This window comes from Tasmannia lanceolata, unplaced genomic scaffold, assembly GCF_043159265.1.
Source record: "Tasmannia lanceolata isolate RefF3 unplaced genomic scaffold, GAP_Taslan_0.1 ptg000023l, whole genome shotgun sequence".
NCBI lineage: Eukaryota > Viridiplantae > Streptophyta > Magnoliopsida > Canellales > Winteraceae > Tasmannia > Tasmannia lanceolata.
Window position 1 is genome coordinate 20,143,164 of NW_027518700.1, and position 144,179 is coordinate 20,287,342.

Sequence of the window (144,179 nt, forward strand, 5' to 3'; positions counted from 1 at the left end):
CTAACAGTGGCTGAACCATGGGTTCATATTGTGCCAAAACAGGTCTGAACTGTGGACAGAATTGGTGTGCATATTTTGTGCCAAAACAGGTACAGATTTGTGAACAGAATTCGTGCTAAAAACAGGTCTGAACTGTGGACAGAATTTGTGCTAAAACGGGTCTGAACTGTGACAGAATTTGTGTGCAGAATTCGTGCCAAAACAGGGACAGATTTGTGAACAGAATTCGTGCTAAAAACAGGTCTAAACTGTGGACAGAATTTGTGCTAAAACGGGTCTGAACTGTGACAGAATTTGTGTGCAGAATTCGTGCCAAAACAGGGACAGATTTGTGGGTGAAAACTGTGCTTAAACAAGGGCTACAGTGGGGCTGAATCTGTGTTAATCTGTGTTGAAACAGGGGCAGCAGTGGGGTTGGATCTGTGTTGAAACAGGGGCAGCAGTGGGCTGAATTGTGAGCAGAAATGTATTGGATAAAAACTGAAATACAATATACATTGGTCTGAGGTAAGCTACGAACCATACATATAAAAACACAACCATATCTACAGACACACACACACACACACACACACACACACACACACACACACACACACACTCAAACACATACGGCATACGCACAACTCAGATTCTAACAAAATCAAAAAGAATAAGCATTAGAACTTGTTCTAGTACAAAACAAAAATACAAGGCAAACATATGCCTTGAGTGCTAAACTAGCAAACAGTACCCTCATACTTGAAACCATTCTACCTCTTATTTGAACATTCTAGTAATGGTAATTATAAAAAATCAAAAATGAATCCTTTATCTTGCATTATTCTGAACTTAATAAACTTTGAAAACCATGTCAAACAAACATAATAGCCCCAGTTGGTTCGAACATGCTGAGCACATCAAAAACCCTCTTTTTTTTTTCTTTTTTTTTTAAAAATCACTACTACTACCGATAAAACACCATGTATTTATAACTATCCATACTAAAAAAAATGAATCTTGAGTTCATATGCCCTGTAATATTGTTCAAAATATCCAACACCTCAAGATGTAGCAGCAACATATAAATATTGGCATCTAAACAATAAAACATGTCAATTTGATATGCCTTCCAAAAACAAAGTGAAGCTCATATTATCAATAGGGAGAATATGTACAACTGTCAAAACCAAGAAACCTCGACATTCAGAGCCTAAACGAAGAACACCGATATGATGACTACTAATTAGAAACCTGGATCATGTTTTATTTACATTAAGATCGCAACTTCTTATATGTACACATTTTACACTACCCAATATCTATGCAACATTAAAAGGTCAATAATGAGGTACTAAAGATTTTCCACAAGTCTTCAAACAAGATCAGGGCCACATATCATCGAGCACATATTCAGAGAGAATTAATATGAATTATGAAAAATCTACCATTGATTCTCAACAACACACAATCACATATATTTAGGCTTAATTGCAACAGGTGTAAAAGCTTCACTAGATCTTGGATACTTTTTTTTAAGAACACAAATGAATCAACCAAAAAATGAAGATAACTATATAAACACTAAAGCAGCAAAACTGAAAATTAGAAGAAATCGAGAAAAGATAAAAAAAAAAAAAACTACTTGCACATCGAAATTTATAATAAATTGGTGACTATCAAGAGACTATTACGGAATACAAATATACAAAATTGACTGGAGACTGGTCGGAGACGGCAGATCTTGCCGAAAAAATAGAGGAAAGTAGCAGATCTGGATTTTCTAGGGTAACGAAAGAAAAGATGCTGATGAGAGAAGAAAACAATCTAACCTATAAAGATCATCAGAATTTACGTAGGCTTGCCGGAGGTAGTGTCTGACCGGAGAAGATTATCGGAATACGGGTTTTCTCGCTCTCTCTCTCTCTCTCTCTCTCTCTCTCTCTCTCTCTCTCGCTCTCTTTCTCTCTCTGGAGCAAAAATGAGAATTCCCCCCTTCTCATTTCTTTGATTTTTCATATATATACCAAAATAAAAGCTGCTGATATTGGCACTCCTATAATTGATAAGCGCAAAGAATTTGATGAGCGCGCGAAATCGACTCGGGTCCGGACGAGATTATGCACCCCCCTCTTATATGAAAATAATATTTTTATCTCCTTTTCCCTCATGGACAGCCCCTACCTTGATTAATGCAACCCCCCTTTTTGTCTGCATTGCGTTTACTCTCTTGGCTCGTTCGCTAGGCAAACGCGCTCGGATTTTGACGAAATTTTGCAGAGACCTTGCTGGGACCCTATCCTACCTTGAGATAAAATTTGGAGTTTTAAAACATTGGTTTGGTTAAGTTTTGCTCAAACATGGGATGTTTAAGGTACGGTCAAAATGGGGTGTCTACAGATGCCCCTCTTTGGCAGAGCGTGCTTGTCGCGCGAATACCAAAGCCGAACAGACAACACATTTTGATCGACTCGAAAATAAGGCAAAGCAATTTTATTTTTTATTTTTTTTATTTTTTATTTATTTTTGGTTCAAAAATGGTATCCACAAAAGTAAAACAACAGAAAGAAACTACAAGACTCAAAGCAAATAGGGAAGTGATCTCTCACTAATCCTAAAAAAAATGGTAATTATGACATCTCAAAGAGATAACCTCTCGCTAACGCTTATGACTCAACTAAGCAAATAAAGACAAAACACAAAGTGAAGCTCATATTATCAATAGGGAGAATATGTACAACTGTCAAAACCAAGAAACCTCGACATTCAGAGCCTAAACGAAGAACACCGATATGATGACTACTAATTAGAAACCTGGATCATCTTTTATTTACATTAAGATCACAACTTCTTATATGTACACATTTTACACTAGCCAATATCTATGCAAGATTAAAAGGTCAATAATGAGGTACTACAGATTTTCCACAAGTCTTCAAACAAGATCAGGGCCACATATCATCGAGCACATATTCAGAGAGAATTAATATGAATTATGAAAAATCTACCATTGATTCTCAACAACACACAATCACATATATTTAGGCTAAATTGCAACAGGTGTAAAAGCTTCACTGGATCTTGGATACTTTTTTTTTTAGAACACAAATGAATCAACCAAAAAATGAAGATAACTATATAAACACTAAAGCAGCAAAACTGAAAATTAGAAGAAATCGAGAAAGGATAAAAAAAAACAAAAAAAAAAACTACTTGCACATCGAAATTTAAAACAAATTGATGACTATCAAGAGACTATTAAGGAATACAAATATATAAACTAGCTCTAATCCCACAAATAGAGAGGAATAGTAAAAAAAAAAAATTTGTATAACTGAGTTACCTGATCGAAATTGTAGCTATAGCTATTAGTAAAAACTTCTGATCCACAGATTCTTAGATCTTCATTTAACCCTCTTTCTTTACAACACACTTTAAATCTCCAAATTTCAGATGATCTTCACCTTTTCGCCTTTCTTCAGTTGCTATTCTTTAAAACTCCTCAAAATTTTTCTTAATATTTCACAATCGAAGAGTTTAGTACGAACTTTGTAAAATTGTAGAGATTTCAAGAGAATTCAAATGACAAGAAAGAATGAAGCTTAGATATATAGCTTTGAAACAAAAATAAAAATTCGAACTTAATAGAAAACTAGGGTTTCAAAGCGAAATTAAAAGATTTGACGTTAATGAATGTAAGGATCTGAGATTTAACAAGTGAAACAACAGAAATTGAAATAGATCTATAACTTCTAGCTGCAAGACGAAACCTTGGGGTTTGATTAAGATCAAAACTAATTTTGCTATACTAAAACAGCTCCATTGCTAGGAACATAGCGTTTGAACCAGAGAGCAACCAGCCGAAATTCTGGTGAAATGCTCGGAGAAGATCGGAGAATGGAGTTAGGGTTTAATGTTTAGATCTAAGGTTTCTAAGTGAGGAAACAAAGAAATCTACTAGAAAGAGGAAGATGAAAGAAGATCTATAGAGATATTATGGTAAAGAGGGAATCTAAGGTTTGACGAAGGGAAAATTACAGATCTATAAATTTCAAGGTTAGAAAGGGACGAAATTTAACAGAGAATGAAGATCTTGTAAAAGAAAATTGATTGGAGACTGGCCGGAGACGGCAGATCTTGCCGGAAAAATAGAGGAAAGTAGCAGATCTGGATTTTCTAGGGTAACGAAAGAAAAGATGCTGATGAGAGAAGAAAACAATCTAACCTATAAAGATCATCAGAATTTACGTAGGCTCGCCGGAGGTAGTGTCTGACCGGAGAAGATTATCGGAATACGGGTTTTCTCGCTCTCTCTCTCTCGCTCTCTTTCTCTCTCTGGAGCAAAAATGAGAATTCCCCCCTTTTCATTTTCTTTGATTTTTCATATATATACCAAAATAAAAGCTGCTGATATTGGCACTCCTATAATTGATAAGCGCAAAGAATTTGATGAGCGCGCGAAATCGACTCGGGTCCGGACGAGATTATGCACCCCCCTCTTATATTAAAATAATATTTTTATCTCCTTTTCCCTCATGGACAGCCCCTACCTTGATTAATGCAACCCCCCTTTTTGTCTGCATTGCGTTTACTCTCTTGGCTCGTTCGCTAGGCAAACGCGCTCGGATTTTGACGAAATTTTGTAGGGACCTTGTTGGGACCCTAACCTACCTTGAGATAAAATTTGGAGTTTTAAAACATTGGTTTGGTTAGGTTTTGCTCAAACATGGGAAGTTTAGGGTACGGTCAAAATGGGGTGTCTACAATAACATAATTAGGGAGTGTATTATCCTGAACCAGGGCAATTTCATAAATAGTGAAGATGCTTTTCTTCCCCTCCAAGTCACCATTAGGCCCTAAGCTAGGTTAGTGAAAGGCTTATGGCTAGAATTAGTTAGGAGAGAATCTTAGGAAGCTTCCTTGACGCTTCATAGGTGGTTCAGCTTCCTTTGATCCCAGCCCTTAAACAAAAAGCTGATTTGAAGGGCTAGGATCAAAAGGAGGAGAAGATATTTTCACAAAAATTTTCCCTTTTCTTTTACTTGGGCACCCCCCTGCGAGTATAAAAGGTATTGATAAATGCACCAGAGAAGGGTGTCCATGGAAAGGGAGGGGGGCAATTACATCATTTTTTTTGCTTGGGCTTGTCTTACCCGAAGCCCCCCCCTAAGGTTAGAAAAGGTATAGCATATACTATAGGTGGCTGTCCATAGGAGGGATAGGGGGGTCGAATTTACCATTTCCCTTTATATATAAAAACAAGAGCATCAAAAGAGGGGAAGGGGATTTTTCTTTTTTTCCAGCAAAGAGAAAGAGGGGAGAATTCGAGCAGAGAGGAGAAGAGCCACCACCACCATCCTCCTCCTTCTTCGTCTTCTTCTTCTTCTTCTTCTTCTTAATCTTCTTCTTCTTCTTCTTCTCCTTCCACCACCATTTTTTTTAGCAAAAACCCTTTCAATCCACCATTTCTTCCAGCCCCCACCTCATCTTCCCTGGTGGGTTTGCCGGAATCCGGCAAAACCATCGCAGCTATCTCCATCTTCAACCTCACATTAGTTAAACCCAAACCCATTTCTTTCATCTCCTCCACCTTCTCTGCCCATCACCATCATCAACCACCATCTTATTCTGCTTCTTCTAATTTTTGTTTCTATGATTCTATCAATACCCCATTTCCGGCCACCACCCCATTCCCATTTTGCTGCAAAATCCAAAACCCCAAAACCCCATTTCACCTCTACCACTAACCCATTTTCTTCCCTAAGCCACCTACAATCCTACTTCCATCATCAACCATCTCTACATCTCCTCTTCTCCGACCACCACCACCATAGAATTCGACAAGCCCATCCCACTCCGGCCGGACATTAAACTGAGCTCCACATTCCCTCACCTTCTACACCTATATTCCCAAACCCTTCTTCAAAACCCCCATAGAAACCCACTTCAAAACCCATTTCTATCTCTTAAACCCATCTCCACCCCATTCTCCGGCCCTATCCTCCGGGAAACCCATATGAATCCGGCCAGCCACCATTAAATCTTGCCGGATTCATCCAAATTCCAGCCCCCCTTTTCCGACCACCTCAATCACCACCATCACCACATCAAAACCCCTGCCCAGTCAAACCCTTTAATCACCTTCACCCCAGTCATCCTTCTTCTCTGATCGAGCACCGTCCAAAAATCCGGTGAGATCGTAAGCTCCGGCTGGTGTAATCCTCTTGTCCGGCCACCATTTTCACCGAGGGATCCAAATATGTAGCTAAGTAATGCACATATACCTGTTCATGATCGAGATGTTGACATATGTCAAATTGTTAGGTATTTTTAATTAAAGTGAAGGTACCTCTCCATCTTAGAGAACTAAGAAGGCTAAGAGTACCAATTGAGTGATTTTTAAGATTAATATTTGACATCTCATTCATGCAGATACTACAAAACAAGGATGATATATAAATACTATATAGATAAGCTAGTGAAGGACAAAAAGTATTAATTTGGCAATTTCTTTGACTTGATCCGCACTCCAAATGTTTAAGGCATTTCGGATATAACATATTCTATCATCACTAAGGAATTTTGTAAAGATATCAGCCAATTGTTCCTCAGTGTTGATATATTTTAAGCAAATATCCCATTTTTGTGAGTGATCTCTAATGAAGTGGTGCATAATCTCAATATGTTTGGTTCTTAAGTGTTGTATGGGGTTCTTTGTCAAGCTTATAGCACTAGTATTGTCACATTGGATGGGAATATTTTCCATTTTAATTCCATAGTCCATCAATGTGCTTTTCATCCATAGGACTTGTGCACAGCAAGCTCCAGCTGCCACATATTCTGCTTCTGTTGTGGACAGAGCTACTGAATTTTGTTTCTTGCTAAACCATGAAACAAGTGATTTTCCCAAGAATTGACAAGTCCCACTAGTACTTTTCCTATCCACTCTACATCCAGCAAAGTCTGCATCTGAATATCCAATGAGAGTGAAGGCAGTTGATCTTTCATACCATAGTCCCAGACTTTGGGTTCCTCTTAAGTACTTGAAGATCTTCTTTACTGCCGATAGGTGAGACTCCTTTGGATCCGATTGAAATCGAGCACAGAGACAGACAGTAAACATTATGTCTGGTCTGCTGGCTGTCAAATAGAGTAAGCTACCTATCATACCCCTATACATCTTTTGGTCCACAGATTTGCCAAATTCATCCTTTTCTAGCTTAGCAGTTGTACTCATGAGAATTCTTGATATCTTACTGCTATCCATGCCATACTTCTTTAATAACTCCTTTGTATATTTTTCTTGATTTATAAATATCCCATTTTGGTATTGTTTAATTTGGAGTCCTAAGAAGTAGGTTAACTCACCCATCATGCTCATTTCAAATTCATTTTTCATTAGAGTTGCAAATTCATCACACATTTTTTGATTAGTTGAGCCACAGATGGTATCATCCACATAAATCTAGACAAGGAGGATATCTTGATTTTCTCTTTTGATAAATAATATTTTATCCACCTTTCTCATTTCAAAACCTTTTTCCACTAGGAAAGTGCAAAGCCTCTCATACCAAGCTCTAGGAGCTTGCTTCAACCCATATAAAGCTTTATCAAGCTTGAAGACATGATTTGGATGTTTGAAGTCTTCAAAACCTGGAGGTTGCTCAACATACACTTCCTCTTGAATATAGCCATTTAGGAAGGCACTTTTGACATCCTTTTGATATAGTTTAAATCCTTTATGAGATGCATATGCCAAGAGTATCCTAATAGCTTTCATACGGGCAACAGGAGCAAACGTCTCATCATAGTCTATTCCCTCCTCCTGATTGTACCCTTGGGCTACAAGCCTAGCTTTATTTCTAGTGATAATTCCATTTTCATCAAATTTGTTTCTATACACCCATCTCGTGCCAATAACTGGATGATCACTAGGTCTAGGCACTAGCCTCCACACCTTGTTCCTTTCAAATTGACTCAACTCTTCTTGCATAGCCATCAACCAATATTCATCCTTTTCGGCTTCTTTGATGGATTTTGGTTCTAATTCGGATAGGAACGCCAAGTTGTTACTTACACTAAGATAGTATGATCTAGTTCTTACTGGCGATGTGGCATCACCTAAGACTTGGGATTCAGGATGATCTACCAATATTCTCCTATCCCTATGTAATGAGTCATCATCTTCATTCTCTACTTCCTCACTAGGTAATGTATTACTAGTAGATGCATGGGGAGGAGCATTTGTCTTAGGTAAGAGGTATTCAATAGGTTCATCCTCATCATGTGGCATTTCTTGAGGTGTTGGCTCTCTCTCATCAAATGTAACATGCATGGATTCTTCTAGAACTAGGGTTCTTCTATTAAATACTCTATATGCCTTGCTATGTGTAGAATACCCTAAGAATATGCCATCATCCGACTTCTTATCAAATTTATATAGATTATCTTTAATGTTCAAGATATAGTATTTACAACCAAACACTCTAAAATAGCTTATATTTGGTTTCAAGTTTTTCTAAAGCTCATAAGGTGTTTTCTTAGAAATTGGCCTTATATATACCCTATTTATGATATAACAAGCGGTGCTAACCGCCTCCGCCCAAAAATATCTAGGGAGATCATTTTCATGCAACATAGTTCTAGCCATTTCTTGGAGGGTTCGGTTCTTTCTTTCTACAACTCCATTTTGTTGAGGTGTCATAGGTGCCGAAAAGTTGTGTTTGATGCCATGTTCATTACAGTAAGTGTCAAAGAGTACATTTTCAAATTCCGTTCCATGGTCACTTCTAATGTAAGATAAGGCAATACCTTTTTCATTTTGAATTTGATTACACAAATTAAGAAAATTTTCATAGGTTTCATCTTTATGTGCTAAAAATATGACCCATGTAAATCGTGAGTAGTCATCCACGATGACAAACACGTACCTCTTTCCACCTAAGCTACTTGTCTTCATTGGTCCAAAAAGATCCATATGAAGTAGCTGCAAGGGGTAGGTGGTTGAAATCATATTTTTAGGAGCAAATGAGCTCTTTAATTGTTTGCCTAATTGACAAGTTCTACAAATGTGATATTTGGTGTATTTGAACTTAGGCAATCCTCTAACAATGTCTTTTGAGGAGAGGGTTGAAATGAGATCCATTCCGACATGACCCAACCTCCTATGTCACAACCAAGAATCTTCACTAGTGGCATTAAGACAAGTCACATTTTGGAGTCTAAGATCATCTAGTCCAATAGTGTAAATGTTATTCTCTCTAGAACCTATGAATTTTACTTTTCCATCTATCTTATTTTTAACAATGCATTTGTCAGGGTTGAAGACTACTTCAAAACCATTGTCACACAATTGACTAATGCTAATAAGATTATGGGACAAGCCATCAACATAAAGTACATCATGTATGAGAGAAGTAGAGTTACCTATGGTGCCTTCTCCTTTGACCTTTCCTTTCTTATCATCTCCAAAGGTAACGTCTCCACCATCCTTGAGTGATAGGGATGCAAATTGAGTGAGGTCTCATGTCATGTGTCTAGAGCATCCACTATCAAGGTACGATGTGTTCTTCTTGTTATGGCTTTTAAGGCATACCTACATATGAATTGGCAAGTGAGATCCTTTAGGTACCCAAATCTTTCTAATCTTGCTAAGTTCATTTGTTTTCACTTTGGAGTTCAATTTGATTTTATCTTGTTTACAATATATGCAAGCAACTTTATAATGTCCTTCTAAACCACAATAAAAATAAGTTTTGGTACCACTAGAAGAAGCCTTTACAAATTTGTTTTTATAGTTTGATATTGTAGTATTCTATTTATGTCCAAGTCCACTTTTATCATGTGACATTCTTTGAATATTAACAAGCCTATCCAATTTCAATGAACTATGTTCAAATTTTTCAAAAAGCTTCTTTAGTTCATCATATTCATAAGACAGTTTACTATTTTCATGTTTTAGCTTGTTGTTTTCAATAGATAGTTCTTGTCGATTTTTATTTAAAATTTTGATGGTAGCATTTAAATCATGAATTTCAACTTTATATTTTTCATTTTCATCATCTAAAAATTCATGGTCTTTCTTTAACCAACCAAATTCTTTTGTCATGTTAGAGAGAGAATTTTCAAGTGATGCATTTTTATCAAATTCAATCTCAAGTTCATCATGTGCATTTTGCAAGGAATCTAGAACTTCTTTTAAAACAATGATATCATTTAAAGTATTTACCTCTTGATTGTCATTTGTTGAGGCTATGAAGCAAACGTTTTTTGCTATCAAGCAATCTTCTCCATCATTTGGTTCGCCTTCACTTTCATTTTCCTCATCCCATGTGGCGGTCATTCCTTTCTTGCCTTCTCTTCTTTTGAAACGATTATTTGAGGTAGTCTCATTGTTGAGTGGACAATCCGGGCGAATGTGTCCAAGCTTCTTGCAACCATAGCATCGGGGTTGAGAAGATCCGTCACCGAGCTCTTCTTTCTTCTTGAATAGAGGATTGGTTCTTCTATTTTTCATGCCTCCCATACTCCTTTGCAAGAACTTGATCCTTCTTGTTAGGAGGGCAACTTCATCTTCCATGTCTTCCTTTGCCTCTTCGTTATCACCTACATTACAAGCAAAAGCAACACATTTTTCTTTTTCAATTTTATTTTCAATTTCAAGTGCTTTTGTTTTGAAAATCATCCCATGGGTTATCAAGGACCCTATTAGTTCATCTAGGTTTAAAGTGTTCATGTCCTTGGCTTTGGTAATTGCGGAGGTTTTGGATTCCCATGATAAAGGTAGGGATCTAAGGATTTTGGTCACTTAATCTCTATTTGAAAATTGTTTTCCAAGTCCCCTTATTCCATTTACAAGGTTAGTGAATCTAGTGTACATGTCGGCAATAGTTTCATCGGGTGTCATTTGAAAGAGTTCATATTGCCTAAATAGATGATTCATTTCAGATTCTTTAACTTGGTTGGTTCCCTCATGGGTGACTTCTAAGGTGTCCCAAATTTTCTTAGCCGAATTCAAATTTGACACTCTATTGAATTCACTAGGTGACAAAGCACAAATTAGGGAATTCATGGCTTTGGCATTGTAATTTGAGGCTTGTTGTTCGGCTTCGGTCCAATCGTTTAGATTTCTAGTGCGTAATGTATATTCATTATTAATGGCTCTCCACATTTAGTAATCTTGGGTTAAAAAGATTTTCATTTTGGTTTTCCAAAATCCATAATTTGTTCCATCAAAATAGGGTGGCCTAGTGTTTGAGTAACCTTCATGGTGTTGAGGATAGTTTGCCATTTTTAGAGTCTTTTCTCTAGACCGGTTAGGGTTTTTAAATAAATTAGAGACGAGGCTTTGGTACGAATTGAAATTAACAAGAGGGGGGGTGAATTGATTTTAACACTAAATTATGCCTTTTGAAAATTTAAGTATTGAACCTAATTTGAGTTTTCTTCTCTTGATTAGATTTTGGTTAGTTCAAATGAGATCAACACAAATAGAAATACCAAACCAAAATTAAGAATGAAAGTGCAAGAAAAATAAAGACCACACCGATATATAGTGGTTCGGGCAAAGCCCTACTCCACTCTTCTTAAGATCGTCCTTAAGGTTTTCCACTATGTGAGACCTCCACGATGCCCGGCTCCGAGGCGATTACACTTCCAAGGGATATTAAATGAGGATGCCCTTACACCTTTACACCGACTCTCCTTCTTCGCCGAGTTCTAAGCGAAACTCCCTAGGGTATTAAGATAGGATGCCCTAGCCACCTTTACAAGAAAAGAAGATGAAGATTTGCTTGGCTTCTCTTGAAAGCTTGATGCACAATGTTGTCCCTTTGATTGCTTCTTGAATAGTGGTTGCAAGTTAAAGCTCTAAATCCCAACTCAATAGATTTGCAAGTGTGGGGAGAAAATAAAATCTTAAGCACAAATGGGTTGCAAGTTTGCTTGAATGCTTAAGGAGGTTTTTCAAATATTCAAGAGAGAAAAATAATCCTCTTGAAGGTGTATATATAGTCTCTTGTCAAAATATGACCGTTTGGGGGTGTTAATATCAAAAACCAAATTTTAATTCAAATCCCAACGGCTCTTTTTTGTGCTGTCGCGAGGTTCTCGGAGCTCCGAGAAATTCTCAAAGTTCCGAGAGAACGGCCAGAAGAAGAAAAATTCTACTGGACCATTTTTCGGAGTTCCGAGAAAATGACCAGAAGAGAAAATTTCTACTGGACCATTTCTCGGAGTCCCGAGAAGCCTAAAATAAGCAGATTTTGTAATTTTATTGCTTATTTGATTTTGGGCTTTTGGAACTCAATCCCTATGATAATTTTGGAATGTTTATGAGGGTCCCAACATGTTGGTCCACCACATAATCATTCACTTAGCCATTTTAGTTCTTAAGTGGTTTTAGAAACCATTTTGAAAACCTTGCCTTGAACTAGAAATCTAAAGAGAAAAGATGTACAATGAATTCTATGTAAACCTTCAACTTCTCTTTTAGCCTTGGTCTTCCATTTTGTGTATGATTGCTTGAGAGATAATGTGAGCTCCACTTAGCTCATTTTGACTCTTGTGTGGTACATCTTCAAGCATGACCATGTAGTGTGTTGGTTTCTTCAATGATCAATCATATCTTAAACACAACACTTCAAGGCAAATTGATTAGTATTCAATAACATAATCGATTATGTTTAGAATCATCAAAACAAGATAGGAGAGTAGACCCTTGGGCTTACACGGAGATCACACCCCCCACATCTCAGGTACCTATCAGTCCTACTCCTACTTCAGATTCTCCCATTGCTTCTCGTACTCGTTCTCACAGAACTGCTCACCCGATTTCCTATGTTATTTCTTATGATTCTCTCATCCCAATGTTTCGGAGTTTTGTTTCCTCTTTGTCCTCTGTTTCTTTGCCACAGTCTTTACCAGCTACACTTGATCATTCGGGATGGCGTGCAGCCATGGATCTTGAGATGGAGGCCCTCCAGGCCAATAAGACATGGGAGTTAGTTCCTCTTCCTCCTGGGGCTCGACCAGTTGGTTGTCGCTGGGTTTTGTGGGACCCGATCCAGCGAGAGGAGTACGGCGCGAGCCGCCACGCTCTTTGTTGGTCTCTCGTACCCACGCGAATGGTGTGTGCTTTTTATTAATTATTTTAATTACCCAACCAAGCAAGCAGCAACCAAGCCATAGGGTGCAAACAAACGTGCAACCCAGTACCCATAAGGGCAGGGGTAAGCCGCCGAGCCTAGTAAGGTGTGATTTAATTCATCTTTTCCGAGAACTTGAATCATTAAGACAATCCGAATTCCACGCAAAAGAGAGTGACAGAGTCGCCACCTAGATGTGGGATCTAGGACCCATAATTGACCATAAATCTAGACTCGTTACCTGGTTACGAGAATGGAAGGTATGGGGAGTTACCACCACATGCACCATTCTTGCCCGATAATCGGTCTTCAATTCCAAAAGTTAACTCTTTTGAATTTCTTTTAAATGGCTCATTTAACTCTATATTAATGTGCGAACTATGTGACATGCATCCTAAGATCTAAATGTGTATCTTAATTTTCTTAATTTGTTTGAATTCAATCTCAGTGAAAGTTCTCCTAAAATTCTAATTCCATGGAAAGTCCTAAGTGATTTAATTACTTTTAATTTAAGGATTAATGTACAAAACCCCACTTATGTGTGGAGCCGACTCGTGATTGGTATGCCATCAAGCATCCAAGCTGCCTACGTACCCAAGCCTCATTGGGATCAGAGTCGACGTAGTTCGGTGCACCTGAACTAAGCTACTTATGCCTAACTCATCTAGGACACCGATCTAGACTGGATTGACTGTTTCAACAGTTTTAAGAGAAATTATTTAATTCAAGTTGAAGATTTTATTATCCTACGACTTCATCTAAGATGCTATATGGTTCTATCTATGTGCAAGACGTCCCTTAGACTAATGCAGGTTAACCTACATCCTAGGTAACTAGGTTTGTCCTAGGGAAAAGTGAGGTGACTAGTGTAACTAAATCTATGGCACGGTTGCTATCTATAGCAAACGCCCGTGATGAGGCTGGACTCTTAACTCTAGGACTCCCTAAAACCCAGGACACAACGTGACATAAGTGTTCCTAAGGGGCCCTAAAGGTTCCTACGATAGGAGACCGTAATCCAACGGCTCCTAAGACACGGATCGAGTTAATTTGATTTGTTGAACTTAATGATTTTTAATTTTTGAAGATTTTTTATTCCTAAACATCTAAGGAATACCAAAAGCTTTATGGTTCGCAAGTTTCGGCCTCGAATCACAACCATGGAAGGGAATCGTGCTCTCAACCCTTGTATAATTTAGCACGTAAATTATAGTATCTTATTGCCTGGCATATTTCTCAGGATTTTCGTGGACAATGGACCTCGGAGCCAATATCATACTATAATTTACGCACTCCAATTATGCAGGATTACTCGCAATTAGTATACGATTACGGTTGCGATCTCGACAGTTAAATTGTCACAGAATAGCCAATTTACAAAGGCAATCTATGAACCCTAAGATTTCTGTTTCAAAAAAGTTAGGGATTGCATTTCTGATGAAAACTTAAGGTTTTTTGGAGATTTTTACTGACTTTTGTATTGATTTGCTATTAAATTGTGATTTAATATCATTAAGACCAGATTGCTAGGAATACACAGTAACCCTAAGCAATCGAACTCCAAATCAGTTGAAACTTTTCTAGTAAAACGATATGGATGATTGTGGCTTACTGAAAAAAGTTCATGAATTATCATTAAGATTTGATATCAATTCCCGATTTTTTAAAATCCAAATCAGATTATAGATTAACACAGCAACCTATAGCATATCAATTTCAAATAAACTTAAACTCTTACAGTACAAAGATAATCATGAGATTAGACTACGGTATGACTTTCATGGATATTTATGACGATTTGATGCCCATTTAAATTCACACAAAAATCAGATGAAACTAAAGAATTACTTAAAAAACAAACCTAATGGTATCCTAAAATCAAATGAAAAATTCCAGTAGATATATAATAGATTATAGAATTTATTACCAAAATTACAAAACTTAAAACTTAAATCTCCTCCATAAAATTGGTTTTTAAATATAAGAGATCAATTTGTTTCGTAGGCGTTAAAACCCGTTTATTAAAATAAATTGTAAAACCTTATTAAATCTTTGCAAAATTAATTGAAAATATTTATCTAACATTCCAGTAACCAAAGTTACTGGTTTGTAAGAAAAATTTTGAACATATATTAATTTAATAAGAAAAAGAATTATGGCACATAAAACGAGGAAGCGATTAGAAAACAGTAAAAATCATATTTGTTTTAAAATATTTTTCAATGAAAACTTCAATTTATTATTAGGCTTTAATTCTGGAAAGTTTCATCAATTTTTAAAATGATTTGGTATTTATTAAAAATAGCCAAAATTTAAAATAATTAATAATCCAATTAAATAAACTCCAAAAAATGTGAAAATTTTTGGGTGATCTAAAAACCTTGTAAAACTACTGGAAACAAACTTTCACTAATTTGGGACATGATTTGATATCCTTTTGGCTCCATTCATCAAGAAATAACCATTTTCGGGGTTATTCTTTGAAAAATAGAATGAAAAATAAAACGGCTGAACCGCGGTTGAAAATTAAGTTTCCAGTAGTTTTGTATTTTATATAAAATCCAGAAAATATCATATTTTAAAAAGAACCATGTTTTCAAACACTTGCTTTGATAATCTAATTTAAAGCCATATTGAATAAAAACAAAAGAAAACCATTTTTAAATGGAGGAAAATTAATTTTTGGATCAAATTTTGGATTTTAAAAACTCATAATCTATATTATAACATACTGGAATTTCAAAGAAAAACTCGTTGATTTGATCCATCAAAATTAAAACCCTAGCATGTTTTTTCCACTTCACAAAGATGAGGAATCCTTATCGTTGATCGCGATCCTTGTCTCTAGGGTTGGTGATCCAAGATATACGCTCTGTCCAACCATTTTATACCCTAAAAAAAGGTAGAAAGAACACTCCAATAATTCTTGATTGTGTGATGCCTTGGAGAAGAAGAAGGAATTCAAGAATTCCTTTTGTGAAGAACACTTGAGAGAGAGATCACACTTAAAAAGAGAAAAAATAAATTTTCTTGAGAGGAGAGAGAAAAATGACGAATTTAGATTTTTTCCACATCTTTTTTGGATTGTTTGCTTTGATTTTTGTACAAAAAAAGTTAGGGTTAAGAAAGAAATAGTAATTTCCAATGTGAGAGCTCCCTTTTTGGCTTGTTTCCAATTTTCCCTTCTTGCTTTCTTTCTTTCTTGTTTCCAAATTGGATTTGATTCCAATCTTAATTTCTTATCAATCAAGACATGTTATTCTCATTCAACATTGCTTCTTTGGAAGAAAACCTTTTTAAGCAATCATTCCTCTTTTCCTTCTTTCCTTCTTTTCATTTTTTATTCTTTTTATTTTTCTTTTAACAAATATGATGTCACAATGGTGACATCATCAAGGTTGGGTGCTCAACTCATATGGGTCAACCATGTGGGCCGCCCACCATGGTAGTTGACCCATATGGGTGAACCCACATGAACTCCATCTTTGCGGGCTTTAGCCCAATGGGCCATTTCACACGAGTTTCGGGTTTTTCGTAAAAAAATCAATAAAATCTTTCTAAATTCAACATTCTATATATGGACCCAACCATTTGACATTTATGGTGCATCCCTCACACATGATCGGACCATCTTTTTTGGAAAATAACTTTTCGGACCAAAATGCCCCTACTTGACTGTTAGACATCCAAATTCGACCAAAATACCCTCAGATTGGTTCACGCCTAAAGGGAAAAATTAAAAATGGAAAGTCTTTGTGGTCAAACTTAAAAAATAGAAACTTTTAAAACTGGGTCCTTTCGGTGAGCAATATTAAACAGAATCATTTGGTATCCCCTGAAAATACCCAAAATGCCCTCAACACTTAGAATTTCGAAATTAAGCGAAACTCCTGAGAAATTCTAAATTTAGCAGGTTTTATAAAATTCAGGAAATCATTCATAATCTTTCAGACATATTTCGGGGATCAAAAGAAATACACAGGAAAAGACCAAATTACCCCGAGGTGCTAGAATTTGGCAAGACTAGGGAAAACCCTGAGAAATTCTAAAAATAGCAGATTTTTGAAAATTTATGAACGGACTCAAGATTTCTTAGACACAACTTAAGGACCAAATATGATATGTTTGGAAATGTCTAAAATACCCCCGAAGTGCAAGACTAAGAGAAAATCTTGAGAGATCTAAATTTAGCAGGTTTCCCAAAACTTACGAAATTACTCATAATCCATCAGCCGTACCCTCAAGATGGTTCTGGACATATGAGAAATGATTGAAATATCCATAAGATGATGAAAATGTGGAAGCCCCATGAGTTTCTAAAAATAGCAGCTTTTTTCAAAAAAATTTAAAATCACTCAAGATTTCTCAAATATAACTCGGGGTTCAAACGAGACACATCGGGAATGACCAAAATACCCCAGCAGTGCAACATAGGCAAAAATGAGGGAAACCCTGAAAATTCTAAAAATAGCAGGTTTTTTCATTTGCTTGGAAACTTGAACTTTCATCTTTCAGATGCCAAAGGAACCCCTAAAGACCTTCAGGATTGCGAATCAACTTCAAAACTCTCATAATGAAATGAAATCTACCCTAAAATGCATGGATGCCTAATCTAATGCTGAATATGGATTCAAAACTCGATGATACTACCGAATCTTTTGCTTTTTAAAGCGTAGCAAAATGGGGTGTCTACAGGTTTATGCCGTCAAACACTTACCTGATGGTACTATTGAGCGCCTTAAGGCACGGTTGGTGGCGAAAGGCTATACTCAGACCTTTGGTGTTGATTATTTAGAGACTTTCGCCGGTCGCTAAGATTCCGTCTGTTTGTGTTCTTCTATCTCTTGCAGTTACACATGACTGGCCTCTGCATCAGTTAGATGTCAAGAATGCCTTTTTACATGGTGAGCTTACTGAGGAGGTGTATATGGAGCAACCTCCTGGGTATATTGCTCAGGGGGCGATGTCCTCCTCAGTATGTCGGTTACGGAAGTCTATATACGGTCTCAAGCAGTCTCCTAGAGCCTGGTTTGGACGATTCAGTGATACTATCATGCACTATGGCATGAAGCAATGTGCAGTTGATCACTCCGTCTTCAGTTCTCATTCCACTACTGGTTGTGTGCTATTGATAGTATATGGCGATGACATCATCATTACAGGCACTGATTCAGAGGGGATACGCAGGTTGAAAACCTTCTTGCAGAACGAGTTTTCAACCAAAGATTTGGGTCGTCTCAGATACTTTCTTGGCATTGAGGTTGCATATTCTACTAGAGGTCTCTCCCTCTCACAGAGGAAATATGTACTAGATCTTCTTGAGGAGACAGGTCACCTTGGAGTGAAACCTGCGTCTGCTCCCATGGACCCAAATGGTAAACTTCTTCCAGAAGAAGGAGATTTATTAGATGACCCTGGCAGATATAGGAGGCTGGTGGGTAAGCTCATATATCTTACAGTCACTCGTCCAGATATATCATTTGTTGTTGGCTCAGTCAGCCAACATATGAGCTCATCCCGTACTTCTCGCTGGGCAGCAGTGATTCAGATTCTTCGCTACTTGAAAGAAGCACCAGGGAAAGGACTCGTATTCAAGAAGCATGATCATACCCGGGTAGAAGGCTTCTGTGATGTAGACTGGGCAGGATCTCCAGCAGATAGGAGATCTACCACTGGATATTGCACCTTTGTTGGTGGCAATCTAGTGTCATGGAAAAGTAAGAAGCAGAACATAGTCTCCAAGTCGAGTGCCGAATCAGAGTATCATGCTATGTCTCATACCAGCGGGGAGCTTATTTGGTTACGTTCTCTCCTTTTAGAGATTAGTTTCTCTTCATCTGCTCCAGCTGAGCTGTATTGTGACAATCAAGCTGCAATTCATATAGCTACTAATCCGGTCTTTCATGAGAGAACCAAGCATATAGAGGTTAATTGCCACTTCATTCGCCAAAGGACACAAAGAGGCGAGATTCATGTTTCTTTCACGAGATCTGCTGATCAGTTAGCAGATGTGTTCACAAAGCCCTTAAGCTATACAAAATTGAGTGACATATGTAACAAGCTTGGAATGTACAATATATACATTCCAGCTTGAGGGGGAGTGTTAGAAGGTGTATTGCATAGCCTAAGGGCATAGTGGTCTTTGTATGTTCTCTTTATATATAAATACTAAAGTAAGGGGGAGTAAACCCCACTTCTTCCTTTTCTCTCTAATCTCTTTTCCTCTCAACACAAATGATGATAGTTTGATGTGGTTCCTTCATTTTATAGTTAAAATTATACCTGATTGTGCTTTGGTTGGAAGACCTGTGTGTTAAAAGTCTGCATTAATCTTTGTCTTTATGAATGGTGCTTGATCCTTGACTTCAGCTGTAGTTATGATTTTAGTCTTGATGATCCGTGATCATAGAATGATTCAAGGATTAGCGTTAGCAAACTGGTTTGATGATGATTTAGGGTCACAAATTGATTTTAGCCTCTTGGTGGTGCTATGTGGTTGCAAGCTGAATGGCTAATATTTTTGTGGTTAGTAAAAAAGAGAGGGTGATTTAAATAGGGAAAGTGTATCAATATCAATTCCCTATATACGAGAGAAATGATACAAATATCACTTTATCTTGCTTTGGATACCCTTGAAAGTGGAAATGAATGGTCAAGATATGTTAGTGAAGGCCGTTTAGAGAAGGAAAAGATATGAACATGCTATTTATGTATGGGTTTCTTTGCCCGAATCCCTTTGGTAAGCTAAAAAATAAGTAAAAGGGAAATACATACAAGGGAGCTGTTCGAAGAGGAGAAAGGGGGCTGAGTGTATAGTTTTCCTTGAGGTTTGTTCTTATCCGAAATCCCCTGTAGGATTATTTTTTAAAGCAAAGTATATTGGATAAGGGGTTTGAACTAATAAAAGGCTTAATATTCTAATGACCTTTTGGCAAATTTCTGTTGAAAGGGGAGACCCTTGGGATGACATTGCATAGGGTATTTTATAGGTGGGCTGTTGCATATGTGAAGAGTCACATAGATTGATTCTATAGATGGTAATAATCTTTGAGATAAGGCATTTAGAGAACACATCACAAGCGTTCAAATTTTATGTTACTTGCCGTCTAGACGATGTAATATTTTGTGCTTAAGTAAATGAAATGAATTGGTGCGTGCTTATCTGTGGATGCAATTGCTCTTACATAACCCTATAAGATATTGTAGGTCGATTCACGATTTTTATACAAGATATTTCTATGAGTATATCATATTCATTATCTGGAATGCAGGGCAAGTTGATTGTTGTTTAGCTTAGATTTCATATAATTTGTAGGATGATTGTTTTATATATCTTATTGTAGTTGTTGTAAATATTATCATTTATTCGAGATAACATCTTTAAGAATTGAGGATGTAGTTGTCAAATGCTTTCTTTATCTTTAAAAAAAAAATTGGTTTTATGAGTAAAAAGTCCAAGAACAGGTTCTAAACTTTATAAAACAGAATTGAATGCTATCTTACTCATTTTTTTTTTAAGAATTCCTTCATTAGCTTGATGACTTCTGAAGATTTAGCTATAGCTTGAGATCTTTCACTAAGCATTTTTTTAAGATGTCATAGCAATTCGAGATTGTTGATGATAAGGGCAATGATGGCAATAGCCCAAGCCCATCATTAGGGGACTTGCACAGTCTGAGCAATGCTCCCCTCCTTTGTTAGAAGATTTTTTTTAGTCTTTTAGACATGTACCATAGATATGAGTTCTTCTCATTGTAAGGGCAATGAAAGAATTATCTACAACCCTTTTAGGAAACAAGCTGTGTCTCGTATAGAAATGGCATACCCTTTGGAGACATGCTTTGTCTCATTGGTAAGTCAACCCATAAGAGACAATTCAAGTCTCACAAAGTTGCACTCCTAGGAGACTAGCCCAATCTCATGCTAGAGCATTTTCACCTCATTAGCCAGAGGCTAGCTTAGCCTTTTAAATACATATCCAGATATATCATTGCAGGGCAATGATGAAAATACTTGGAGCCCCTCTCTTTTAAGAGACTTGCCTAGTCTCATTAGTACCTCTCCTTGTCTCTCCTTTCTCTAGAAGACATGTTTTGTCTAAATAGCACCCCCTCTTAGAGTTACTAATCTAGGAGTCAGTCTTTAGCATAGGAATCAGTCATTCAGTTTCAGGAGTCAGTCCTATCATCATAGGGGTTAGGATTTTGTCCAACCTCTCATCAAGTCATGTGATCTTGTCCACTCCTGCAAGGTATAGGATGCTGTCCAACCCTTGCAGAGTCGTAATTCTGTCCAATTCTCCCGCAAAGCATAGGATGCTGTCCAACCTTTGCGAGATATCTGGAGTCTGTCCTCTCCTTATGATGATAGGATTCTGTCCTCTAGTATCAAAAACAACAAAAACACATCAAAAACATCCGAAAAACCAAAAATCTCAAAAATCTTGAGTCAATAGGAGTAGTTAGGAAAGTCTGTTCCGAATTACGTTGGCTTGATCATCTTCCACGAGGTACATAGTGCAGCTTGGGATCTTCATCCCAGGTCCAGCCAAACTTTTTAAAATAAATATTTCAAACCTTCCAAAAATACAAAACCTCTTCAAAACCTTTTCGAAAATATCTTCCCCTAGAGTTAGGAATCTATCTTAGATATTTGAGGTGTTTTAGAGTTAGGAGTCTGTTCTGATTGTGTTGATATGCTATGTCTTGTCGTGTGAGTGTCTCTAGAGTTAGGAGGCCTCTAGTCGTGGTCAGTTAGACATTTAGTCGAACCGATGGCTAGACTAGGAAATATTTAGTTAGCCCATGGTTTTCCTTAAGACACATAGCCTAGTTACACATAAGATTTAGGTTCTAGATGGTTAGGCATCGTAGTTTAGAATAGGTCATTGAGCTACGTTGATTCTGATTCTTCCCAAGGCCGGGATACGTAGAGCAGCCGGGATGGATGGCCATCCTGGTCCGAGTCAAGTATTGCATTAGAGTCTTTGGGTTCGTCATGTCGAGTTGTGTGTGGAGTCAAGTTGTGATGTGTCTTTTGTTGTGTTTTCTTACTTTCTTGTATTGACCTTATACCTTTAGCTGTTGCATGTATGTGCTCGCCCATCAGAACTTAGACATCAATTAGGCATGACATTCATAACCTAGATATTCTTAGGTGACATTTCTTTCATTTCTTTGCGTGTGCTTATTATTCATCTCCGAGACATGCATGATTAGATAGACGTCTTCTCGGAGATATATGTTACCATTTCACATGACTTTCGCCCAAAACTCTTCAAAATCAATAAATAAATGGCATAAGAGACCAGGTGCTCGCACTTGGGCGGATGAGGTGCTCTTCGGACCTTCCAAATTCGTAACCAGGCACAAACATTCTTTATATCTCTGGTTGTCCATTGCAACAAAGCATAGTATGGGATCCAGGGCCTACTTCCTTGGATAGCGACTCCTCTTTGTTTAAGGTACGTCTCGAATCCGGGCTAGTCCCCGAATCGAGAGGTATCTCACTCTTCATCGCCGCTCATAATGTGAGAGGCACTTCTTTCGAGAGATCCTTGGTAGAGCTCTCCTTCACGTAGATGATATAGAGAGACTTCCGGGGGCTCGTCCCCCGCCTCTCTTGGATCGGGGTCCACAGTGTCCAATGCGACCAAGTGTAGACATCCCATTTTGACCGTGCCCTAAACCTTCCAATTTTGTACGAAACCCCATCAAATCAACTAGGTAAGGTCCCAAACTTCACCCTAAGCTAGATTAGAGTCTCACTGAGGTCCCCTCTAAATTTCGTCGAAATCCAAATTGATTTGCCTTGCGAACGAGCCTCGAGAGCATCGTAGTATAAGTGTATAGGGGGTTTGAATTAATCAGGAAAGGGGCTGTCCATGGGGGAAAAGAGATAAAAGTATCATTTTCATATAAGAGGGGGGTGAATTAGCTCGTCTGAGACGAAGCCGATTCGTGCGCCAATCAAATATTGGCGCGCCCACCATTTCTGTGTGCTTATTAATTTAGGTTGTGCCAATATCGGTGGCTTTTCATTTTAATATAAAATACCAAAAAAATCAGAAAAAAATGCTCATTCTCGCAGACAGAAAGAGAGAGAGAGAGAGAGAGAGAGAAGAAATCCCCAAATCAAAACCCTCGATCCATACTTCTTCCTCTCCGATCCATTCTTTCCGACGAATCTACCGGACTCCAGTTATTTTTCCGCCGGATTTTCTTTCTTCTTTATTCTGTTGTTTTTGTTCTCATATTCCTATTTGTAGTGTGAAGTTTTAGAATCTCAGATTTGTTTTCATCTCAAACCTAAGCTTTTGCCTTTTCTTCTCCGATCTTCCATCAAGATCTATTGTTACTTTAAGCTGCTAGTTCTTCATTCTTTTCCTTTTATTCGAACCCTAGCTTCCTATAAACTTTAGATCTGATCATCCTCCGGCAATTCTCCAATCAAGTTTTTTTGTTTTTACAGATTTGCATTCTTTGTTAAATTTTGTCCCTTTCTAACCTGGAAATTCGTAGATTTGCAGTTTTCCCTTTCTTAAACCTTAGATCTGTCATTATCTACCCTAAGACTTAAGATCGGTGATTTTCTTCTTGAAAAATCTTAGATCTACAGCAGTTGATTGTGAAGATATTATACAAAGAAAAAAAAAAGATTCGATATTTTTAGCAAGATCGTGAGTTCAGGTGATCTTTTTGTTCTGAAAGGGGTTTGATCTTGGAGAATTTAAGCAGTTGAGGTAGTCCAAGAGGTATTATCCTTAAATTTTCTTTAAAGTACGGTTAGTTTAATTCTTAATTTGCTAATTGAATTTCCTGTACATGTTTTAGTTTAGAAAAGTCTGAGATTTGAACTCTAATCGATTATAATTTTTATAGGCTTAAAAATTGCATGTTAGAATTTTAGATCGGCTCACTATACTCATTTTCAGGTCTGTTTTGGTATCGATACTTGTATTAAAATGTGAGATTGATTACTCCTTAAATAAGTATATAAAGAGGTTCCTGTAGGGTAAGATTTTGGCTAATTAATGAAAAATCAATTTCAAACAATTCTGTTCAGTTATCAGTTAATTTTTCTGAATAGTTGTACATAATTTGATCATTTGTCCCTTGTTGAAAAATGATTTTTTATCCAAAAGTAAGATATTCATCTATTTTCTTTTGTCTCATGATTAGCGTTTCTATTTTCTGAAATATGAAACTGGCCTGAGATCATTAAATTAATGAAGACTCTTGTTTCTGGATGAAAATTTTGTATTTACAATAATAGTCAACTTGTTCTCATCTTAATCGAATTTTATAGAGCCATAATTCTTAGCTTTATTGCCTTAAGTTGTTGCTGTCACTATGAGTTGTCCTCTTAAAATTTTTTATCCAAAATAGACATGTACAACACTTGTCCATTATCAGTTTATAAGTATCTGCAATTTCTGTTTTGTAGCATCCCATGCACATTTGAATTATCCTCAGTCTTTATGTATAAAATGGTCATTTGTCATACATTTTTATGTTTGATTCATTTATGTATACTTGTACGGCTGAGAGGTCACCTCTTTCATGGCATAAGTGGGATCAAATCATTTAAACTTTGGTGGTCTAATTAGAAAAGGTATAGCTGTTGAGATTGTTGTCATGACATTTCATTACAGTTGGATGGAATTCTCTCTGTGTGTTGGTCATATGTATGAGGGAGTATGCCTTGTACTAATTCAAATTTGTTGTGACTCTAGTTTACCTTTGGTTTTGAAATTTGAACCTAGTTATTTGGAATACTCCTTCATGTTCAAATATAGGATATAGCTGTCATTCTTGAAAATTAAACTGAAATTATAAGGAGAAGGTTCTAGTCAAGTGTTGTATATTTTAGCTTCAGAAAATCTATTTGGAGTTGAGAGTGTTTATCTCAGCTAGCCTGGGGAGGTCATAATTATAATGCTTGGGTTAAACCTGTTTAAGTATAAGTAATTATGCTAAAAGTGTTTATTTTAGATACAAACTCTAAGTTCAAAAGAATTCCATTTCTAATCTTATTCTTCCCTTTTTAGTTACCATCTTTTCTGAGTGTTATCCTCATAATTGACCTACTGTGTTTAAAGTATTTCCTGTTAGTATAAATAGAATAATATTCTTATTATGAGGGCATTTATAGTTTATTTCTTGATATAATGTGTAGGCTTTATCACATGATAAAGTATATGTAGCAGAGCTTAAATATTGTATTTACATGATTGTAGGCTCTTCAATAACCATGGTCACTATATGATCCAATTCACGTTTTTTTTTTTAGATCAGGAAGTCTTAGTGGGCTGGAAACATGTGTAATCTGATTTTGTTACCTTTACTTAATAATAGGTTTATAAGTTGAGAGCATGAAAATGACAATGTTTAGAAGTAGGATAATGATTTTTGATAATTTCCTTGGCCTAATAGAAGACAAAAACTATTAAATGAAGTAGTTCTCATTCAAATACATTCACTTTATCATTTTTAATGAGACCTATACCTTGTACATGTTTGGATAATGGCATGAAAAGTTGATAAAATCTGATGAGTAGAATTAAATGAGAAAGAGTATTATATGCTATGTATCCTTAAACTGAATTGATAGAGTTCTAAATACCTCTGTTGCTTTTGGTTTGAGTAGTTCAAATAGCGTACTTTTGATTTTATGGATCCTACTTGAACTATTCCTTATTTCTATGCTTTAGTATTGCCGAAAGAGTTTTAAGTATGTCAAAGGATTTTGTAGAGAATTTTAGACTTGTACGTTTAGAAATCTTGTTGCATTTTCTCATTGTATTTTAGCTCATCAAGTGATCTCTGTGCAAAAGTTTCAGTTGTACTCATGCTCATATGTTAAGTGTTTTACTTTATGATCTTTATAAATATATCAAGTGGTGGTTATGGATCGCCTAAGTTATTCCATTAGATATTTTAAATCTATACAACAAGGGTTTTCAGCAGGCTACTGATCCATTATAGTAGATATTTGCATAATCTATAGACCTGTCATATGTATGTTAAATACTTTTTCTAAAAAATTTTACTTTGATTTATCTAAGTTTTTATTTTAGACAGTATCAATGCTATGAATTACATAACAAGTATAATTAGATATCTCTGATCGTCAAAATAAGATTGGATGAACTTTCGCACTATGGGTAAGTATTTAGGATATTAGATGTGACTAGTAGAGGTGTTTATTTGATGGTTACTAAGTATATGCACACATGTTTCAGCTCATTATACGCTATCCTTTTGTATATTTTATTTAAAAATCAGGTTTGGAGTGAATGCATTAGTTTTGCTTTTGAAATTTTAGATGTCATTTTTCTATTATACTTTACAATTTAGTATAATTTTACTTTAGAAATAGTGGTCTGAACATATATTTTGTCTCTGGGTTTAAAGATTGAGCTATAGTTGTCAATTTTGGGTCATGATTACAAGAAACCTTTTGGTTATTAATGTTAGAGCCACGTTTGTTTTGGAGAAAGAATTGAATAGGTTTTAACATTATTTACATGATTGATTGTTATTCCTGACACTTCCATGGTTATGCACAAAATCTGTACACATTTCATGCCCAGTTTTGCCTAAAATCTGAACATATTTCATGCCCAGTTTTGCCTAAAATCTTAACACATTTCATGCCCAGTTTTGCCTAAAATCTGAACACATTTCATGCCCAGTTTTGCCTAAAATCTGTCTAGATTTCATGCCCAGTTTTGCCTAAAATCTGTCCACATTTCATGCCTAGTTTTGCCTAAAATCTGTCCAGATTTCATCCCAGTTTTGCCTAAAATCTGTCCACATTTCGTGCCCAGTTTTCACACAAGATTTATACAGATTCAGCCCCACTGCTGCCTGCCCCTGTTTCAACACAGATTTCACTCATTTTGGCTCCTGTTTGAGCACAGATTTCATTCAGTGCAGCCTCATTTTTAGCACAAATTCCATCGATAGTTCACCCTCTTTTAATTGCATGGATTTTGGAGTTAGTGGAAATAAAATGATCAGCAGGTTGGGTGATAAGGATTATTTCAAGAGAAAAATTTTCTGGGTTTGTGTCCGTGCATAGCATATAAATGTTAACATCTGTATAACAAGAAGGAAATTTACTTGATTTAATTCGATGAAATATAGGTTCAGTATTCTTGTTGGTTGTGATAATTTTCAATACTTTCAGTACTCATTTTATATATGCACCACATCATATTCACTTGGAAGAGAGAAAGGATTTTAATACTAATGCTAGTTGATGGTATTTGCACGTTTATCTAACTGTTGATTAAATGTTATTGCATGATACTTATATCCTCTTAATCATCGAGATTTTGAAGGAGATTCAATTATTAGATCATTAAAGGGTTTCATCAGAAAATTCTTCAAAGAGTGCACCCAATCATCAAGTAATTGTTTTTTATGTTAACCACAAATATACTTTGTGTTAAGCACCTGTTTTAGAAGTATAAAAATATGCAGCCATATATTTCACTTGTGCTCAGAGTGATACTTCACATGTTTCCTTCATTTAAAATAATCCATATTTCCCTTGATTTAGTATTGCATCTGTGAGGAGGTAAACTCTATATTTTAAAATTATGAGTACTTCAGCTTGACTATAGCAATGACGATGGCAGAATATGATAGTTGAAAACTTCTCTTTATCTTAATGCTAATCATGTTATATTTCTTTTGAAAGGAGTGGTTGGATATATTTGGGATTTTACTTGTAAGATTAGGAGGTGCTGGCATATATTTAGATGGTAGTGAATTATGAATCTCATTAAACATATTCTTTTTTTCAAATATTTGGAGATTAGATATTGTCATTTGATCAGCATCTTTAGAAGAATATTCCTAATGTGATCAATAGCTTTATAGATGAACATGTTACTTTTAAATAAAGCATTATATTGTGATGAATGATAACTTTTAACTCATAAGAGGATATACATTAGTTGAGATATGGAACAGTCACCATAATTTCTGACAATAGTATTTGAGATTTTCTAAGAGTGATATAAATGTCTAGTTATTTTAAATAATGTAAAATTTGGGTGTGATTTTCAAATTTGATTTTGTTAAAAGTCATGGCCGGGCGATGAAGGTGCTAGCCCAAGCCCATCTTTAGGGGACTTGCTCAGTCCAAGTAATGTTCCCCTTTTTATTTAGTAGACTAACATAGTTTTTTAGACACTTCTTAGATAGTAGAGCCCTCATTAGGAGACATACTATGTTTCATTAGGTAGTTCTCATTTGGAGATGATCCTCATTTAAAATATACCATTAGGGAGTGTACCTTGGTTTAATAGAGAGATACGCATAGGAGGCATACAGTGTCTCATTTATAGAACCTCCCCTACTTGTACTTCAATCTATAACCCCTCTTTAGTATTGTTTGGTTTAGAGGTTTATCCTTAGAGACTAGTTTAGTTTTGTTCAGGTCTAACTTGTTAGGAACCTTATCTTTTTTTTTTCTTTTTTTTTAGATTTCAGTTACTTGTTTGTGGTTTAGTTCAAGTGTCTTTGACACTAGTTTGCTTGTTCGGGGTTTCCCCGTAGCTTTAGGGTTTTGCCCTAGTTTGTTGCTTTGTATGTTCTCTTTAGGTCTTTGACCAAAAGATTAAAAACGTTTTAAAAATCTAAAAAACACTTGAACGATTTAAAAATCAAAACAAAAACATTTGAAATATCTTAAAATTCAAAAACATATGAAAACTTTAAGACATAAAAAAGCTTTAAATCATTTGGAATGTTAAGCTTTTTAGTGGTAATTAGGAGAGTTCGTTTCGAACTACGTTGGCTTGATCCTCTTTCAAGAGGTACGTAGTGCAGCTTGGGATCCACATCCCAGGTCCAGCCAAACCTTTAAAAATAAAATTTGTCAAACCTTCCAAAAATGCAAAAAACTTCTTCAAAACCTTTTTCAAAGAGATCTTCCCCTAGAGTTAGGAGTCTGTCCTGGCCGTTTGGTTTGTTTTAGAGTTAGGAGTCTGTCCTGATTTGTTTGATATTGTGTGTCCTGTCGTGTGAGTGTCCCTAGAGTTAGGAGGCCTCGAGTCGATCGGTTAGACATTTAGTCAAACCGGTGGCTAGACTAGGAAGCATATAGTCAGCCCATGGTTTTCCTTAGGTTGCACAGCCTAGATACACATAGGATGTAGGGCCCACCTGCATTAGCTTAGGGCTAAACTAACTTGCATCAGTTAGGGCATATAGAGAGTCCTAAAAATTACAATTCACCTGAACTTAAGCAATCATGCAAAAAGCTTTAAAAATCAGTCAAGTCTAGTGGATCGAGTCTATGATAGCGGTTCTAGATGGTTAGGCATCGTAGTTTAGAATAGGGCATCGAACTACGTTGACTCCGATTCTTCCCAAGGCCGGGATACGTAGAGCAGCTGGGATGGACGGCCATCTTGGTCCGAGTTAAGTCGCATTAGAGTAAGGATTTGTCTTGTCCTGTCATATATAGGATTGATTTGTGTTTTATGTTTTGGTGTGTTTTCTTACTTTCTTGTACTGATATTATACCTTTAGCTGTAGCTTGGATGTGTATGTCCACCAGAACTTAGATACCCATTAGGTATATCACTCATAACTTAGCTTTGCTTAGGTGACACATTTTTCATTTCATTTTGTATGCTTATTTCTTTATCCTCAGAAAATGCATGCTTAAGTAGACGATTCCTGAGAATTGTTCCTATTTCATATGATTTTCGCCCGAAACTCTTTGAGGTTAATAATAAATGGCATAAGAGACCAAGTGCTTGCACTCGGACGAATCGGGGGTGCTCTTCAGACCTTCTTCATTTGTAATCAGGCACGGACCCATACATATCTCTGGTTATCCATGGTATATGGAGCATATTTTGTTTGAGGATTCATGGCCGTATACCATGGATGGCGACTCTGAGTTTGTTTAGGTATGTTTCGAATCCGGACTTGTTCCCGAATCGAGAGGTATCTCTTTTATATCGCCACTCGTGCTATGCTATGAGGGTGGCAACCATTTTGAGAGTTCCTTGGTAGAGCTCTCCATTCACGTGGATGATCCAAGAGGTCGCTGGGGGCTCGTCCCCCACCTCTCTCTCCGGATCGGGGTCCACACCAAGGTAAATGCTGGGGCATTATTTTCTTAGGAATCCTTGTGGTGTGCCGGAATAAGATTCTCATGCTTGTCTTGTTAATGCTATACCAGGTAGAATACTCAGTGGGTGTAAATTTTCAGTATATATATATATATATATATATATATATATATATATATATATATATATATATATATATATATATATACATTTGTGTGGTGTATGAGTGGCTCCCTTATTTTGCTTGGCTCAAGAGGCAATGAGCAGTCCAGTTCATTTTGGGATTAAATGTTCATGGATGAATTCCTTAAGCTCTTGTCCTTGCTTAGAGAAGAGATAAGGGTGCTTTAGAGGGTTGCAAAATAGAAATAGTTCAGTGAAGTTGGATTGGCGGAAGCATTAGGGTTACTGGGGAGCATCTGTTGTGCCTTTCTCTTCTTCCCAATCACTCGAGGATCGTCGATCTGGTCACTTGTGGGTCTTACCTCAGAAGCCAGTAGTATCATGGCATGTGTTTCACAATTATATTTGCTGCGACCAACCAGATTTCGCAGTTGATAAAATGGGATAAAGTTGGGGTTGCAAATGTGGCGGGGGAGTTAGCTTTGCTTGCTGGATTAGTCATGTGGGTTATTAGTTCCTCTCGCGCAAGGCACAAGATGTTTGAGCTCTTCTACTACACCCACCACCTCTACTTCCTTTTCCTCTTCTTCTTCGTATTGTGCATTGGGATTTCGTTCTTTTGCCTTATTCTACCTGGTGTTTTCCTTTTCTTGGTCGATCGTTACTTAAGATTCTTTCGATCAAGACGGTATGCTCGATTTGTTCTTGCCCGTATTCTACTTCATGAAGCTATGGAGCTGAACTTCTCCAAGGCTCCGGGGCTGAATTATACTCCAGCAAGCATGGTTTTTGTCAATATCCCAAGCATTTCCAATATGCAATGACACCCCCACCGACATTTCCCGAACCCAATTCCTGCTCGAGGCCTTCGTCACAAGAGCGAAAGAGCCCGCGACCAGTAGCCAAAAGCTCCTTCGAACCGTATGGTTCAAGCCGAGCCCATCTACCCAATCTTGGATCCAAGTAGTTGGCTATGGCTAGGTGCCGTAATTTCGACTTCCTTTCTCATATTCCTAATACTTATGGGCATTGTTACCCGTTACTACATATACCCAATTGATCAAAGCGCATACCGGATCTTCTCGTATTCACTGAGAGCTCTCTTGAGCATTTTATTCATATGTGTCTCAATAGTTGTGACGGCTAGTGGTGCTACTTTGTGGAACAAGAAGCAAAATGCCATGGAAGGGAAGCAGATAGAGAGCATGGAGACACCAACGTTGTCCCCGGGATCGTGGTTCTGCAATGCAGATAGAGAGCTGGAGAGTCTCCCACACCAATCTCTTATTCAAGTGACCAGGGTTCACTTTGGTGCAGGGCTTGATCTCAAAAAGATGTTGTTGGACTGTGAAGGATCGAGTGTCGGCATTTTGGTATGTGGGCCAGAGGGGATGCGCCATGAGGTAGCAACTATCTGCTCATCTATATTGGCTCATAACCTGCCATGCAATAAAGCCCTCCCCTTTAGAGAGACAAGCTATGTCTCAGTAGAAAAGTCAAACCTTTAGGAGACTATCTTGGTCTCATTAGAAGAGTCCTCCCATAGGAGACATGCTTTGTCTCATTTATAGAGTTCCCCCTTTTAGGAGGCTTGCCTAGCCTCATTTGTGGAACGTCCTCATAAGTAGAAGACTAACCTAGTCTTTTAGTTGTCTTGATCCTACTTATCATTGCAAGGGCAATGATAAGGTTATTTGGAGCCCACCTTTGTGTCTAGGAGGCATGCCCTGCCTCTTTAGAGAGTCTTTGACAAGCGTTGACTTATTTCCCCTCATTCTTATTTTGGTAGTGTTATTAGAGAGTCATTGACTCATTCCTTCCCCCCTTCTTAGTGTAGTTAGCTATGAGTTTTCCCTTTAAAGTTGTTGTCTTTCCTCTTGGTTAGAGACTAACTCAATCTTATCAGAGTTTTGCTAACTTGGGATCTTAAATTATTTTCATTTTTTTTCTTGGGGCACTTGTTTACTTGTCTGTGGTTTATTCGTGTCTTTGACACTAGTTTCTTATTCGGGGTTTTTCCTTTTCCTTTAGGGCTTTGTCCTAGTTTGTGGTTATGCTTGCGTGTTCCCTGTAAGAGTGAAAGCATTTAAAGGTCCTAAAGCATTGAGGAATTTTAAAAATCCAAAAACATTAGAAATTTAAAACATCAAAAACATTTGAAAACATCAAAAACCTTGAAAAAATCTAAAGTGCTGAGTTTTTAGGAGCGTAGTAGGAGAGTTTCTTTTGGAACTACGTTGGCTTGATCATCTTCCACGAGGTACGTAGTGCAGCTTGGGATCTGTATCCCAAGTCCAGCCAAACTTTTGTAAATAGCATTTTAAACCTCTTTGAATAAACAACTTTACAGCCTTGATTTTAAAATGATTTTCCTCTAGAGTTAGGACTTTGTCCTAGATAGAGAGTTTTTTAGAGTTAGGGTTTAGCCTTTGATTTTTGTGTGCTTGTTTGTGATTGTTTTAGAGTTAGGGTTGTCCTAGAGTTATAGGAACGCCTCCGTTCGGTCAGTTGGCTATTCACATCGCCGACTGATGACTAGAATAAGATGCGTTATCCACCCTTTATTTTTCTCAGGGCATACAGCCTAGTTACACGTAGGTTGTAGGAACCACTTGCATTAGCTTAAGGCTAACTTGCATTTAGTTAAGGCATATAGGGTGTCCTAAAATCTACAATTCACTGAAATCTAAATGATCGCTCAAGAAGCTTTAAGAACTAGTCCGGTCTTTTAGGTCGAGTATAGGATAGAGGTCTAGGTGTCTTAGGCATCCTAGTTTAGAATAGGCGTGAAGAACTACGTTGCTCTGATTCTCGTGGAGGCAGGGATACGTAGGCTTCTTTGGATGAACATCAGACCATCCAAGGACTCGGGCTAAATCGTTTAGAGTCTTAGGATTTTTTGTGTTGTCATATTGTATGTTTTGTTGTATTTTCTTACTTTCTTGTGCAGACCTTATACCTTTAGCTGTAGCGTGCATGTGCTTGTCCACCAGAACTTAGACACCCATTAGACATGACACTCATAACTTAGCTATGCTTAGGTGACACTTCTTTCATTATTTTGTGTGCGGTTATTATTCCATCCCCGAGCCATGCATGTTTAGGTAGACGTCAGCTCGAGGATATTTGTTCTCATTTCACATTATTTTCGTCCAAAACTCTTCGAAGTTAATAATAAATGGCATAAGAGACCAAGTGTTTGCACTCGGACGAATTGGATGTGCTCTTCAGACCTTCTCCATTCGTAATCAGGCACATACCTTTTGCATCTCTGGTTATCCGTTGCAGACAGAGCATTTGTTTTGGTTACATGGCGTATCCATAGATGGCGACTCTGAGTTATTTTTAGGTACATCTTGATCCGGAGCCAGGGCTCAGATCCAAGATGTATCTCATTCATTTTGTATCACCAGCCGTGCTATGCTATGAGGGTGGCACCGTTTTGAGAGTTCCTTGGCAGAGCTCTCATTCATGTGGAGATCGAGAGGATGTAGGGACTCGTTTCCTCATCATCCTCAGATCGGGGTCCACAACAGGCTAATGTTAGTGGTGGAAGAGGTGGAAGAGGAGGCAGGGGTGGACGGAGAGGAGTACCAGTTGGCATTGGACTATCTGATGGCCAATTTTTCCCATATCCACCAACACAAGTAAGTAGAAAGAGGTTATTTGACATTTGTAGGTAGCTTCTCCATCACATCATTAGCTCACATCTCTCATTTACACTATATTTTTGCAGTCTTCTCGGCTTTGTAGTAAATCAGATATTGCCTCCACGTCAATTGTGCGAAGTTGTTCGGCTTTTACGGAGAGGGGAAGTGGGGATGTACCTTCTGGTGACGGTCCAGTCATTGGGGCCCAACAGTCGTCGGTTCATGCTTTGAGATGAATTCTAGTTTGATGTCTTTTTGTAGAAGACATTTGTGGTTTTGGACTGTTTTTTGGAGAATATTTTGTAGTGCCACTTTAGCTTGTAATATTTTTTGGGGATAAGTTGTTTGTCATCTTCTAACTTTGATGTCTTTTTGTATGCATTAAACTTATGTTTGTAATTTTGATGGTTTGGATGAATGAAATGTTTGGACAATGATGGTTTGAATGAATGAAATGATAGGACAATGGCATGAATGAAATGTTTGGACAGTGATGGTTTGGATGAATGAAATGTTTGGACAGTGTTGGGTGCACAAATGTTTGCAATTTTCATGGTTTGGACAGTGATGGTTTCTAATAATGAAATGTTTGAACAGTGATGGTTTGGTTGCACAAATGGTTGTAATTTTGATGGTTTGGACAGTGATGGTTTCAAATAATGAAATGTTTGGACAATGATGGTTTTTATCAATGAACTATTTCGACATTGTGTGGATCCCGTCCCGGAGGGGGTGGTCCCACGAGGGTGTGTGTTTTTATGATAATAGCGTCTTTGTCCATTGGATTTGAATATGGTTGCTTTTTTCATAAATTTAGGATAAAAATCCCAACTTCAAGAAAAGAAGCAACTGACCAGAGTCGCCACCTAGATTAGGGATCTAGGACCCATGATTAACTCTGTTAATTTGGTCTACGTTTTGAGTTCTGGGTAAGTTACCTGGTTACGAAGTCGGAAGGTGTACCGCACGAAGTGTACAGCACCGACCTTGCCCGACTTTTAAAAGCTTTAATTATTTAGGTTTAACAAAGGGGGTGAATGTGAACTTTATTAACCTAAATGCATTCTAATTTTTTAGCCGTTCACAGTTTGGACTCATGCGGGCCAGGAGTGCATCCTACATGCAACTACATGCCTATGTGCATATGTGAGTGTTTTTTACATTTCATGAGATTGCTGCGATTCGGTTTGAGTTGAATTAGATTGATTGACTTGAGGTGGAGTGACCTATGCTATATGAACCTAGATTTAATGCAATGGACCTAAGTTACATTTTTAGTATATTTGTGAACTTTGGATTCTAAGAATTCTATTTTGAAAACCTAGAGTGTGCAATCTCTAAGTTTAGAGCCTAGAACTTTATGTTTTGGAGATTGGGATTTTTCATCTTAGATGATTATGAGTTCTTAGATTCTTTAAAAATTTTGAATTCTTTTGAGTTCCAAATTTAACAAACACAACTAATCATGCAAAGAAAGCAACTAGCATACTAAAAAGCAAAACAACTAGCATGTGATTCTAAACTTACGATAAGAACAATTAAAGAGATCTAAACATGCAACTAATCATGCAACTAAGCAAAAGAAAACATCTAACATGCAAAAAGGGTTTAAGGAAAAGGAAAGGGTGAATAGGGGAATGGAAGGGATGAAGAAGGATGTAGGGGAACGAGAAGGATGGAGAAAGGTGCGACTGAACTTGGGAGTGCCAAGTTGCCTACGTACCCTGTGATGAGGATCAAGCCACACGTAGTTCCATTGGGAGATTTGGGTTTGGGGTTGAAAGGGTGAGATTGAAAATCGAGAGTTAAAATTTGAAATTTGTATTGGAAGCTCGAATTTGGGAATGAGATGTTTGAATTGGGAATCAACTTCGAAGGATGGAGTCAAACTGAATTTAGGAATCCAAAGTATGGGTTCATGAGATTCGGCCAATGAGATGCAACTTGGTTAAGGATAAGGGTGCAACTTGGTTCAAGATTTGGGTAGTGCAACTTGGTTGGGCCTAAAGGTTCGTGACTCAGCTGAGTCAAAGAGGTATGACTCAGTGAAGTAAAAGGGTTACAACTTGGTTGGGCAAAGGCGAGTATGGCTGAGTTAGGTGCATGGCTCGAGTGAGTCACGAGGCGTAACTTGGGTTGACACAACTTGACTAGGGATGCGGTGTAACATGACAGTCAAAAGAGCATGGTTCATTAGGTTTTGGGTGGGGTTTGGAGTTGAAATGGTTTTTGGGTTCGGTTGGATTGAGAAGTATGTGAAAATGAGATGGGGCTTGTGTAATATGGATGAGGGTGGGGGTGCGAGGTCTTATGGGATGATTGGATGGGTTGCAGGGATGATGAATGGATGATGGGCGTTGTATTTAGGCTAAGGGTGTGGTGGCTAGGGTATATAGCATGGGAGTTGTGGGCTGATGGGGTGTAAGTCCATGATTGATTAGAGCTATGGGATATAGGTCACGGAATAAAGGGGTTGATGGCCATAGGTAATGTAATGGGGTTGATGGCTATGGGTGATGGCATGAGGGTATGATTAAATGATAAGAGGGATGACAGTACATGGTGGGATGGTGCTATGGATGGGCTGATGGAATTGGGGCTGAATGATGTTGAGGATGGGGTGTATGGTCAGGTTATAAACTATGAGGATGGGTTGAGTAATTTAGGCTATGGGATGGGTCATGGCAACATTAGATGGTGTATGACTGATTAGAATGATGGGTTGAATTGGGACAGACCAAGTTGAGTTGAGGTAAGGCCGGGTTGAATGGGTTGGGTCGGATTGGGTAGGGTTAGGCCCGGTTTGGGCCGGGTTGAATCGGGTCATGTTGACTTGGGTTGGCTCGGGTCAACTCGGGTTAGACCCGAGTTGGCTTGGATTGGGCCCGGGCTGACTCGGGTTAGCTTGGATCGACTCTGAGTTGAACCGAATTAGCTTGGGCTGAAATCAGGTTGACTCGGGTTGGGTGAGTTGGGGCTGGACCGGGTAGATCTGATTTGGGTTAAGCCAAATCTGGGTTGGATCGGGGTTGCAGGTTGCGGGTCGGGTTTAACCTCGGGGTTTTGGTTTAATGTCTGGGTTGAGTCAAATCCGGGTTGGATTAGGGTTGCGGGTTGCGGTTTGTGATGCGGGTTGTGGTTAAGTCGGGTTGTGTCGAATGGGGTCCATGTTGGACCGGTTAGGTTGAGTCGAGTTGGGTCCGAGATGGACCGGGCTGAGTTGGGTTGTGTTGGGGGTCGGACCGTATTGAATCCGGTTGAGATTTAGTCGGGTTAGGTCTGGCTTGGATCGGGTTGAGTCGGGTTAGCTTGGGCTGACTCGGATTAGGGATGAGGTGTGGCTTTCGGTTAAGGCCAAGTTGAGGTTGGGGTCAAGGCCAAAAGAGCCATCGAGTCTTGGTCAAAGTCGGACGGGCTGGGGTTTTGGTCAAGTTGGCCATGGGTTTGGGTTGAGGCCGAGTATGGTGCGGCTTGGGTTGGGGAGATGGCGTAAGGCACTAGGCTACGGCTTGGGTTGGGGCACGGCTTTTGGTGTGGGGTGTGGGGTGTGGGTTGAGGTTGAACTGGGTTGGGGCTGAACCAAGTTGTGATCGGGTTGCGGGTTCGAGTTGGGGCTGAAGTGGGTTGGGTTAGGTTGAACAGGGTTGGGGCTAAACCGGGTTGGGATCGGGTTGCGGGTTTTGGGTTCGGCCAAATGGTAGGGGTTTGATTATGATTGGACGAATGGCCATGATTTGGGTGAGGGTTAGGTTAGGCCGACTAGGCCATGGGAGTTGGGTTCGGACCAAGCGCTAGGGGGGTTTGGGCTAGGGCCGAATGCTAGGGGTTTGGGCTTAGGTGATACGGCTTGCCTAGGATGAAACTAATGGATGTGCATGTATGGGCATGATGGTTATGTAATAGTGGGGATGTGGCTACTGGGTGCAATGGCCGAATGCTATAAGAATGGAGTATGGATTGGCACAGTGGAGTTAGATTGGAAGCGTTCTGTTGGTTATGGGGTGATGGGGGTATGATGGTTATGGGTATAACTATGGATGTATATGTATGGGGGTATAGCTATAGGATAAGTGGATGATGGGTTGTGATGTATGGCTATGGAATAAAGTGGACGAGGTGTAGGAGGATGGGTATGAGGGTAAGGTGTGGGGTCGGACAACAAGAGGGGAGTTGGGCTCAAGCTGGGGCTACGTCCGGTTAAATCTGGTTAGGACACTAGTTGGATGCCGCTAGATTAGGTGGATCAGGTTGGATGCGGCTAGGCTAGGTGAATTAGATTCGAGTTGAATCGTCTTTGGTAAGGTGGACCCACATGGGTGTTAGATTTCACATGTACAGAAAAACATTAGTTGATGAGCCCCACATGCCCAATTCATATTGTAATCAGCTTGGACGATGTGCTCATTGCAAGGGTTGCACATACATTATGGCCTAGCACACAGCGCATGGCCCTGTCCAAATGGGTTTCTTGTGTTGGGCTCTAGGAACTTAAGGGCTCGAGTTGTACGGATGTGCCCTTCACAGTGCGCAAGAAATTCAATGAGTTGAGTCGGCTAATGGCCATAGAATGAAGGGAATTGAGGGTTTTGGGTTCACATTCATGACTGAATAGGCTTAACCAATTAGGGTTGGGGTTTTTGGCACATCACAATTCTTAGATATAGGGTAACACATCCAGCTTTGATTATTCAGAAAAAAATGCAAAAACCCTTTTTAATTAAATTCTGGAAGGCTTTCAGAATTTGAATCCTTTTTCAAGTAAAATCTTTCTAACCTTTGATTACAATTCCGGGAACTTCAAATTTATGAACCCCCATGACTTGGGGAGGTTTAAATTTGATGTTCTCACGAATTCGAAGATCTTAAAGAAGCAAAAAGATTCGCATGTTGTCCTCTTAAAGTAATTACCAAATTTCAAGATTTATGCGGCCTACCTCTTTGTTGATGATGCTCTCTTCTTTTGAATTCCTTTGATGATGATCCCTTGAAGATGATGACTTGTTGATGACAATGATTCCTCGAAGACGATGACTCTTTTGGCGGGCTAAGGTTTGGGTTGCTGAGGATTGAGGGTGAGGCCAAATTGACTAAGTGGCCATAGAGAGAGAGAGAGAGAGAGAGAGAGAGAGAGAGAGAGAGAGAGAGATAGCTCAGGTTTTTCGTTTGGGCTCTCTTGAAGTATTCAATTGTCTTGGGATGGAGCAATGGAGGGGTATTTATAGGTGAATGGGTGACCAAGGTTACTAAGAGGAGAGGGAAAGGTAGGGTGGAGATTAAAAATTGAAGGTGAGAGACAATTTGATGGTATGGATGAAAAGCTCCTAGAATATTCCAACCCAATCTTTTGGAAACACCCATATATGAAGGAAAGAACGTCCAATTTTGGTGGGCTTGTGAAGAATAGAAAGAGTTTTAAATAGTGAAGATCGATTGCATTATTTAAGAAACAATCCATTGCATGCCATGTGTCATTGCAAATTTAGAATGAGAAAAGAAACGTCCAAATTTTAGAATATTTGGTTTCCAATAAAGTGTGGACATGTCTCCTCAATTTTGGGCAATTACTTGAACTAGTAATATTATGACACTTGTTCTATTCCTAATTTGCAAAGATTTTCACCAAATCTTAAGGTATCCACACAATATTCAAAAATAGGGGAGAGGAAAACAATATACGTTTTCCCAAGAGCTTGGGAAAACGTGTGGTGAGAGGAGAGAGAATGTGAGGAGAGAGAACACTCGCGGAAACGGAAAAATATCATTTTCCGGAGATTTTAGCATCCGATTTCGATAATTTTTTCACCTTTGGAATCCTTGATTTTTACTCTTTCGTTGAAGCCCAATATTGCCATAGAAATATTGATTTCAAATTTTTGACCAATGAGAGCCATCGATTTTTATCGGCATATCATTTTTCCAAAGATTGGGCAAATCGGTGATCCAAACGAACCAACCGACTTGATCAATTTTTGGATCAATGGTTAAAACTATTAAACCAATATATCAACACCAATTAAGAAATTAAAAAGTTCTGTTATCGATGATTTAATGTGATAATTTCGACGGATCTCATTCATCCTGCCTTGATCCGTGACTTTTCACTAGGTTTTTGCTCAGTTAAGTAACCCAATGTTTAATCCGGACTTGAGATTAACCTTGATTGATATTATTTTGACTAAATGATCATAAATCCTTGGTAAAGAAAGACACTCAGGTCAAGATCTGCCCTCGATCTGAAGATTTATGGAAATCAGGTCTCGAAATGGAATCAGGGCCCGGGTTGTGAAGTAACTCTGGCTTATTTTATCCCGATTGATGATCTGTAAAGTCAGATCGAGATATTAATACCCTAAAATATATAAATCCATGATAGAGGGGCTCTTACATGGATTTAACACTCTAAAGTCACCAATCAGGGCATTTTTCTAATTTTTCGGATCTAATCATCTGACCAGGTACATCTCTTTATCATTGCGAGGATGCATATTTTACCAGTGAAATTCCACGGATCAATATATTAGGTCATTATTGGTTAAAGTGTAGCAAAATGAGGGTGTCTACACATTGATGGTCACTGCACAGTTTCACCTTCTATGGATCCTGTTTGGGTGAACATTGTTTCGAACATGATGGCCACTGCATGGTTAAATTAGACCAACAGTTTGCAAGTATTCACAGCTTGCACATTTTCATTTTGGGCACCAGAATACACTTGCACATTTAAAACAGCTTGCAACTATTCATTGAAATCACAGCTTGCAACTATTCATTGAAATCATTTAAAACAAGTTTTCACAACTTTCACAACTTGCACATTTAAAACAGATTGCACAATGCCATTTTGGGCACCAGAATACACTATATGGACATCCAAGTTTTCACATTCATTGAAATCATTACAAAAATTACAACATGTTTGATCAAGTCTTGATTGCAACTATTCCACTCTTCCAAACTTACTTTGACTTACATTGACAATAGAAACAACTACAAAAAAAAACAACAATTCCCATCGCTTTCATCCACCCATTTTCATTCACTACTAATTTCACGGCTTCACGCCCTTGTTGCACCAACAACTTCAGCTCGGCAACCTCGTGCTCCAACCTTTCAGTGTCTTTAACTCCTTCACGTGCCTTTTCCACCAACATCTTCAATTCCGCAACCTCAAACTCCAACCTTCCGAGACGTTGATTACCAATCATGTTTTTCCTCGAATCCCTGTCCTCTTCATCATTCTCGCACCATAAGAAATACTCGCACTTCTTCCTCCCAAATTCCTGTGTGTAATATAATATTTAGTAATTTCAAATTTTACTAAGAAAAAATTACACATATGGAAGAGAAACTTACACTGAATTCACAACTGTAGTAGGGCCGGCCTCGGTTGCCATTCTGATTTGACTGAGTTATTTTGATGCACCTTTTGATTCCACAAAAACAGGTGCTTTCCCCATTTGAACCAATATTGCTCTGGTTAGACGATGCCATCTTCATTGTCTGCACAATGTTCAACAAAAAAGAATCGAATTACCACAATCAACAAAAAAGAACAAGGGGGATTACAATTTCCAGGAATATACATAATAGCAGAAAAAGGTTTTTAGGTTTTTCCAGGAATTAAACCAGAAAATAAAACTAAAGCCTTGTTCTTTTAAGATTATTCCAACTTTTGTGAGTGCCAAACCGATTATTGGGCTTAGAATTATGTTTAAATTTGAAGCTAATAATCGGTTTCACATTCACAATTGCTCAGGATAATCTTAAACGACCAGGGCCTAAAAGACCTAGCTTTGAAGCTTCAGGCATAAACCCTAGCTAAAAAAGAGAAGAAGAGAAACCCTAGAATAAACTAAGGCCTTATTCGTCAAACCCTAGAATAAACCCTAGCTAAAAAAAAGAGAGATCAATGGCTAAAAAAAACCCTAGAATAAACCCTAGCTAAAAAAACAGTCACAATATAGAAAGGGAGATCCATGGCACCTCAGAAACCCTAATTATTTATGAGTCCACGTAACACAGAAACCCTAATTAAAAGATAACAATGAAAAAACAAAATACAAGAGTTTTGAATGATGGGAGGAGGAGCCAAAGTGCATACCAGAGTGCAGGAGGAGGAAGGCACAGCGAAGGAGGAGAACGAAGGTAGAAGAGAAGGAGAACGAAGGTAAAAGAGTTTTCCTCTTCTCTCGTATGTAAATCGCCTCAAACGAGGGTATTTTTGTCCCAAACATATAAACCACAGTTAATTGAGGGCTTTCTGTAGGGTTAACTTGGCAGGTCGTTGACGGAGGGGGTCTACTTATACCAAAATGAAACTACATGGGGTCTACTTGTCACTTTTGAAACATTTGGGGGCTACTTGAATGTGTCAGATACCACAGGGGGTCTAAGTGTAATTTTCCCTAAAACTAAAGTTATCAGTTGATATCAGAGCACCCTTTGTGCTATGGCAATTGATCAAGGAAGATCAATCCGTTTTCAATAGAAAAATCAAATCGATTTTTCAAAAAATCTGCCCTTTTGAATTTATTTCTATTCGATTTATTATCAATTCGGAGGGTCTACAATTGAAAGTTGATTTGAATCATAAACAATATGATTTTGGGATAAAACAATCCCTTCCAGTGTGGTTATGTCGAAATCGCCATTAAAATCGACTAAGAAATCAAGTTTTAAAGGGTTTTACCCACAAACTGAAATCTGGACACTGGTGGCGTTCCGGTGATGTCTCTAGTGATTAACCATACATAAGGATAACTGCTGACGAAAGGAAGATAACATAGTTGATGGCTTGTCAAACGAAGTCTTGTAGCTCCTGTAGTAAGCGTTTAAAGTTCGTCCAGTTTTGGGGACGAATCTTGAATTTATAGAAAAGGTTGTTGGTTCGTTGTCGACTCAATCCAAGCCGAGTCAACTCGGTCCGACTAGAGCCGAGCCGAGCCGTTGTCGAGCCAAGCCAAGCCGGATTTAAAAAAGGAAAACAGATAGAACAAAAAAAAAAAAACTTTTGTGTGCGTCACGGTGCAGCGTCTTGGTGGCACGTGTGTCACTGTGACGCATTCTGGCACCATGACACACAGTAGTCTTGGTTTTAAGTTAATCGAACCAAAGTTTCGACCTTCGTTTTGGACCTTCGAATCACAGATTTTGGAAAAGTGATGAACTGTACCCTGCCATTTTTCAGCGTTCTGGACGCAATGGAGATGTTAAGAACCATCAGAGACCTGGAGGTTGCTGTTTTAAAAATTCCAACTTTTGGGGCTTTAGAAGTTGGGTTTAGGATTTGGGATTCTCTCCCAAACTTTTATGGAATGTGTCCAGCACCTTAGGGTATTGTTTTGTATCAGTTTTGTACAATTTAGATTAATGAATTTCAGTTTTAAAGAGGCCTAAGCTGTCTGTGCTCAGTTTCGCCTACAGCCTCAAGGCTCTTGAGAATTGATTCAGATTCTCCATTAAAGAATTCCAATCGATCCAAAAATTTTATAATAAAGTTGATGTTTGCCTAAAACTATATAATCTGAATTTAAAGTATTTGTATTTTAGTTTCAATTTATGTGGTGCATGTAGTTTGCAATTCTTTGAGTTATATTGGATGTTTGCGACCAATCAATTTATACTCCATAAAGTAAAACTATTGTAATATGACATAAAGAGTAGTCATACACGCAAAGATACCATTATAAAGTGGTATTCGATTAGTTTGGGAGGGCGACAACATCCTATGACTATGAAGATATCTGTGACAATTGGTGTATTTAAAGTGCCTGTTGACACAAAGTGTAACTTTTCAGTTGCTTTTCTCTAATGGTATCTAAGATTCCAATGGATTTATAATGAATAGTCATTTGGCCCACAGGAAGGCGGTTGTGTATTGTAAATCATTTGGAATCATGAGATCAATGAGGATAGATGAAGGCTCTTATCATAGGCCCACAGGTATGTAGAAGTGACCAAATTCTAATTTGCGATTATTAAGGATAAATTTAATGCGTGCTGCAGCTCGGCCGAGAGGAGGGCTATAGTAATGTGATGTATTTACAACTGGAAATGTCAATATGGGTTGTCATTTTGGTATTGCTATATCCCTATCAAAGAAACATCAACCCAAAAAAGAGAGAAAAAATTCCTTTTTAAGAACCCAAAAAATGAAAAAAGAAAGAAAGGGGACAATCAAAATCATCACCATGACAACACTCTCAACATAAAATGGTAATCCCAGGCTTGTAAACGATCCACTTATAGTCCAAAACTAAGGCCCTATTTATTTCAGATTATGACAACCGATTGTCAGCCCTAAACCTATTATTGGGCTCAAAATTACATTTAAATTTGAGTCCAATAATAGGTTAATAGGCTTGTGGCTCACAATCAATTGTCATAATATATGTTCTTCTTCTTTTTGCCTTTTTCCTCTCTGTAATTTTGACCATCTCGGTTACACCCGGCAAAATGGGACCCGTACTCGCGGGTACACCCGGCCCGCAGGGGTATGGGTACCAATTTCAATACCCGTGGAAAAAAAGACCCGCACCCAACCTGTACCCGTGACCTGCGGGTGGGTCTAGGTCGGGCGTTGGTGCCCGCGGGTTACCCGCCATTTGGTTTTCAACTTTTTATTCTTAAGGCCTAAACACTTAACACTAAAAAATAAACTGTGGGTGGGCCAACAAAACAAGTCAGAACAATCAACCCATGTGACTGGTATCTTTGGTTGTACCAAAACAAACATTTGTTAAAGTAAATGAAAATTTGTATTATGAACGGGGGTATAAACATGTACTCATCATCCCATCCTTGGTATTTTATCCAACAGTAGCTGACTTGTTAAGAAGCTGTTGTTGGATTAAATATCAAGGCTTGTACATCCATCGTACCACCTTTATTTGTTCATACACCCATTCATCATATAATTTATTTTTGTATATATATATATATATATATATATATATATATATATATATGAGGAAAAGGATTGTACGCTCAACCGTCTGTAACTTTGGTGCGGAAGAGTTTTAAATCGTGTTTTCATTGGTCGAAATTTGGGGCCCACCGTGCGATTGAAAACCCAAAATAACACACCTTCGTATACAGTGGCAGATGGGAGGGGAAAAAAAACCCAAAAAAACCCCATCTTCCACGACAGTAGCTTCTGCGAGGGAAAGGAAACCCAAAAAATCTGTAGATTCTCTCGCTCTCTCTCCGATTCCGGCCGGCCCCAAAAAAACCCACCTTCGCCGACAGTAGCAGATGTGAGGGAAAAAAAACTCATCTTCCACGACAGTAGCAGATGCGAGGGAAAAAAAACCCAAAAAATCTGCAAGGTCTCTCGCCCTCTCTCCGACTCTGGCCGGCTCTCTTCCTCTCTCCGACTCCCGCGAAGTTCTCTCTCCCTCTCTCCAACAGGTATGTCTTTTTTCTTGTTTTTTTTTCTTTGGGTTTAGTTCTATTCTAGGGTTTTTCTTGTTCTCTCTCCCTCTCTCCAACAGGCAAGCCCTCAAGTCCCAAAAAATCTCTGGTCAACCCACCCTTTCCACCACTTACCAAACCTTCACCATTATTTTGATGGTTTTTTGAAAAATTTCCTTCGCTTTGTGAACCCAACAACACTCATTTGAGAAGAGGAGCTGATGATGATGCTGCCTGGTCCATAAAATTTATGTTTGGCTGTTGATACTCGTATCCCCGTCCCAGGAGAGAAGTAAATTTAGAAAAGAAAGATTTATACATGTTCCTAAAAAATTTACATGTTCCTATCTCTTAATGTTGTGAATTTTAATTTGTGGGTTTACTGTTGATCCACCCTATATTTGGAACATCATCATGGGCATCACCTTTAATATTGTGTTGAAGGACATTTCATCATGTTTGAACCAAACATTTATTTTGTTGTGATGGAATGATGATTTTTTTTTTTTTTTGAAAGATGATGGAATGATGACTTCTGCCACTGGTATTTGATGATTATATGGTCCTTACATTTCTATTTGCTTTCTTTAGCTGTGTATGCTTCCATGTCAAGAATCACCATTATAAGAAAATCTTCCTTCACCACATAACAGGCATGCATCTTTTTGGCATAATCTGTTCAGACTCATAATCTGTTCAGACAGTTCCTTTTCTGTTTATTCTTCTATTTGAATCTTCAACTCTTAATTACCAAAATTTATAGACACATTATTTATCAGGTCCTTATTATAGTTGCTGATTTCTTTATGGACAGGATTTCGTAGGTTCGATCTTCTTATAGAGCTGGCGAGCTTTTTGTTCAGAGCATGGTGAGAGCTGAAAGGGCTAAACAAAGCCCTTCCAGCTTAGATGTTTGATGATTATAGTTGGTGATTTCTTTATGGACATGAAGACTACTCTTGCTCAATTCGTCTACAACGATCACATGGATTGAGGGTTTCTTAAATCTAAGGTTTGAAGTTGCTTTCTTTGATGTATCTTTGATTAATTTTCATGTTGTTTGACGGATATATTTATCATATTTCCATGTTTTTAGATAGCTAAAATGTATCCAAGTTCTTCGCAACCAAGTGGGGTACCTATTGAGCGAGGTGATGGTAGACCCTGTGCTTTGGTTGACGATGCTTTGTCGCAAGCATGCGGCCTAGCTATTGAAGAAGTTGATGCTCATGGTTTACTTATGGTTGATGATGGTATAAATGTGGATGAAGATCATCTTGAATGGGCAGAGACAGATGTGAATGACATAGATGAGGTTGGCAGTGGTACATTTAGTACACCCAAAAAGGTTGATGGTGAGAAGGGTGTTGTGAATACGCCTTTTGTGGGACAGGCGTTTGATAGATGGGAATCTGCCTATGATTTTTACAATGCTTATGGACTGGCCACTGGATTTGGGGTACGGAAGTCCAGTACATCCTCTTCGATGAAGACAAATGAGGTCATATCGAGGGCGTTTGTATGTGACAGAGAGGGGCTGAAAAGGGAAAGGGATAAGGGCAAGATAGATAATGCTAAGGAAATGAGGGAGCGTCGCATTGTGCGCCTAAATTGTAAAGCTAGGATGATCATCAAACATAGAGATGAGAAGTGGGTAGTGAAAACTTTTGAAGACATCCATTCTCATGAGCTGACCTCCCCACTGAAAACCAAAATGCTTCGTTCCCATAACCGATTTCATAAGAGTGAAGGTACTAAGGCTTTGATAGATTGTCTGAATGAGACACAAATGCCTAAATCTAAGATTGCAAAGGCCATTAATTCGACCCACGATGGAGTAACAGGTGGGCTGTCAACAAATCAAGTTATTGCCCATTTGAGAGCAAAAAGAAATAATAATTTGGGGCAAGAAGCAGTCATAGTGGCCAACCATCTGCAAAAGAAACGATCGGAAGACCCAAACTTCTTTTTCTCGATGGAGTTAGACACGGATGGGACCTTCCGATCCATATTCTGGGCTGACGCTAGGGCGAGGGATGCATACATGATATTCAACGATGTCATTGTTTTTTATGTTACCTATAAAACAAATAGACTCTCTCTGCCATTTGCACCATTTACAGGATTGAACCACCACAAACAGTCAACCCTTTTCGGAGCTGCACTGCTAGCCGACGAGACAGATGAGACATTTTGTTGGGTATTTGAGCAGTGGTTGACGTGCATGCATGGTAGAGCTCCGGGTGTAATAATTACTGATATGGACTTGGCTATGAAAAATGCGATTAAAAGAGTTTTTCCAGATACACGCCATAGGTTTTGCGAGTGGCACATATGGAAGCATCTACTTGAGAAAGTTGTAGAAATGCGGGATACCGATAGTGGTTTTTACCGTGATTATAATCGGTGTTTTCATTCGAAAAAAATAGAGGAGTGTGAGGACAAATGGCAAGATTTGGTGGTCAATTATGGAATTTGTAGGAATGAATGGTTGTCTAGGATGTGGGAGCAACGAGAGCATTGGATGCGGGCATATTGGAGAACCACTTTCACTGCAGGCATGAAATCAAGTCAGCGCAGCGAAAGCATGAATTCCTTCTTTGACGGATATGTGAACAACAACACCGGGTTACATGAGTTCTTGACTGCTTATGAAAGGGCACTTGTTCAACGCCGTAAACCGAAGCCGAAGAAGATTTCAAGTCAAAATATTCGATTCCTAAGATGCAAACGAATACCCCATTGGAAGAAGAGGCCGGTAAATTCTATACGAGTATTATCTTTAACAAATTTCAGGATGAGTTGAAGGGTAGTAACAACTGTTGGCATGATCAGTTGAGCAGTGAAGGTACAGTGGAAGAGTATTCTGTAGGTCTTAAAACTGATCAGAAGAGTAGATGGTGCAGGGTACAATATGACGATTCTGACGGAGTGACCGCGAGATGTGAGTGTGCTATGTTTGAGATGGAAGGGATATTATGTCAACATATCCTTCGAATTTTTGACCTTAAGCAATTGAGAATGGTCCCTGAGCGTTACATGTTAAGGAGGTGGTCTATTGAGGCTAGATATCGAGAGGGGGGTGTATTACCTACAAGCACACAAGAGACTAATGGCATGAATCCCTTTAAGAGGTGGTGCCTAATCTCAACATGGCAACGACTTCTAGATGGACCAGGTAAGAGGGATGATGTAATGAAAAATATGGAAGATTTTTGCAGTGCCTTTGGGCTGAAGAAGAAGTCAGGAAGAAAGATGAGTTGGTGGAAAGTGAGTTACCAGTCATTGGTAGCGAAGTCCAGTCTAACATTTGTGTCAATCCAATGCCTGAAATTACTATTCGAGACCCCCCAGTTGCGAAGACGAAGGGTCGACCGAAGAATGCTACACGTTTGAAATCTAACATAGAGACCTCTGCAACTGAACCAAAGAAGAGAACGTGCAAATCCTGTGGGGAACAAGGACATTATGCCTTGACTTGTAAAAAGAACTCCAAGGTCTGTACATGTTGCTTGTTTAAGTTATAATTTTCTTAAAGTAGTCATTAATAATAATTTGTTCTTGTGTTTGGTAATAGAAACATAACAGAAAGCGGCCAGGGAAAGAAGATGTAGAGGAGGAGGAGGAGGAGGAGGAGGTGGAGGGGTAGACGCTGAGTAGGTTAGTATGTGTTTCTTTTATTTCGAGTTCTTATGTGTTTTTTCCCCTGTAAAGGAACTCCTGTAACTTGAGCATTATGTGTTGGATGGAAAGGGTAGCCCCAATTGCTATATTCATTGCAGGTAGCCCCTTCACGAGTCCAAAATTTAACCCGCACAAGGGTCCGTTGTACGCTGCTTGATTATGGGACCGTTCAGGCATTGTGCCCAATGAGTTCATAATTTTGTTTTTTCAATTACAAAGGTCCTAACCGCAATGAAGTTCAACTTTCTTTTTTTTATTTTCAAATACAATAACTGGACATTTTTGGGTCCATCATTTTGTGTTGGTTTTGCAATTTGAGGAAATGTTTTCTGCAGGGTGGGTTTGTTCAGAGCATGGTGAGAGCTGAAAGGGCTAAACAAAGGGTGAAGACTACTCTTGCTCAATTCGTTTACAACGATCACAGGGTGAAGACGTGTCAAAAGCATGCAAGTTCTAACTGGATGTTTCCTTGCCAAGGGTAACAATTTGATCTGTTGATGCTGTCATGTTCTCTTCCCTTTTCCCCTCTGTTGTTGCTATACTGCATTGTTAGCTTAGAATGCATTGGAGCAGAACTGTTCACTTTAATGGAACAGGTATCTGTCAAATGCTGATTCGCCACCAAACTGCGAATCATTGCCAATGAACCAGGTGCGCAACTCAAAGCTGGAAAATAACTGTTTCAATTCACACCCACATGCATCACATTTGAAGAGCCCGAATTTGGTGAAGGAAGGCTTTATTCTGTAGGATGATATCAAAATGGAATAACTCAGTTATGTTTATGTAGAAAGTTAATTTATGTGTTTATTGTGGCATATGATGGAATTCTAGATTCCTTTGACCTTGTATTCCATTTTACATTCTGTTCAAAAGTGAATTATTTTTAGACATCTTTCTATAGCTGATTTTGTTGATTTTTCTTAGTCGGTTGCATTGACACAATTCCATCGATGGATGCAGTTTATGCTATTTTCGGAAGTGTGGTATTGTCCAATAAACCTTTTGACTCCCTTCTAGTGTTTTGTTGGGTAGTTTTATGTAGTTTCTCATGCACTGAAACTGAGTCATGTTGAACCTTCTTGAAACAGCTTATGCTCAACTGTGGGTTCTTTGTGTTCTTGCTCTGACAGCCGAATGGTTTTAGTGTTTGTATTACAAAAATGGGTGCCCTTGGTTCATTACAATGCTACTTTCTTTTTAGTGGTTTGATGAGTAAATACCAAATAACTGAGTACTTACAAAACTACTTTGAGGAGTCCATGTTTAAGAATGGCTGTATTAAGAATAGTCACAAGAAATGCAAAGTAAGGTGGGTGGTTTCCATCAATTTTCCGCTGGTGGAAGAGTAAACGACCGTGAGAAAGAACCAAAAAAAAAAAAAAGAGAGTAGAGAATGTAGGTTGAATCCATCCTGGATGGCAACAAAACAAGCAATCAAGGTGTATTTGACAGAAAAATGCCCACATTTAGGCCCTACTCGTTTTGGGATTGTGGCAACCGATTGTCAGTTAATTTTGAGCCCAAAAATAGGTTGGAGGCTGACAATCGGTTGTCATAATATCAAACGAACAGGGCCTAAGAATTTTAACGGCTAGAGAAATTTACTTAGACCACATGAAGCAAAACATAAATGAGAAATTTACTAGTAAGGCCATCCCCATTACCTTTTCCCCAAAACCACTGGAGCAAATGAATTTCTAGTTGGCCATGATAATAATGTGCAAATTTCCAAACCAACTCATGATGATTGAAACATATGGACGTCAAAATACCAAAACAAGCAAAATACCCTCATAACAGAAAAAAAAAAAAAAAAAAATACATTTAGATGTATTTATATGTCGTTGATTGCTTGTTGAAATGCCCGATAGAGCTCCGCAGAGAACCCAATTCCTCCTTCAAACTCATGGTATTTAGTATTTACAAACAATTTCATACAACCGAGGTCCTCCATACTCTTCACTGAATGTACTGCCTTGTCTCTAACACGGACACTCACCTGCATAAAATCCGATAAATATAGAACACCAGTATCAATATATTTTTTCTTTTGAAACTCACCAGTATTCAATAATTTAGCGTTTAAAAAAAAATGATAGAGACACATGCAGATCTAATGCGACAAAAATAAGAACCCTAGAAAAAAGACATAATCGAAAATAGATCAGAAAATAGCCAAACTTACCTGGGATTAAAGAACAGTAAAGATCGATCCCTTTTGAAGGTCCAAGAAAGGGAAATTGAGATCAGATCTTGTCGCTTTTACGAGAATCCGGTGGCGCCCGCCGGAGAAGGACGAGCAGCGTCGGAGAGAGAGAGAGTAGAGTCGGAGAGAGAGAGAGTAGAGTCCGAGAAGGAGGTTTTGGGTTTTCCTCTTCTCACAGTAGAAAGGGGTTTTGGGTTTTTCTCTTCTCCTCTTGTCTGTAGAAAGGGGTTTTGGGTTTTGTTTTCTTTATACCCAAAAAAATGGAAAACAACATACCTGTGAGTTGAAGCCGGTGGCGCCCGTCGGAGAAGGAGGTGGCGCCCGCCGGAGAAGGACGAGCCGCGTCAGATAGAGAGAGAGTAGAGTCGGAGAAGGAGGTTTTGGGTTTTCCTCTTCTCACAGTAGAAAGGGGTTTTGGGTTTTTCTCTTCTCCTCTTGTCTGTAGAAAGGGGTTTTGGGTTTTGTTTTCTTTATACCCAAACAAATGGAAAACAACATACCTGCGAGTTGAAGCCGGTGGCGCCCGTCGGAGAAGGAGGTGGCGCCCGCCGGAGAAGGACGAGCCGCGTCAGATAGAGAGAGAGTACAGTCGGAGAAGGAGTTTTGGGTTTTCCTCTTCTCACAGTAGAAAGGGGTTTTTGATTTTTCTCTTCTTCTCTTGTCTGTAGAAAGGGGTTTTGGGCTTTGTTTTCTTTATTTCGACGCGCGACGATTTGCGTGGGCCCAATGACATTTTTCACTCTACCGCACGAATTTTACAAACGCTCGACCGTATAATCCTTTTCCTCTATATATATATATATATATATATATATATATATAATTTCTTCCTTAAATTTGCCGAGTTACCCGTGGGTATACCCGTACTCGCTCGGGTGGGTTCCGGGTTCATCAAAAGCTACCCGTACCCATGCCGGTATTTCTTACCCTACCCGCCGGTACCCGTACCCTACCCGCACGGGTTGTACCCGTACCCGCACGGGTTGTACCCTTTTGCCAGGTCTAATCTCGGTTATCATTATCATTGAAAAAAAAAAAAAAAAAAGGAACTGGGCCTAACAATTGCATATCCCTATCAAAGAAAAATCCGAACAAGCAAACCAAAAGAAGAGGAGAGAATAAAATCCAACCTTACAATTAAAAATGTGAAATTCAAAATCTTTTCAAGAGCCCAAAAGATAAACGAAATTTTTATCACCACAACCAAAATAAAAAAATGGCAACACTCTTGCGCCATTTCTTCCCGCGCAACTCTCTACTCTCCTTATTTTCTTCTACCCCAAAAAATCATAGAAACCATGTGTTGTTGTTTACCCGGACTCTATCTAATAAAATACTCCCAAACCATAACCATTTCTCTCCCTCTCGTTCCTTTTCTTCAGACGCAAAAAACCTCTCTCCAATACCCACTTGCCCGAAGAGATGATTCTGTGGTCGATGATTACCATGGAGTTTCAGTACCTGATCCCTATCGTTGGTACAAATCTCTGGCTCTTATTTTGTTTCTGAATTCCTGTTTTTGATTGTTGGGTTTTTTTTTTTTTTTTTTTGTATTATATGGGTTTTTTTTTGGGGCGAGGTTGCAAGTACTGCTGGTATGAATTTGTAGCTCTTCTTTCGGTTTTGAATTTTCCTTTTTGATTGTTGGGTTTTTTTGGAATTTGGGGTTTTTTGGAGGTTTAGGTTGTAAGTACAGCTGGTACAAATCTGTAGCTCTTCTTTTGGTTTTTGAATTCTTCTTTTTCATTGTTGGGTTTTTTGGGGTTTAGGTTGGAAGTACAACTGGTACAAATTGTTATGAACCTAAATCCGTTATTTGATCTTCTCAGCGGGAAGATCAACCTCTTGACCCACTTCGAGGGAAGGGTCGTTCCTCCTTTTGTGAAAACACAATTTCTGGGATAAATTCTGGGTGCATATTTGATTGATGAACCACTTTAAATATAAGAAAAGAGCCACAAAACAGCGACAATTCACATCCCTATAAAATCTCAACTATCTCTTATCTTTACTTTATTAGGATTTATCACTAGACTCCTAGACTTTTCCTAGACTAAGCTACCAATTCCAAATAAACATAAACACTCCAAACACACCTAAAAATGAGCCACGTCACTATGCATATATGCACGTATCACAATTCTATAGCTCTTCTTTCGGTTTTTGAAAATTTTTTGAATGTTGGTTTTTTTTTGGAATGCGGGGTTTTTGTGGGGTTTAGGTTGGAAGTATCTCTGGTAAAAATCCATAGCTCTTCTTCGTTTTTGAATTTTCCTTTTTTGATTGTTGGGCTTTCCTGAATATGGGCTTTTTGGGATTTAGGTTGGAAGATCCGAATGCAAAAGAGGTGAAGGATTTCGTAGAGAAGCAGGCGAATCTGACGGAGTCGGTGCTGCGGAAATGTGACATGAGGGAGAAGCTGCGGCAGCAAATTTCGGCCCTCTTCGATCACCCACGGTTCGGTACGCCGTTCAAACGTGGAGAAAAGTATTTCTACTTCCACAACACGGGGCTACAGGCACAGAGCGTTCTATACGTGCAGGTATATGCATGTTTCAATTAGAGTTTCATTCTTAGAGTTTGTCTTATGGGCTGAAATTGTTGAGCTTTGGTTGGTGCTGTATGTTTTAGGATGAATTGGAGGGTAAGGCAGAGATTTTGCTCGACCCGAATTTGTTGAGCGAGGATGGGACTGTTGCTTTGAGCTTATCCTCTGTTAGCGAGGATGCAAAGTTCTTGGCTTATGGTCTTAGTTCGAGCGGTAGCGATTGGATGACCATCAAAGTAATGCGTATTGAAGATAAGGGTGAAGAGCCTGACTCGTTGTCTTGGGTGAGTGTTTTAATCATTGTTTTAAAACTCCCCGCGTCATTGTGGACCGGGGAAGCAGGATTCTTCCCTTGGAGCCTTCAATTCCCGCTTCGATTCCCGTTTCGATTCCCGCTTTCGATTCCCGCTCTGGCAACCTTTAGTAGGATTCTTCCCTGCCTCCCTGGGAGCCTTCGATTCCTGCTTTCGATTCCCGTTTCGATTCCCGCTCTGGCAACCTTGTTGTGGACTCCTGAGTTGACTCCCTTTTACCTTGGTCACATTCAGCGTTCTGCTCTACAGTGTTGATAAAAACTCCTTTGAATCTCTCGAATTATGACCTCGTCAACCTCATTCCGCGCACATTTTAAACAGTGGTTTTAATATAGCAGGTGTTTGTGTACATTGTCAATTTTGTTTGTATATTTTGAATTTGGAATGTCGAGCAATATTATTCTCTGAGTGGAAATTCTAGACATCTTCCATTTCCTTGCTTGTCGACTCCCTTTTAACTTCTTATTCCACTACTCTCCAAGCCACCCATGAGCGACTGAACAGGGAAAATTCTTCTATACGGGTGAAGTAACCATGCTGAAATTGTCAAAGTCCAACACTCAACAGATTTGGATGTTAGATTTAGAATGGTTTTTGAATTTTATCTTTCTCAGTAACCATGTCATATTTCCAATTTCGTACTTATCTCCCTGTGCTACATTGTTAGGAAATATCAATGATAGAATCATGTTTACTTCCATTGGAGCCATTGCAATTTAAGAACCCTTTTGTTTTTCTTCTATTTTACAATTTTTTTGAGTTAAATTGGATTTTGCTTGGAAAGCATAACATACTGAATGCATTTGTCGTATACCTGTTTGAGAAGAGAACACTGTTATGATGTTTACTTGGTTTTCATTGAACTTGAAGAATTGGTTGGTGTAATTGCTTGAGGAGTGGAAAGTTATGGGCTTATATGTCTATTTATTTGCTTTGTTACAGGTTAAGTTTTCACCTGCTAACTGGACTCATGACAGCAAAGGGTTTTTCTATAGTTGCTTTCCGGCTCCCAAGTTAAACTTCTGCAAGAACTCTTGCTAAATGACTCATGTTGATATCTTTTAATTTTAGTTTTAAGTTAAACTTCTGCAAGAACTCTTGCTAAATGACTCATGTCTATATCTTTTAATTTTAGTTCCTTCGTCTTAATGTTATTACATTTCTGATGGTTAGTATTGATGCAACTTTGCATAGGGAAAGTGAAGAATTGGATACTGGGACCGACACAAATTCTAACCTTAATAACGAGCTTTATTACCATTTCTTGGGTACGGATCAATCACAAGATATTTTGTGCTGGAAAGATCCTGAGCATCCAAAATGGATGTTTGGAGCGCAAGTTACCGAAGATGGGAAGGTAATACTCTTTATCTCCTCTTTCTAGGAAACCCGGGTTAGGAAAACCCAACCCGAACCACACCCAACCTGACCGGCTTTTTTTCGGGTTGAATCCGACCCGAATTGCACCCCTCCTCTCTCTCTCTCTCTCTCTCTCCGCTTAAACCCATTACAAATAAAAACCTGTCTCTGCTTAGCAACATACATGCATGATGGCCCCATTACCATTCTACAGGCGCAATTCATCAAAGCTAACTGTTCAAAATTTTCTAATAATAGTCTTTATGAGTTTATTGAATCATATGTTTCAAAAATTATATTATGTTTTTTATCTGACCCATTTGTTGGGGGAATGTGCAGTTTGTTCTTCTATATATTGGCGAGGGTTGTGATCCGGTCAACAAACTTTATTACTGCGACTTGTCTGCTCTTCCTCACGCACTTGAAGGTTTTAGGGAGGGAAATGACATGCTTCCCTTTATTAAGCTCGTTGATAATTTTGAAGCACGTTATCTGCTTGTTTCAAATGATGGCAGCCAGTTTACCTTTCTGACAAATAAAGATGCTCCTAGGTATAAGCTAGTCAGGGTAGACCTCAAAGAACCAAGTATATGGACTGATGTGCTCCAAGAAGATGAAAAAGACGTGCTTGAGTCAGCTTATTGTGTTAATGGTAACCAAATTTTAGTGAGTTACTTGAGTGATGTCAAGTATATTCTTCAGATAAGGGACTTGAAACAGGCCTTCTGCTACATAATTTGCCTATAGACATCGGTTCCGTTTATGGGATTTCGGGAAGGCGCAAAGACAGCGAGGTTTTTATTGGCTTCACGAGCTTCGTTACTCCTGGTATTATTTACCAATGCAATTTAAAAACTGAGGCTCCTACATTGAAGATATTCCGAGAGATTGTTGTCTCTGGATTTGATCGCTCGGAATTCCAGGTTAACCAGGTAATCTTATTGCATGTAATCTGTTTCTGGTTGAACTTAAAGGTTTACTTTTTCACTTGCTAATGCCTTTGTTCTGACATTTTGAACTTAAAAATTGTGTGAAGGAGTTATATGAACCCATTTAAAAGTTCTTTTTTATATCTAGTAAAAACGAGATCTATTTGAGAACTATATCTTCATATTCTATTGACAACTTCTGTCCATGGAGGTTTTGTGTCATAGAGAGAATTGTTATTTGATTTATTTAGGCAAATGATATCAGCACAACCAAGTTTTGATTAGGGTTGTTCATTATTCGGTTATAACCGAGTAACTGAACCGAACCGAATTGGTTTGGTCGGTTCGGTTCGGTTTTTTTCCTTTTCGGTTCGGTTTTGGTTTTTTTTTTTTTTTTTGAAATTCGGTTATTCGGGTTCGGTTTCGGTTATCACAAAAAAAAATTCTATTAACCGAATAACCGAAATGATGATAAAAACCATTATTTTTTCAAAAAAAAGTGCTATATGGGCACTCCATAGGTTGATCAAAACCGTTCATTTGATTGATCACAACTTAATTAGGTTGTGCTCAAAAAATCATTTCAATAGGATGATCGTAGCCCTCCGATCCAAACCGAGATTTTGCTTTTTTTCCTCTTTTTCTCCCACTATTCGGTTATTCGGTACCGAATAACCGAATTTTTAATCGGTTCGATTTTTAGAAATTTCGGTCTATTCGGTTCGGTTATAACTGAACGAACACCCCTAGTTTTGATCTATGATCTAGCCGACACTTTGAATTTATTGCTGAGACACGTGTCGTGTCGTGTCTAACACGACAAGTGTGTACACACGTGTCGACACTCCTTTCAGCACTTTTAAATGTACTGGTAGAAGTGTCAAAATTAATGTGGGTGTGTCGACACGTTTTTGTACAGTGTCAAGTGTGAGATTTTCTTTTTTATTATTGAATTTTGTGTTTACCTTTTTTATTATTAATTCTTCCTTTATCAGAAACTGTTGTTTTAGGTCTTCTTTAACTAATATTTGTTGTTATATCCCCTCCCTTAAACCTAAAACCCTAAACTAACGTTTATTCCAATATTATATTAATTGTATCATATTGGCCTCCCTTTCTCGCGGCATATTAGAGATGCATTGTTATTTGGTTATCTCATGTTTGTTTTAGATTGTAATTAATTAAGGGAGCTGATATATCCGCCCCTTTTTATTCTGTGGACACCCCTCTTAACACCTTTACACTGGTTGAAGTTGGTCAACAGTCTTTATTTTTTGAAATTACGAAAATACCCAAATACCATCATTTCTCTCTCATCTCTTCCTGATGCAGAATGTGTCACGGAAGCACTTGTTAGTGTTGCGGGGATGTGAAAGTAGCTATGACTATGGTCAGAATTTCGCATAGGAATGGTTGAGTAAATAAATGGCAAGAGTTTTCCCTCAAATGGACTTAATACCTTCGATTCCCAATAAGTAATTTGCTTTGGTCAAATTGAGGTGCTAGATGGACATTTGGTAATTGAACAGTAGCGAATTCTCCTCATTTAGAGTATAGTCCTAGTGATGTAGGACCGGGAAAGGAAATAGAAGAAGAGGAGAGAGGAGTAGAAGAAGAGATTGATTAGATGTAGAAGAGACGAATTTAGGGAGAAGTAGAAGAGAAAGAGAAGAATAGACGAAGAATAGGGGAAGAAGAGAATAGAAGAAGAAGGGGAGAGAAGAAGAATAGGAGGAGAAGAGGAGAAGAAGAATCCTGTAGAGGGGAGAAATCTCAATTTAATCATCAAAGTTATTAATTCTTAATACAATGAGGCCTATATATAGGCAATGGGATGGAAATAAAATTCTATGGAAAATAATTAACTTTCCTAATTCTTAATAACATAGAAAATAAAATCCTAGAAAATAATAACATGGAAATAAAAATACTAGAAACTAAATAATACGGAAATAAATCCTAATATCTGCATTACCAAGTAAAGGACATGAGAGTAATTCTTGTGAAAGATTTCTCATAGGACTGTTTCATAAAGTATAAATCTCCAAGAATGATCCAATGGCCATCATGAGATCAAGAGTTGTTTCCAATGCTATCTCTAGCACAGAGTAAATGGCGATAGTAGTGTGATGAATAGCTTGGAGATTTCTCTAAATTTATAGTTACTTCAAGCATTAAAGCATAGGTTTGAAAAACATGTAAGCCTTTGCCACTTGTGTATTTCAGTGAACAATAAGTGTTGAACATAGAACCGTGCTAACAGATAGTTCAACACTTGTGTAAATGTGGACTTCTGGAGGAAATTCCAGCCCCAAATAGTTTGGAAATCGTAATAGAAACGAGATCTAGAAGTGCTATTCCAGGATCCAGTACTTTGATGTCTCTGTCTTATATATAGTAGTAATGATTCAAGAGGAAGGAAGCACAAGTTCCACATTTCTTCTTTCCAGCAACTTGTAAATTTGATAAAAAAAAATGACAGATTCTTCATTCCAATGGCTTCCATGGATGGGTTCTTCAAAAAGTTAAGTAATAGATCTTGCATGGAGATGCTCGATCACCAAACCTACATGAAACCTCGCAATCATAAGGCAATAGAGATGAAGAAGGAACAAGCTTGAGATTCAAGAGAAAGAATCCCCCTCTTCTTGAACGGATTTGGCAAAGGAAAAGAAATTTCCCTCCGAAATGCAAATCTCTAGATGTAGATCTAAAGTTAAATTTCTAATTTCAAATCGAAGGTCCAGCTACAAATGGTGGGAAATGACCTTTTATAGGCAATTACAATGTGAAAAGACTAATGTACCCCTCCATTAAGAATAATAACTAAAATGCCACTATCTTTATGAAAACAACCAATATGCCCTTACTATGCTTAAAGGACACAGGAGCACATGGAAAAGAGTAATAATAAATAAATGTCACGTGCCTTGCAATTTCGTTAGCTAAAACCGTGAGGCACTTGCACTTAGCACCAAAATGCTTAGCACAAGTCAGCCTTCTACCCAACTAGTGCAACACTAAGAGTAGAAGAACACACTTCGAGTTCAGAAAGAGAGCTTCAATTAGTTAAAGGATGCTTACAACTTTCCGAGGTGATTCACAAATGAGGGATTCTCCCCATTTTATAGGCATAAGGGGAACTTTCTAGACCCCTTTCTACACATTTCTTCTTCTAGAGTATTCTAAGGATATTCCAAGTACATTCTATACAAAATATCTAAACCTCTTCTAGAATATCACATGCCTCTACATCTGAAGCTTTCTACCCTTCTACCAAGTTCTAAAAGGTTTTAAGATCTTCAACACAATTCTAGAGATATCCAGGGGGTTCTAGAATCTTCTCTATGGTTATAGAGAAGTTTACAATGTTATAGAATCTTATACGTGATTCTAGAGATGTCTAGAAGTTTCTAAAATTAGCTACATAATTCTAGAGGTGTCTAGAAGTTGCTAGAATTCTTCCTGTGACAATTGCCGATTTGTTCGATCAGCTTTGCAGAACACGGTATTTCACTAAGCTAGACTTGAGGTCGGGGTACTACCAAGTGAGGATAGCCGAGGGAGATGAGCTTAAGGCCACGAGCGTAATAAGGTATGGCTCGTACGAGGAACTCATGAGGCAAAAAACTAGGAACTCATGAGGCAAAAAAAAGGTTAGATTCTCAACAGAGGCACTTTGGCTGGCGCGGCTTAAAGGCGTTCATACTAATAAGGGCTTAGAGGGGCCCCTCTCACGTAAGGAAGATGCGACTAAAAGGCTGGCTAGCACGGCTTATCCCTACCCTACTAAAGAGTGCATAATCAGGAACTCGTACGAGCCAAACCTTGTTACGCACGTGGTCTTAGGCTCATCTCCCTTGGCTATCCTCACTTGGCCTTACCCCGACCTCAAGTCTAGCTTCGTGAAATACCGTGCTTCGCCAAGCTGATCGAACAAATCGGCAATTGTCACAGGAAGAATTCTAGCAACTTCTAGATACCTCTAGAATTATGTAGATAATTCTAGAAACTTCTAAACATCTCTAGAATCACGTATAAAATTCTAGAATATTGTAGACTTCTCTAGAACCATGGAGAAGATTCTAGAACCCCCTGGATATCTCTAGAATTGTTGAGAAGATCTTAGAACCTTCTAGAACTTGGTAGAAGGGTAGAAAGCTCTAGAAGTAGAGGCATGTGAATATTCTAGAAGAGGTATTGATATTTTGTATAAAAGGTACTTGGAATATCCTTGAATACTCTACAATAAGAAATGCGTAGAAAGGGGTCTAGAAAGGTTCCCCTAATGCCTATAAAAGGGGGAGAATCCCTCATTTGTGAATCACCTCGAAAAGTTGTAAGCATCCTTCAACTAATAGAAGCTCTCTTTCTGAACTCTAAGTGTGTTCTTTTACTCTTAGTGTTGCACTAGTTGGGTAGAAGGCTGATTTGTGTTCAGCATTGAGGTAATAATTGCAAGTGCCGCACGGTTTTAGCTAACGAAATTGCTAGGCTCGTGACATCAATGAGAGGGATGGGGTACTTGTTCTTCATCATCACCTTGTTGAGCACTCGATAGTCTATTGCAACACTGGTGCCCCATAAGGTGCCTTGGAGGGTTGGATGTATCTTGCATCAATTGACTCCCTCAATTGCTTCTGAAGCTCCTCTAGCTCCGGGGGTGACATGCGGTAAGGTGCCATGGCAGGGGGTTTAGCACCCTATTTCAACTCTATCTTGTGATCCATCTCCCTCCTAGGCGGTAGCCTCTTATGAAGCTCCCTTGGCATAATGTCCTTGTTGTCCTCAAGGACAGATTGTATCTCCCTTGGTATACCTTCCATGGAAGGTAGTGCCTGGTTGTCACCTCTCGCAAAGTAGCAATGTAACTGGCCTCTTTCTTCCTTACACCTTTGGAGAATTGTATTGCAGATAGAATCTTAGGGCCTTTGCTAGACCCCTTGGTTGTAGGAATCTTGCATGTTGCTCCCTCCTCCATGATGCACATAGACTTAGCGAAGGGCATATGGAATGCCTTAACACTCTCCATGAACTCCATGCCCAGCACCATCGATTGATCATCCATAGGAACCACAGAGAAGTTAGCATCACCTTGCCACTCGTCGATGCACAGCTTCACCCTGCGTGCTACACCAAACATAGGTTTGGCCTCCGAGTTAACCGCCTTGATCCAACCATTTTCTTTGGAGACCTTGAGACTTAATCACCCTTAGCAACAAAGTTGTGGCTTGCCTCAGTGTCCACCAAAGCATGGCTGGACTTTTTCCCTACATGAGCTTCTACATACATAACTCCCATAGAAGTAGTCTTTGGGACTTCCACCTTGCCCTTGATTGCAGTGAGGACTTGGAGAGAACCCATGCGCGTCTGCTCATGGGTTGGCTTCTCCTCCTCTGCCTGGATGATGGCAGTGAGTCTCCCCTCTTTGGACAATCCATTGCCCAATGTGGCCCACTACACAAGAAGCATGCCAATGGGCAGGGGCGATGCCGGAAATTCTGCAAGAATTGTAGTAATTTTTTTCTCCAAACAAATGAAAGCAATATTATAGTTTCTCCAAACAAATGAAAACAATATCGAGGGTAGGTCCAAGACGCACCCTCGATAACACAAGATTCCTTTCTCTTACATTCGACCGGGCCCACTACGCCAGCCAATGGGAGGAGTCCTCTCTCTTCAAGCGCACCATACCATATGTGCTTCAAGCCTACAATCTTTACTTGAGAAGGGAAAAAGATGGTAGGAGGATTTAATTGGTTTTGGGATGGAGGAGTATTTACTTGAGAAGGGAAAAAGAAATTTTTTATAAGGAAGGGATATAAAAATGGTAAAATTAAAATTTTAAACTTATTTTCTATCTTAGGGATGATTGGAAAGGGGGCATATTTTTTAAAAAAATGGGTAAGTATAAAAAAATATTAAAAAATAAAGGTATATTTTTTTTCCCAAAATATTAAGGGGGGCAATTGTCCCCCTTCCCTTTCAAGTGCCATCGCCCCTGCCAATGGGACCTTATGCTTGTCACCACCACCCTTGCCGTCCTGATGGTATTTTCCCTTGTTCTTTGGTAGCCTCGGCTGACCTTCCTTAGGGTTGTAGCTGCACCTTTGCCCTTGTGGGTCGGTCCCTTAGGTTTAGAAGAATCCCCCTCCTAGAAAACTCAATTAAGGATTCTGCCACCGCCATAGCCGACGCAAGGTCTTGCACACCACGACGTTTCAACTCTTGCTTGGCCCATGGTTGGAGTCCATCCATGAATGTAAAGAGGGACTCCTTTTCGGACATATCCGGTCTCTCAAGCAAGAGCTCTGAAAACTCCTTCACATAGTCCCGGATAGTCCCCTTATGGGATAGACATCTAAGTCTACCACGGGCCTCATACTCAACATTCTTGGGGTGAAATTGCTTCTTAATTTCCTTCTTGAAATCATCCCAACATTTGATAGAGCACGTACCTCTCTCGATGTCGACATGCCGTCGTTGCCACCACAAAGCCGCAGTGTCGTGGAGGTAAAGAGGAGCCGTCTTTACCTTGGTAGATTCATCATCAATGGTCATGGCTTCGAAGTATTGCTCCAGGCTCCAAAGAAAGTTATCAAGCTCCCTTGCATTCCTTGCCCCATGGTAGCCCTTAGGCTTGGGTACATCAATGTTGGGGTTGAGTGGGTAGTGACAGCACCACTAGTCACTACCCTCTTGCATAGTGCCCAATCCGCCTTGACATCCTCTATTTCCCCACGCATGGCCTCAAGCTCACCGAGAACTCGGTCTTGGAAGTCTTGGATCTCTTTCCTCAGCATGTCAAAGATGGATTTCAAGGTACCGAGCTCCACGAAGCGCTTTGTTCCCCTCCTCGAGCAACTCAAAGCATCGGTCCAAATCCTTGAGCTGATCTTTCCCATCAGCCACGGTAAGCTCTACCCTAGCCAACCATGCCTCCATCGATGCCATAGGGTCCTTCGAAACCTCCTTCGACCGGCCACCCTTCTTGGACTTGGTCAGGGTAGCAACATTAGGTTGCTCCTCAACCTGCACTTCAACAATCTCGTGGCTCGCCATGGCTTCCATCTTGCCTTCCATCACGTTCCCATTTGAACCTAGCTCTGATACCACTTGTCACGAGCCTAGCAATTTTGTTAGCTAAAACCGTGTGGCACTTGCACTTAGCACCCCAATGCTTATCACAAATCAGCCTTCTATCAAACTAGTGTAACACTAAGAGTAAAAGAACACACTTAGACTTCAGAAAGAGGGCTTCTATTAGTTGAAGGATGCTTACTACTTTTTGAGGTGATTTACAAGTGAGGGATTATCCCTCTTTTATAGGCATAAGGAAAACTTGCTAGACCTTTTTCTACATATTTCTTATTCTAGAGTATTCTAAGGATATTCCAAGTACATTCTTTACAAAATATATAAACCTCTTCTATAATATTCACATGCCTCTACTTCTAGAGCTTTCTACCCTTCTACCAAGTTCTAGAAGGTTCTAAGATCTTCTATACAATTCTAGAGATATCCAGGAGGTTCTAGAATCTTCTCCATGGTTCTAGAGAAGTCTACAATGCTCTAGAATCTTATACATGATTCTAGAGATGTCTAGAAGTTTCTAGAATTATCTACATAATTCTAAAGGTGTCTAGAAGTTGCTAGAATTCTTCCTGTGACCCTAAACTACCCTATATGTAATTCAACATAAATGGAAATCCTACGCTAATGAGCAAAGATGGGCTGATGTAAATATTGACAAGGGAGCATCACTTCCCCAAATCCACCCTTCAGTTTCTCTCTCTGGTTTCTTGCAAGAACGATGTCTCACACCTCCTTCCTCTGTCTCAGCTAGATAAATTAAGAAGATGATTTAATATGTCACTAAGATTTATGTTAAATAGACCCGATGGATGGTTTGGACTGTCGGTTCACACTACAATCTCGCCCATGGGGAGGCAAAGATTCACAGCTGGCCCGCTAAAAATAAAAAATGTTTCCTAGAAAGATTTATAGAGAAACAAAGATTTATCAGTAAATCTTCAAATGAATAACAAACGATCTTATGTGGATGGAGCAGAAAAGTCTGCGGATCCCCCATTCCCTCAGAAATCTTCCCCATTATGCGGTTTTAATCATAGGAAAATCCCAACATCTCGTTGGATTAGGGGTTTTTGATGCAGGAGGTAGGGCCAAACGACCTCGTCCTCACTTTTCATCCGTTCCGCACCTCTATCTATACTTGTTCCTCCTCGCTAGATTGCTAATTCTCTTAGAAATTTTCAATCTCTTAGACCAGAAATATCTGTTCTTGAACCATAAAAATGAAAGAAATAGGATACAACAGACAGAGAGATCTGGTTCGTTTATGAGATTGCTGCCATGAGAGAGACATTGTGAGCTGGATTTGGGCGACACTGCTTCAAGTAGTTGGATTTAGGCAAGGCTGCTTGATGTAGTTGGATTTGGGCGTGGATAGTGTGGGAGAGAGAGATGGATTTGGGCAACTGAGATAGATGGGATGTGGGCTATGGGTATTTCATGATTTCCAAAAATAAGGACTGACTACCTACTTTAGCCGGAGTAAAGGAGTTGAAATGGGTGTCCACAGAATAAAAATGGGTGGATATATCAGCTTCCTTAATTAATCTTAAGATTTATAAGGTTGTAAAATGAATATCGTATTTATATTGTTGCAAATTATGATAGTATTCAGTACTTTTATATGTACGTATGACGCATGTATATGGGCGTGTCACCATTTCTAGATTTTTAGGAGTTTCATGTCAGGCGCCTCATATCCATGTCGAAACTTGACACACGAATCTGTGTCCATAAATCATGATTATATATATTTTCTGTTTTAGCCGTGTACCCGTTTCTAAATTTTGGGGGTTTGACGTGTCCGCGACACTCATGTCCGTGTCAACAAATCATAGGTTTTGATAATAGGCATGAAATCAACTTGTCCTATATGCTTTAACCTGCTGTCAAAAGCTACTGACAGCTTTTTGGGAATCGTAAGCGTTAGTTAAAGCATATAAATGACAAGTTGAGTTAGTGCATGTTGTTGGAATAAGTAACTTGCCTAAGGGCATTTAGGACTTTGTACATTCCTTTATGTTTTAGTATAAAGATATGAGTCAGGGGGAGATTACCCTAACTCATTCATTCTCTCTCTCTAAACTTTTGGTTAACATGGTATCAGAGCCTTAGGATTTTCTGATCCCTAGGGTTCTCTATCAGCCTCCATCTTCTCCGCCTCCCCCCTCCCCTCTCGCCTCGAAACCCTAAACCCAACTGCGGGCCAAGTTTCATCCGAGGCACACCGGCATGCTGTCTTTTTCAAGGTTGCCAAGGCGGGAATCGAAGGCTCCTGGGTTGGTGGGAAGCGGGAATCGTGGGTTTGCCAGAGAGTCGACGGGGATTCGCCGGGGAATCGCTGAAAGTCGCTGGGGAGTTGGGATTCGCAAGGAATCGCCGGGAATCGGGGTTCGATGGGGATTCGCAGGGAATCGCCTGGGAATCGGGGTTCCTATAAAGTGGGAATCGGCGTTTTCATAAATTGGGAATCAGGATTCCCAAAATTGGGAATCGGGGTTCTCCAGAATCGGGGATTCGAATCGAATCACGGTTCGGATTCGCGATTCGGGGATTTGCGAATCCCCAACTCCAGGTACGAATCCTGCTTCTCTGGTCTTTTTCCTTCTGAGAAGGAGTCGTTTCCTCTGATACATGGGATCTGGTTTCCCTACCCGCTGGTGCCTGTCCTGTTGGTTGTCGGTGGGTTTTCTCCATCAAATACCTCCCTGATGGTACTGTCGAGCGCTTAAAAGTACGGTTAGTCACGAAAGGATACACTCAGACTTTTGGTGTTGACTACATTGAGACCTTCAGTCCAGTTGCGAAAATTCCCTCTGTTCATGTGCTCCTGTCCTCTTGCTGTTAATCATAGCTGGTTGCTTCATCAGTTGGATGTGAAGAATGCCTTCCTCCATGGCGACCTGGGAGACTTCCTCCTACGTGTGTCGCCTACGCAAGTCACTCTATGGCCTCAAACAATCTCCGCGTGCGTGGTTTGGGAGATTCAGTGAGGCAGTCATGCGCTTTGGCATGAAACAATGCATAGTGGATCACTCAGTCTTCAGTTATCACTCTTCAGCTGGGTGTATTTTGTTGATAGTTTATGTGGATGACATAATCATCACAGTGAGCAATTCACAAGGTATACAGCGTTTGAAAACCTTCTTGCAAAAGGAATTCTCTACTAAGGATTTGGGTCAGCTCAGGTATTTCTTGGGGTTAGAGGTTGCTTGTTCTTCTAGAGGGTTGTTCCTATCACAGAGAAAGTATGTCTTGGACTTGCTAAAAGAAACATGCAATCTTGGAGTTAAACCAGCTTCTGCACCCATGGATCCTAATGTGAAACTTGTTCCAGAAGAAGGAGAGTTGTTGGAGGATCCTGGCAGGTATCGCAAGCTTGTCGGTAAACTTATATATCTCGCGGTTACTCGGCCAGATATTTCATATGCTGTTGGAGTTGTCAGTCATAATATGAGCTCTCCACGTACTTCTCACTGGGCTGCAGTGACACAGATTCTCAAATATTTGAAAGGGGCTCCAGGGAAGGGATTGATGTTCAAAAGACATGGCCATATGAAAGTTGAAGGCTTCTCTGATGCAGATTGGGTTGGATCCCCAGCAGATAGACGGTCCACCACTGCGTATTGTACATTTGTAGGTGGCAATCTTGTTTCATGGAAGAGTAAAAAGCAGGATGTTATAGCTAAGTCCAGTGCAGAGGCTGAATACAGGGCAATGGCATAGACAAGCATGGAACTTATTTGGCTACGTTCACTTCTTTCTGAAATTGGCTTCATTTCATCTTCTCCTTTGCAGCTTTATTGTGACGACAAAGCTGCAATATACATTGCCAACAATCCAGTCTTCCATGAGCGCACAAAACATATTGAAGTAAATTGTCATTTTATCCATCAAAGAATCCAGAAAAGAGAGATTTGCACTGTGTTTACTCGGCCAGGGGACCAATTAGCTGATATGTTTACAAAGTCCTTAAATAAGTCAAAATTGAGTGATATATGTAACAAGCTAGGAATGTATGATATCTACATTCCAGCTTGAGGGGGAGTGTTGGAATATGTAACTTGCCTAAGGGCATTTAGGACTTTGTACATTCCTTTATGTTTTAGTATAAAGATATGAGTCAGGGGGAGATTACGCTAACTCATTCATTCTCTCTCTCTAAACTTTTGGTTAACACATGTTATCAAAACATGGTTGTGCTGATATCATTTCCCTTTATTTATTGTATTTTTTTTTTTACAATTTTTTGATTTCTTTTTGTGATACTTTGGAGATACTATTTTGTGCCACATCTTGATGATCAATACTGTCTCTTTCCATCACTGGGATCTGGTTCTCAGGTATTTGTATCTAGTAAGGATGGTACGGAGATACCAATGTTCATTGTTTCGAAGAACAATATACTTTTGGATGGATCACATCCAACCTTATTATATGGATATGGGGGATTCCACATTAGCATTACACCATCATTCAATGTAAGCCGTATTGTTCTTACAAGGCATTTAGGTGTTGTCTTCTGCATAGCGACTATTCGTGGTGGAGGGGAGTATGGAGAGGAATGGCATAAAGCCGGATCACTTTCAAAGAAACAGAATTGCTTTGATGATTTCATTTCAGCTGCCGAATTTTTTGTATCTGCTGGTTATACCCAGCCCAAAAAGCTTTGTATTGAAGGTGAAAGCAATGGTGGGCTACTAGTTGCTGCGTGCTTAAATCAGGTAGAGACCTTGGGGCTATTGTCAAATTATTGGTTCTTTTTTCCTATGTTCTCACAAATAAATTTAAAAAATTCTACTGTGGGTACTTCATTTCTAACAATGGGTAGTATCATCTGTTGATTGTCCCCTTATCAGAAGTATAATTTTTCAAGTAATAAAAACAGAATATTTTGTGGTGGCAGCGACCCGATCTTTTTGGCTGTGTTCTGGCTCATGTCGGTGTTATGGACATGTTACGGTTCCATAAGTTCACCATAGGTTTATTTCATTCTTTTTGCACAACCAGCAATCTTATTTCTTACCCTTTAGTTTATTTTAGTTTTCTTTTCTGATGCATTGGTTTGATTTCTATTTCTAGGCCATGTATGGACTTCTGAGTATGGTTGTTCAGAAAAGAAAGAAGAATTCCAGTGGCTTATCAAGTAAGGAAAGTTGTAGCATCTATGTTTTTATCTGTGTGTGTGTGTGTGTGTGGTGAGGGCATGGGGGTGTGGGTGGGGGTGGGTTGGTGCGCGCGCGTTACACTTGTATATTTTCCTGGTTTTAGTAGTTTATACACTCGTACTCTACCAGAGCTCGCCCAAGTTAAAACTAAATTGAGCTCTACAAGAACTCGCCCAAGTTAAAACCGAATCGACTTGTGCAAGTCGCTGATTGACACCCAAGCTTTTTTCTTGACTTTGGAGTCAAAGATTGGCTCAGGGAGTTTTTAAACAGTGATTTGGGGTCTAATTCCCTAGAATACCTTTAATAATGCCATTTCTTCTTCCTTTGTAGCTTCGCATTCTATCGCTCATTTAAATTATAGCATTTTCACCGATTTTGGAGCAGGGAATATGTTACTATTTATCTTTTTTCTTTCATTCCGTGCAACAAATATATGGGGCGATGATTTTTTCACCCCTTGTAGGACGGATGCGCCCCCCTTCTAACATGATTTGACGTCAAAAAGCATTAAAGTTGCCCACAATTAACGTTAAAGGGGGCACATTCCTCCTACAAGGGGGGGGGGAATCATCTCCCAATATATGTGCTTAGTATGTTTTCGAAGTTCTATGTTTTGTTTTTTACAAATTGAAAATTTTGACTGTTATAGTACATGTATCTAAGTTTAACATGGTTTGTCTCAGATACTCACCACTTCATAATGTGAAAAGGCCATGGGAAGAGGTTGGCAATCAACTGTGCCTGTACCCACCTACAATGTTGTTGACAGCTGATCATGATGATCGTGTTGTACCGCTACACTCATTGAAGCTATTGGCAGTAAGTTCTTTCTTGTCATTCTAAATAGGGGTTATTTTCATGTATTCTATCTTCTCCTGTTATGAGATCATTCTAAAGGTTATATACACAAGTTAAAATGAATCCGCAACTTTTGTTGTTTAATCTGCTTCTATTTATGTTGAACTTCATGCATTTCAAGGGATACAAACCCGCCAATATCTCTCTTTTATTTCATTCTTTCTTCTTTCTTTTTTTTTGCTCTATCTTGTTTTTTCAAGTAAGTATTTTACAAGAACAGAAGAAACAACAAAAACATTTTTTTGAGGGGTAAGCTGGGGTTAGGCGAAACCCCTATCAGATATATTAGATAAAAAAGAAAAGATTACATGAAGAGAGCAAATCCTATCAGAAGATAGGACATCACAACACTGAAAGGAAAACACAAGAAACTACAAAAGCCACAGGCAGAAAGGCAAAACAGGGGAGAAACAACCCTAGCACCAAAACAAGGGGGAGAAGAGAACAAGAACTTAAAACAAAAAACAATAACGGACTGGCTAGCTGCAGACAGCAGCCAAAACCCCCAATATCAGCCTAATTTTGGGGGAAATTTGGAGAGGTATGGCAGAATGCATGAAGAGGAGGTCCGGAGAAGAAAAACGGAGACTTCCCTTTTTTCTTTTTAACTGTTTGCCAAATTTCCTCGCCATCAGCTAGCAGGGTGGAGGAATCTTTTAAAATTCCAATGTCAAGATGTATATCCTCAGCTGATGCTATGGCACTATCAACATCTCCTAGCACCGCAAATTTATTGCTATGAGAATGTCTTCGAGGGAATTAACTATTTACGGCAACGTTTGAATTCTGGCTGCTGACCATAGGATTCTGAGAAAGCTCTGTAATGGGGGAGGTACTATGCTGGGTCTGATCTTGGTTTGGAGTCAATTTTGGTCTCCAAACTTGCTTTTGAGTGGGGTGCTTCTGATCTGCTAGGCTACTTCAGTCGCCAGATTTGTGACTGAAATCTTTGCAAATGTTACAAGGCACAGGCTTCAAATCATATAGAATTGGTTGCGAGATCACTCTCGAGGAAGTTCGAAGGTTGATGGAGTCGGAGAGAGGCTGATCAGCCTTAACTTCTTTGGAAAGTCCGGCAAAGTTGAGTCTTGATGACTCTGCTGTATGAGAATCCATATAGAGAGGTTTCCCAATGACACTTAGGGGTGTTCATTATTCGGTTATACGAATAACCGAACCGAATTGGTTCAGTCGGTTTGGTTTCGGTTTTTTTTTTGGAAATTCGGTTATTCGGTTTCGGTTTTTTTTTGGAAATTCGGTTATTCAGTTTCGGTTTTCGGTTATCTCAAAAAAAAAATCAGTTAACCGAATAACCGAAATTATGGATGAAAACCATTTTTTTCCAAAAAAAAGTGCTATATGTGCACTCCGTAGGATGATCAAAACCGTCCATTTGATTGATCACAACTTAATTAGGTTGTGCTCAAAAAATTGTTTCAATCGGATGATCCTAGCCCTCCAATCCAAACCGAGATTTTTCTTTTTTCCCTCTTTTTCTCCCACAATTCAGTTATTCGGTTGAATTGTTAATCGGTTCAATTTCGTTTCAGTTTTTAGGAATTTCGGTTCGGTTTCGGTTACCGAAATACCGAAATTTGATAACCGAAATTATTTCGGTTATCAAATTTTGATTTATTCGGTTCGGTTATAATCGAATAACCACCCCTAATGACACTTGCAATCCTACTCAAGATACGAGTGGTCCAAAATTTCAAATGGAGGCCCGGGAGACGGATCCAAACAGGAATTTCTGTGATTTTCTTTCTCTCAAGAGCAGCATCAGGTGTCCATCTTTGGAGGATGAGAGGTCTTCCTCCATAGTTGTGATCGGTCCCTTCCAGGACTCGAGTACAATCATCTGCGTTAGAGAACTTGAAGAGAAAAAATCCCTCTTCAGGAGTATACATTCGGAGATCTCCTGTGAGTTTCCATCTACGATAGAGACTTTCTTTCAAGGAGATGAAATAGGGTCTTCTGCCCAAGAGGTCTTGGAAACAACAAAAACATGCCCCTTGGAGGTTTTGGAAACAGAAAATTACATCTGGCAAGACGAACCATTCAAGTATTCAACTCATAGATTCAGCCATTTTGTATTATAATGACAAATAGCAATGTGTCAATCATCACAAAGAAGATCCAAACTGACCTCTTGGGATTTGAGTCCGTAGGACCTATCTAATTGTCAGTGTGTATTGGATTAGAATATCCAATAAGTTCACAGTTATCAATATTAATGGGTATAATATTTGAATGTGGAGATTGGAGACTTGTTTTTATTAGCCATTTGCCATTTTCAGTTGCTATTTATTTTGATAATTGTGGTTTTGTATTTCTTATCAATGGGATTGCTCCAAAATCGGAAATCCTATTTACTCTCCAATTTTATCTATTAAGAGGGGTGTAGAGGAGGTTGGTTGTTACAACTTCTCCTTGTTTCCCACCATGAATCTGACACGGGTTTGGCAGAAAAATGACATTTTATGCTGATTTTGAGAATAACTGGCTATGTTATCTCTTCTAATTTCATAGGTCGTCATACATAACTTGCTGTTCTTGGAGCCCCAAGAATGTAGAAGTCTAGCTATTTGATGAGAACGGAGAAATGTTGTCGGACTCCGGCAGGTCTCCATAATATAGATAAAGATTGGAAACGTTGATGAAAGGAGAAGTTAAAACATCCTCAATAAAGGATGTCAAAACCTTCCCAACACACGGAGATGCGGGGAGGGGAATAGGATTGGCAGTGCCCTAATTGTCGCTATCATAACTTCGGATGGCGGTTTAGGTGCAGAAGGTGATCACAGGCTAGATTGATTCCCTCCCCTCTGCCTCTTGGGGTGGGGAAGGAGTATCTTTAGGGAGACCTAAACATGTTCGCGACAGAAGGCTTGGAGCATGGTTTTGCTCCCCTTGCCAATATCTGAATTATAAATGGAGGGTTGATTGTCGCTGGTGCCATTCGACCAGATCATCCTTAAAATGGGTTCCTCGCGCTAGTTCATCTAGGGGTCAATCTAAGGGTGACGAAAATAATCTTTGGCCTAACTTGGGTAAAATTTATCCCCACAAAAACTCAACGGTTCCAATTTTATCAATTTCAAGTAAGGAAGTAGATGTGCGACTAGACTCCCTCAGATCTTGCTTGATTGGGAAAAAGGAAAATCACAATAAATCTTTGCAGGAGCTGTGGAAATGGGCCCAAGTGTCCTGGGAACTCCCGTCGTTACATTGCCCTTCTTTACTGGCAAAGGACGAAGTTCTTTTTATGTTTGAATCAGAATTGCAGGCTTCACAGATCCTTGCTAAGAGATCTACGGCCTTGGACAACCATTTACTTTCCCTCTCACCATGGACAAAGGAATATATTCAAGGGGAGGAAGCACTTTGGGTTCGTTTTTATGGCATCCCATTGCATGCCTGGGCTATTTCTACGGTGGAGGCGTTAGGGGGCTTCTTTGGTAAGGTCGTAGAAACCAAGGGCAACCATCAGAACTGTATGAGTTTCGTTTCGGCTAAGATCCTAGCCCCTCGATAGCTTTTCCCTAATCCTGGTGTAAAGCTCAAAATCTTTGACCAGTACTACACCATTGGGGTTGAGCTCTCGAAGGAAATCCCTGAATCTACCATCCAAGGCTCGGGTTCCTCCTTAGCGGCGGATCGGCCTCCGCGACCTCAAGGACCTTGCCTGGTGAGCCGTTGTGCCCTTTTGGGATTTCAAATTCTAATTCAAATTTTCTCGGTGGGAGACCCGAGATTGAGCCGTTAGCTTTTCTCAAAAAAAGCGTGATGGGACCTGAAGAGAGGAATGAAGATTATTTGGGATTGTTGGTGAGTTCCAAGAAACCTACCCATGACATTAGGTGGAAGCATGCTTTGCTGGCTACACCTCACCCATACGCCAGGAAGAATTTCGTCAATCACGCCCTTGGCAGTTCTTACAAAGGTCTCAATCTCCCAGTCAGGGGGTTTAGTTCCCAAGAGCATTTCATTATGTGCAAAATGGTCACTATCTTGAGTTCCACGCTGGGTCCAACGAAGAAATTTAGCGGATTATTTAGACTCCTAAAGTTCTATTCCAGGTCTGCTATGTTTGGCCCTATCTATAGATAAATCTATAGATGGGGTTCCTGGGGTTGGAAATGGCTATGGCATTTAAAGTATTTGGATGTAATAATTTTCGTATTTTCGTCGGTAGGTAGGGAATCGTACCAATAGGATCCTAGCACTCTTCCCCGGGAGCGGAGGCTTCAAGGTTCTTAAGACCTTAAGTTTGCTATTAAAAATGCCCCCCCTCTTCTTTGAAGGCAGCTTCCGCGTCATAGTTGGAATGGCTTCTCCTGAGGTTCCGGGAAGACCAGCTTCCCTATGGAGTCGGCTCTCCCCTACTCTTTTGTTCTGGGAGTTTGCCAGCAATTTGGGGTTCAGATTCTGTGTCGGATGGAGACAAAAACGGCTCCATATTTTGGCGGGGGATGGCCATCTGGTGGAGGAGCAGTTGGCGATTAGCGCCTCTCTGGATGTCCTAGTCCCGAGCTTCGGGGTTGTATATCTGCTAGAGCCCAAGATCCAGCATACCATGGATGGGTCTCTTTCTTTTTTTGATGGCTTGTCTAAAAGACCAAACTAAATGACTATCTAAATGGTGATGACAAGTCTGTTTTGAGGAAAGCCTTGCATGAGAGGCCCCCAATATGGCATTCTTGTTGGATTCGATTCAATTGAGGCCTTGGGGTAGTGCCTTGGATTATTAGGGGAGTGGTGAGGACGCTCTAGACTCTGATATCAGGTGAAGATTTTGGCAAGGAAGTAGAATAGTTACTCGACATGATGGCAGCGCATGGAAGCGTGGTCCTCACCGTAGCGGATGAATTAGCAGATTTTCTTCTTTGGTTTTAACTGGTCTAGGAGTATGCTCCTGGCCATCCTTAATTGATTCTATGTACTGCAGGTTGGGACCTCTGGTCCCCAATGTAATTTCCGTAGTATCAATAAAATTGTCATTTTTCATAAAAAAATAACTTGCTGTTCTTGATGTCAATTGCATTTGTTTTGAGAATTCATTTGTCCTAGTTCATCTTTCTGGAATTCAATTGCCTTAACTATTCTTATATTCCGTTTTCGTATTCCACCTCAGACCATGCAACATGTCCTCTGCACAAGCTTGGAGAAAAGCCCACAAACCAACCCAATTATTGCCCGCATTGAACGGAAGGCTGGACATGAAGCAGGACGTCCTATGAAGAAAATAGTATTTTCTTGCCTCTTTACTTGCAAATAATTTTGTTACTTTGTAGCTAGTGCTTATCTAACAGGGGCTCCTCATTCTGTTCTTATTCTAGATTGATGAAGCTGCTGATCGTTATGCATTCATGGCTAAAATGTTGGGGATCTCCTGGATGAATTAAGCTCCCCTCTCCATAGAATTTATACGAAGCAAAATTAAGAGTAAGAACAAAAGTAAGACTAGGATCGAAATTATTTGGTATACTTTATTCACATATGGTATAATTTGGGAGTCCTTGCCTCCTGTTAGCTGAGAGGCATGGAATTACATTCCCCTTAAATTATGTTGTTGGGGTGCAAGAAAAGGAGTTTCTTTCAGACCACTCTAAATTCATTTGAGACTTGGACATTCATGGGGTTGTTGGAATAATATCATACATATGGAGATATATTGCCAATGTATGTTAGATATGTCAGCTGCTTCTTTTTTTCCGAGAGGTAAAAAGGGAGGTTTACATTGGTTTGTGAAGGTGCATTAACTTCAAACCCAGATTCTTCTCTTTGGTTTTTACCTTTATTTTTATCTTTCTGTGAACCGCTCAAAGATTTGACAGGATGGATAAATGTCTTTGTTCAAGGCTTCTTGTTATTTCGGCTCAAATTGTTGTGCCATTTCCCCTACCTTTATGATTTCTCCTGTAACATGCCATCAGGAGCCTGATAATGTACCCTGGAAAGCCCAAAAGACGTGGAACTTCCAAGTTTTAGAGATAAGATGTGATTTGCGTATGAGTTAGCCCTGATTTATGAGGAGTGACTAATCCATGATGGGATTATGTTATTTCTGCTGGTGGGACATCTTGTCCCCCCTTGATGTAATTGATTCTATCGATTAATAAATGTCAATTTTTTTTTAAAAAAAGACAGGCACCCTCGTCATATACCCGGTCTAGATTGTGCCACTTGACTATCATCAAACTAGAACCATCTTGGAAACTACTAGGCTTATTAGAACGACCAACACTTCTTACTGCCAAGGGATCACTTTCAGCCCGTGTCTTGTGGGTTTTTGAACAGTCAACACTTCCATTCTTAGCATTATTGGTCGCCATTTACTATTCACATGGCAATCCTTTTCAGCTATAGCTTTTCCAAATGCAAGTCGTTTTGTACTAACTCAAATAAGGAGGAAAAAAAGTAAAAATGTGGAGAAATCATGCTTAATCAGGAGCCACTTTTGAGATAGTTGTGGATGGTTCATGCTGTCAGATTGGACCTCAAGCCCAACTCAATGAGCCCAAAATCCATCAGATTCGACTCAAACAACGTAGGTGTAAACCATTTTGAAAAAAAAAGGCTGATCTAGATACAAATCAAGGCAGGCCCAATCGTCTCATCAAAGAAAGGTTAAAGAATATGCCCATATACATTGGCTTGCAAGTAAGAGAATATAGGAAAATATTGGACATGGAGCCTAGCATACCTCTCATTTTCATATATTGACATTTTTTTTAGGTTTTGTACCAAGCTATTTAAAGATGCTTTGATCTCCCTGTCCAAAACAGTTCACATATCATAATCTAGCCATTTCAAGATGCTGATGAATCAAGCACCATCATCTTCACAACAATGTAAGAAGGAAAGGCCCACCAAAAATGTCGGCAATTAACTTCTACATTTATAAGCTTTTTATCTACCCACACAACCACTCTCAAAGCAATTGAAGAAACCAACCCAATGGACCCTTTGAGTTGTTGAAAATTTGTAATGGTCCCCTATCAATCATCCCCTCCTCCACTAAAATCTGATAAAAGTTTTAAGATCATAAGATAAAAGTTAACCTGCAAAGAAACAGTGGCTGATCGATCACTAGAACTTATTTGTCTTAGTGATGATGGGAAATGTAGAGCCGGGTAGAGTTTCATTTCCTCAGAGTTGTATGGGAACAATGGCAATAGTGAAGAAGAAGAAGCCAAGGACTATGGTGGTTGGTTTGAAATCCCACAATTGCAGTAGGGAAATGCTGCTTAGAGTACTCATCACTCTTGTGGTGAAAGGAGATACCGTCGTCGCCTTACATGTACAAGAATCTGAGGACAGGTTCTTATTTGATCCGAACAGTTTCCATATTTATGAAGATCTCTGCAAGTCCAAGCAGGTTTGCCACTATTCGTTATCAGTATCACCATGGTTTCAAATTTCGGTTCCAGTTTCAACCGTCATGGAAATCAAAATATTTTGGTTTTATTGGAAATTTTAGCCAAAATCTTGTAAAATTCATGAGATATTTCAGGTTCTCTTAAATTTTGTAAATAGGTCGTACCCCTCATGAAAACAAAATTTCGACAAAATTTTGGAATTTCGAAATTTCGGCGAAAATCTTGTAAATTTCCGATTCATGTGAATTTCGTTTCGATTCTGGCTGAACCGATATGTTTTGGCTGAAATTTGAAACTATGGTTATAACCAGAAGATGTGTTTACACCAGGTTTGGTCTCTCATTGTCCTTTATCAAGGTTGATCTCTCTGTAGGTGAATTTTCATGTAAAACTTAGCGGTGAAGGCACCGCACCCCTTGCTGCCATTTTAGCTCATCAAGTGCAGATCCACTCAGCATCGACACTTGTGCTTGGAAGCAGCAGGCCATGGTAGGAAAACAACTCTCTCTCTCTCTCTCTCTCTCTCTCTCTCTCTCTCTCTCTCTCTCTCTCTCTCTCTCTCTCTCTCTCATTGCTCAGGCCCACTCTTATTGCTTTTTTAGCAGGCCCAAGGATTGGATAGTCACCACTTGCCTAAATGGATTGCCCCCAACTTGCACCCTTTTGGTTATGGACGAAGCTGGAAGAATCCTTTTTGAAGAGCCCGGGACCTTTCGAAAAGGATTGGCAGCAATTCAAGCCCCTCCACCTTTTTGTTCTTCTTCGCCCTCTTCTACTTTCAAAAGATTAGAACCCAACCATCACTCTCTCAAGCCATCTTTAATGCCATCTATCACAACATCACCACGGAGATATGACGTTAATACTGTGCCCAAGGCTGTGCAGCTTCATGACGGCAAAGAAGAATTTCACCATCTCCAAAGGTTGTGTTAGCCCAAGGATTCAACAAGAAACCTGTGTTTTGATGATCAACAAACCTAGTTTGATGGTCAATCTTATTAAATTGGACTAATATTTTTATGTACCTGGGATCACAGGTTGGAAGCCAAGGGAGCTACCACACAATTCACGCACCAAGAATTGGCGTCCGCAACAAATAATTTCAGTCCTCTCATGATGATTGGCGAGGGTGGGCACAGTAGGGTATTCAGAGCCAACCTTTCAGGTGGCCGGGTGGCAGCTGTAAAACTCCTCAAAATCTCCCAGTGGTCTGGGAAGGAGCTTCTTATGGAAGTTGAAATACTGAGTGAGCTGAAACACAAACACATAATTCAGCTTATTGGGTATTGCTACAGTAAAAACATGCAAGCAGTGGTTTATAGTTTGTTGGAAGGGAGCTTGGGACAAAACCTGGCATGCCTTGGATGGAGAGACAGAGTGAGGGTTGCAATTGGTGTAGCGAAGGCACTGGATTACCTGCACCATGCTTGCTCCCCTCCAATTATTCACAGAGATGTCAAGTCTTCCAACATCCTTCTCTCTCACCATTACCAACCTCAGGTAATTCTCACTTCTTTCATTGACCTTAAGGGGCTGTTTGGATACATGGATTTAAGAATCCAAGTTTTAGTTTGAATGCGGTGTACAATTCTGGATTTTACAATCCATTATTATCCTGGATTTTAAGTAGAAATCCAGGTTTCAGAAATCTCTACCTAATCCTGAGATTTTTAAAACCTGGAAACACAGGACAATCTCCTACTCTCTTTCACTTGACGGAAAGGACTAGAGATCAGAAAACAAGGGACGGTCTCCTTCTCTAGTCTCCTATCCAGGATTTTGAGGAAATCCAAGATTCTAAACTCTGCATCTCCAAACGGCCCCTAAAATCTTGAGTAGTTAGAGTTGGCAGGGGCGATGCCACATGAGAGGAAAGGGGGGCAATTGTCCCCCTTATTTTTTTGGAAAAAAAAAAAATATGCCTTTATTTTTTAATAATTTTTTAATACTTACCCCCTTTTTAAAAAAATATGCCCCCCTTTCCAATCATCCCTAAGATAGAAAATAAGTTTAAAATTTTAATTTTACCATTTTTATCTCCCTTTTTTGTGCAAAATTTACTATAATTTTTGCCCCCTTGTGCAAAATTTCAGATAGAAATTTTTTCTATCTTAATTTCAAGATAGATAAAAAATTACTATAATTTTTGCCCCCCCTGTGCAAAATTTCTGGCATCGCCCCTGAGAGTTGGTGTTTTTTAATCATTTATACTTAAACACCCCATTCACATGTGGCCCCTCTTTTTTGGTGTTGGCTGTACGCATGGCACATGTGACCCCTCTTTTGGGTTCGCCGTGCACATGGATTTTTAGTATTTAAGGAGTTGTTGGGTTTTAAATCTAGGACTTGCTGTGAGGCAATGGCTCTGATACCAAGTGAAACAACCAATTAATCCAAAAGCTTAAGCTGCTAGAGTTGGTGTTATTTAATCATTTACACTTCAACATCCACAGTTGTCAGATTTCGGATCAGCCATGTTACATTACCAAACCAAGCAAGCTCCAGAAAACAAGAACTTTCACAATGTGGTTGGAACCTTTGGATATTTGGCACCGGAATACGTGATGTATGGCGAGGTTGATGAGAAGACAGATGTGTACTCTTTTGGAGTTGTCCTTCTCGAACTTATAACAGGAAAAGAGGCCATCAAGATAAATTCTGAATCTTGTTGTGAAAGCTTAGTACTCTGGGTAATATAAGAATGAAAGCTCAAATCATCATAAATGTAAATTTCTCATCTCCTCCAAGCCTTAAGCATCTACATCAATTCCACTGCAGGCGAGGTCTTTGCTAAGCGCTGGACTATGTGAACAACTGATAGACCCATCTTTGAATGACACTTATGACAGGGAGGAGATGCAGAAAATGATGGTTGCAGCGGGCCTCTGTATTCTACATTCATCGTCTACAAGACCGACAATGAACAAGGCATGTAATATTCTAACTGTTTTTCTCAGATGTTCCTCATAATAACTGAGTCTTTTTTTGTCGTCCAATTTTGACAGATTCTGAAGTTGTTAGAGGAGCCAGAGCATTTAGCAAAGCTGCAGAGGGAAAAAGAGGAAGTGGGCAATGAGATCGGTTCCGAAGGTGAAACGAACAGCATCCCAATTACAGAGGAGGACATTGCTGATTCCTTGTCAAGTTTGGAATCGTCAGAGTTGGATGTAATGAAAAGCATTGCACATTAAAGGGCCGTTTGGATATGCAGATTTTAGAATCTTGGATTTCCTAATCTTGGATGGGAGACAAGAGAAGGAGACCTCCTGTCATTTTCTGATTTTACGCCCTTCATTCCGTCGAGCGAGAGAGTAGGAGATCGTCCCGTGTTATCAGGTTTTAAAAATCTCGGGATGGGGGAGAAATTTCTAAAACCTGGATTTCTTACTTAAAATCCAGGTTTCATCCTCTAGGATGAGGGAGAGGTTTCTTAATATATGAATTTTACACCGCTTTCAAACTGACACCGGGATTCTAAATTCCGCGTATCCAAACAGTCCCTAAAGCTTCAGCAAGATTTAACAGGAGTAAGTGGATGGGTGTAATTTATAGTTATACTTTCATGTTGTGATAAAACATTTATAATACACGTACATTCCTGGGGCAATTAAATTGAGGGTTGTTGAGCAGTCACATGCTTCAGGAGTGACTGCTTGTATAGGTTAGTAAAATATTGTTGCCTGAGCTGTACATAATAAATGATAGAAAGTTCTCAGGCTTTGAGAAGTAAAGGATTTGTACCAGGATTGACTATTCTCATCACCATTTAATTGAAAATCAGATGTAAAACATATCATAGATGACTACTTGGGACATCTATGTCAGAAGAAATTGGGCCCAAAGAACAAGTAACGTTGTCAATGGGTGCGATCTAACGGTCATATTTCAAACATTCTGAAAATGTGCCCTGTAGAGGTGTTTTTCACACTGAAAAGACACCAGGTGGTCTACAAAATGTGCAGAATTCAGTCACTTCAAAATAGAAAACGAATTGGCAATTCTGACAGACTTTACACTCTCTTCTACACTCCTACAAAAATCCCCAAGTATTTCTACATACTGTTTTTCTTTTGTTTACTGTTTTAGATACTGTTTTTCTGCAGAAACAGAATCTGGAGATTTCTCTAAGGCTTGAAATTTCGGAAGGGCATTTCGGGTTTGATTCCGCTAGTGCTACGCGTCATCAAACATTAGTAAGGCTTCCCTACTAGGCTTCATTGTATCTTGGAGGCAATTCGCGGATCCCCTTTGCACACTACAAGTGGGGGCAAATCTTGTCTTAAGGAAAGTGATATCACACCTTGAAGCAAACAAGTTTCTGTTTTCTATCATCAACAGTACCCTCAACATATTTTCCAACAATCTTAAGACAAGACTATCTACTGTTGTTTCAATGGCACTTTATTCGGTTCGTCAAATGACCCAAGACTTTGTCAAACTCGAACGTTTCGACAAAGGAAATTTCAAGCGCTGGCAGAAGAAGTTGCACTTCATTTTGACATCACTCAAAGTGGTCCGGGTTCTCACTACTCTAAAGCCGGCAGCAAATGAAAATGAAACTTTGGCGGAGGCTCGTGCAAGGATGAAGTGGGAACAGGATGACTACATTTGCAAATGGCACATCCTAAATGGTATGTCAGATACACTATTTGACATATATCAAGGCATGGGATCAGCAAGTGAAATCTGGAATGCACTTGAAGCCAAATACTTGGTGGAAGATGCCAGTAGCAAGAAATTCACTGTGAGTCAATTTTTAAATTTTAAAATGGTAGATGATAAGTCTGTTATTGATCAATTACATGAAATTCAACATGTAATTAGTCAAATTCATTTGCAAGGCATCCTTCTTGATGATTCCTTCATTGTCCCTTCAATTATTGACAAACTTCCACCAACTTGGAAAGACTTTAGAAAAAGTCTAAAACACAAGAAAGAGGAAATGTCTATTGAAGACTTGGCTCAATGCCTCGGGATTGAGGAAGAGTCAAGAATCAGAGACAAGAAAGAAAATGAAACTGTATCCTCTAAGATCCATTTGGTGGAAAATGTCAAGATTTCGAATCAACAAGAAAAAGGCAATTGGAAGAGAAACAAACACCCTGAAAAGAAGACTAATAAGAATAAGAAAAGAAAGGGTGCTTGTTTCAACTGTGGCAAACCAGGCCATTAGAAGAGTGAGTGCCGACTTCTTAAGGATAAGAAGTCGGGTGCACCAACAGACAAAGAAAAGTTTGTCGCCATGATTTCAGAGGCAAATATGCTTGAAGATGGCAATGATTGGTGGATTGACTCTGGTGCGACGATGCATGTCTTTAAAGACAGGAACCTGTTTTCAACTTATGAAACAGTTGAAGATGGAAGCGTGTTATACATGGGAAATTCGTCGACAGCAGAAGTCAAAGGCAAGGGCAAGGTGGAACTTGAGTTCACATCCGGCAAGCGACTCACTCTAACCGATGTCTACCATGTACCAGAAGTTAGAAAGAACTTAGTGTCTGGAAGCATTCTCAACAAGAATGGCTTCAAACTTGTATTTGAATCTGACAAGTTCATTCTTTCTAAGGGGGGTACTTTTGTTGGGAAGGGATATATGTATGAAGGGATGTTCAAACTTAATATCAATAAAGTGAATGTCTTTGCTTATGTTTTGGATTCTTCTTTATTTTTATGGCATAATCGTTTAGGACATGTAAATACTAGGAAAATGAATGATATGGTTAAGTTAACCTTAATTCCTAAATATGAAAATGACTTAGTATATAGATGTAAAACATGCATGCAAACCAAGATAATCACTAAGTCATTCCCTAAAGTAGATAGAACTTCTAACTTGTTAGATTTAATACATAGTGATGTATGTGACATACATAGTGTTCCCACAAAGGGAGGTAAAAAGTACTTTGTTACATTTATTGATGATTATTCTAAGTACTATTATGTTTATCTACTTAGTCATAAAGATGAGGTTTTAGAAAAATTTAAGATTTATAAAACTGAAGTCGAAAACCAATGTATAACAAGCATTAAATGTCTCAGATCAGATAGAGGTGGTGAATATCACTTTTCTCATTTCTGTGAATCAGTGGGCATAGTCCATGAAACTTCTGCCCTTTATATACCACAACAAAATGGTGTAGCAGAAAGGAAGAATAGGACACTTACTGAAATGATTAATGCTATGCTTGTTAATTCTGGTTTAAATAAGAGTTTTTGGGGTGAAGCCTTACTTACGGCTTGTCACATTTTAAATAGGGTACCTAGTAAGAAATCTAATATAACCCCTTATGAATTGTGAAAGAAAAGGAAACCAAACTTAAGTTACCTTAAAGTTTGGGGTTGTAGATCTATAGTTAAAGTCCCTAAACCTAAGTTAAGGAAATTAGGTGAAAAGGGTATTGAGTATATCTTTTTGGGATATGCTAGTCACAGTAAGGCCCATAGGTTCTTAGTTATAGAACCTAATGATTTCATAGATGTCAATACCATAATTGAGTCTAGAGATGCATTTTTCTATGAAAATAGGTTCACTTCAATTCCTAAGGAAATTGAACCTACAACTTCTGTAGATCATCCTTCAGAATCACAAACAGAAGTTGGTGAACCTAGTAAAATAAGAAGAAGTTCAAGAGATAGAAGGGATAGGAGTTTTGGCCCTGACTTTGTAACCTACCTGGTAGAAGGGACAAGAGAAAAACTCCAAGGTTCTGTTTTGTTAAACTTAAGCATAGAAAGTGACCCTCAAACCTATGGAGAAGCCATAAAGTCACAAGATGCTGCTTTTTGGAAAGAAGCAATTAATGACGAAATGGATTCTATCATGGGTAATAAAACTTGGATTTTGGTTGATCTACCACCTGGGTCTAAACCTATAGGATGTAAATGGATCTTCAAAAAGAAGATCAAAGTAGATGGGATCATAGAAAAGTTTAAGGCAAGGTTAGTTGCCAAAGGGTTTACTCAAAAACCCGGTATTGATTACTTTGACACATATGCACCAGTTGCTAGGATTTCTGCCATTAGAGTGTTGATTGCCCTTGCTTCCATATACAAACTTCACATTCACCAGATGGATGTTAAAACCGCATTCTTAAATGGTGAACTTGATGAAGAAGTGTATATGGAACAACCTGAGGGATTTATTCTGTCAGGCCAAGAGCATAAAGTATGTAAGCTTATCAAATCTTTGTATGGGCTTAAGCAAGCCCCTAAACAATGGCATGAAAGATTTGATAAAGTCTTAGTGTCAAATGGTTATAAGATACATGAGTCAGATAAATGTATATACAGTAAATTTAAGGGTGGCAAAGGTGTTGTTATTTGTTTATATGTTGATGACATGTTAATTTTTAGTACCGATATTGAAAGCATTCCAAGTACTAAATCATTTCTTTCTCAAAACTTTGATATGAAAGATATGGGTGAAGCTGATGTGATTTTGGGTATTAGAATCATAAGACAGGATAATGGTCTTATTCTAACACAATCACATTATATTGAGAAAGTTCTCAAAAAGTTTAACCATTTTGAATGTTCACCCATTTCAACACCTTTTGACCCAAATATAAAGTTGTATCTTAATACTGGCAGGACTATTTCTCAACTAGGGTATGCTAGTGTAATTGGTAGTCTTATGTATGTTATGACTTGTACTAGGCCAGACATAGCATTTGCTATAGGTAAACTTAGTAGGTTTACCAGTAATCCTAGTTTTTCTCATTGGAATGCAGTCTATAGAGTTTTAAAATATTTAAAGAAACTATAGACTATGGTTTATATTATAGTGGGTATCCAACTGTAATAGAAGGATACTCTGATGCTAGTTGGATAACTGAGCGTATAGACCATTTTTCAACCAGTGGGTGGATTTTCATCCTTGGTGGGGGAGCAGTGTCCTGGGCCTCTAAGAAACAGACATGCATAACAACTTCAACTATGGAAGCAGAGTTTATAGCTCTGGCAGCATGCTGTAAAGAGGCGGATTGGCTTCAGAATTTGTTATTGGAAATTCCGTTATGGTCTAAACCAATGCCATCGATTTATGTCCATTGTGATAGTCAGGCCACACTAGCAAGGGCATATAATCATGTTTATAATGGTAAGTCCAGACATATAGGACTTAGACATAGTACTATAAGAGAGTTACTTACTAATGGAGTAGTAACTATTGATTTTGTGAGATCGAGCCAAAACTTGGCTGATCCATTCACTAAAGCTCTTGCAAGAGATCTGGTGTGTAAAACATCATTAGGGATGGGGTTAAAGCCATTAACCAATAGTCACCAATGATGGAACCTCAACTCAACACTTGAATAAACATCAAGTCTTGAGTTCAATGAGTCCAAGTACATCATATGGAGTGATTGCAAGCATTATAATCTGTATTATTTGCCATCCCAAGGTAAAGTGCTTGGTACCTGTAATGTTTAAAAGGAGAAGGCTGAGTATTTAAACTCTTAATAGGCTTATAACATAGTGTTGGAGTGTTTTAGTTACAGGGGCACTCTTGATAAGCCTACCTATGTGAGTGTGGGAGTGGTGCCGCTTCCTATGAGACCTAGCTAGTCTCTAGAGCGCTCATGAAACCAAGATATAGACACAAGGGCAGTACATGTGTCAGTTTTAGAAATTGCCCAAAGAAGTGAAATCTTATGTGTGAGACGTATCCGGTTAACCAAATAGAATAGCTAGTTCAAAGATACGTCTACTATGCAATTCTAGTTAACTTTGATGTGTCCTCACTAAGTGAAGGTTCAAATCGAGAGATACTTTCATTTATGCATAAGATTTCCAAGCCTGATGAGAAAATTTTCTTTGATTTTGAAAATGGTGGGGGATTGTTAGTGATTTTGGATTTTCAAAATCATGTGTTTTGCATGTTTTAGTGTTTTGAAAAATGTTTTATCAAAAGCGTTTGGGAAAAAGAAAATATTTTCTTGAAAAGATTTGCTTTTACAAAAGGATGTAGAAGTGTAGTTGAAAAGATAGTCCCGTACCAGATGAGAGAAAAGAAAGAAAAGGGCTTATAAAGCACTACACTTTTCTATTACTTGTTTGATTGCACATTGGGTTGGACCCGCGGGACGGTGCAACACACCGTTCGCACACGCGCACGCGCGGCGTGGGCAATGGGCTATAGAGCGGATAGTGGCGCTTTTTTAGGCGCACTTTGCACTTCGCACGTACGCAATGTCGCGAGGAGCGATTGGAGCCTTTAATTTTTCCAGATTTGATCTGCACCGTTGGATCAAGATGAAGGTGGACCGGTCGGATGGATGGGTCAAATGGTTCGTAGGCCCATCAAGCCGAATGGGTTGGGCGGTTGGGTTGGGCTTCGGTTCGGGCCTAATGGTTGGCCCAACGGGCCCATAACTCCAACGGTCAAAGAGTGTGATCAAATGGGTTGTGCCATTCCCCCAACGGTCATGTGCCAAGGAGGTGCGATCCACACCATAGATGGTTGATCTAACGATGACTGGGTTGGAGAGAGGTTTTACTCAAACCAACAGTCACATTTAGGATCGATCAGGACCGTTCAATATCAATGGGTGCGATCTAACGGTCAGATTTCAAACATTCTGGAAAGGTGCCCTGTAGAGGTGTTTTTCACACTGAAAAGACACCAGGTGGTCTACAAAATGTGCAGAATTCAGTCATTTCAAAATAGAAAACGAATTGGCAATTCTGACAGACTTTACACTCTCTTCTACACTACTACAAAAATCCCCAAGTATTTCTACATACTGTTTTTCTTTTGTTTACTGTTCTAGATACTGTTTTTCTGTAGAAACAGAATCTGGAGATTTCTCTAAGGCTTGAAATTTCGAAAGGGCATTTCGGGTTTGATTCCGCTAGTGCTACGCGTCATCAAACATTAGTAGGGCTTCCCTACTAGGCTTCATTGTATCTTGGAGGCAATTCGCGGATCCCCTTTGCACACTACAAGTGGGGGCGAATCTTGTCTTAAGGAAAGTGATATCTCGCCTTGAAGTAACAAGTTTCTGTTTTCTATCATCAACAGTACCCTCAACATATTTTCCAACAGTTACGAGGGGCATGCACGCCAACAATGGAAGGTCTATATTCATAGAAAATCACAAGAAACTATGTCTACAAAAAGAAAATTCCGTATAATTAACACCGCGTTAGAGTAATCTAACAATATGGATCGGCTCTAATCATCGAGAGATTCAAGAATTGTATCCCGACACTAGAATACATATTTTCAATCAACTGATACATGTATTCAGCAAAATTAACTATCAAAATCCAACAACATGCAAATCACAAGGCTTCCTTACTTCCCGCCAAATATAAATATTATAAACACCTTTCATTTTTTTAACAATTTTGAAAACTATCCATGAAAACCCCCATTTTTTCCAAAATATCGGTGTTGTTTTGAAAAAAAATAGTTATGTTCCATGCGTTTACAACCTTCTCTAAGGGTGCATTTGGATTGATGGAATCGGAAATTGGAATCGACATCCTATTCCGATGCAAACGTTACACAGGGGGAGGGTAGAGAGGGGAGGGGGATGCTGGACTATATTTCTCACCCCAAGAGGTGGTATTTTGGTTCCGCTGCGATTGGAATGAATCTTTTATTAGATTTTTTCATTAAATATTTTATTTTAACCTCTTCTATCTGTTTTAAATATCAATAATTTTTGTTAAAAAAAATCTAGAGTTCGTTTGGATTGCCGGAATCAAGCACCGGAATCGGCATTCTATTCTAATTCCAGCGTTTCGGATTTTATTTATTTTTTTGGATTGGGGGTGGGCGTGGGCTAGGGGGGATGCTAGATATATTTCCACCCCCAAGAGGTGGTGTTTTGATTCCACCCTAGTTGGAATGAACATTTTTTTTTTTGGTAGGTAATGGAATGAACAATTTATTAGAATGTTTAATTTATTTTTATTTTTATAGTTATTTTCATTCCGTTTCTTGGAGAATCAAAATAGGAGACTGATTTTGATTACCGATTCATGCAATCTAAATGCAGCCTAAGGGATATATGGGCCATTGATAATTAAATTTATGAAAAAAAGCTGAAAATGATAATTAAAATCACGTTTTGGAATTTTCTTGTCTCTAATTTGAATATGGGCCATTGATCATCTTTCTTGATTTGCTTCCGAGGGCTTTTTTTTTGGAAATTCTGATAACGTCTGACAACTGGTTATACAGTTAAAGACAAGGCGAATGAGTGTTATCAAAATATGGTAGTGGCAATATTAGTAGCCAATATTAATAGTTACATCTCCATTCATATTGTATTGCAAGTCTATTTTGGATCAAATTAGCTAGTTGACCAACCGTTGGTAGCCCTATTGAAAAACATAGTCTTTATGTACTAGTTACAACATGTGATGCTATGTTGGGTAACCAAGAAATTTTTTTTCCTTCTGCCCAATTTGGATTGCAAGAAAAACATTTTTGACAGGAAATCTATTCCTGGGAATTTTTTTTCTTTCCACAATTCAGAGGAAAATGATATGATTATGATTAATTTAGAGAAGGTTCCTCTAAGTAAAAATTGAATGAGGTTGCTTCAAGTTAAACCTTTTGTCTGTAAAAAAGTAGGAAATTATAGAAATCATTTTTCCTTTTCAAACTTTTCTAGAAATTTCCTTCAATACAAATTTGTTTTATGCCCATTTTACAATCGAAAGATGAAGAGCCTTAAAATTTTCCTTGGGAAATAATTTCCCCAGGTTCATTAACCCCCTTTTGTAGTTTAAAGTAATTTTGGCTAAAACTTTGCCTTGAATAATTTCTTCCTAAAAAGATGTTTAAAAAAGCTTAGGAAAAATCATATTTTAGGTTGTTCTCATTTTAGAGTGAAACAAATTTTTACTCCGGACAAGAATTATTCCATGTTTCTTTGTGTTCAGGCCCGGTAAAAGACTTTGAAAATACTCTCTCTCTCTCTTGAAAAAATGACAAAAAATACCTCTATCTTATACAAAATGACTAAATTACCCCTTATCATGGGAAATAACAAAAATATCCATATTTTAATGGTAATGCCAAAATACCCATGTCTCAAGTAAAGTGACCCAAGTACCCATCTCTCATGAAAAATAACCAAAATAATGGCCCGTCTCTCTAGAAATCGATACAGATACCAATATCTTATAGAAAATGACTAAAATAACCCTGTCTCATAGAAATTTATCAAAAGACCCTCATCTCGGGGAAAATGATAAAGATACCCACATCTCATGGAAAATAACAAAAAACATCCATATCGAAAGGAAAATGACCAAAATACCTCTCCTCGTGGAAAATAACAAAAATATCCATATCTCATGTAAATTGACCAAAGTGCTCTTATATCTAATGGAAAAATGACAATATCTCATGAAAATGACAAATAATCATCTCATAGAAATGACCAAAATACCAAATCTAATGAAAAATGACTATAATTACCCCTATCTTGTGAAAAAATAATTAAAACATCTATATATCATTATATGACAACACATATATCTCATGTGCCCCTCTCGCGAAAAATGATAAATACCCATATTTCATGGAAATGCCCAAGGTATCACTCTCGTTGAAAATGACAAAAATACTCGTATATCATGGACAAAATACCCATAGCTTGTGGGAAATAACTAGAGTGCAGCTGTCTCATTACATATGGGTATTTTGGTAATTTCTCATGAGAAAATGATATTTTGTTGGTACTTTGGTCATTTTTATGGTGTATAGGTATTTAACGTTGTTGGACTCCTGCATGCTGGAATCCCCGCATAATAGCGATATGCATATTATATCCATTCATTTCTTTGGCGAGATTGGAAATTTGCCGCTTGTTTCTGTTGACATCGAGAAAGAGTGGTTCAGTTTTGAGAATCTTTACAGAGTGTGCCCCTTTGTTGGAATTTCTAGTCGTTCCCAAACCTTTTTGGGTGCCCGATAAGTTGTGGGAATGCTTTCGGGTAAGGCAGAGATGACAGGTTCTGGAAAGAGACCTCCTATTTTGTTGGAGGTGAAGAGGACATACTCGTTTCAACACATGTCCATTGGATAATGGTATTTTTGTCACTTTATATGGCAGAGAGATAATTCGACTATTTTTTATGAGATATGGATGCTTTTTTACTTATTATAAGAGGAGTAATTTGATTATTTAATTTTCTATTAGAAATTTTGAAGTCTTTTGAACCAAAATTTTGGAGTGGAGATTCAAAATAAGAATCTCCCCTTTTCTTTTTGAAAGGACTTGCCTTTACTCTTTAGTGGTGTCTTGTGACTTGAACCTAACACCTAGTGTGATGCGTAAGTGGGTTTGACTCCAATAGTAGATTTTTAGTTCAACATTGGAAAGTTCAAGAAACTTTCACCTCTTTATAAGAGGTAGAGTGGAGGAAAGGCTTGGGCCTTTTAGGGGATGTTGGAATTTGTTGAGTGACCATGTTTTACATGAACCAAAGTTCATATAAACACACGCTCGCGTCGGGGCCATGGTCCTGATTTCTGTAAAGAGAAAAGAGTTTGAAATTACTATCTTTAATTTTTGCTACTGTTTTAGAGACATTTCATCTTCTCCATGTGACTATTGGAGAGTGATGTTTTCTATCATTGAAGGGGCATTTGCTATTCCAATGGGTGACTTTTTCTCTATAAAGTGAGAAGAGTTCCACTGTCAAAAGGATATTTTTAACAGATTTACAGAAAAGAAATTCTGCTTTACAAAAGCAAATTTTTCTCCTTAAGATTTTACTCCACTTTCTTTTCTCGTTCTGTTCCGTGTTTGACTCTAGTTCTAAGGTGATTCAAAGCGGAACAGTAAGCAAGTGCACGCCTACTAGAAGCTTGATAGTGTTGCTTTATCTTGAAGCTTCGATTCGTAGATCCCGGTTGCACTGTAAGGGGGCGGAGACGATTCTTAAGAAGCGTGACCGTGTGGCAAGATTCAGCCAATCTTTCTTCTTCATCAACAATCTGATCTCTTCAAAGGGATTTTCATCAAATCAGTAAGTGCAAACTGACTTTTACAGTTTTATTCTCAATCTGAGCTTTTCAACAGTACATAAAATTTGTGTTCGAGTAACACCAAATTATGGTTCGAGTAACCCAATTTGGGTTCGCGTTGCACCAGTTCGAGTTTGAGTAATCCAAAGACCAGTCCCCAACAATTTCTAAGAGAATGGGGTTCCTGTGGGTTCTTTTTATGAGAATTGAGGTGCCTTGGTCATTTTCTAAGAGACATGGGCATTTTGTTTTCTACCCTTAGAGGGGCACTCTGTTATCTACTGTAATAAGCCGGAAGGAAACTTTACTGTTCCCCGCCGCGTGTCGTCGTCCCTTACCCCCTCAGCCTCTTTTTTTCTACTTCTTTCCGGTTTAACCCTCGAACAATTTATAATTTCCCTTCCATATCCTATCTACACGTTGCTGGAAAATTGGAATTTTCCCTCTTTCATCCATCCTTATCCCCATCTCCACGTCTCTCTCTCTGTGCAGAAGAGATATTTCCTTTTTGCATCCATCCTTATCCCCATCTGCATGTCTCTCTAGACGGAAGATATATTTTCCTCTCTCTCTCTGTTTATAATGGTTTTTGGGTATTCTTAGATTTTTGCGTATTCTTATATATTTTTTTCCCCTTTTTCCAGGATTCAACGTGTAGGGAACATCAACGATTAAGCAGAAGATGAAGATAATGCCACCGTAGTCATCGAGGGCGATCTGCTTCTATTATGGATCAAGGATTCCAACTCTTGATGCAAAAATAAGCATCTTTTTATGGGGAAAAGGAAAGAAAGCCTTTCTACAGATTCCATGGTATCACTGATTTTATTTTTCTTTTAACTAAGATGGTTTTTGGCGTCAAATTCTGTGTGTTAAAATAATTAAATTTATCATTTTTTCTTACCGTATAATGGCAAGAACATGAGGACTATTTGCCTCAATTTTCTTTTTGTCCTATTCTTTTGCATTTTTTTTCAAAGAGAAACCCCGTATTTATATTTTGATTTACCCGTCTTTCTTTTCCTTAGGTGCTGTTTCTTTTGGATTTTGAGATCGCCAGCAACCAGCCGTGGTCAATTGAGTTGAAATGAGCCCTAGAAATATTTTTAGGGTTAATTTAGAGGGATGGGTTAATTGAGGATCCCTGTTTGTAAAAATTGATATGGGTTTCTCAGGTAAAACACTGATAACTCTGCTGATTTCTCTTCACATCACCGATAGTTGTTACATTTGTGGCAATGTGAATGTTTCATTTTCATGTCTAAAGTAGATTTTAGGGATTTGCTCTTTCGTGAATTGCCAGGAATTGGATATTTTAGTTTCAAATTCCCAACTCATGTGCCATTGCATACTGACCTTCTCTTTATTAGTGTACTTAGTTTTAGTTTTGTTGAGCTCTTCTCTATTGTATGCCTATGCCTCTGAATTTCATCATTAATGGAGATTTCTGTCTTCCAACGATTGCTTTTACAAGAAAAGTGGCTAATGTTCACATTCTCAGATGCTCTTTCTGCATGTGGTTTTGAAAAGAAAATGAACTATATTGCACCCTTAAGCAACGAAAAGAAAATTTTGATGTTTTTTTTTAAGGAATAACTACTTAATAAATTTGGGAATGGGAACAAAAGATTCAGTTTTACACATTTCAATTGGGCAACTCACTGACATAATAGGTAACCTATTTTTGGGTTTTGTTGGGGAGTGATAAATCGACTCCCCAACTTGATAGATCGACTCCCCATGTGTCTTTCTCTCTCCTCTTGGTTAGAGAGAGAGAGGAGAGAGATAGACACATGGGGAGTCGATTTATCCAATTGCCCTTTGTTGAATTGCCAGGGAAGTGATCTGGTCATTCTATTCTAATTATTAATAAACAACTGAAATAAATGAGACATTTGCAAAATACACTTATGCATGACCACCTTTTTCTTTTTCTTTTTTTCCCCCAAATGGTGCATGACCATCTGTGATTTAATCTCATCCCACTTATATCAGGACACCGTATGATAGCTGCTGGGCTCTCGAAGCAGTGTTTATTCCTTCACCTACGGTCGCATTGAGCCTTCATGTTTCCTTGCTTTCGGCTGACCCAAACTTAAGGCCTTTTCCTTACTCCTCCTTTTTTGTCACTGTATATGCTCATCTGTGCAATTTATGTTGATCTAGATGGAGCATATACAATATATGTTAGATAAATGTTTAATTTTAGAGAAATTCTTTGTGATAATCCTTTCAATGTTGATTTCCAATTATAGTTATTTTTTTATTCTCTTTATATACAGTAAAAATAATAGGCATGATTTTTTATTTATTTTTGCTCTCTTTACTTTTTCTCCGCAAGTCCATTGTTTTCTCATATGGGCTAAACTCAGTATGAGCTTTTTTCTTAGATTTATCGCCATTTCTTCTTCTGCTATCTCATAGTTCTCAACGTTTTTGAGCTCTGACTTTAATTTAGTTCTTTGTATGTTTGCTGCTATATTTTTTTGTTTAAATAGGCACAGCTAGAAGGGATTCACAGCGAGTGTGAGAGGCAAGCTATAGTACAGTTGATAAAGGAAACACATGCCCCTGATTTGACACAATGTAACAAGTTCATTCGGTTGTCGGCAGATGTAAGATTTTATTTCATAAAAACAAGATAGTGCTAATAATATGAGATCGGCAGTCAGATCCAACATCTCACAACTAATCTGACTTTGCACAATTAACTCTTCATCCCCTTCCTTTTAAGCTCAATTTCCAATTCTACTGTTAATTGATGTTAGGACTGTTATAATAATTGCACAAATTGGACATTGTATATCAATTTCGAATAAAACTAAAGCGGTGAACATCAGCCATAGAAAACTTGCAGGTTGTTCCCCTCAATCAAGAACATCCATCCTTATCCCCATCTACATGTCTCTCTATTCGGGTTTTTCTTTATTTATTTTTATGCAATCTATTTAGGGCGGAAATGTTATCCTGGATAGGTTTGCTTTACTCAATGGTGTTTTGAGGGTTAAGTGGAAAATGATTGAAATTTATCTTTTTCTTTCATTTGTGGCAAGCCATGCATTTCTACATCTTCATTGTATTCTCAACCTAATTTTGGGCAGGCGGGGAGACGCTGAATATACCCAAATGTACACAGAATATGCCCAAACACCAGTTGGCATCTACTATACGCTTTGGGGCTGATCTTGAGAGGTGAGGAATTTGATTGAGCAGAAGCTCTTCTCAATCGTTGCTGTAAGTACCATTGGAAGCTTAGAGCATATTGCACATCAATAGTTTTGGGTCTAATTGATGAAGTCTCTTATTGTGATTTAGTAGACCAATCTTACAAGCATGTATATTTAATCTGACATGTTTGGTATGTGCATTCATCTTTCTCAGTTTTGAATGTCAAAAAACTGATTCTTTGTACCTCTTTTTTAGCTGTTACTATGTCTTTTATTAGCCGCCTAGCTGAAATATTTTTAGGTCAGTGATAAATCGACCCCCTAATATCTTTAATCAACCCCCATCTCTCTCTCTCTCTCTCTCTCTCTCTCTCTCTCTCTCTCTCAGCACTGCCCTATATGGGGGTCGATTTAAGATACATGGTTGCATGATTTGTTTATGATTTCCCCCCTTGAAGCTCTAGACATCTGTTTCTAAAGCTCTAGACATCTGTTTCTATCTCTATCTGAAAACCCTCTCTCTCTCTATCCAAAACCCTATAAAGATATTCTCCCTCCCTCTTTTCTTTTGTTTTTTCATGTGGTTTTGTTTTTCAATATGGTTCAGAGCAGCTTTCCGTATCATCTCACGCGCAAAAGCCAGCCGTGAAATGGCTTCCCGCAAAATTGCCTGGCAAATCCCATGTAGAAAAGTACAAGATTTAAGAATATTTTGTGTTTTCCAAACTTTTCCTGACCTTTTTGGATTTTGGATTGGGAAAAAAAGGAAGAAAAAAGTCTGGCAGAAAATATTTCTTGCGAATTTTTTTTCTTTCCATGATTTAGAGGGATATTTCTATGAAAAGAAAAATTTATGAAAAGACGTTCTAAAAAAGTACCAAATTGAAGAATATTTTTCTTTTACAAACTTTTCCAGCCCTGTTTGGATTGCAAGAAAAACATTTCTAATGGAAAAAAATTTCATGGGAAAATTCTTCCTTTCTGAGATATAGAGAGATATTTCCAATCCCACATAACGCGTGCTTAGTTCATACTTCCTTTCAGCTATGAAGAAATTGCCCTCTCTCTCTCTCTCTCTCTCTCTCTCTCTCTCTCTCTCTCTCTCTGAATCTGTTGATATGTATGGTTTCGCTGTCGATCTTGATTATGATGAATGGTAAAGAAGAAATATCAAAATTCTTAACTTTGGTTTCTTCTTTCAACATACTGATGTAGTCTCCGAGTTTTATTTGATAAGGGGCATGACTTATAAACCCTGCTCTTTTTATCGCGAAATCTCCTTCTTCCGTTATCATTCTTTTACTTTATTTATTCTCTGATGTCTGAATGAATTGCTTCTTTATTCATGCCTTTAAAGCTGCAACTAATTGACATTTTTAATAATGTGAACATTACATTGTCATTCTGTTTATGAATATTGCAAGTAAATTATATTTTCCTTGATTTGTTTGAAGCTATGCTCTTTGGAAAAAAATTCTTGCAATTTTTGTTTCTTTCCATGATTTAGAGAGAAATGGTATTCTTTTGGTTAATTTATAGGGATATTATCATAAGTATAAATTGAATAAGATTGGTTCAGGTTATTTTACAAATGTTTTTCCTTTTCGAACTTAAAAAAAAATTTCTTTCCATGATCGAGAAAAAATTTATATCTCTATCATCTTCAAAAGAAAACCTAAATGATTCCAATCCAAATTTCTTTTTCAATCTAAGTTTTCTACTCCAATCTTCATATTTTTTGTGATGTTGATCATTGTATCTCTATCATCCTCAAAAGAAAGGGAATATTATATGGAATAGCATGTGCTTCATTTGTATCTTCCCATGAATTTTTGTATCAGGTTTCTCTCACTTATTTGGTTTTCCTGCATAATTTATCTTTACATATGTTGTAGCAACAAAATAGCTTGCTTTTTTCCCCTTTTCACAGGCACTCAATTTTTTTATTTTTACTCTCCACTGAAGCTCAAACCAGTTCTTGCAGACAAAGTGAAAAACCATAAATTTTCCTATTGATGCCACATAGCAATGGAAATATGTTGGTTGTACACTACAAATGTTTTGTATGATGTTTTGAAATACAAAGTATTTAATTAATGCTGCATTCATATGACAATCAAAGTAGAATGATTTTACAGTTTGCAAGATCCAAGCATCCAAGAAAAGATAATGAAAATTTTGCACTTGCTGTAACCGCTAAGTGCAAGATTATATGTGGGTTGTTACCCAATGGGTGGTTAAAGCTCTTTCATTTGGTTGGCTTTCTTTTTCTATTTCAGTAGTTTGGGCTTTGGACTGTGATTATTTGGTAATGATTTGCAGTATGGCCGTGACAAAGCATGCCAATTTGAACATGTGGTATCACCTCAAGATCCGAAATATGGTAAGACTGGTCCTTTTCTCATGCTAATCGTTTCGATTAATTTGATTTCTACTAGATGTTTGTCTCTTCAAAGTTCTGCAATCTCAATTTCTCTTTGTTCTCATGCCAGGAATTCTTATGGATAAACAATAGATACTGATAAATCAAGCGATCTAAGATCATAAAGCTATTGGGCTGCTGCTTCTTTGGTTGAAGGTTGACGTTTCTGCACTTATAAAGCTTCTTAGAGATCATCACCTGCTTCAAACTAGATTTTTCTTCACTAATTATTTATAAACTACGGGGCTTCTGTAGGGAATAAGAATTTAGGGTTTGCTTTGTTTTTTCCATAATGTTTTTGGTTTCCTTTTTTGGATGTTGATGAATTCAGGGGTTTTCGGTGTCTTGAAATGAAAGTTTCAGGTGGCATTTGTGTGCTCTAGATTTTTCTTTGCTGATTTCCTTTATTCATTTTACCATCAATCTTATATCGTATTTCTTCGTTGCCAGACTCCCACAAATCTCTACAATGGCAGGGTTATGCTCTCCAGACCATTTTCAGTCTGAGCAGAGTTCAATTTTATTTTATTTTTTGCACGATTTTTTTCTTCCGCTCTTTATTGACAAATGATGACTACAGGACGCCCGTGCATCGCACGGGTTTTTTACTAGTTTTATATAAGACTAATTATACTGTGCTTCATTTTACTCAGTGCGTGCAAGGGGCAGAAAATTTTATAGTGAAAAAAAGTACCTCTGTGAGCCTTTGCACCTTCATTTGTTTTATCCCCATTTTATGACAAAAAAATGACTAACAAGGGAAAAACTTTTCAAAATAATATTTTCATGCTTGCCATACATGCACCAACTAACTATGCTAAAGTTGCACAATTCAATATTTCGTGAAGGTTGTTAGTAGGAGATTTTATATGTTCCCGGCCGTAAGTGAAGTGGGGGGCGGTAGCACGCTTGATATATATATTTTTTATTGATGTGGGCGGTAGCACCCTTGATATTTGGTCCAACAACAGACCACTTTTTAAGAGTCTGCTGTTGGATCAAATATCAAGGGTGGTACTTTTATAGTACCACCTACACTTCACTTCACGGTCAGGGTCAGGCACCACATAATTTCTCTGTTAGGAGTGCTCTAAGGATCCTTTCTTCGTGGAGCTTTCTTAATATGACGTGTTACTGTAGCACATTCAGATGGATAATTATAAAGGGTTTACACAAATCAATACTTTACTAAGAGGGATTTGCTAGGGTCTCAAAAGACATTTTGCAAATGGTCTGTTGCATGTCAGACCAGCCACCTCATGAACGAAGACAAAAAGCTGCTGAAATGTGAGCCTGTGTGGCTGGTCTGCACACAACAGGCCATATGTGAAATGCCTTATGCGATGGACGCTGGCAATTCCCTTAATCAGAATAGTCTATTTTGGACATCATGTGGCTTATAACTCACTAGTTGCAGACCCGTGCATCGGCGGACCAAAAAAGAAAGTTATATTTTTTTTGATAAAGAAACTTATAACTCATAAGTAGCATATAGAGAACATGTCAAGAAAAGGGCCATAAGAAATCCAACCAAAGGATATATATCTTGAACAAAAAAAATGAATAGCGCAAAAACAAAGGACTTCATTACATTTCTCCTAACAAATCATGAATCCGAAACAAAATTAGAAATAAATAAGTTGCAAGGAGGACATGCTCAGTGGCTGCACAAAGATTTTGTAGGTTGCTGTTAAAGAATTATAGAGCCAAGGAAATTTTAAAACATATCAAAATGGAGGACAATTGATAAAAGAAATGTTTATCATACCTCGAAATAAATGGACATTAGGAACATGCTCATTTGTTGCACAAAGATTTCGGAGTTTTCTGTTACATAATTATAAAGGCAATGGAACTAGGAAACATAGCAAACATGGGGAAGGTACTCCAAATAAAATAAAAACAAATAAAAAAGCTATGCTCCGCTGGATCGGTCTCAAAATAAAAGCACCAAGACAATAAAAATAAAAGTGAACAGAAACAGTTAGATCTCAAAATAATTCAGTGTTTTCATTAGTGAAAGGTGAACTGATGTATTGACATGTGTGTGTGCAACAAGAAGGAAGAAGAAGAAAAAAATGAAAAAAAAAATAAAATGGAATAAAAGGAGCTATATCAACAATTTATGCCCCCACTTGCTTTTACCATCAAACCCCATTATAATCGCAGGAGAAACTTTAAGCACTGCTAAATGCCAAGGAAACGACATTTATCGGATGCTCGTAGGCCCTTGATGATCCTTAATGCCTCATTTAGGATTCCACTAAGAGAAATTAAACTGCGTTTAGAAGACCATGAACAAAAGTGAAGTTAATCAAATTCATGTGCTTGGATTCAATAATGTCTCAACGAAAAGCCTAGTTTATTTTATATCTTAAACAACAGGGGGTCAACTTCTTAACATCCAATAACTAAAATGTAAAAAATTTGAAAATCCATCCAGATTGAACATAAGTCATAGATAAAATTCCCTAAGGAGACAGTTGTTGCTCCAGTAGATGTTCCTACTACCCCCCCCCCCCCCCCCCCCCCCCCCCATCTGCCCATCAACCTGAAAGCCATATAAAAAATCTCACTTCTCAACCCTCTGTGGCCTTATCTTCAGCTCTTCTAGATCAAATCCATCCAAACAAATTTGCAGTTCTAGAGGATGAAATCGAGCATGCTAATGAGAAAGGCAAACATAATCAATTTAGCCATGATGACCATCCTGACTTTCAATCCCCTTCATCGGATCAAGGTGTTTGGCATAAGGTCCAGAGAAAAAAAACCAGATTGACCTTCAGCTTCCTTCCTGCTCCATACGGGCTCCCATCGTTCTCCAAGTTCTCCCTTGGACGAAGCATATGAGATTCCCATGCTGTGGATTTGTCTTTGTGGGTCTATTTGTATGTTTGTTTTGCTTATGTTTGCTTGGTCCTTTTGGTTTGTTTGCTCTAGCTAATGCTGGAGTGATTTCTGGTTTATGTTGTTTTCGTTGCTCTCTGAGCTTGTTGCCTTTTTTTCTGTTTCCCCCTGTGCACTGTGCTAGGGGTGGTCTTTGGGCTTTCATGCTGTATCTTTGTTCCTTGTTTAATATATCTGGTAGGGGTCCTGCCTAACCCCAGCTTACCTATCAAAAAAAAAGTCATAGATAAAATCAATAGCTGGAAGTCAATAGTTCATGGGGGAGAAAATAGTCAAAATACACACACACACACACACACACACACACAGAAAATGTCAAAGTGCTAGGTTGCTGTTCTCTCCTGAAAAAGTGCGATGTTGAATGGCTTTCTGTTAAATTGTGAAGAGGCGACAAAGAAAATAATAGAATTAAAAAAAAAGAAAAAGAAAACAATAGCAAAAAAGACATTCATATACATAAAAAAGTTCGTGCGATGCACAGGCCGACAAAGAACTATAAGGACCACAACATAGGTCGATCCAAACCGCCAACAAAGAACTGTACGGACCACAACATAGGTCGATCCAAACCGTCCATGTGATGGAGCACAACATCAATAGGTTGTGCCCCAAAAATCATTTCCATAGGCTGATCCTAGCCCTCCAATCTATAGAGGTTTCCATAATATGTTGTTCCTCTTAAATCTGATGGTAAAGATCACCCTATAGATTTATTTATTAAAAAAGCATAAAGGAGGGGGGTAGGATCGAAATTATGTGGCTTTAATGGGTGCCTTTGTTAAAAAGCATAAAGGAGGGGGTATGATTGAAAATATGTGGGTTGGATGGGTGCCTTTGTTTGAAAAAGTCAAAGAAAGTGAAGTGTAATTATGAAAGAATTTTCAAATAATTTAAAAAATCGTTGCCTTTTCGCTCCTCCTAAATCTGATGGCTAAGATCACCCTATAGATTTTTTTGCCTGACCCGATTTCCAATTTGGAGTGATTTTTCCCAACCCAACCCAATCCGATTTGCGAAAAAGCTTAACCCGACTCAACCCAAATTCGGGTTGAGCCAGTCGGGTTGGGGTTGAACCCAACCCAAGTGGGAACATCCAAGTAACAACGATGGTTTCAAATTATAAAGCTGATGGTTAAGATGACCCTATAGATATTTTTACCCGACCTGATTTCCAATTCGGGTTGATTTTTCTCACCCCAACCCAACCCGATTTGCAGAAAAAGCTTAACTTAACCCAACCCAAATTCGGGTTGAACCCGTTCCGCGAGTGCTAGTGTCCTCACTACCATATTTTATAATGGCACTGCTTACCGTATTTTGATGATCGCACTCCTCACTTTATTAAAATGTACGGTATGGCCTGTACCATAGGATGATCCAAACCGTCCATTAGATGGGCCACTGCCTACAGAGGTTGTGCCCCAAAAATAATTTTCATAGGTTGATACGAACCCTCCGATCTATAGAGGGTTATAGGTTGATCCAAACCGTCCATGGGATAGAACACAACAGCAATCGGTTGTGCCCGTTAAATGATTTCCATAGGTTGATCAACCCGTCATAGGTTGATACGAACCCTCCGATCTATAGAGGGTTATAGGTTGATCCAAACCGTCCATGGGATGGAACACAACATCAATCGGTTTGTGCCCGTAAAATGATTTCAATAGGTTGATCGTAGCCCTCCAATCGATATAGGTTTCCATAATTGTTGTTCCTCTTCAGGTGCCCGGAATCTGTCAATATTTTGCAAGTGTCCTGCATGAGTAATATCAAGTAACTTTGTCGTCATTGTCATATGTCGTTACCTGTTCTTGGTAGTTTTTTCCCGTAATTGTCATAGACACGTACTCGTGTCAGTACTTTTCGTATGTAGATTACGACCTCCTCATAGAGATAGATGTTAGATATCAGCAAAGGGATTAATGGTAAAAGAGTAATGGTGACGTGTAAATCCCAGATAAAAAGGAAAGAAATTTCTTTTTCCTCATGCTGCCACCTAAGCCGCGAACAGTAAACACCCCTCCCTCTTTATTATATTAGAATTAGATAGAAGATTAAAAGATTAGATAGATAGAAAGATTAGAAGATTAGATAAGGATCTTTGTCTATTCTCAACCCTAAGCATTTTAGTACAGCCACATATATGTTTATCTATGCTCTTCTATCTAAAGAAATGGGCAGAAACAATTGTATAAAAGTTATCCACCATGCAAAATAGCCTGATATATACAATTATTGAATGGAGAAAAAGAGTTAAAAAAATCGCGTGGCAATTTAGCTCGTGGGTGTGGCCGTTCTCTCATGTGAAAGTGAGCCACAAAAATGGCTTTTCGTGAAATTGCCTAAGCAAATCCCATATTATTCTATCAAGGGATCTTCTAAGCTAGATTTTATATGATGTGCAGCTATATAAAGCTGTATTTTTTTTAAAAGTGCAGAAAGTGCGGTACGGTCCACACCATAGGAATATAGGATGATCCAAACCGTCCCTCTATACATCGGAGGGTTAGGATCATCCTATAGAAATGATTTTTGGGGCACTCTTTATTTACGTTGTGGGTCACCGGTAAGGTTGCTCTATTGTGACCTGGTGGTCATGGGTTCGAGTCATGGAAACAACCTCTCTGCAAAGTTGGGGTAAGGGTGTAAGGCTGTGTACATCTAGCTCTTCTAGACCCGTAATTGCGGGAGCCTCGGGCACTGGCCCGCCCCTTTATTTAAGTTGTGGCCCAACAATTGGACGGTTTGGATCATTCTATAGTATGGTCCCTACAGTACCTTTTGAAATATACGGATTTATCCTACAACACATCATTTGCAATCTATATGTAAGGCAATTTTGAAGAAAGCCATTTCTCGAATCACTTTTGCAGTGGAGAACAGCCACCTTGCAGAGTATTGAAATCATTCAATAGTGATACTTTAGTCATTATCACCAAACACTGGAAAAGCTCAGTTTCCATGAAAATATTATTTTAGAAATTTTTTTAACATTCATCAAGCCCCTGCATATTTGGGGGCACATGCAAGTAGAAAAAATAGGAAATAGGAAAAAGGGAAAAGAAAATGACCCAGATGGATTTCTCTCCAAGGAAAAAACTAAGGAATCTCTCTCTAGATTGCCAAACCATGGTTTTTCCCATGGAATTTGGCGGGGATCTCTATTAGGACAGTGAAATTTTGGCAGGAAAACAATGGTGGAGGAGTGTTTATGTTTTATTTGCAGCAAATCAATCAGCTATTATGAATTCTAAATATACTAGGATCCCTTTCCTTAATTGCTCACTCTAGGTTGGATGGACCTTGATCTTGCTCTTAGCGTGGATGAACCACCCATTCCTATAGATGAGAGTATGTAAGAAGAAAGGGACAATTATAAAGAGTAAAAGAGATCAAACCTCTTGAGCGTACTTATTCAAAGTAATATTGCTCAAAGCATCACAACATCTCTCCCTAAGACCACAAATGCCAAAGAATTTATGGAAGCTGTTCAAGAACAGTTTGTCAGTTCAGATAAGGCATTAGCTGCTACCTTTATGAGCAAACTCGTATATCTGAAGCACATTGAAGATAGTGGAGTAAGAGAGCACATCATGAAAATGTGCAACTTTGCTGCGCAATTGTACGCCTTTAAAATCGAGATCTCTGACTCATTCTTGATGTTCTTTATGCTCAACTCCCTCCTTGTTGAATACAATCAATTTAAGATTGGTTATAGCATTCATAAGGGTAAATGGTCTCTCAACAAACTTTTGACCATGTGGTACAAGAGAAAGAGAGGTTGAGACAAGAGAAGCTGAAAACAACCAATCTTGTCGTTCGGGGAAAGAACAAAGGAAAGAAAGGCAGAAGTGTTCCTATGAAGAAGAAAGAAAACAACTCGTTAGTTAACCAAAATGGCGTTAAGGACGTTACACAGGTGAAATGCTTTTTCTACAGAAAGAAGAGGCACGTAAAGAAAGACTCCATCAACTACAAGAAATGGATAAAAAAGTTAGGTAATCTGATTTCCTTTGTATATTATGAATCCAATATGGTTAATGTTCAAAATGACACATGGTGGATTGACTCTAGTTCTTCAATCCATATTGCCAACACCTTACAGGGAATTGTCAGCCAACGAACCCCAACGAACAGAGAACTCTTTATCTTCTCAGGAAATAAGATATGCTCAAGGTTGGAGGCTATGGGGACCTACCTAACTTCTGGATACGTTTTGCTTTTGGAAAAGACCTTCTATTTTCTCTTCTTTCCCTAAGAACCTAATTTCAGTTTCTAAGCTTTAGACTTTAGATATGAACTTTAAATTTAGTTCTTATACATTTGATATTATTAAAGATTCGGTTGTTGTTAGCAATGGTACCTTGATTGATGGTTTATATCGTTTGTATTTGAATCCTTTTCCTCATAGTGCCCTTGGTGTACGTTCAAAATGGTGTTGGCATTTAATGTGGTCATGAGAGCATGGATTACTCTACATTTTGGCATAGAAGATTAGGTCATATCTCCATAGAGCGTAATAAAAGGTTAATAATATGGGGTCCTAGAGACTTTTGATTTTGCTAACTTTAGAATTTGTGTGGACTACATAAAGGAAAAGCAGACAAACAAGTCCAATAAGGGTGCCAAGTGGAGTTCAGAAAAGTTAGAGATTATACATAATGATATTTGTAGGCCGTTTCCAACTCATTGTGTGAATGGTATAAAATATTTCATCTCTTTTATTGATAATTATACGCAATATAAGTATCTCTATCTTCTTTTTGAAAAGAGTGAGGCATTAATTGCCTTTAACGTTTACAAAGCAGAAGTAGAGAGACAATCTGGAAAGAAAATAATGATCGTTAGATCAAATAAAGGAGGTGAATATTATGGTAGATACATTGAAATAGGACAAAGACCAGGTCTATTTGTAGAATTCCTAAAGGAAAAGGGCATTATTGCTCAATATTCCATGCCGGAAACACAACAACAAAATAGTGTGGCTGAAAGGAGGAATCACATGCTAATGGATATGGTTAGAAGTTTAATTAGTCACTCGACCCTCTCATTAAATTTATGGAGTGAAGCCTTAAAAACAGCCGTGTACGTTTTAAATAGGGTTCCAAGTAAGGTAGTTCCTAAAACTCCATTTGAGTTGTGGAAAGGCTGGAAATCCAATTTAAAACACTAAGGATATGGGGCTGTTCAGCTGAGGTTAAAGTATTCAATTCCCATGAGAGAAAATTGGACCTAAAGACCGTTAGTGGTTATTTTATTAGCTATACTGAATGGTCTAAAGGTTATAAGTTTTAATGTCCAAACAACACTTTTATTACCGTTTGCATGGGAGAAAATGGACCACAATATATAGACTATATTAATAGTTCCATATGTATTGACTGAATTGGGATTGTTTCCCAAGATGAAAATTTTAATGTCATCTGAAACTTTAGCAAGCCAAAATCTTGAGGCCTATCACAAAGGAACTTCCTTAACAGCTGAAACAACTTGATCAATCTCTCTCTGCCCGAACGAAGTAGGTACTTCTTGTAGATGCATCGAGCTCTGCAACACGGATCAATCAGGAACACTGAAATCGGTGTCTTTCCAATCCTCTTCCAGGAGGACCTTTAAGTGGTCCCTCTGTATTTGCCTCAGGAGAATCAAGTCAAATTTCAGCCCCAGGAGATAATCTGCCACCTAACCCGTTAGTGGGTAGTGATTTTGCCTGCCGTTTATCCACAGCAGGCGAGGTCTTTAGTGGCAGATTGACCAGACCAAGGGGCGCTAGGTCAAACGAAGGACGACTGATCCTAGTGGAAGAACGATGAATGGTAATGGAAATGGTGTGACATGGAACAACACCCAGAACTAGAACCAACCTTGTACACCACCTCCAAACCCCAAAGTGGCTACGAGCGTTCCGGTTCATGGTGGAGCTGGAGGGCAACCGGTTCCATCTGATCCTAGGATGGGTCAACCCTTTATTTGGGGCAATTACATCCCCCAAAATCCTAGCTTGAATAGAGATCAAGTTATAGAAATTATTCAACTACAACTCGGTCAGTTGTCCAGATCGATAAATAGGCTGGTGTTATGAAACCATACCCTGATTAGTACGACCACTACTACCCGGTACCCTCCAGGTTTTCGGGTTTCTGAGTTCATCCTGTTTTATGTGGAAGACAATCAATCTTCCGTGGAGCATATAAGCCTTTTCACCGCCCAATGTAGGGAGGCGAGTTACGATGTGTACATACTTCCACTCTTTCCTAATTCTCTAATAGGAGCGGCCTTCAACGGTATATTAGTTTGCCACCTAATAATGTTGAAACGCGGGCGGACATAGAATATATCTTTCATTCCCAATTCTACCAAGCTGAACCCGAAGTTAACATTGCGAATTTAGCTAGCTGTGCAAATTACCCAATGAACCAGTGGACCTGTACATTGCGGATTCTCAAAATCCGGTTCATAGTGAATAAGTCACGATCCATTTCAAATCAGTCCGTCCATTGGAGTATCCTGACCTACATTTTGCACGAGACATAGAAGAATCGTCAGCTAAACGAAGAGAAGGAAATGCTGTGGTTTTGACTATAGTTTTATAAAGTTGCGAAAATGCCACTCGTGTATAGCTATAAATGTGAACAAAAATATGAAGCATTTGGATAGATGACCTCCATTGGATTTTGTTACTACTTACCCGTCAGGATCCAAAATAATTTCGGACCCTAGGAAGTGGATCCAATGGACACGGTTCTAGTCTAACCATTGTGCCCAAAGTCAACCCATATTAATATGTTCGGATCCTTTAGCACTACTAACTATGCTCAAGCATAAGTCATTTTACTCTTTCTAAACGTACAATAAACGGTTCAGATCCTATTCGTTTTGATAATGATTCCCCTACTTTTAGCTATAGACATTGACTTGACTAATTAGTGTGTGGTCACAAAGTCTTCATGGAGAAAAATCTCTTTTGTAATTTTCTGTGGAATTCCAAGAGAGAACATCCATTCCAGGACCATGAGACCATCCCTCGTCTCCACGGCAGCCCAAGTCAAGTAAACGGGCCCACTTAAATTTCTAACGTGAGATAAGTTGGCAAAATGCACAGATGGGATAATCGTAGCCGTCTATTTTATGGGCTTTAAATGTTTCGTAGGAAACGAAAATGTTTAGGGACCAACATTAATTGGTAGAAGTCTCGTACAAACACTACAAGAAATATGATAATTTCCGACGTTCTAGTACCAACGTTCCAAAAAACCATCACTAAAAGTAAGCATTTACCTACATTTCTAAATAAAACGTCGGGGATTAATTGGATAATCTTTGTTTATATTAAGCAACGGTCAGTGCGCGTCGGTGACTATAACAACAAGCGGCATTTGTTTTCGGAACGTCGTTGAATTGGGGATGAAAAGCGCGCGCCCTACTTTTCCATGCCCCGCGCTTTCTTAATCGTATCAGCTAAAAATCCTCTTGAATGTCGCTTAATCGTATCGGCATTTGTTACTTTCACCGATGTTTTTACGACATTTTACTGATGCTCGTGAACGTCGCTAAATGTCCTTTTTCTTGTAGTGAAAGGGCTACGATCATTTCGATCAGCGGTCCACATTCCACTGGTAGAAGTCCAATACAGACGGCTAGGATCGTTCTGATCAAACGGTCCACTTTCCTATTCAGCATATATTTTCCCTGGCCACCTCTTTTTTACTACTTTCTTTTGTTCTAGGTAGGGTTGCAACTTGGGTCAGGTTTTACCTGACCCGAAAATAGCATGGGTCAGGTTTAGAAATCATGGGTCATGGGTAAGGTTGGGTTTAAAGAAAAAATAACCCGAAACCTGACCCTTATTATGTAGGTGTACTATGACATTTTTAATTATCTCTTGATTAACATAGCAAATTTTTTTTTAATATATTGATATAACTGTTTTCATTGAGGTGATCATGTTTGTGATGTGGAAATATAGTTTCCTTCTTAAATTTATACACTTGATTACATAAATTTAGAGATTTTTGGTGTGAAGATTTTTTCTTTTTCTACAACGCGAAGGTGAAAATACCCGACCCGACCTGACTCAACCTGAGAATTATCATGGGTAGGGCCGGGTTTGGGAATCGTGGGTTTTTCGGAAAAAAACCAAACCCGACCAGACCCAAGATACTTGGGTAGCGTAGGGTTCTTCAAAACCCGACCCGCCCAACCCGAGTTGCAACCCTAGTTCTAGGGGACATCCACTCTCCTATGCGATTGCCCTCCAATGTATCTTGAGTTTTCTGACAGCATGTGGAGGGCATGCGATTGCCCTCGAATGTATCTCGACGTTTCTGACAGCAAAAGAACACCCGAATGAGGCCCTTTCATCTTATTTTTAAAAAGTTAATTCTCATCAAGTTATCAGTACATAACTATATAAGTGCCATTCAAATAACAATAATAATAATAATAATTGAATAGGTGACAAAAGCTGGAAAGAAGCAACATGAAAGAACACATAGAAGGCTCATTTCAAAATAAAAATAAAAATGAAAGAACACATAAGAGGATAATAGGAAGTGATCTGAAATAAATGCGAAAAATAGAGTTGGTATATTCTGGTCTTTGAATATAAAGAGAAATCAACTTCTGCAATAACAGCTCACTAAAGAAAATAAGAACCAATTTTTTTTTTCCTAGATTCATAAGCATCTACCATGTGAGACAACCTAAATCTACGTATTGATTTAGTTTGTAGTTTCCTTACAATTGATGCATTTCCATACAATCAGGTGGGTATATCCATCAAACTAAACCGGTGTAAGTCTGAATAGTAGGAATAATATTTGAATGAGGAAAAAACTCAAAAAAGGACAATGGTGAAGAAAGGACCGTTTTTAATAATTTTTTTCTTTCCACTTTTCCTTACACAAAAGAAAACAAAAGACAATGGTGAAGATAATGACAATTAATATATGATTATCTAAAATATACAATATCAACATATGGAGAAGAGCATTAAAACATCTCTTTGTGGCATTCCTACGAACATATAGAGAGCGAAAGCTTTCGGATAGCCATCTTTTATTTATAATTCTATATGAAATACCCCAAAACGATTAAACGTTTCTGGAGGGGTATTTTAATCATTTTAATTAATGAAATTAATTAAATTAAATGCTAATTTTCGTCCAAAAATTAGAGAAAAAATAAGGTGACCTAGTTTGAGTCAATTAGAGCTTCTAAAGGCTACTAAATAAAGGACTATTAGAGGGGAAACTATAAATACACTCTTATAAGCCACAAAGTTGCAAAAATCTAACCCTAGGAAGAGAGCAAACGTAGAGAGAGAGATTGAAGTCTTGGAGGAAGAAGTGCGTAAGGAATTCTTGAGGAAATCACCAACAAAAGGTATGTATAACTTAATTTTATGATTAATTATATTCTCTACCGAGATCTAAGGTCTCTTGAGGAGAAGATTAAAAGTTTAATCTAGGGTTTGCTGCATTGAAAACAACAACCACATATTCGAGGTGAAAATCTTGTATTCCTTGAGTAAAGAATCATAAATTAGGGTTGTGGGAATTGATTTCCGGAAGATTTTCGCGACTTTCTTCGTGTGTGCCCTAATTGATTGAGGAAATCAAGAGGGAATTTATTTAGATATTTTAATATGCTTAAAGGAAGGAGAAAATAGGATTTTCGGGTAGAAAATCAAAGGAAACTAATGTTCTTGCACGAATTGGGATAACACAAATCACGAGGTTCGGACGCCCTGATACACCATTTTGGGTCGATTTTTAGAGTGTTCCGGATAATTTTGAGGGCACAAATTTGTTCCATAAGACTTAGATATTAATCCAAAATGTTAATTAGTGATTAATATGGATCATAGGTGATACTCCACAGTGATTTGAGGATTTTGTTCGTGGGAGACAAATCAAACAAATACCACAGGTGAGTACACACGTTCTACCACAGTTATTCTACATATTGAATATGATTCATTATGCAAAGTTTATGCATGTCTTGATTAATATTGATTATGTTAGTGCACGCAATGGTCAATATTCACAGTATGGTATGAATCCTAGTTCGGATCTAACATATGCACGTATGTGCCAGATAGACTTTTATTAGTCACAGTTTGCATCAGGAAATGGTGTTATCCGAGTAAGGATGCAACAGTTAATGTCCTTTGAGACGAAGTGTTTTGCATGATTACTAGTGTATGAGACTTTTTCTAGGCGGTTGAAGGAAGGTCACGGATCCAGCCGCAGTTGTGACTCCTTGCAGTATTTTCGAGAGCTCCACCCTACGCAGTATTTTCTGGGGTGTAATCCAATACAAGATCGTTGGAATTCGGTTTCTTACAAATTAGTAGGCAGGTTCCATTGACTACGTAGTCTAGCAGTACTAGTCTCACTAAACTAGGCATCATGCACAGTTACAAATACAATTATGCGTGTTCATGCCAGTTTTACAGTTTGCTAGCCAGATTGCTATGCCAGTTACAATTTTTACATATATTGCCAGTTATTCTATTTCTATTGATTGATATCATGTTATTAGTGTAGACATATCTATTTCACTGGGAGTTAGCTCATTCCACGCATTCTATGTTATAGGTGGAGAACAGTAGGATGCATGATTTCGCGGGCTTGGGAGTGAGCCACGGCGACAGTTTAGGAGTTTATTATTTTAGTTATTCAGTTTAATTGAGATAGTAGCTTTAGTAGGAATGAACATCTAGTTATTCCATTTGGTTTAAATTGATGTAGTCCATTGGACGAGATTTTAGGTTCCTCACAGATTACTCTGATGGTCAATTAATGAATTAGTTATTGTTTTAGTGGCTTTGTTTATTGCACGGTTCCAGTATGAATGCCTTACATATTCGTGGTTGATGAATATGTGGCGTTGTTATGTGCCTAGACCGGAATTAGCTTGGGGGCGTGACAGTTTTGTGGTAGCAGAGCATAGGTTTGAAAACCTAGAGACCTTAAACACTTAGAACAGATACTCGACGTGAGAGTGGGGACACATGGGAAACGATATATGAATATAAGTATATGTATATCTAATATCTAATTTTGTTCATGTATAAATATTACTTACATTGAAACCGCACATGTCTTATGGACATTACTTATTGACAGATGTCAGGATGCATCCTAAACAGTACAGAAAGAACAAGTTAAAAGTTGAGCCTATGGAAGTGGAGCTAGTGGTAGACACCCCTAGACAGGGTCTGCAGATCTTACATGGTTGAAATTAAAGGTAGTAAAATACCGGTAGAGTTGGTGATCCAAGAGATGAAGGACTTTGACATTATCCTAAGGATGGATTGGTTAGCAGCAAATCATTCTAATTTTGACTGTCACAAGAAGATAGTAAAGTTTTGCATTCCAAACCAACCAGAGTTTAGATTTAGAGGAAGTCTAAGAGTAGTACCTCCTCGAGTTATTTCTACCCTACTGGCTAGAAGGTTGTTGAGGAATGGATGTCAAGGGTTCTTAGCTTCAGTAAAAGATGTCAGTCAAGGAGATCTTAGGTTACCGGACATTCCAATTGTGAGAGAGTATCCAGATGTTTTCCTTGAAAACTTGCCCGGATTGCCACCAGATAGGGAGATAGAGATCACCATCGACCTAGTGCATGGCACAGGGCCAGTTTCGAAGGCTCCCTATCGAATGGCTCCAGCAGAATTGAAAGAACTCAGTACTTAATTGCAAGAATTATTAGATAAGGGTTTCATAAGACCCAGCGTGTCGCCATGGGGAACACCAGTATTGTTTGTGGAAAAGAAAGATGGTAGCATGCGACTTTGCATAGACTACAAGGAGTTGAACAAGGTGACAGTTAGAGAGAAATATTCGTTGCCAAGGATAGATGATCTGTTTGATCAGCTCCAAGGGGCACAAGTGTTTTCAAAGATTGACCTTCGATCTGGTTATCACCAATTGAAGATTATGGCAGAGGATGTGCCAAAAATCGCATTTAGAACTCGTTATGGCCATTACGAATTTTTGGTGTTGTCATTCGGGTTGACAAACAGTCCAGCAGTTTTTATGGATTTAATGAATAGAATCTTTAAACCTCATTTAGATGAGTTTGTGGTCGTGTTTATTGACGGCATATTGATATACTGTAAGGGAAAAGAAGAACATGAGGAGCATTTAAGGATTGTCCTATAGACCTTTAGAGGCCAAAAATTGTATGCCAAGTTAAATAAACGTGAGTTTTGGCTCGATGAGGTAGCATTCCTAAGGTATGTAATTTCCAAGGACGGTGTATCCGTAGACCCTCAGAAAATCCATGCGGTAGTGGAATGCAACCGGTCAACCAACGTATCTGAAGTACGAAGTTTTCTAGGATTGGCTGGCTACTATAGGAATTTTATTGAGGGATTCTCTAGCATTACAGTTCCATTAACGCAGTTGACTCACAAGGGTGCCAAATTTACATGGACGGAGAAATGTGAGAAGAGTTTTCAGGAACTGAAGGATCGACTTGTGTCAGCTCCAGTGCTTATAAAATACAGGTGTGACAATACAAGAGGGAGGGGTGAATTGGTCAATTAGAAATTTTAGGCTTAATTAAGAGAAGATTAAAAAATTAATCCTTTAAATTAAGCACTAATTAATCTAACCCTTGTTCAAATAATCTTATTAGTGAAATCTAGGGTTTAGACATTCTAATCATGCACATTTGCTAACCCTTGTTCAAATAGATATTATAATGCAATTAAGGTTTAAACATTTAATCATAAGTGCATTTATTAACCCCTGTTCAATTAAAGCATAAACATAAGTAAGGTTAGAGATTACCAATCATCACACGTGCAAGAAAAGGTGAAGATGAAGCAACCACAAGAGACACAAGATTTTTATAGTGGTTCGGTCTATCACAAGACCTACTCCACTCTCTAAGTTCCTCCTTGAATGCTCCACTAAAGTTGGGATTCTTCAATGGCGAATCATCAAGCCGTACACCACGACTCCTCCAACCCCAAAAGGGCAGCCACCCTTTTCTCACGAAGCCTTGCGAGGAACACTCCCTCTTACATGATTCACCTTTCTTCACGGGCTAAATCGGGGACCCTCACGTCTTCACCTTTCTTAACGGGCCGAAGAAGATACCCTCGTCTTCACAATTCTTAACGGGCCGAAGAAAAGACCCTCACATGAAGAACAAAGGAAATAGAAACTCTCATGCCTCTTAATAGGCGTTGTGTAGCTCACAATCACTCTAAGAAAATACAAATGTAAAGCCCTATGGAGTGCCTCTTGATAAGATGTAGAAATAGAAGATAAAAGAGGTTTTTGCTTTTGACATAAAATGTTGAAGCTAAAAAAGAAATGGGATTTGTTCTTTCTCAAATGTTCAAATGCTTGTAGAGATAGGTTTTAATTATGTATATATATTGTATTTGAAAATATGACCGTTTGGGGTAAAACTGTAAATAACTGGCTTGAAAAAGTCAAGCAGAAAATGCCCCAACGGCTAGTTTGTTCAACCGCGGCAGTCGACCAGGCTATAGCGGTCGCCCGTCCTTATCGGGTGCCCTTTTAAAATTTCAAATTTCTTACCGTCGCGGTCGACCGGCCCCATGGCAATCGTCCGGCGAGGTTAACATATTAGCTCAAAAGTTTGGCTCAAAAACCTATCTCGGTCGACCGACCCACTGCGGTCGCCTGCCCAAACCCATGATAGATTGTTTTGTTTTGAAACAGACACATATCCGCGGTCGACCGGCCCGATAATTTTTGAGATGCCCTGGAATTCCAGGTTCCATCCTGCGGTCGCCCGGCATAGTCCGTTTGACCGGCTCTGTGTAAAATTCCATTTTTAACTTTAAAGATCAGGGGCTTTGGGCCAATCTTTGGGCTTAGGTCCTATGTTTTCAAAACACATTTTTGGGTGTGTGTGTGATTTTCAAAGATGTAAAAAGTTTAGTATGAAAACCTTTTGAAAGTGCATTTAAACAAAAAATCAGGAGGACTCCAAATACATTCTAAAAATGAATACCATGAGTCTTCCTGGAATGTGTCGGCTCCTTTACACTTTCTAGGACTTCTTCGGCTTGTGAGTGAACTTCATGACCCTGTTTGGCTCTTGTGACTTATCCTCCAATCTTCAATGCAAGTTGAAAGGTACATGAGGTGTCACCATGGCATGTTCAACTCCAAGCTTTCTTCTTGACACTTGCTTGGGAACTTGTGGGATCTTCATGTTGAGCTCCTTGACTTGATCATCTCCAAATGGTGATGACTCCAATGTAGGTACAAGCTCTTTGTTTTTTTGTCTCTTGATCGACAAGCCATGTGTTGTGAAGAGTTGTGTAATGGGGATTATGATATGAAATTTCTGTATACAACACAATACCTAAAAGCAACACATCAGTCAATAAATGCTAATCAATTTAGTTTGCTAGCATCAAACAAGAAGGTAAGGTGAATGATTAACCCATGAGAACCCTTGGGCTTACATTCTCCCCCATTTTTTATGATGGCAAATAAATTGATTAGGGAGGCAAGAGATATTAAACAAATAGATGAATAAGCATTAAATACAATAAACAATTAAGCAATGCTCCCCGTCACTATATGCAGAAGAGTAATAAATGAATGTAAAGCATGTGGTGCATACAAAATATGGATTACGTAATCAATTCCCAAAAATCTCTCCCTTTTGGCAACAACAAAAAGGTTGGGATATGCAAGTGAAAGTGCAAGTGGGGTGTCAAGATAAAGAATAACTCATAAGAGTTATTCATAGTGTATATGATGTGTCAATGAAGCTCATATGATGCTTATCAAAATAGAAAACAAAGTAAAGAGCATGATAAGCTGTTTTTTTTATATTATTATTTTTTATCAAAAGATTTTCAATTTTAGCACAATTATGGGGGCAATAAACTATGTGAGCACATCACAATGGTCTATATAAACATGAATAAGAAACTATTTTACTCTCCCCCTTTTTATTTGTCATTGGCCCTAGGCGAAATCTATGTAATAGGGCATGATAATGAACTATGGTCAAGAAGGTGATTTATTTGGCTCTTAGACTACATTCATATTAGGGTTGTATTGACGAAATGCAGATAAGTTTCTTCCAGAGTATGAATATACTCTAAACTATAATATAACTTTCAAGTTTGCAAGTCGCTTGTCCCTAGAATGCAAGAACTCCTCCTGACAATGTGCAAGAATACTGAATGTAGTAGTGTAAGGCACATAGGACAATTGATTTGGGCTAACACCTTTAACCATTATTGATCCATTCAAAAGAATTTTGCATTTTTAGAATAGGAATGGAGGAATATTAGACAAAAGATATGGGAGTGAAGAAAAATAGTCTGATACAAAAATGCGCATGGATATAAGAATAGAAAATTTAAGTCCAAAACTCATCCATGGCAAGGAAAGGTCATGTATACATATGATAGAACAAGATGAAGTTCCATATACATGAACCAAAAATGAAAGAGATTTAACAACTAATGCTTAAGGTATAATACCATGATTACTCTCCCTAAGAACTTATCATGTGTATGAGATGTCTAAAGTGAAAACACACATGACAAGAGCAATCAAACATAGACATGTGGAATGACAATATGAGGCACATCTATGTTTGAGGATGGGCATAGATAAGGTGAATTACTGTAAAGCATTCCTATGACCCATGAAACTGCAAATGATATCCTTAAAGAAAATAGGTATAATGAATGCTAAGCATATACCTTGCATGGAAGATTGATACCACATTTCAATTAATATCTTTTAAAATGATAAAAGTGGTATTTAAAAATCTCTCGAAAGAAGTACAACTGAATCGTTTCTTCTTTTCGGAACTCTTTTTCAAATGTTTAGAAGAGCTTAGACCAATGCTTGACCCTTTCTTCCATGTAAGGGCAGCATCTTTAAAAATTCTTCTTGGATTGAGAGATTGGGTACTTGTTTTTATTTTTCTCCTTCATCAAAAGGTCATCCTTGAGAGGATGAGCATGAAGTGCACATGCCAGCCTTAAGACATGAATCTTCAATTTCCTTAGTCTCTATTCATCATTCACAGTGAAAGAATGTTGAGATGGACAGAGAAAAATTGAGTACATCTACCATCTTATTACATCTAGCTTAGTGGAAGGAGACAAGTACCACAGACAAGCTATGAAGGACATATGATTTGAGTGGAGTCCTTCAAAGCTAGAATCTTGGAAGAGATGATGGGACATGACAAACTCAAAACTATTTTTAAATCATCCATCTTCCAAGAAATTGTCATTGGCCTTTGATAATTCTTGTAATGTAAGGTCTGACAATATACAATGACTTATATATGAATGTAAAAAGCACAGTCATTGGACCTTATCATGATAATATATTTTCATTCAAAAATACATGATAAGAGATTACTTCATAGATAATGAGATGATCATCTCAAGTATTGTCCAATGAAGAAGGGTTCTAGAGATTTTTTCAAACTCTAGAACAAGATACTTATTATTGGCAGAGATAGAAACATATAAATCTGTCCAAGATAAGTATAAGGCCTGAGAAGATATGGCACTGAGGCACAGGCAAAGGGATCCTATCAAAAGATGAGAGATGATCTCAAATTTACAGAATAGGACAAGACCCAACAACAACACATATGGAGGTTCCACATGAGTGTACTTATCATATGTGATTCACATCAAACATCATAAGATAAGATGGATGGACAGACATTGAGCATGTATAACTCTCCATTTGAGGTGACTCATACGTGTATGAATCCAAAGGGCTGTCCAACGACAGAGACTCCAAGGGATTTAAAGGTGAATAATTTTCAAACCACCCTTGGGCCACTGATGCATGATTTGCTAAGGTTGAAGGTATCAACCTAGCATACCATGCTCCCCCTAAATATGTGCCTATAACATATATATGTATAACACATGCGGCACACATATGGCTAATCATGGTTAAGATGTTGGCTAAAAGTAAAAAAAAGTAGTGTTTTAATTAAAGGTGAGTGTACACTCTCCATCTTACTAGGTAAGACGACTAAGAGTACTAATTGAGTGATTTTTAAATTTAAATTTACCATCTTTACCATGTACCCAATAGCATACAAGGGGAAATAACTATAGATTATATAGATTATCAATTAAGCTTAGATCTATAGAACTTAAAAATTATAGGAGGGATTAATAGAATCACATGTCTAAGATAGACATCCATGGCTCATGCAATGAGAGCATTCATGGATAATCTACCATGTTTGGACACAGGAATCATGGTCCAAACATCTATGTCTACATCCACAAACCACATTATAAAGATAGGGCATTTAAGCACAAAGTACAAAAGCCTATGGAAAACAAAAAATGTGTGGGATACAAGTGTTCCCATTACTATGTGTTACATGATAACCACTACAATAAGTAGCTGCCCAACAATGATACTGGATTCCTAAGACATTTTCAATTTTACTCAACTGAGTTTCATAAATTGAATCTAGACACATTTTCTATTATCTACAAAGAAAATATTCATTTAAAACAGTAGAGAATGATCCAAGGGTTTCAAGAGAATATTAAGTGATAAACACCTTGGACACATGCATTCCAAAATGAACTACTATGACTAGATAATTTTATCTTAGTCATGAGAGGATATTCATTTTGAGCTTCTTTTGGAATACGTCTATTTTAACCCATCAAGATTTCTTATGCATTTAATTATAATCATTAAGCACATAAGAATGTATTTAAAGGACAATTAGGTGTATAGTAATAGATATACTTACTTATCTAGGGCATAAGAGATGTCTAAGAAAGGATTTGAGTGATTTTCTTAGACATGACTTTTAACACTCAATCTTGCTATAAATGATATTCCACCTAAGTTGAATAAACCAAGAGCTAGCAAATGCTAAGATTGTCTTAACAAGAGTTCAAGAATAAAATGAATGAACTTGAAAGATCAATTTGAACTCAAGGGCAAAAAGGGTGGTTCATGAGAGCACACATATGATTTTCACATTTGAATTTTCTATTGTGGATTTATCTTGTGGATGCTAAGTGCACAAGTGATGTGATTTTGCACTTAGATAAGCTTATCAAAAGGATATTCAATAAAGTACAAAAATATTGTCTAAGATAAATGTAAGCCCAAGGGTTTTCCTGGGTTAATCATTCACCTTACATTCTTGTTTTGATGCTAGCAAACTAAATTGATTAGCATTTATGGACTGATGTGTTGCTTTGAGGTGTTGTGTTGTATATAGGAATTTCATGTCATAATCACCATTACACAGCTCTTCACAACACATGACCTGTGGATCAAGGATCAAATCAACCAAGAGCTTGTACCTACATTTGAGTCGTCCTCATTTGAAGATGCTCAAGTAAAGAAGCTCATCATGAAGATCCCACAAGTTCCTAAGCAAGTGTTAAGAAGGAGCTTGAAGCTGAACATACCATTGGTGACACCTCATGCATCGCACTACATGCAGTGAAGATTGGAGGATGTCACAAGAGCCAAGACAAGGTCAAGATGTTCACCCAAGCCGAAGAAGTCCAAGAAAGTGCAAAGGAGCCAAGACATTCCAAGAAGACTCAAGGTTCTTATTTTTAGAATGTATTTGGAATCCTCTTGATTATATGTTTAAATGCACTTTCAAAATGTTTTCAAATGATTTTTATACTTAACATTTTACATCTTTGAAAACCATCAACACACCCAAAAATGTGTTTGAAAACCTTGGACTTTAGCTCAAAGACCATAGCCCAAAAGCCCCTGATCTTTAAAGTAAAAATGGAATTTTATACATGGCCGGTGACCGGGCTATGCTAGGCGACCGCGGGATGGAACCTAGAAATCCACGCCATCTCGAATTTTATCGGGCCGGTCGACCAGATTAAGCCGGGCGACCGCGGATGCACTTCTGTTTCAAACAGAACAATCCAATTTGGTCAGGGTGACCGTCGTGGGTCGATCGACCGAGATACGTTTTTGAGCCAAATTGTTTGGCAAACAGTAGGCCCTCGCTGGGCGACCGCCATGTGGCCAGTCGACCGCGACGGTAAGAAATTTGAAAATAGAATAGGGTGCCCGATAGGGGGGAGCGACCGATGTAGCTCTGTCGACCGCCGCGGTCGAGCAAACTAGCCGTTGGGGCATTTTCTGCTTGAGTTTTTTAAGCCAATAATTTACAGTTTTACCCCAAACGGTCGTATTTTAAAATACACTATATATACATGATTAAAACCTATCTCTACAAGCTTTTGAACATTAGAGAAAGATCAAATCCAATTTCTCTTTGAGCTTCAACATTTTTATTTCAAAAACTAAAAACCTCTTTGATCTTCCATTTCTACATGTCATCAAGAGGCACTCCATAGGGCTTTTATTTATTTATTTCTTGGAGTGAATGTGAGCTTACAATGTTGTAATCCGCCTATTAAGAGGCATTAATAGTTTTTATTTTTATTTGTTCTTCATGTGAGGGTCTCCTCTTCGGCCTGTAAAGAAAGGTGAAGAAAAGGGTTTCCGATTCGACCCGTGAAGAAAGGTGAATCATGTGTGAGGGTTTGATTCTCTTGCCAAGGCTTCGTGCGACGGGCTTCGCTTTGGCCCTTGAGAATGAAAAAGCTTATTGTAGGAACTTCGAGATTAGGCTTGAAATCTCACCATAGTGGAGTACCCAAGGAGCCAAACTTGTAAGAGTGGAGTATGTCAAGTTGTGACCGAACCACTATAAAATCTTGGTGTCCTCATTGTGGTGTGCATTGTCTCTCTCTCTTCCTTTCCTTCTCTTGTACGTGTGGTGATTGGTAATGTCTAACCTTACTTGTGTTTATGCTTTAATTGAACCAGGGTTAGTAAATGCACTTGTGTTAAATGTTATAAACCCTAATTGCATTATGATATCCATTTGAACAAGGGTTAGTAAATGTGCATGATTAGAAAGTTTAAATCCATTTGAACAAGGGTTAGACTAATTAGTGCTTAATTAGAAGATTAATTTTTAATCTCCCTTAATTAAGCCTAAAATTTCTAATTGACCAATTCACCTCTCATCTTGGATTGTCCCACCTGTATTTCATTTGGTATCAAAGCTTAGGCTCTTAAAAAGATTTTTAAATCTTAAAAATCTACAAGAGAAAAGATTTGTGACAATCCCTATGGATTTTGAGAAAGGCCGATCCACCCTAATTCCTCCATTCTTTTATGGAACGAATTATGGAGCTTGGAAAGCACAAATGCAAGCCTATCTCAAATCCATATATAATGACATTTTAGATGTCATTAAAGAGAAAATTTCTTTTTCAAGGAAATGCACTGAAGGAGATATAAAATTATTTTCCTTGAACTCAAAGGCTATGATTTTATTGTGTTGTAGTTTAACACCAATCATTTTTAACAATATTTTAAATTGCACCAATGCAAAAGATATTTGGACTTCATTAGAAAACACTTTTGAGAAAAATATTTATCTCTTTTGAAATGATAAAATTTCTAGATAAAAAGAGATTTGTGAAAAATCTTTTGCAAAAGAAAATTCTTTCAAACATTCTATTTTTGATTTGGAAATTCAAATTGAAAATCTTAAATTGAAAATAAATGAAAGTTTGAAAAGAATTGAGAAATTAAGTCAATTGAGCAAATTTTTGATAAATAAAAATGTTGACTTACTTCAAAGATGCAATGCCTTTGAGAAATAAATTAAAAGCCTTGAAATCACAAACATTGAACTTGTTGAAAAATATAAACATGTTTGTGAAAATGAAGAACAAATGAATGAAGAACTCTCTATTAAGAATCAAAGACATCATGAAGAAAATGATAAACGTACTTCAAATACTTATGATTCTAATTGCTCCTCATCTACCAATCAAAATTATTGTGGTAGAGTTGAGCATCACAATTCTGAGTGTAAATTTGAAATTGTGAAATCTAACAAGTTTGTTTGGATAAGAAAATGTACACTCCCACAAACAAACTTAGATGGAACCAAAGGGATTTGGGTTCCAAAAGAGTCTCTCTAATCCAATTAGTGAATGAATTAGTTTAGGGGCTATGCTAAATTATTTTATCATTCACATTCTTGCTAGATACTTTAATTTGTGTATCTAGTTTTCATGAGCTTAATGATATATCTTTTTAATTTTGAGCATTAGATACTCATCATTATTCATGTTCATAATAGTTTGTATCTTTGCTCATTGTGCTTAAAAGAATACATCTTTTTTATTTTTGTGCTTATTGAATATCTTTTAGAAAAGCCTATCTAGGTGCAAATCACATCACTTGTGCACTTAGCATCCACATAGCAAATCCACAATAGAAAATTCAAATGTGAAAACCATATGTGTGCTTCCTTGAAAATTAACCATCCTTTTTGCCCTTAAGTTCAAATTGATCTTTCAAGTTCATTTCTTTCATTCTTGAACTCTATTTAGGACAATTTTGGCTTTTGCTAGATATTTGTATATTCAACTTAGGAAGAATATCATTCATAGCAAAGTTGAGTATTAAAAGCCATGTCTAAGAAAATCCACTCAAATCATTTTTTAGACATCTCTTGCCCTAGGTGAGTAAGTATGTTTATGCACCTAGTTGTCTTTTAAACCCATTCTTATGTGCTTAATGATTATCATTAAATGCATAAGAAATCTTGAAATGAATTAAATTGGGTTAAATTGATGTATTCAAAAAATGCTTAAAATGAATATCCTCTCATGACTAAGATAAAATTATCTAGTCATAGTAGTTCTTTTTGGAATGCATGTCTCCAAGGTGTTCATCACTTGACATTCTCTAGAAGTCCTTAGATTATTTTCTACAGTCCTGCATGAATATCTTTGTTTGTGTAGAGAATTAAAAATGAGTCTAGATTCAATGTATGATACTCAATTGAGTAAAATTAAAAATGTCATAGGAATCTAGTACCATTGTTGGGCAGTTTCTCATTGTTATGAATATCATGTAACACATTGTGATGAGAACACTTATTTCCCACACATCTTGGTTTTCTATGGACCTTTTGCACTTTGTGCTTAAATGCCCTATTTTTATATGGTGGTTTGTAATGTTTGGACCATGATTCGTGTGTCCAAACATGGTAAACTATCCATGAATGCTCTCATTGAATGAGCCATGGATGTCTCTCTTAGATATGGGATTCTATTGATCCCTCTTATAATGTCTAAGTCCTATAGAATTGTGCTTAATTGATATTATATATATATATATATATATATATATATTCTATAGTTTTTTCCCTGTATGCTACTGGTACATGGTAAAGATGGTAAACTTAAATTTAAAAACCACTCAATTGGTACTCTTAGTCCTCTTACCTAGTAAGTTTGAGAGTGTACACTCATCTTTAATTAAAACATCTAATTACTTTGGCTTTTAGCTAGTATCTTAACCATAATAAGCCATATGTGCCTTGTGTGTAGGACTGTCAATCGGGATGGGCAAGCTCGAAGCCCGCCTGTTCGGCCCGCTAAAAGCCCGCCCATAATTAAAATGAGAACAAGCCAAACCAAGCTTGGTCAAAAGTTGAAGCCCGAACTCTAATTTGGGCTTAGCTTGATCAAGGGTTGTCCAGCCCGTTATAGGCCCGGGCCCGATAATATATTTACTATATAATTTTTTAAAATTTTTTATGCCCTTAAAAATCAGTAGATATTAATTAAATAGGTTACTTAAACATTAATATCCTATAGGCTATAATTCGACATTAAATAGGCTTTTCTTTCTTTCTTTATTTTGCCCCTCTTCAGCCCACTTAATATGATGATCCAAACCGTTGAAGTATACAAATTGGACCCCTCTTCAGCCCACTCCATAGAACGGTTTGGATCATCATATCCTATAGGCTATAGTTCGACCTCAGATTTATTAAATGAATAAGACAAAATCCAGCAAAAAATCAATCGGTGTGGCTTTTCTCACATGCCAAAGCCAACAAGTTTAATGGGTTTCTATGAAATTGGCTTTTCTGTGCTTGCCTTAGTCTTTTCTCGTGCAGAAAATAAGAGGGGATGGGCAAGCCCGAACAGGGCCCGAAGCCCCTTGTGGAGTTTGGGCTGAGTTTGGTAAGCAAATTTTCTAACTTAGTCAGGCCCGAACTTAGCCCGAAACCCATTGTATAGACATGGGCTGAGCTTGAGCACCTCAGGCCCGCCCAAGCTCGGCCCGATTGACAGTCCTACTTGTGTTATATATATATATATATATATATATATATATATATATTATTTGCACATATTTAGGGGGAGCATGGTTTGCTAGGTTGTCACCTCTTTTGGTATCATATGACTACCTATAGCAATCATGCATTAGTGGCCCAAGGGTGGTTTGAAAATCATTCACCTTTATCCCTTGGTGTCTATGTGGTTGGACATCCCTTTGGATTCATACATTGTACGAGTCACTTACAAAGGGGGAGCTATACATGCTCAATATCTATCCATCCACTTTATCATATGATGTGTGATGTGCATCACATATGATAAGTACACTTATGTGGAGCCAGATTGCTCCATGTGTGTTGTAGTTGGGTCTTGTTCTATTTTTTAAAATTGAGATCATCTCTCATCTTTCGACAAGTCCCCTTGGCCAAAAGCCTTAGTGCCATATCATTTTTGGCCTTATCTTATCATGGATAGATTTATATGTTTCTATCTCTGCCAATGATAAGTATCTTATTCTAGAGTTTGAAAAATCTCTAGAACCCTTCTTCATTGGACAATGCCTGAGATGATCATCTCATTATCTATGAAGTAATCTCTTATCATGTGCTCTTAATCCTAAGAACATATTTTTTCATGATAACTTCCAATGGTTGTGCTTTTACATTTTTATCTATAGCCATTGTGTATTGTCAGGCCTTGCATTATAAGAATTATCAAAGGCCAATGACAATTTCTTGGAAGATGGATGATTTAAAAATATTTTTGAGTTTGTCATGTCCCATCATCTCTTCTAAGATTTTAGCTTCGGAGGACCCCACTCAGATCATGTCCTTTGTAGCTTATTTATGGTACTTGTCTCCTTCCATCGTGCCAGATGTAATAAGATGGTAGATGTACTCAATTTTTCTCTGTCAATTTCTACATTCTTCCACAGTGAAGGATGAACAGAGACTAAGAAAATTGAAGACTCTGTCTAAAGGCTGGCATGTGCACTTCATGATCATCTTCTCAAGGATGACCCTTTGATGAAGGAGAAGAGTTAAAACAAGTACCCAATCTCTCATCCGGAAAGATTTGTCAAATGATGTTCCCTTACATGGAAGAAATGGTCAAGCATTGATCTAAGCTCTTCTAAACATTCATCAGTAAAAGAGTCCCTGATAGAAGAAAAGAAGTTTAGTTTTACTTCTTTCGAGAGATTTTCAAATACCAATTTATCATTTCTTGAAGTGATAAAAGAAATGTGGTATTAATCTTCCATTTTGATAATGTATATTGAGCTTTATAGTTCCTATATATGTATACATGATCTTTTGGTTGCCACGGATATGTGCCTCATTGCTTTCATTCTCGGATCCGTGTGTTTATTAGACCATTTGCTTTAAACTTATATCCTCTGTCTAATAATCATCCATTCATATTCAAAGTGTGATTATTTTATGAATGGAGCAACTCAAAATGGTTAAAGGTGATTAAACTTAAATCAAGGGCCTATGTGCTTGGAACTCTAACATTTAGATTAGATGCACAAAGATAGGGGGAGCTTTCACTTTGATATGTGTAAATCTCTATAAGCAAGAAACAAGTAATATCAAAAAGTTATATTATAACTCAGAGCATATCAATGCTCTGGAAGAGACTTGTTTGCTTATTGTCAAGAGATTCCCTACATGATGCAACATAGGGGTGGACATGGTTCGGTTCGGTTCGGTTTTGGGCTAAACCCAGAACCGAACCATATATAATTGGTTCCCTGAAATTGGAACCAGAACCGAACCATATATGTATGGAACCGTACCGAACCAGAACCATATATAATCGGTTCGGTTAGGGGTTTACCCAACCTTCACCAATGGCCCTGTAACCCCTGTTTAGTGTTTAGTAGATGTCCATTCTGCTAAACATCTACTTGTGTCATGCGACAAGGCGCAAACCATAGTAACAATAATAGTAGTGGGCTAGTAACAGCCTGGGTGATATTTATTGTTTTTGGTCGTCATTTTACATTTGATTAAGGCATGAAAAAGCAGAAAATGAACGGTTTGGATATTCCTATGAAGTGGGCCAACAAATGAACGATTTGGATATTCCTATGAAGTGGGCCGTACATTACTTTTTTGAAAATACTAGATTTTAGGGCCACACCCCACACTCTATAAAATCTTGTGGAAATGATATTTCCATCCCCTGCATGAATTAAAACTTATAAGGGGTGAATTAAAATGGGCGTGGGGTGGTTTTATCAAATGAGGAGGTATGGAACTTAAGGACTTAAGGTGAGGGTCGGTTCTCGGTTCGGTTTTCGGTTCCGGAGCCCCAAACCCAGAACCGAACCGAATTTGCACCGGTTCCCGGATTTCGGAACCAGAACCGAACCATATAGAAATGGAACCGAACCGAACCGAACCGAACCATATGTGCCGGTTCGGTTCGGTTCCTCGGTTCGAACGTTCGGTTCGGTTCGGTTCCTCGGTTCGAACCGGAACCATGTCCACCCCTAATACAACATGTGACCTTGAAAGGTTAAGTCATCGATCTGAGCATATCCTTGCTCAGGAAGATACTTATTTGCTTCAAGTGTTGCAAATGAAGCCTAAGTATTCAAATCATTCACCTGCTTAACCATTTTGTCTGTCATGCCCTTTCACATAGGTTTGTCCTAGGGCCAATGACAAATAAATAGGGGGAGAGCTAAATGGTTAATTTTTTCATGTTTATATAGACTATTGTGATATGCTCACATAGTCTATATTGCCCTCATAATTGTGCTTAACTTGCATATCTTTTTGAAAAAGAAAAAAAAACTGCTTATCATGCTCTTTACTTTGTTTTATATTTTGATAAGCATCATAAGAGCTTCATCGACACATTATATACACTTTGAATAACTCTTATAAGTTGTTCTTCATCTTGACACCCCACTTGCACTCACACCTGCATATTTCTACCTTTTTGCTGTTGCCAAAAGGGGGAGAATTTTGAGAATTGATTAGGTAGTCCATATTGTATATGCACTATATGTTTTACATTCATATATTACACTTGTGCATATAGTGGGGGAGGTAGCATTGGTTTATTGTTTATAGTATTTAATGCTCATTCATATATTTGTTTAATATCTCCTACCTCCCTAATCAGTTTGTTTGCTAGCATCAAAAAGGGGGAGAATGTAAGCCCAAGGGTTTCCCTGGGTTAATCATTCACTTTACCTTCTTATTTTGATGCTAGCAAACTAAATTGATTAGCATTTATGGACTGATGTATTGCTTTGAGGTGTTGTGTTGTATAAAGGAATTTCATGTCATAATCGCCATTACACAACTCTTCACAACACATGACTTTTGGATCAACGATCAAAGGAACCAAGAGTTTGTAACTACATTGGAGTTATCCTCATTTGAAGATTCTCAAGTAAAGAAGCTCATCATGAAGATCCCACAAGTTCCTAAGCAAGTGTCAAGAAGGAGCCCCTGAACATAGCATTGGTGACACCAGTGAAAATTGGAGGATGTCACAAGAGCCAAGACAAGGTCAAGATGTTCACCCAAGCCGAAGAATTCCAAGAAAGTGCAAAGGAGCCAAGACATTCCAAGAAGATTCAAGGTTCTTATTTTTAGAATGTATTTGGAGTCTTCTTGATTTTATGTTTAAATGCACTTTCAAAAGGTTTTCAAATGATTTTTTATACTTACACTTTACATCTTTGAAAACCATTAACACACCCAAAAATGTGTTTGAAAACCTTGGACTTTAGCCCAAAGACCATAGCTCAAAAGCCCCTGATCTTTAAAGTAAAAATAGAATTTTATACAGGGCAGGTCGACCGGGCTATACCGGGCGACCGCGGGATGGAACCTGGAAATCCAGGCCATCTCGAATTTTATCGGGTCGGTCGACCGGGTTAAGCCGGGCGACCGCGGATGCGCTTTTGTTTCAAACAGAACAATCCAATTTGGTCTAGGGCGGGCGACCGCCGTGGGTCGGTCGACCGAGATAGGTTTTGAGCCAAATTTTTTGAGCAAACAGTAAGCCCTCGCCGGGTGACCGCCATGTAGCCGGTCGACCACGACGGTAAGAAATTTGAAAATAGAATAGGTTGCCTGATAGAGGTGGGCGACTGCTGTAGCTCGGTCGACCGTCGCGGTCGAGCAAACTAGCCGTTGGGGCATTTCTGCTTGACTTTTTCAAGCCAATAATTTACAGTTTTACCCAAAACAGTCATATTTTGAAATACACTACATATACATGATTAAAACCTATCTCTACAAGCTTTTGAACATTAGAGAAAGATCAAATTCCATTTCTCTTTGAGCTTCAATATTTTTATTTCAAAAGCTAAAAACCTCTTTGATCTTCTATTTCTACATGTTATCAAGAGGCACTCCATAGGGCTTTTATTTGTTTATTTCTTGGAGTGAATGTGAGCTTACAATGTTGTAATCCGCTTATTAAGAGGCATTAAGAGTTTTTATTTTTATTTGTTCTTCATGTGAGGGCTCTCTCTCTTCCTTTTCTTCTCTTGCACGTGTGGTGATTGGTAATCTCTAACCTTACTTGTGTTTATGCTTTAATTGAACAAGGGTTAGTAAATGCACTTGAGTTAAATGTTATAAACCCTAATTGCATTATGATATCCATTTGAACAAGGGTTAGTAAATGTGCATGATTAGAAAGTCTAAATCCTAATTTTTATTGATATACATATTTTAACAAGGGTTAGACTAATTAGTGCTTAATTAGAAGATTAATTTTTAATCTCCCTTAATGAAGCCTAAAATTTCTAATTGACCAACTCACCTCTCATCTTGGATTGTCACACCTGTATTTCAATAAAATATAGTATTGAATTACTTTTAGACTATAGCAAGAAAAAGATGTGATCATTTAAGCTTATATAATCTAGATACAAAAAAGTAAATCAGTGAAATGAGGTATCTAGAATAAATGTGAATGATATAACATTTTAACACAACCTCTAAACTAACACATTCACTAATTAGTTTAGATGGGATCTTTGGAACTCAAATCCCTTTGGTTCCATCCAAGTTTGTTTATGGGTGTAGACACCCCCATTTTGCTTCGCTTTAATCAACAAAGAAGTTAGTGTTTTGCTATCGGTTTTTTAGTGTTATCCATTCCCGTGTCCGCCTCTTATGTTTTCTCGATCTTTTCGATCATTTCTGCTGGGTTTGGCATTTTTCCGCTAAGGGTTGAGAAAGGTTATTTACAAGAATCCGAGCAAGGGAGAATTTAGACTTGTTTGGTAGGCCCGCATTGAACATTTGTTTAGATGGGGATCAAGCAGGGGCGCCCTGCATTGTTTTTAATGAAATGTATAAGTTTTGATTATATTTGGATCCAATAAGCGAAACCAATGTCCACGGTGGATATAGTGTATTTTGCTCGATCTGGCATGGGCTCATTATTGTGAAAAATTAAAATTTAAGGTGGCGGCCCATCAATGGAACGATTCAGGGTCATCCACTAGAATGATTTAGGGGTGCACAACTAATTCACATTGCATCCCATCATTTGGACTGTTCGAATCATCCTATGAAAAGTGATCCAGGGGCTCGGCCCGTTTACACCTATCAAGTGGACCGTCTGGATCATCTCATAGAAATGATTCTAAGAGTGCGCCAATTCTTGACATGGCCCATTAAACGAACAGTTAGGGTCATCTTATAGAAAGGGTTAGGGGAATGCCCTGCTAAATCACTTCAAAGCCCAATTTGTGACATGGCTTAGTAATTGAACGGCTCGGATCAGCCCACTAAAATGATGGTTCGGATCGTCCTATAGAAAATGTTTGGCGGGCAAGGTCAATTTATGTCACAGGTCATCAAATTGAACAGTTCGGATCATCTCAAGGGAATGATTAAAGGGGTGCATCCCGTTTAAAACATGATAGCCCATCAAATGAATGGTTCAGATCATCCTATGAAGTAGGGCCTTCTATGGCGTTTTTTAACTTTAGTCACAATAAGAGATTCGGCTAGCGCATGTGTGGGGCCCATCAAAAGCAATGTAGTCTTATTTTTTTTTTATTATTGTATTCACACTCAAAAGTGGAATTCCGAGTGATTGCAATAGAATAAAATTCGATTGTTATGTGTGGGCCCCCCCTTTTTTTTGGGTTTTATTCTAAAAGTGGTGAAGCGCTGTGGATTTTTATTCCTATTTGCACTCTATGTTTCTAACATGAAATTAATTCAAAAGAGGACATCTACCAAGTCTATGAAGGAGGGATTTTGGGGCAACATTATAAAAGCAAAGTCATTCGGTCACACTAAAGGAATTTTTGGCAAAAGCCCATCTTTTCAAGATTTTTTTTCTTTTTTCATCTCATCTAAGAAAAGAAAACGTGGAACCCTTTTTTTTAATTAAGGTAATATCCTCCCCATTCTAACAGAGTATTCTTTACCAACTTTAGAAAGGATATTCGGAGCCAATCTTTTAAGGATTATGAGCAGCCACCATTAGAAAGAAAAGGCTGAGGTTAGAAAGAAAAAAAAAAAGAAGATTTTGGCAAGCTCTCTCAAGCCCTCTAACCTCTCCTCAAGCACGGCGGAGAGATAGAGTTTTTTTTTTTGATGAAAACAGAGTGCCGGTTTTGAGGAGGAAAAAAACAAAAAAAAAGAGATCTCATTCACGACCCTCTGTTTCCCTCCCTCTGGCTTCTCACATTCTGTTTTCGTTCAGCCCTCTCACCTCCATCTGTTTCTTACTCTCCTCCCACCTCTCATCATTCTCGGCCTCTCACTCTCAACTCTCCCTTGGTTCTGGACAGCCCTCGGTCTCTCTGCTTCTCTCACTCTTCATCTCTCTCACTCACCATCCCATATTCTCCCTCTCTATCTCTCTTCCCATTCACAACACCTTTTCTTTAGAAAAAAAAAAAAAAAACGTGAAAAAAACAGAGCATCGTATGCTCTGTTTTTTTCTACGTTTTCTCTCTCTCTCTCTGTATCCCCCTCAACTCTCTGTGTATCCCTCATCTCCCTACGGATCTCTCTCTCTTATCTTTCACAGATCCTTCTCCGCATCTTTCCATCTCTCGCTCAACAGGAGCTCTCTCCATCTTCACTCGTCTCTCTCACTCTCCTCTTTTTTTTTTACACCAAACAGCCCACTCGTCTCCCTCTCTCTGTACTTTCCAAACAGCCCACTCATATACCTCTCTCTCACTTTACCTCTCACACTCTCATCTCTCCACACTCTCTACAAACAGCACGCTCATCTCCCATCTCATATCTATCACTCTCCCATCAGCAGTGAGGAAGAATAAGAAAAAAAAGAAAAAGAGACGAATAAAAGAAGAAGCGGATCGCAGCGTCGGCGGGATATTTTCGGATTTTTCGGTTCTTGGACTAGGCAGAGATCTCGCCTACAGGTTAGTACACTATTCTCAGATATATCCCAGATGATTTGGCATTTTTTTATGAATTTTGCATGGTTTTTAGCATTTAATTAAATTTAATTCAATATTAAATGTGTGAACTAAAAATCATGATCTGCACGAGTGTTTCAAATCCGTTTCGTCCCAAAATTTAATACGATGTTCTACTTAAATAGAGTAAAATAACTATCGGATCGGATCGGACATTGGATCAACGGTTTTTTAGAATTTGAGTGAAGAGTAGAATTTTATTTAAAATATTGGCTGAGAAATTACGAAATTCGAAAAAATAGCCATCTCAGGATGATCTATTTTTTGGAATTTTAAAATTTTCTTGTGTTCATCAAATCAGAACAAGGTTGGAGGATGTTTTCCGGAATCGTAATTTTCTCGAAAATCGTGTTTTAAAAATAGAAAACTCTTCAAAAATATCTTTTCGACGAAGAAAAATAAAATATATACATTCTACCATGAATATTTGAGAAGTTTTAGAATTGGTTTGGTATCTTTGAAAATTATCAGATTTTGGGAGAATTTTTACAGACATCAGATCACAGATAAAATTCCCAAAATTTTTACAGTAGTCTTATATTCCATATTTCTAGTTGCTGTAAACGTTTCGAGTGATTTAGATCTTGTTTCATATGGAATGTAGTGTTAATTCATAATCTTGTTTGAAAATTGAAAAATCTGAAACTGATAGTAAATAGTTTCCAAAATTCATGAACATATTACAGCGTACTATTTTTACTTCTATCTTATTAGTGTAGAAATTTCAATGAATTTAGATTTCTATTTCTAGTAGTTTCAGTGTTATTTTTGCAATCTGGTCAATTAATTGTTAAATCAAAATTAAATATGAGCTTAACGTAAAAATCTGTAAAAATCTTCCAGTAAGCTACATTTCATCATATCTTGCTGCTGTAGAAGTTTCAACTCATTTCGAATTCGTTTGCAATAGTTTCACTTGTAAAATCACTCATATGTTTAAAATTGATAAAATTCATTGAAAATTCGAAATTAATTGAAAATCATCTGAAAATCCCTAAAGAACCTTAAATCGCTGTCACATATTAACTCCTTAATCCATTGAAACAGAAATCTTAGGATCTTTAGATTTCACTGGAAAAATGGCCAGCGCATCCATAATCGTATCCCTATTGCACTCGATCTTTGACAATTTGAATATTTAAGCTATAGCACGTTGTTGGCTCCGAGGTTACTGTCCACGGAAATCCTGAGATATGCCAGGCAATAAGGTGCTATAACCTAAGTATTAAATTGCGCAAGGAAAGAGCGCATGATTCCCTACCTTGGATGCTATTCTGGGCCGAAATTGGTGAACCCTAGAACCATTGGTAATCCTTAAATGTCAAAAAACCGAAAATCCTTGAAATCTGAAATTAATTACCCTCAAAAACTTGAGTCGATGTGTCTCGTGTCTTTCGGAACCATTGGATTATGATTTCCGTCGTAAGAACCATTAGAGCCCAAATTAGGAACACTGGTGTCAGGTCGTGTCCTAGGTTTTAGGGAGTCTTAGGTTTTAGGGAGTCCTAGAGTTAGGAGTCCAGCCTCATCACGGACGCTTGCTATGGATAGCAACCGTGCCATAGGTCGAGTTACACTAGTCACCGAATCTTTCCCTAGGACAAGCCTAGTAAACTAGGATGTAGGCTAACCTGCATTAGTCTAAGGAACAACTTGCATTTAGATAAGAATCATATAGCATCTTAGATGAAATCCTAGGATAATAAAATCTTCAACTTGAATTAAATAACTTCTCCTAAAACTGTTGAAACAGTCAATCCCTTCTAGGTCGGTGTCTTAGTTGAGTTAGGTATAAGTAGCTTAGCTTAGGTGCACCGAACTACGTCGACTCTGATCCTAGTGAGGCTTGGGTACATAGGCAGCTTGGATGTCTGATGGCATACCAACCGCGAGTCGGCTCCACAACAAATTGTGGGGTTTTGTATATTAATTTTCTTGTAAATGCTTAATTAAACCACTTAGGATTTTCCATGAAATTAGAATTTTAGGAGAACTTTCACTTAGATTGAATTCAAACCAATTAAGAAATCAAGATACACATCTAGGATTCACATTGAAATTAGATCATAGGATGCATGTCCCGTAGTTCGCACATTAACAGAGAGTTGAATGAGCCATTTAAAATAAATTTAAAAGAGTTAGCTTTTGGAATTGAAGACCGATTATCGGGCAGGAATGGTGCATGTGGTGGATAAATCCCCATACCTTCCATTCTTGCAACCAGGTAGCGAGTCTAGAGTTCTGGTTAATTACGAGTCCTAGATCTCACATCTAGGTGGCGACTCTGTCAGTCTTTTTTGTGTGGAATTCGGATTGCCTTAGTGATCCCAAGTTCACATAAAAGATGAATTAAAATCAATAATTAAAATGCACACACCAATCGCGTGGGTACGGAAGACCAAGAGAGAGCGTGGCGGCTCGCGCCCCACCCCTCTCGCTGGATCGGGTCCCACAGTTTGGCGACTCTGCTGGGGATCACCTAACTTCATCAAAACTTCAAAGGATAACTCATTTGAATTTAATTTAATTGGCTCATAAAAACTCTATCTCTTATATACTTGTTAGATTAGTTTGTCTTGTTTTATTTTCTCATCACATTTTACATGAACTTAATCTAACAAAACCTGAAGGCATCATAGATTGCGCGAACTTATTGCACACACTTACATCACTTGCATCTAAACGCTGCATCTCACATGCACACACGTCCTATTTTAGGAACCCGGAGTGTTGTCTAGCATGGTTGACTGGGATTTCATCACCTGGTGCCTCTGTGCTAGAGAAGCATTCCACCCTTAGCCTAGCGCCTTATGGTGCGTAAATGAATCTCTTGTTCACGTACTGATACGCCGGACACTGGTACAGTATATCGAACATGGATTCGCGCTAAGGGAACTCTTGGCCTTACCCCTAGATTAACCCACACATGCATGTAGAATATGAACACATGTGCATCACGTGTGTGAGCCTAGTTTAGGATATCCTACCCATTTGTGTCTAGATTAGGCCGTAGTCCATCTTCCAATGGCTACGATCGGTCATTAGATACACGAACAAAGTCATGAGTCGAGATTCTCTCTCTACTCTGATAGATTAGGATTAGGGTTGATGCCTTCAGGTAACACTGTTAAAATATGCGAAGATTAAAAAATTTCCCTTTGGGGTTAGGATATAAATCCCATCATTTCCAAAGATCTCATAGGATTAGTCATTCATGATCTATCCGTTGAAAGAAATCCTATGCTATCTCATCTTTTGATCGTACGCCTTTCAATCTTCTATCATGTGATTCGATCATGTATTCATACTTTCTTTTACTGGCAGGAACTTATCCCAATCTCGTGTTCATGCAATCTTGATCATTCTTGTATCCCTTCTCTTGGCTTACAGGCACCATATCTACTCGTACAATTCTTGATTGGATCCGTGGTACATTAAGAGAATCCCATATCTATGCCATAAGTGAGCAAGAGAAAAATCTCTTCGGCTATGTGGCGACCATTAAGCTCGATTGGGGATTACTCTATGCCGCATCAGAGTGTTAGGATCCCGATCATCATGTCTTCCGTTTTGGCAACCAAGAGATGTGTCCCACCTTTGAAGAATGGTGTGCCTTATTGGAATATCCTGTAGATGGCCCTCTAGTGAAGCCATCCTGTGTTCCAGATTATCGTCCTTTGTTCCTTCGCTTAATGAATAATCCAGATGAATCCATGAACTCTTTCATGAAAGGCCAAGAAGTGTCCATGCAGCATCTGATTGACATTTACCCTCCTATTGGACACATTGGTGCTGTTGATATTCAAAAAGCCCGACGGCGCGCTTTGAGATTCTGCTCCTTTGCTAGGTTCCTCACTGTCCAGCCTTCTCGCTTTCCGTCAGCTGTTCTTCTGGACCTCGTTGATCAAATGGATCGTGGCGCCAATCCAATTCCTACTATGCTTGCAGAAACCTTCAATGGATTGGATGATATGGCTCACCTTCGTGCTAGTTCAAGTCCAGGCACATATATTCGCTCTTTCGTTGGGTCTTTCTCAGGATGTCCTGCATTACTTTAAGTGTGGTTATGCCACAAGCTAAAAATTGCAGCTCCTGTCCATTTTGATCATACGTTATACACCTTCAGTGAATGGCGTCATGATGTTTCTTTCGATCATAAAAGCGATTGGGTTGAATGGTTAAATTCTCGCCAAGAAGATCAGATTTATTGGCAAATTCCTGGAATCCAAGAAGCTGTCTTCAACACCGGAGAAGCTAACTACGTTAGCCTTCTTGGTCTCAAAAAGACTTCCTTTTATGTTCCTGCCAGGATCCTGCGTCAGTATGGAAGGGAGCAATCCATTGTGCCTCCCCTTCGTCATTTCTATCCGCCTGAGGATCTCAAGCCCAAGATTGTCAAAGCTGTTTCATCTGCTTGGGATGTCAAAATCATCAAGCCTTTAAAAGAGTCAGCTGAGCAAGATTGTCGTCCGAAGAAGAAGTCTAAAAAGAATGCTTAGTTCCATGTTTTATCTTATCAGTTTATCTTTGAAAGAGTGAACCATGTACTCAAATTTTAATGATTGATCAATAAAGTTCATCTTTCTCTCTCATTATCCTAGTCTATGCATGCGTCATTGTTTACTTCTTTCCGCGATTTTAAATGTGTCTTTCAAATATTACAGGGCAGTAAACACCATAGCTAACCCCATTGCTCCTTGGGTTCGGGTCTCTTCATGTTTGGAGAGGAATTCTGTCTCTCCACCACCCTCTCTGAGAACCCCAACATCTCCTTCTTTCTCATCCTCACCAATGGCAGATAACCAAGATGGCCTTCCACCTGCTGCTATTACCGATACTCTTACCTTGATTCTCCAACAGCTTCAAGAACTCAAAGAAGAGAACCGAGTTATCAAGGCTCAGCTTTCTGAAAAGTTGGGACCATCATTGTCCAAGGATAAAGGGCCTATGCACCAAGCAGCTACTTCAGCAGCACCTGCCCAACCAGTGTTCATCAATATCCCCGATAAAGCCGAAGAAGACTTAGAAAAAGAGCAGTACAGCGAGGATCGTAGTAGGCCTTCTCAGTTCATGGTTGATAAGTCTGTTATGGAGAAATTAGAGACTCTTACCAGGAAAGTTCAAGACATTCAGTTTCAAGACCAGGGTGGTTTCAATCCCAATGTTCTTACTCTATTTCCCGAAATCCGCCTTCCTGCTAATTTTCAAATGCCCGATTTCGACAAATATGATGGTGTGGGTTGTCCAATCACACATTTGCAAATGTTCACCATCATGTGTCAGCCTCAAGGCTTATCTCCTGAGCAAATGGCTCAATTGTTCCCAGTTTCCCTAACCAAGGTTGCTAGGAGATGGTTCATGGTCTTGGACAAGACTCGTTACAGAACATGGAAGGATATCGGCGAACAATTCATCAGGCAGTTCAAATATGATGATGGGACATAAATCACCAGAAAGGATTTAGAGAGAACAAAGCAAGACTCGAGGGAATCCTTCCTGATTTTTGTGAAAAGATGGAGGAGAATAGCAGCTCAGATGATGGAGCGCCCGTCTGAAGAAGAGCAGGTTCAAATAATCATGAAAAATATTTCCCCCCAACTCCAGTATCACATGTCATTGCAATACTATCCAGACTTCAAACACTTCATTGTGGCTGGCACTCAGATAGAGGAGGCTATTTAACCGTAGCAACCCAAACCCCAGAGACTTCAAAAATTCCCCTCCAGCCCAAGTCAGTAGCATCTCTCGTTCCAATACTCAGTCCTCCAAATCCCAAGAACCTCTAGTGATGGACTATGCTCAACCCGCGACCGCACCTCGGCAACAAACCCGGGTAGAATTTACCCCTCTTCCCATTCCATCTTCGGAGGTGCTTAAGCAGTGTCTAGCTTCAGGTCGCATAACCCTACCTGCCATCCGGCCTCCACCCAATCCTCTACCTGCAAATTGACGAGCTGACCTACACTGTGAGTACCACAGAAGTCCTGGTCATCTTACTGACAACTGCATTGCCTTGAAATATAGAATCCAGAAACTCATTGATGAGAAATTCATTGCATTCCAACCAAGACCCAATGTCACCCAAAACCCGCCACCTAGTCATGATAACCCTCCTGTTGCTGTTAATGCCATAATCATAGGAGATCCTGAGTTTGACCCTCTCACCCTCATATGTGCTTTAGAACCCGTTTCTGAACCCCAAATCATCTTCTGTGATGAATCATACCCAAGAGAGTCAGTACCTCCCTTGGTAATCACCTACGAGCCACAAGTCCCTCAAATTATCACTTATGATGAGCCTGAATTGGATGAAGTCAGACATGTGACAAGGGGCGGAAGAATTTTCAAACCTGCTGAATTAAGAGTCGAAAATCCAGGGGCATTGGCTCGAGGAGAGGAGCCGCAATATGTGAAAGATCCAGATGATGAAGTTGTGCAGCAGTTGAAGAAAACTCAGGCTGTTATATCTGTATGGGGATTATTGATAGCATCAAAGAAACACAGAGAGGCTGTGTTGAAAGAGTTGAATACAACACAGGTATCCTCAGAGATATCTCCGGAGCAACTAGCTGAAGTTGTTGCTCTAACCCAGGCCACCAGGGCCATTAGTTTCTCAGATCAGGAGCTGCCTCCTCAAGGTCGGAATCATGCTAGAGCTCTTCATGTCACTATTGTCTGTGGAGGCAAGAAAGTACCATCTGTGTTGGTAGATAACAGACCCACCTTGAATGTGTGCCCATTGAGAACTGCCATTACCTTGGATTTCGGTCCCACTGATTTTGCCGAATCAACCCTTGGTATCCTCGCATATGACAACACCCGCAGAAATGTGGTCGGAGTCCTTACCACCAAGATTGTTGTAGGCGGTCAAGAATTTGAGGTTGAGTTTCAAGTTATTGATATCAAAGCCTCGTTTAATATGCTTCTAGGACGTCCCTGGTTGCATAAGGAAGGTGCTGTTGCTTCAACCCTTCACCAAAAAATGAAGTTCATCAAAGATGGGAAGTTGTTCACTGTCAGAGGTGACGAAGAGCCAGAAATAGGGCAGATAACAGGAGAAACCTTGATCCTTCCAGTTGCAAAAGCAGATGACTACAACTTGAATGGTTTCGCATTTGACGTTGCTGCTATTTCTTATGAGGATGCCTCTCGGGAGGAGTTGTGTTTGCCGTTTGCCATCAGTCCTGTGGTGGCCAAGATGATGAGAAAAATGAACTACTTCCCTGGTATGAATTTGGGCCGTGATCCAAGCAAGGTATCTCACTGGCGCCCAATCAAAGCAAACCATGGAATTTTCGGTCTTGGATATGTACCTACTGAGGAGGAGGAGGAAGCCATGGAAGAATTGTTGAAATTGAAGGAAGAAATCCGCTGCACCGGAAGGGTGCTCCCAATGGCTCCATATTCCTTATCGATGAATGGTCATTTTATCAAAGAAGGTGAGACTTCTACATACTATGGGTTTTCTGAACCATGGTATGACTCAGTGACAGGGATCATGATACCTGGTTTTGAAATATTCAGTGGCCTTGCTCTCTCAAAAACAGAACCGCCGATATATTATGTTGAGAAAGCTGTTGAGGACTGGTTAGTCTACCTTGAGCCAGATGTGCTGGGATCTTTGTTTGAAGAAAATGTGCCTGATGTTGATTACTATTCTGAAGAACAAGAAGAGACAGATTGTGAAGATGTGCTGGTGGCAGTTATTCAGAGTAATGATACCTCTACTGAACCTCAGAGTCAGATTGCACCCACAACAGAAAATCTTTCAAACTGGAGTTCTGATGTTTTTCCATCTTATTTTATTGCTAAGTCAAGTCTAGTCAAGTCGATTGAATCAGTGTCAGTGCCTAGTCCAGGCGAGTCATTTTCTGAGTTTATTTACTATGTGAATCCTGAGCCTGTTCAGGATGAGTCCAATGATAATGATGTAATTTCTTTCAATTCAATGAAATCGGATTTTCAGTATGTCTCTGTGTCTGCTTCTGACTTTAATAATGATAACACTCCCTCCTCAAACGAGGAAGAAGGGATCGACGAAACTCCCCTTGAATTGCAGCATATGCTCAAACAAGAGGAGGAGCGCCGAGCCCGGCCTCTTAAAGATGAAATCGAAGTTATAAACATCGGAACAGAAGATTTAATACAGGAAATACGAATTGGAAATATTCTATCCTCTGAAGAGCGCGATGAATTAATAAACCTACTTAAGGAATATAAAGAAGTTTTTGCCTGGTCCTACAAAGATATGCCCGGGCTGAGTGAAGACATTGTTCAGCACAAGCTACCTTTGTTGCCAGGAATTAAACCTAAAAAGCAGAAGCTAAGGAGAATGAAGCCCGAGTGAGTCTTGAAAGTAGAAGAAGAGGTTACTAAGCAATTGAATGCTGGATTTCTGCAAGTGGTGGAATATCCAGAATGGCTCGCAAATATAGTACCTGTACCGAAGAAAGATGGAAAGGTGAGAATGTGTGTAGATTTCAGGGATTTGAACAAGGCAAGTCCAAAAGATGATTTCCCTCTACCACATATCGATATCCTGGTAGACAATACGGCCGGGCATGAATTACTATCTTTCATGGATGGTTTCTCGGGCTACAATCAAATTAAGATGGCACCCGAGGACATGGCTAAGACCTTGTTCATTACACAATGGGGGACATATTGCTATCGGGTAATGCCATTTGGTCTTAAGAATGCCGGTGCGACATACCAAAGAGCAGCTACTGCCTTACTCCATGACATGATACATAGAGAAGTTTATGTTGATGATATGATTGTAAAAGCCAAGGAAAGGAGAGATCATATCCCGAATCTTAAGAAGTTCTTTGAAAGAATTCTCAAATACTAGCTTCGCCTGAATCCTAGCAAGTGTGTATTCGGGGTTACCTCTGGTAAGTTGCTTGGATTTATGGTGAGTCAAAGGGGCATAGAGGTAGATCCTCAGAAGATTAAGACTATCTAGGAGATGCTGCCGCCTAAAACCGAGAAGGAAATTCGGGGATTCCTAGGAAGGATACAGTTCCTAAGACGATTCATCGCTCATCTGACATCAACTTGTGAACCTATCTTTAAGCTCTTAAAGAAAAACTCTTCTAAAGAATGGACTGTCACGCCCCCGACCCGGGAACTCTCGGGGCACGAGACAGGCGCCGCACACTCACTAGGCGAACCCGGCAAATGTGCAAGGCCTCCAAATATAAACATAATATTCACAAATAACTAGAAGACAACGAAATGAAAGAAACTTTCTTTCATTTATACAAGCCTCACAGGGTTTCTTTACATATACATAACAACAAAACCAAAATACATTGCCCTACTCACTCTTGTATAGCCACGTTCTCTTGAACTCAACCTCGGTACTCTGGCCTCGGAACAGACGGGTCGAAGACAGGAAATACCTCGGAGTCTGAAGTGTGCAACATCACGCACATTAGCACAGGGCTAGTAAGTAATATAGTAATCTAGCAGTATATCACTAACTGCTACTGAGCAGGATATTATATAGCATTTTCCAGTATAGATCAAAGTAGACTGAATATAACTTGTTTATCTTGACAGAAATATATCTTAGTCATGCTCATTCTCAAGTACAACTTCAAGTGTAATTTCAAATTCAAACTCAATTGCTGATTCGGATTAAAAATGAATATGATGTCCAGATACACCACTGGTGGGACCATACTATAATGTCCAGATACACCACTGGCGGGACCATGTCCAGATACACCACTGGAGGGACCATGTTATAATGTGCAGATGCAGAGTTTCAAATTTGATGTATGTCAAATAACTATACCAGAACGGATCTAAACACATTGCATCAGCTTCTAACTTATCAAGTAAGAAGAATAGTCAGACAAACCAGTCAAACAAACCAAAAGCATTCAAACAAGGACATATAATAGTCAGACAAACCAGTCAAACAAACCAAAAGTATTCAAACAAGGACATATATATATATATATAATATTAATTCTTCTTATTCACATCACAGGCATTTTGCTTTGTTGGTTTACATAACAAGTAATGCATACTGACAGGTACCACATCACTTACAGGAAATCACTTTATCCTTGCCCTTTCGCTTTCGCTTTCTCTCCTCTTTCTCTTTTTCTTCTTCAAATCCTACAGCATTAGGATTTTCTAAATCAATACCTTTCTCTGGTCTTAAACATCCAGCACAAGTCATATGTGGTGGGAGAACTACGATTCAAACCCAAAACATACTTTTAAACAAAAGTTCATATTACCCCTATTTTGCACCCTCAAAAACTCCAATCAAATGGATGAATTTTTAAAACTTGTAAACTTAGAACTTGTAGAATATAGACCAAAGAACATCTGTTTAGTATATAACTACGGTCAAATTACACAGCAAATGGCCCTAAAAGGTAAAACATCAAACTGCACAAAATCTGTCTTTTTCCTTCAAAACTGAACTCTTATAATGAGTATAACTCTTGAACCATTTAGAACTGGTCTTATCATAAAACATAAAAGATTTTTTTTACAATATTTTCAAAAACTTTCATGTTAACAGCTCCGGCCAATTCTTGCCGGAAAAGTAACTTTTCCTACCTGATATTTGAAATAGGGTTTCAATTAAAACTGAAATCTTAAAATCCATATATCTATTTGTACACTCAAAACTAGAATAAGTTATAAACATAAAACATCTTCTAAATAATTTTTCCAAAAACTTTTATGTTAATCACTCCGGCTAAATCTTTCTGGAAGTAACCCAAAAAGATGAAAATCACCATTTCATGTCTTTCTAAACTGCAGTTTAGTAAAACTGCTATAACTTTCTCCATTCAAAACCAAATCAAGAAAAATTTATATGCAATCATACTAGAAGAAAAATTTCTACAACTTTGTAGTTAATCATAATTCCTAAAACTGAGTGTATAATTCACAGGAATAAAAATAATCTCGGCAGATGAGAATAAACTTACAATTTGATGAAATTTCTTCTCTATTTCCACTTTATTGAAATCAAACTTTGCTTGAAAACTCTTCCAGACCACAAATCACATTATATGTATCTCTCCATTATTTTGCACGAATTGTTCTTCAATTTTTCAACATTAAAATGAATTAATCTTGATTTGTATGCTTGCATGAGAGTGCATGAGAGAGATATGACACTTGGATTTCCAAGTGTCACTCTTCTCTCTTCCCAAGCCATGCTACAATTTAATACCCAAAGTGTCCTTGAATATTACACTTAGCCTTTTATTAATTACTCTTGTGTCCCCTTGTGAAGTTACGAAAATACCCCCTTACCCTTTTTACTAATTATGAAAATACCCCCTTACCCTTTTTACTAATTACACTTGTATCCCCTAGTATAGTTACCAAAATACCCCCATAACTTTCAATAATTAATAAACCCAAGACTTGGTCCTTTCATGGACGAAGTAATGTCAACAGGCCTTTGAGAAGATAAAATAAAGTTTGGCTGAACCACCGATAGTAGCACCAGTAATACCGGGGCATCCTTTGCTGCTTTACTTGTCAGTAACAGAAACCACAATGGGTTGTATGTTAGCACAGCAAGATCCAGAAACCAAGCATGAAAAGGCTGTGTATTATCTCAGTAAGAAAATGTTGGAATATGAACAGAAATACACTGTCCTAGAAAAAACCTGCTTAGCTCTGGTTTGGGCTACTCAGCGACTCAGGCATTACCTTTTGTCACATAAGGTCTTGCTCCTGTCAAGGATGGATCCTATGAAATATCTCTTTGAAAAACCAGCCTTGACAGGCAGGACTGCCAGATGGTTATTGTTGTTGTCTGAGTTTGACATCACCCATGTAACCCAAAAATCAGTAAAGGGCCGAGTCATTGCTGAGCAATTGGCAGAAGCACCCCGAGAAGAAAACCAGCCTTTCAAACCAATGTTCCCAGATGAAGAGATCATGATGGTAGAAGATGAATATCCAGAAACTGGTTGGACCCTATATTTTGATGGAGCAGCAAACCAAGCAGGACAAGGAGTAGGGGCATTGCTTGTGTCACCTCGAAATGAGCATGTTCCCCTTGCCGTTAAGTTACAATTCAATTGCACCAATAATATGGCAGAATATGAAGCATGCATTGTTGGGCTTGAGGCTGCATTGGCCTTAGGCTTAGAGAATCTTGACGTATATGGAGATTCGAAGCTAATCATTTGCCAAACTCAAGGAGAGTGGAGAACCAAAGAAGAAAAGCTATTGCCATATCATGAATACTTGGATGCTCTTGCTAAACAATTCCAGTGCATCACTTTCAGTTATCTGCCAAGGTTGAAGAATAGATTCGCCGATGCCTTAGTGACATTAACTTCTATGATTGACATACCTCACAATATGAAGATGAGACCCATCACGGTTCAAGAGCAATGGGCTCCTGCATATGTTGATGCTATAGAGATAGCTGCAAGATGTCCCGATGGTAAACCATGGTATACGAACATAAAGAACTACATCTCAGGCCAGGGGCATCCCAATGAGGCGTCGAGTAAAGAAATAAGGACTTTGCAGAAATTGGCAGCTAATTTTGTCATTTGTGGAGGAGAGTTGTATCGACGGTCTTTCGACGGAATTCAACTCTTATGTGTCATTGAAGATCAGGCAGAAGAAATTCTCACAGATATTCATGAAGGGGTGTGTGGGCCTCATATGAATGGAAAGATGCTGGCAAAGAAGATCCTACGTCTGGGGTACTATTGGCCAACATTGGAAGCAGATTGTCATACATTTGTGAAGAAATGCTATAAATGTCAAATACATGCGAATCTCATCCATGTACCACCCACCGAATTGCATTCTCTTACCTCTCCTTGGCCGTTTTCGGTATGGGGAATTGACATCATTGGCAAGATTTCTCCTAGGTCATCTAATGGTCACGAGTACATACTCGTTGCAATTGACTACTTCACTAAGTGGGTCGAGGCCGCTTCTTATGCAAAGCTTACATCCGCATCAGTTGCTAAATTCATACGCACCAACATCATTTGCAGATATGGAATTCCCCATGAACTTATCTCAGATAACGGATCTCATTTCAAGAAAGAAGTAATCTCTCTTTGCGAAGAGTTCAAGATTAAGCATCATAAATCCTCGCCTTATCGTCCGCAGACAAATGGAGCGGTAGAAGCTGCAAACAAGAATGTCAAGACTATCATTAGTAAAATGTCAGAAACTTATAAGGATTGGTCGAACAAGTTACCGTATGCTTTGTGGGCTTACAGAACATCAATTAGAGCTTCAACTGGGGTAACCCCTTACTCTCTTGTTTACGGGATGGAGGCAGTGCTACCTGTTGAGATCCGTGTACCTTCGCTTCGAGTATTGACTGAGGCTAAGTTGCCAGAAAATGAATGGGCAGATGCCAGATATAAAGAGTTGAACATGCTAGATGAGAAGAGGTTAAAGGCGCTTTACCATGTGCAAGGTTACCAGCGCAGAATAGCCCGGGCTTTTAATAAAAAGGTTAAGATCAGAGATCTAGAAGAAGGCAATCTTGTTTTGAAAGAGAACCGAGCACCAGTGTTTGACCCAAGGGGCAAGTTCAAACCAAATTGGTCAGGACCCTACATTGTGGACCAAATCTTACACGGAAAAGCCGTCAAGCTCCGTAATTTAAATGGAGAAATATTACCGGAACCAACAAATCTTGATCAACTCAAGAGGTTCTATGCTTGAACACCGGAAGGCCGTCTTTTGGCCGAACAAATCCCAAATTCATAACGCAAGATTAAAAAAATATATAACCTTTTGCAAACCCTCTTGAGCCTAAATAAAATTTTCCTTCAAAACCCAATATACTAGGGGCATTCGCCCTGAACTACGCATGACCTGATCCCTACACTGGGGTACGTAGGCAGCTCCGTCAAACCGAGTTCGGTTGTTTCAAAAGAAGTTGAAAAGAAAAAAAAGAAAAATCAATCATTCCAAAAAGAAGTTGAAAAGAAAAAAAAGAAAAATCAATCATTCCAAAAAGAAGCTGAAAAGAAAAAGAAAAAATCCATGCAAAAAGAAAAGAAAAATTGAAATACCTTCGAACTAGGGGCATTCGCCCTGAACTACGCATGACCTGATTCCTACACTGG

General features: G+C 38.6%; 3 protein-coding genes, 3 long non-coding RNA genes and 2 pseudogenes across 9 annotated transcripts; 7 read left to right on the forward strand and 1 right to left on the reverse strand.

The window, feature by feature from the left end:
* The first annotated feature begins 18,051 nt into the window (after positions 1 to 18,051).
* LOC143855925 (ferric reduction oxidase 2-like) lies at positions 18,052 to 31,856 on the forward strand (annotated as a pseudogene).
* A 14,752-nt stretch (positions 31,857 to 46,608) lies between these two features.
* On the forward strand, positions 46,609 to 49,039 carry LOC143856764 (protein FAR1-RELATED SEQUENCE 5-like). Its single transcript, XM_077367040.1, has 2 exons — positions 46,609 to 48,907; positions 48,988 to 49,039. The coding sequence occupies exon 1, from the start codon at positions 46,651 to 46,653 to the stop codon at positions 48,214 to 48,216; it is 1,566 nt and encodes a 521-aa protein (XP_077223155.1). The 5' UTR covers positions 46,609 to 46,650; the 3' UTR covers positions 48,217 to 48,907; positions 48,988 to 49,039.
* LOC143856767 (uncharacterized) lies at positions 49,029 to 49,995 on the forward strand. Its single transcript, XR_013238341.1, has 2 exons — positions 49,029 to 49,070; positions 49,430 to 49,995. It is a non-coding gene; the product is annotated as an uncharacterized LOC143856767 (long non-coding RNA).
* A 762-nt stretch (positions 49,996 to 50,757) lies between these two features.
* LOC143856765 (uncharacterized) lies at positions 50,758 to 52,081 on the reverse strand. Its single transcript, XR_013238340.1, has 2 exons — positions 51,283 to 52,081; positions 50,758 to 51,096 (listed from the first exon to the last, which is right to left on the reverse strand). It is a non-coding gene; the product is annotated as an uncharacterized LOC143856765 (long non-coding RNA).
* A 368-nt stretch (positions 52,082 to 52,449) lies between these two features.
* On the forward strand, positions 52,450 to 75,438 carry LOC143855689 (uncharacterized; annotated as a pseudogene). Its single transcript, XR_013238060.1, has 12 exons — positions 52,450 to 52,780; positions 53,626 to 53,845; positions 53,935 to 54,135; positions 55,108 to 55,178; positions 55,360 to 55,522; positions 55,864 to 56,456; positions 67,889 to 68,269; positions 68,452 to 68,527; positions 68,628 to 68,691; positions 69,400 to 69,535; positions 74,709 to 74,822; positions 74,914 to 75,438. The product of XR_013238060.1 is annotated as an uncharacterized LOC143855689 (transcript).
* A 1,057-nt stretch (positions 75,439 to 76,495) lies between these two features.
* LOC143855690 (protein kinase STUNTED-like) lies at positions 76,496 to 80,811 on the forward strand. Of its 2 annotated transcripts, none has more exons than XM_077365760.1 (7): positions 76,496 to 76,955; positions 77,330 to 77,445; positions 77,562 to 77,879; positions 77,994 to 78,456; positions 79,410 to 79,646; positions 79,735 to 79,884; positions 79,962 to 80,811. In XM_077365760.1, exons 1-7 carry the CDS (start codon positions 76,689 to 76,691, stop codon positions 80,145 to 80,147), a joined length of 1,737 nt encoding a protein of 578 aa, XP_077221875.1. In that variant the 5' UTR covers positions 76,496 to 76,688; the 3' UTR covers positions 80,148 to 80,811. The 2 variants fall into 2 exon arrangements, with proteins under 2 accessions (XP_077221875.1, XP_077221874.1); XM_077365759.1 differs by having other exon boundaries at positions 77,559 to 77,879; positions 79,962 to 80,809.
* Positions 80,812 to 91,306: 10,495 nt separating this feature from the next.
* On the forward strand, positions 91,307 to 96,920 carry LOC143856207 (uncharacterized). Of its 2 annotated transcripts, none has more exons than XR_013238130.1 (6): positions 91,307 to 91,762; positions 91,978 to 92,124; positions 93,448 to 93,564; positions 94,051 to 94,183; positions 96,439 to 96,499; positions 96,609 to 96,920. It is a non-coding gene; the product is annotated as an uncharacterized LOC143856207 (long non-coding RNA). The 2 variants fall into 2 exon arrangements; XR_013238129.1 differs by having other exon boundaries at positions 91,323 to 91,762; positions 94,051 to 94,141.
* A 13,765-nt stretch (positions 96,921 to 110,685) lies between these two features.
* LOC143855926 (uncharacterized) lies at positions 110,686 to 111,150 on the forward strand. The gene has a single exon (XM_077365974.1). The coding sequence runs from the start codon at positions 110,686 to 110,688 to the stop codon at positions 111,148 to 111,150; it is 465 nt and encodes a 154-aa protein (XP_077222089.1).
* The last annotated feature ends 33,029 nt before the right edge of the window (positions 111,151 to 144,179 follow it).

What these genes read in the sequence shown, in the direction of transcription:
- LOC143855926 (XM_077365974.1), top strand. Translation starts at nt 110,686, where the DNA reads ATGGTTGAAATTAAAGGTAGTAAAATACCGGTAGAGTTGGTGATCCAA.
- LOC143856764 (XM_077367040.1), top strand. Translation starts at nt 46,651, where the DNA reads ATGGTTGATGATGGTATAAATGTGGATGAAGATCATCTTGAATGGGCA.
- LOC143855690 (XM_077365759.1), top strand. Translation starts at nt 76,689, where the DNA reads ATGATGGGAAATGTAGAGCCGGGTAGAGTTTCATTTCCTCAGAGTTGT. An exon ending in ATCTCTGCAAGTCCAAGCAG is followed by an intron (nt 76,956 to 77,329) that starts GTTTGCCACTAT and finishes ATCTCTCTGTAG; the next exon opens with GTGAATTTTCATGTAAAACT. An exon ending in CAAGACCGACAATGAACAAG is followed by an intron (nt 79,885 to 79,961) that starts GCATGTAATATT and finishes CAATTTTGACAG; the next exon opens with ATTCTGAAGTTGTTAGAGGA.